Source organism: Oncorhynchus clarkii, chromosome 12 (assembly GCF_045791955.1).
Source record: "Oncorhynchus clarkii lewisi isolate Uvic-CL-2024 chromosome 12, UVic_Ocla_1.0, whole genome shotgun sequence".
Lineage (NCBI taxonomy): Eukaryota > Metazoa > Chordata > Actinopteri > Salmoniformes > Salmonidae > Oncorhynchus > Oncorhynchus clarkii.
In genome coordinates, this window is record NC_092158.1 from 26864174 (window position 1) to 26993125 (window position 128952).

The 128952-nt window shown below is 40.9% G+C and overlaps 3 protein-coding genes across 5 annotated transcripts; all 3 read left to right on the forward strand.

Moving 5' to 3' along the window:
• The first annotated feature begins 16241 nt into the window (after window positions 1–16241).
• On the forward strand, window positions 16242–62043 carry LOC139422953 (neuronal PAS domain protein 2). 2 transcript variants are annotated; one of them, XM_071174467.1, is made up of 21 exons: window positions 16242–16509; window positions 21113–21317; window positions 24275–24331; window positions 25894–26048; window positions 30170–30261; window positions 30478–30567; window positions 32851–32971; window positions 39857–39970; window positions 41509–41627; window positions 49695–49777; window positions 50993–51099; window positions 51391–51538; window positions 51984–52068; window positions 52392–52521; window positions 52738–52844; window positions 53615–53806; window positions 54073–54282; window positions 57767–57960; window positions 58527–58619; window positions 60495–60705; window positions 60830–62043. In XM_071174467.1, the coding sequence occupies exons 2-21, from the start codon at window positions 21262–21264 to the stop codon at window positions 61022–61024; spliced, it is 2559 nt and encodes an 852-aa protein (XP_071030568.1). In that variant the 5' UTR covers window positions 16242–16509; window positions 21113–21261; the 3' UTR covers window positions 61025–62043. The 2 variants fall into 2 exon arrangements, with proteins under 2 accessions (XP_071030568.1, XP_071030567.1); XM_071174466.1 differs by having other exon boundaries at window positions 21113–21166.
• A 5113-nt stretch (window positions 62044–67156) lies between these two features.
• LOC139422425 (RPA1 related single stranded DNA binding protein) lies at window positions 67157–80571 on the forward strand. Its single transcript, XM_071173608.1, is given in 22 exon segments — window positions 67157–67160; window positions 69447–69501; window positions 69503–69553; window positions 69704–69795; window positions 69881–69916; window positions 69919–69995; window positions 70130–70226; window positions 70376–70418; window positions 70420–70440; window positions 70442–70539; window positions 70673–70815; window positions 72325–72482; window positions 72633–72680; window positions 72779–72915; window positions 73122–73146; window positions 73148–73218; window positions 73792–73799; window positions 78178–78362; window positions 78685–78866; window positions 79750–79783; window positions 79785–79901; window positions 80529–80571. Coding segments are annotated over 22 exon segments (1725 nt in total).
• A 5173-nt stretch (window positions 80572–85744) lies between these two features.
• On the forward strand, window positions 85745–109465 carry LOC139422938 (ring finger protein 128a). Of its 2 annotated transcripts, none has more exons than XM_071174430.1 (7): window positions 85745–86301; window positions 101339–101586; window positions 105019–105090; window positions 106777–106859; window positions 106992–107088; window positions 107282–107471; window positions 107999–109465. In XM_071174430.1, the coding sequence occupies exons 1-7, from the start codon at window positions 85875–85877 to the stop codon at window positions 108106–108108; spliced, it is 1227 nt and encodes a 408-aa protein (XP_071030531.1). In that variant the 5' UTR covers window positions 85745–85874; the 3' UTR covers window positions 108109–109465. The 2 variants fall into 2 exon arrangements, with proteins under 2 accessions (XP_071030531.1, XP_071030532.1); XM_071174431.1 differs by lacking the exon at window positions 85745–86301 and adding an exon at window positions 95494–96088.
• The last annotated feature ends 19487 nt before the right edge of the window (window positions 109466–128952 follow it).

Here is a 128952-nt window from a genome sequence, read left to right on the forward strand (position 1 = left end):
ACCAAGGCCATTCTACCCCGATGGCTCAGTTTGGCCAGGCGGCCAGCACTAGGAAGAGTCTTGGTGGTTCCAAACTTCTTCCATGTGTTCTTGGGGACCTTCAATGCTGCAGAACTTTTTTTGGTCCTCTTCCCCAGATCTGTGTCTCGACACAATCCTGTCTCGGAGCTCTACGGACAATTCCTTTGATCTAATGGCTTTTTCTCTGACATGCACTGTCAACTTTGGGACCTTTATATAGACAGGTGTGTGCTTTTCCAAATCATGTCCAATCAATTGAATTTACCATAGGTGGACTCCAAGTTGTAGAAGCATCTCAAGGATGATCAATGGAAACAGGATGCACCTGAGAGCAATTTCGCATCTCATAGCAAAGGGTCTGAATAGAATAATATCTAAATAAGGTATTTCTGTTTTTTATGGTTAATTTTGCAACATTTCTAAAACCTGTTTTCGCTTTGTCATTATGGTGTGTAGATTGAGGAAATGTTTTTATTTAAGCCATTTTAGAATAAGGCTGTAACGTAACAATGTGGAAAAGGGGAAGGGGTCTGAATACTTTCCGAAGGGACTGTATATCAGGTAGCTTGTGGTGCAGTATGTCATTAAGCAGAAAATCCTGGTGATCCTGTGTGCTGTAGTAGTACTGTAGCATTCCTTGGTATACTTGGCGGCGGCTTCATTCACCCAGTGGAACTATGTTGCACATGACCCTTGAGAGTATGTCTGGTATTCATGTCACCCTCTTTAACCTTCTTACTGTGACAGACAATGTTCAGCTCGGGTTATAACTGCCAGTACAGACGTCATTAGCCTCTCTGCTGATGTCGCTCATCTCTGGTCCACAGCACACTGTCTTTGTACTCACTAGCTACAGGCAGAGACCTACTAGGGCATGACAAGACACTTAATTGCTTTAACTTTTATGTTCCTTTCTTCCGGTTGTTCAAATATGATGAATGTTTTGTGTGTCAGCATCTCGCTTCAGAGAATCCATGGAAATTAGTTAGGGGAAATGGCATAACTTTTCTCACAGCATTGTTTTTCCCCATAGCACAGTAAGCTGTGGGGTGGTTACTGTAAGTAGACGACCTGGAATCCTCAAACATTCTGTGATCAGTGCAGCTTGTTCATGGAAGTGTACTCCCACATAATGAGTCTAGTTAACTTAGAGGTGAATTTACTTCAATCTGGGTGTATTTTAATCCTTGACCGTGTGCAAGACAGGGAGGCCTTCTGTATATCTGGGCTATTCCTTTTTTCTGGAGTGTCTATTCTCATGTCTGGTTGTGATAATCCTGGCTGCTCAGGCTTTACCGGAGTCTCCCAAGGCAAAAGGTCACAGTCAAGTGTTGGGTGTGGCTACACTGGTGCTCTCAGAGGAAGACAGTTTGGTTTCACAATCTGAGTAGGCCCAGCCCTTCAGATCTTGTTCTCAGGGTGTTGGTTGTGCGTCTCTATTACTGACGTAATAATTTGTTTGTGTTACGGAATACTACAATGTACAGACGATCCGTGGATTGTCTGAGGCGCCACTCCCTGAACATTTAATACATTTGCAAATGTCTAATTCACTGTACAGTAGAGCAGTGCTTCCCAAATGTTTTCACTCATGCCACACCTGAAAGCCCCTACCTCTCTGCCAACCCCTTGTACCCCACAGTTTAGGAACTTCTGCAGTAGAGTGTAGGTCTGACAACTCCCTGGTATGAACCAGAAAAAAGTATTTACACCTGTTCATACATTTGAATGGATCAGGATACTGTACATGTCATTTTTTACAGGTTATAAACTTTTACACACATGGGTTAAAATGTCAAAACTGTGCAAATTCTGTGTACACACGTCAAGAGTGAGACATATATATATATCTTAAGCAGTTTCTGGTGAAAGCATTGGCATTCCCAGACCAGACTAGAGGGAGGATAGGGAGATGTGCTAAACTCTTACACAATGAGGAAAATGAGGTAGCAATTGACAGGAATAGGATCATATTTTTCATGGGTAGTTTGCTTTCACTCTCAAAGCTGTTCCAGTGTGCTTTGCTTCCAACTGTATCAGCTGCACCTCTTAAATGTATGTGGTTTATTATAATGATGGTGACGATGATGATACTTTGTTCGCCTAAAGTATCTCTTCAGGGTATTGTAACATAATCAGGGCCTTTCTGCAGCCAATAATTGAATTAAAGATGTAACCTCCTCTCAGAGCTTGTGTGCACAAAGTGTGAGCTGCATGGTCCTTCCATCCGTGCCCTAGAATCATGACCTACATACTGTATCTGCTCACACACTGCTTTAGGTAATTGTCATCATGTAGGCTGCAAAGATCATGTATTTTGCTCCTGAGCAGGACGGTATAAGAGGCCTGTTAAATCATAGGACTGATGATTTATTTATTTTGTGGTGTATGCTTAGCAGTTTGTTAAACTGTAATAAATGTCTGAAATCTATGTAGTGTAATAGTGAATAAGTATTTAATAAAAAAACAAAAACATCTTTACCAAGCTACATAAATAATAATATTTAGTTTTTAGGTTGAGTATTATTCAAACGTTCACCTTTTAAATAAATGCAATACAGCAGAGTCTATTGAATGTTGGTATAAATGATTTAACTTATGTTTATACCCCTGGTAGTTTTAACGTAATTCATAAGTTGCAAAGACATTTGCTTTAGGCCCAGTTCATAATGAAACTCTTTGATTAATTGATTTACCTGATGTTCATTTATAAATTATAACATTTGTACAAGGACTCTATTTGCTCGCTCTCCGAATGATTGATGAATCTGAACTTGTCTTAATTGATTGATCCAGATTAGTACAATCAAACATCTTCGAATAAGGCATTCCCTAGAGTTATCTGAATTATATAGGGCGGCAGGTAGCTTAGCTGTTAAGAGGTTTGGGCCAGTAACTGAAAGGCCACTGATTCCCCCGAGCCGGCTAGGTGAAATATCTGTCGATGTGCCCTTGAGCAAGGCACTTAATCTTAATTGCACCTGTAAGTCACTCTGGATAAGAGTGTCTACTAAAATGTATGGTTTTGCTGTTACCAATGGATTATTTAGGAATATTCACCTTTGGATGTTTATTTATTTGTCACCTAATGATTGTTAATTTCTTGGTCAATCACTATATTCATGTCACTCATCATTTTGAAGATAACAAATACATTGATTGCATGCTTTGTAGGCTGCTTGTTTACTTAATATAAGGTCCATTAGTGTCAAATGCAGTTTATGCTTAAGCAAACCATCCAGTTACTTTCTGTTAAGCTGCTTGATAAGATCAGATATCCTCATTTTATCTCGATGTGGAATATGTGAACATACTGAGCATACTCAGTTCCTGCATGCATGGCATGAAATGAATTCTGAGGTACAGTCTAGATTTGATTTGTGATTTTTAGACCTGTCAGCTGCTCTCCACTCACACTTCCGGCGCCGACAGAGATGGCCGCCTCGCTTCGCGTTCCTAGGAAACTATGCAGTTTTTTGTTTTTTTACGTGTTATTTCTTACATTAGTACCCCAGGTCATCTTAGGTTTCATTACATACAGTCGAGAAGAACTACTGAATATAAGATCAGCATCAACTCACCATCAGTACGACCAAGAATATGTTTTTCGCGACGCGGATCCTGTGTTCTGCCTTACAAACAGGACAACGGAGTGGATCCTATGCAGCGACCCAAAAAAACGACTCCGAAAGAGAGGGAAACGAGGCGGTCTTCTGGTCAGACTCCGGAGACGGGCACAGCGCACACCACTCCCTAGCATTCTTCTTGCCAATGTCCAGTCTCTTGACAACAAGGTTGATGAAATCCGAGCAAGGGTAGCATTCCAGAGGGACATCAGAGACTGTAACGTTCTTTGCTTCACGGAAACGTGGCTTACTGGAGAGACGCAATCCGAAGCGGTGCAGCCAACAGGTTTCTCCACGCATCGCGCAGACAGGAAAAAACATCTTTCTGGTAAAAAGAGGGGCGGGGGCGTATGCCTTATGACTAACGTGACATGGTGCGATGAAAGAAACATACAGGAACTCAAATCCTTCTGTTCACCTGATTTAGAATTCCTCACAATCAAATGTAGACCGCATTATCTACCAAGAGAATTCTCCTCGATTATAATCACAGCCGTATATATCCCCCCCCAAGCAGACACATCGATGGCTCTGAACGAACTTTATTTAACTCTCTGCAAACTGGAAACAATTTATCCGGAGGCTGCATTCATTGTAGCTGGGGATTTTAACAAGGCTAATCTGAAAACAAGACTCCCCAAATTTTATCAGCATATCGATTGCGCAACCAGGGGAGGAAAGACCTTGGACCATTGTTACTCTAACTTCCGCGACGCATATAAGGCCCTGCCCCGCCCCCCTTTCGGAAAAGCTGACCACGACTCCATTTTGTTGATCCCTGCCTACAGACAGAAACTAAAACAAGAGGCTCCCACGCTGAGGTCTGTCCAACGCTGGTCCGACCAAGCTGACTCCACACTCCAAGACTGCTTCCATCACGTGGACTGGGAGATGTTTCGTATTGCGTCAGATAACAACATTGACAAATACGCTGATTCGGTGTGCGAGTTCATTAGAACGTGCGTTGAAGATGTCGTTCCCATAGCAACGATTAAAACATTCCCTAACCAGAAACCGTGGATTGATGGCAGCATTCGTGTGAAACTGAAAGCGCGAACCACTGCTTTTAATCAGGGCAAGGTGTCTGGTAACATGACCGAATACAAACAGTGCAGCTATTCCCTCCGCAAGGCTATCAAACAAGCTAAGCGCCAGTACAGAGACAAAGTAGAATCTCAATTCAACGGCTCAGACACAAGAGGCATGTGGCAGGGTCTACAGTCAATCACGGACTACAGGAAGAAACCCAGCCCAGTCACGGACCAGGATGTCTTGCTCCCAGGCAGACTAAATAACTTTTTTGCCCGCTTTGAGGACAATACAGTGCCACTGACACGGCCTGCAACGAAAACATGCGGTCTCTCCTTCACTGCAGCCGAGGTGAGTAAGACATTTAAACGTGTTAACCCTCGCAAGGCTGCAGGCCCAGATGGCATCCCCAGCCGCGCCCTCAGAGCATGCGCAGACCAGCTGGCCGGTGTGTTTACGGACATATTCAATCAATCCCTATACCAGTCTGCTGTTCCCACATGCTTCAAGAGGGCCACCATTGTTCCTGTTCCCAAGAAAGCTAAGGTAACTGAGCTAAATGACTACCGCCCCGTAGCACTCACATCCGTCATCATGAAGTGCTTTGAGAGACTAGTCAAGGACCATATCACCTCCACCCTACCTGACACCCTAGACCCACTCCAATTTGCTTACCGCCCAAATAGGTCCACAGACGATGCAATCTCAACCACACTGCACACTGCCCTAACCCATCTGGACAAGAGGAATACCTATGTGAGAATGCTGTTCATCGACTACAGCTCGGCATTCAACACCATAGTACCCTCCAAGCTCGTCATCAAGCTCGAGACCCTGGGTCTCGACCCCGCCCTGTGCAACTGGGTACTGGACTTCCTGACGGGCCGCCCCCAGGTGGTGAGGGTAGGCAACAACATCTCCTCCCCGCTGATCCTTAACACTGGGGCCCCACAAGGTTGCGTTCTGAGCCCTCTCCTGTACTCCCTGTTCACCCACGACTGCGTGGCCACGCACGCCTCCAACTCAATCATCAAGTTTGCGGACGACACAACAGTGGTAGGCTTGATTACCAACAACGATGAGACGGCCTACAGGGAGGAGGTGAGGGCCCTCGGAGTGTGGTGTCAGGAAAACAACCTCACACTCAACGTCAACAAAACTAAGGAGATGATTGTGGACTTCAGGAAACAGCAGAGGGAACACCCCCCTATCCACATCGATGGAACAGTAGTGGAGAGGGTAGCAAGTTTTAAGTTCCTCGGCATACACATCACAGACAAACTGAATTGGTCCACTCACACAGACAGCATCGTGAAGAAGGCGCAGCAGCGCCTCTTCAACCTCAGGAGGCTGAAGAAATTCGGCTTGTCACCAAAAGCACTCACAAACTTCTACAGATGCACAATCGAGAGCATCCTGGCGGGCTGTATCACCGCCTGGTATGGCAACTGCACCGCCCTCAACCGTAAGGCTCTCCAGAGGGTAGTGAGGTCTGCACAACGCATCACCGGGGGCAAACTACCTGCCCTCCAGGACACCTACACCACCCGATGTCACAGGAAGGCCATAAAGATCATCAAGGACATCAACCACCCGAGCCACTGCCTGTTCACCCCGCTATCATCCAGAAGGCGAGGTCAGTACAGGTGCATCAAAGCTGGGACCGAGAGACTGAAAAACAGCTTCTATCTCAAGGCCATCAGACTGTTAAACAGCCACCACTAACACTGAGTGGCTGCTGCCAACACACTGACACTGACTCAACTCCAGCCACTTTAATAATGGGAATTGATGGGAAATGATGTAAATATATCACTAGCCACTTTAAACAATGCTACCTTATATAAATGTTACTTACCCTACATTATTCATCTCATACGCATACGTATATACTGTACTCTATATCATCGACGGTATCCTTATGTAATACATGTATCACTAGCCACTTTATACTATACTATGCCACTTTGTTTACATACTCATCTCATTTGTACATACTGTACCCGATACCATCTACTGTATCTTGCCTATGCTGCTCTGTACCATCACTCATTCATATATCCTTATGTACATATTCTTTATCCCCTTACACTGTGTACAAGACAGTAGTTTTGGAATTGTTAGTTAGATTACTTGTTATTACTGCATTGTCGGAACTAGAAGCACAAGCATTTCGCTACACTCGCATTAACATCTGCTAACCATGTGTATGTGACAAATAAAATTTGATTTGATTTGATGATACCTGCTGCCTCAAGGCCTCCAAAGGTGTCTCATTTGGAAACATTGTCCACACAATACATCTCAAACGGTCATAAGGACAGGATGACTTTTTGCCAGATGAGATGGGACATGGGGCGTTTCATTTTGCAAAGAAAGAAAAGCTATGTTAAACAATGTTAAGCCTTGTGAACATCAATTGCATGAAAAATGTATCAACAATTTACTCTTAGTTTTGCCAACAAGGATGATGAGGCTACATTTAAAAGGTTTAGGTTAGGATTGCATCAGACTTTAGAAAGCTAGTCCTCGGTATAAAGCCAGTCCTCAGTAGAAAGCTAGTCCTCAGTAGAAAGCCAGTTCTCAGTAGAAATCCAGTCCTCAGTAGAAAGCTAGTCCTCAGTAGAAAGCTAGTCCCCAGTAGAAAGCTAGTCCCCAGTAGAAAGCTAGTCCCCAGGAGAAAGCCAGTCCCCAGGAGAAAGCCAGTCCTCAGGAGAAAGCCAGTCCTCAGGAGAAAGCCAGTCCTCAGGAGAAAGCCAGTCCTCAGGAGAAAGCCAGTCCTTAGTCTTGTGGAAACGAGGCCATTCTGAGACTAACTTCCAATAATTGTGTACCTATGGTAGGACTCTGCTTTGAGTCAGTGAGTTGAGGGGAAGAACTGCGTTGGCTGATGGAAAAGAGAGGACCGCATGCGTTTCCACCACACAATGTTTCCATGGGAACACAGAGAGAACCGAAGTACCACAGCCTGATACATTTTATTTGATTTAACTTTTATTTTGGCAGGGATCATGCAGATGAGCCCAGTAATTAATGACAGTCAGTGCATCAAATGAGGACTGTGATGACATCACGACACCAGCATCACAGATGCCTGCTAGAGGTAGTTTGGCTCAACATCTCATTGATTGCAATGTTAAAAGACACTTTCTTTTTTCTAAGATCTGAGGGTAACAGCTAGGCTTTAGGTACAGGGGAGTGACACATGCTGCAGTCCCTCAATTTATTACGTAGAAGGGGACCATTTATGAACACTGAGTGTCATCCCATTATCCAATCGCCTGACCTACATAACAGAGGAACTAATCTCTACGTAGGCGGATGGTGAATAATGCAGTAAAATGTGGGTGATCTTTATGAATCATAAATGCCTCAGACTTGTGGCTGGCCGCTGGCATAGGATGGTTATTTCAGTGTGATACAGCATCATCATCCTGGAATCAGTTCACTCTGGAATCATCATGCAATAAGGGTACATTTTTGACAAGCATGAGTGAATGTTTTTTTAGGTTTTACTCAGATAACCTTATTTGAATCAAAACTATGGTCAATATACACTACATGGCCAAAAGGATGTGGACACCCCTTCAAATGAGTGAATTTGGCTATTTCTGCTACACCCGTTACTGACAGGTGTATAAAATCGAGCACAAAGCCATGCAATCTCCATAAACACATATTAGCAGTAGAATGTCCTGTACTGAAGAGCTCAGTGACTTTAAACATGGCATCATCATAGGATGCCACCTTTCAAACACGTCAGGTCACTCTGGATGGGAGTCTGTTGGATGACTGAATGTAATGTAAATGCTGGATGGTTTCACTGCAAGTAGATTCTATGTTTTAATACTCACTAAAATTAAAATAAATAAAAAAATTGTTCACCATGTGCTATGCCACATGTCAGCTGGAGTGGTGTTAAGTTCGCCGCCGTTGGACTCTGGAGCAGTAGAAACGTGTTCTCTGGAGCGATGAATCACGCTTCACCATCTGGCAGTCCGACGGACCAATCTGGGTTTGGTGGATGCAAGGAGAATGCTACTTGCCCGAATGCATTGTGCCAACTGTAAAGTTTGGTGGAGGAGGAATAATGGTCTGGAGCTGTTTTTCACGGTTCGGGCTAGGCCCCTTAGTTCCAGTGAAGGGAAATCTTAACACTACAGCATACATTCTAAACGATTATGTGCTTCCAACTTTGTGGAAACAGTTTGTGGAAGGACCTTTCCTGTTTCAGCATGACAATGCCCCGTGCACAAAGCGAGGTCCATACAGAAATGGTTTGTCGAGGTTGGTGTGGAAGAACTTGACTGACCTGCACATAGCCCTGACCTAAACCCCATCGAGTACCTTTGGGATCAATTGGAATGCGTACTGTGAGGCCTAATTGCCCAACATCAGTTCCCCTACTTCACTAATTCTCTTGTGGCTGAATGGATGGAAGTCCCCACAGCAATGTTCCAACATCTAGTGTTAAGCATTCCCAGAAGAGTGGAGACTGTTATAGTAGCAAAATGGGGGACCAAGTCAATATTCATGATTTTGGAATGAGATGTTCGACGAGCAGGTGTCCACATACTTTTGGTTATATAGTGTTTTTGAATAATTCTGATTTAAAAACTGGCCCCGTCAACACCAATACGGGCACATTTTTATATCTAATAAAATATATATAATTACAATGATGGCATCATGGTTCATTGAAAGATCAATCATTTTCCTAATTGAATGGATAACTATAATTCTAAGAGCCACGACCAAGAATATGGCATAGTTACCATAGCTTAACATTATCACAAATGCTTGCAAAATAGCAAGGGTAAAGTCAGCAATATTATTTGCCATATGAGTAAATTAGTCTGTTATACTGTATGTAGATGAATGAAACCACATGCACAACAACTTTTTAAAGGGTACTGTAATTAATGAAACATACTTGCAATTAACCATATTCCCTTGATATTAATTAAGCATGGGACTCTGAAAATAGTTATATTTCTTTAATTATGCCTTTGAGCAGCGTTGTTTTCGCAGACCTGTAAGAACAGTGGTTAATGAGTCAACTGTCAGTCATTTTTTTCACTACTCAGAGATTATATGGAAAGCAATTGCTGTAGCCGGTAACACAAATGCTCTTCACTGCCTGCAAGCCTCTGATTTAATTGAGCTGTCATTTGTGTTTTCTGTGTGATAAAAAAGTGGCTCGTAGTTAAATTCAAAACAGGTCACCTTAATTATAGGCTCCTACATTGTTTAATTAGTTTGAGACTTTCCTCATCTCCTCTTATACAATAGACCCACATGTAAATGTTCATTTACCATTCATCATGAGCTAGGCCTAGTGTAGCTTACGGCTTTAATGAAAGAACATTAGTCTGATAATAAAGCAAATTAATAGACAGAGAGAGGGAGAGAATTGTAGGTTGTTCATAACTGTAACCTTGCTTATTATGGTCTATGACGCAAGTGTGTAGATGCAAGTGCCATACTCATACAGTATTTAAGGTGTACTAGGTTCTAAAAGTAAGGGCAAAATTCCTCATTTCAGGTTAGGATTGTGTCTTGAACTAGACAAATAGGGGGTGGTGTGTCTCTGTGTCTCTGACTGAATGATTGTTGAAGGGAAATCAGGCATCTAAAACCTGCCAGAATTTCTGCATCAACTTGCATTTTGTCATTACGAGATTAAGAGGTATTATTGTGTTATTAATATATTACTACTGCAATAGGCAAAAGTATATACAATATAATTAAATAGAGTAAAACAGGAAATTATCTCATGATTATTTAGATACACAGGACATGGCAATGGAGACAAAACGAAAGAGCTGATTGTGGACTTCAGGAAACAGCAGAGAGACCATGCTCATCGACGGGATCACAGTGGAGAAGGTGGAAAGCTTCAAGTTCCTCGGCGTACACATCACTGACAATCTGAAATGGTCCACCCACACAGATAGTGTGGTGAAGTAGGAGGCTGAAGAAATTTGGCTTGGCCCTTAAGACCCTCACTAACATTTACAGATGCACAGTTGAGAACATCCTGTAGGCCTGGTACTGCAACTGCACCTCCCACAACCGCAGGGCTCTCCAGAGGCCCAACGCATCACCGGGGGCACACAGGAAGGCCAAAAAGATCATCAAGGACATCAACCACCCATACCACGGCCTGTTCACCCCGCTATCATCCAGAAGGCGAGGTCAGTACAGGTGCATCAAAGCTGGGACCGAGACTGAAAAACAGCTTCTATCTCAAGGCCATCAGACTGTTAAATAGCCATCACTAGCCGGCTACCACCCGCTTACTCAACCCTGCACCTTAGAGGCTGCTGCCCTATATACATAGACATGGAATCACTGGCCACTTTAATAATGGAACACTAGTCACTTTTATAATCTTTACATACTGCTTTACTCATCTAATATGTACATTGATGGAAAAAAGTATTTGATCCCCTGCTGATTTTGTACATTTGCCCACTGACAAAGAAATTATCAGTCTATAATTTTAATGGTAGGTTTATTTGAACAGTGAAAGACAGAATAACAACAAAAAAAATCCAGAAAAACGCATGTCAAAAATGTTATAAATTGATTTGCATTTTATTGAGGGAAATAAGTATTTGACCCCTCTGCAAAACATGACTTAGTACTTGGTGGCAAAACCCTTGTTGGCAATCACAGAGGTCAGACGTTTCTTGTAGTTGGCCACCAGGTTTGTCCCACTCCTCTTTGCAGATCTCCAAGTCTTTAAGGTTTCGAGGCTAGGCCACTCCAGGACCTTAATGTGCTTCTTCTTGAGCCACTCCTTTTTTGCATTGATTGTGTGTTTTGGGTCATTGTCATGCTGGAATACCCATCCACGAACCATTTTCATTGCCCGAACCATTTTCATCGTCCCCTTAGCAGAAAAACACCCCCAAAGCATAATGTTTCCACCTCCATGTTTGACGGTGGGGATGGTGTTCTTGGGGTCATAGGCAGTATTCCTCCTCCTCCAAACACAGCGAGTTGAGTTGATGCCAAAGAGCTCCATTTTGGTTTCATCTGACCACAACACTTTCACCCAGTTGTCCTCTGAATCATTCAGATGGTCATTGGCAAACTTTAGACGGGCATGTATATGTGCTTTCTTGAGCAGAGGGACCTTGCGGGCGCTGCAGGATTTCAGTCCTTCATGGCATAGTGTGTGACCTATTGTTTTCTTGGTGACTATGGTCCCAGCTGCCTTGAGATCATTGACAAGATCCTCCCGTGCAGTTCTGGGCTGATACCTCACCGTTCTCATGATCATTGCATCTCCACGAGGTGAGATCTTGCATGGAGCCCCAGGCCGAGGGAGATTGACAGGTCTTTTGTGTTTCTTCAATTTGCGAATAATCGCACCAACTATTGTCACCTTCTCACCAAGCTGCTTGGTGAAGGTGTTATATCCCATTCCAGCCTTGTGTAGGTCTACAATCTTGTCCCTGACATCCTTGGAGAGCTGTTTGGTCTTGGCCATAATGGAGAGTTTGGGATCTGATTGATTGATTGCTTCTGTGGACAGGTGTCTTTATACAGGTAACAAACTGAGACTAGGAGCACTCCCTTTAAGAGTGTGCTCCTAATCTCAGCTCGTTACTTGTATAAAAGACACCTGGGAGGCAGAAATCTTTCTGATTGAGAGGGGGTCAAATACTTATTTCCCTCATTCAAATGCAAATCAATTTATAACATTTTTGACATTCGTTTTTCTGGATTTTTTTGTTGTTATTCTGTCTCTCACTGTTCAAATAAACCTACCATTAAAATTATAAACAGATACTTTCTTTGTCAGTGGGCAAACGTACAAAATCAGCAGGGGATCAAATACTTTTTTCCCTCACTGTATATACTGTATTCTATTCTACTGTATTTTAGTCAATGCCACTTCGACATTGCTCGTCCTGATATTTATATAATTCTGAATTCCATTCCTTTACTTTTAGATTTGTGTGACTTGTTAAATACTACTGCATTGTTGGAGCTGGGAACACAAGCATTTCGCTACACCCGCACTAACATCTGCTAAATATGTGTATGTGACCAATAAAATTGGATTTGATTACAGAAGAGAGAGCATGTCTTGCCATCAGTGAGTGTAGAAGTGACTCCCCTGGTGTGAATGTGCATACTAAGTACTAAGGGACTTTTGAATCTGATTTTGCTCTATTGGTTTGACTATTGCTGGCATTGAAAACCAAGCCTTGTATTATCCAGCTTGTGCTTCACAGTATTTCCAAAGGTCTCAAAAGGAAAGAAACTGTCCTGTTTTTTATCCAGTGTGAGTTCGTAGACAGGTCTTGGAGCTGAAGCCTGTATAGAAAGAACATATTTCCACCCCTGAGACTTTAGCTGCAGACATTTTACATTTTTTACAGGAAGCTTATGGCTGTAATTAGTTATTCATTTACTGACAAGTTTAAAGTTGAAACGTGCACAATATATGTGTCCTGATGTTCAATTTCATAGACAAACAACGTAATAAGGTTTTATTGCAGCCAGTTAGGTAGTTACGGCTGTTATGGCTTGGGAAGCCTTCTCATTCATATGATTCTCTTTTCATGAGGAGGTTGTCGAAGCTGTGTGTTGTGGACTAAATGTCACTTGAACCCCGGCAACAAATGCAAATTGTAAGTTGTCTATTTTAAAAGATAAATATAAAATACAGATGAGTGATTCAAATTATTTTGATGCTACAGAAAAAACTGTGGAACAGTTCTATGGGAACAGACTTAACCTAGGACAGAAAGGTGTTTTAATAAATTTGAATATCATTGTTAAATTGAGAGTGTATGTGATACAGTGCTTAGACTGTGTGTGTGACTCAGTTGTGATTGGCATGAGTAGTCCTTCCATCTGTCATGTCCCTCACAGGTGGCTGCATGTGTGTGATATATCACTACATATATGTGTACAGTAGCCTTCATTTTGTATGTGTACAGTAGCCTGCGTTTTGATACTCATAAAGCATTGAGTAACATGTGTTTGTTAATAGATAAGAGCAGCTTCCAAACACATTTATTGATATATCAATATTTCCAGTGTAGCAGAAGTGAACAAGCGAGGCTAGTGGTGAAGGGACATTTCATGCACGGGGTATTCATGGAACTGGACACTGACCTTACTGAATAATGTTTTTGTAAAAGAAATACAGGAGAGTATGTAGAATCTGAATTTGTGTGTCGCCATGTGTGCACTGTAAATGTGGGTTTGTGTGTGGTTGTGACAGTTTATCAGATCTTGGGCTATTTCCCATAACTGGGTTGTGTATATACAGTATCTCAATGGAGAAAGCATCCGAGCGAACAAAACAGCGCCCCTCTGTCTCTGTATGTGTAGGCCATCTATCTGATGCGGTCTGGTCATAAAGAGTATGACGTTGTTGCTGCCAGTAGCATGGAATGCAAGAGAAGCATATGGTTTCACTTGATTAAAAAAATATAAAATAATAGCCAATCATCATTGGGCTAAACTGAGTGAGCTCAACTCCACACCCCAAACAAGTGTCAACGGAAGCCAGTTTGGATTTGGCTTCACTCCTATTAAAGAGAAATACATCATCGATAGAAACAACTTGAATTGTTGCATCTTGTTATGTTGTTGTCCTCCGGTGGCTAGCCAGCTAGCTAAAATGGTCCCTTTACTAAATTAGCCATGGATGGAGATAGGGATTTGGACTTGTGGTTTTACTAAATTCTCCGTACTGGCCAATGATTATACCGGCGATTCTGATCCAAGCATAAAATACATTGTGCCCCTGGACTGAGAGGATGGAAGTTCAATATGTGTAATGGGTGCTTGCTGATGGCAGGGAAGTCAGACGCAGGAGAACGAACTTGTTATAAACGGAGTTGTTTAATAAGTGCTCACAACTCAGAAAACCAAAATATACAAAATAATAAAAGTGGGTACAAAACCCGTCGCACACCAGAACATAACTTGAACATAACATACAATCACCGACAAGGACATGAGGGGAAACAGAGGGTTAAATACACAACATGTAATTGATGGGATTGGAACCAGGTGTGAAGAAAGACAAGACAAAACAAAGGAAAATGAAAAATGGATCAGCGGTGGCTAGAAGATTGGTGACGTCGACCGCCGAACACCGCCCGAACAAGGAGAGGGACCGACTTCGGAGGAAGTCGTGACAATATGTAGCTAGATGTAGAAGCCTTATGTTAGCTATCTAACGGTGCCCATGAAAGAAAGTTCGGCTAGCGAGCAAACATTTTAGCCAGGTAGCCTAGGACAACAAAAAAATAAAAGTGTGTACTGTATGACAGTCATAGACCATTTCATCAACATGAAAGAGAGGAGGATGGCATTGGCGTCTCTCTACAAGTAGGGTGAGTCAACATGTTTTTTCTATTTGTACGAACACACACACACACACACACAAATCAGAACCATGGACAGCAACACCATACTGTATTTAGCTTACGTTGATTGGACTGAATTGTTTTTGCTGTAATTTAGTTGTCATTGTATTAGACTAAGCATATGGCATTTGATGTTGAAATGTTGAAGTTGAAATGGTGCTGGAATAGTGGCAGCAGCTCCTGTTTTCTTTGCAACTTGCAGTAACTCTCTGTGGTTCTAAATCAATAGTTGTTTAGAAGTCAGAACATTTCGGGAACATTAACTTTCTTAACCATGCTGTAGGTCATGTAACTCTTTGTTACATGCAATATGTTTTGTTGACTTCACCGGACAGTGGTTGCTCTCCGGTTTTGTGATGAAACAAAGATGTGGATTTATTCTGCCACTGGGTCTTCTTATTGTCTCGGCCTTAGGCCTTTTTATCTCGGCCTTAGGCCTTTATATCACGGTGGCAAGGCATATGAACTAACACGCTATAGAGCAAACAATGCAATTTTGACATGTTGTAATATGGCTTTTTTCTGTATTGTAGCTCTACTGCAGTTAGGGCAAGATATTTTATTAGAATTGTGAAAATAATTCCCCCTTGTACAGTATGTTGGCCTACTGCAAAGACTGGTAAAAATGTCATTCATCTTCATCTCAGAACTTTTCAGGATCAAATTGTAATTACAATATTTGATAGACAACCTAACCTGATTTGTCACCATGTCATGAATTGCCAGCCTACAGGCTACATGAAACAGGTAACACGAAGGTGAGGCCTCAATTGTATACGTCATTAGCAACGTTACTATGAACGTTATTACAGTGATCGGGAGCCAAAACCATTGACAGCAAACCTCGAACCTATCAGAGATACTACATGTCCCGCTCTCTACCCCATGATGTTGGCTACAACGTTTAATGGAATAAACTGAAATGAATACAGACGTTCGAATTCAGAATAATGTGACCTAAATGCCGTTCAAGTGTTAGTATTATCCGAACTATTATTTTTCTCACTATGTATACTCCTAGTCGTGTGTTGTACAGCCGGTTGCTAATGATGTCCTTAGCTAAGTATTGAGCTACCGACTGACCTACTTTCCCTGTTCGCAGCGGCTCAGTCCTGTTTACAAGGGACTGCCAACGGAGGTTGAGTGGTAGAGGAAAACAGACAGAGCATAGACCTGAAAACGATTACTCCCGAAATCTTGTACAGTGTATGTACCGAATAGGGATTGTTGCATGAATCGGATTTCGAATGATACTTAGGCAGCGTATGTATGCAATAATTTATGGTCTTTTCGCGATGCGTTTGTGGTGAGTCAAGCTTAGGATAGTCTACTTGGCTCAGTGAATTGCACAGTAGGCTATGTGGGAAAATGAGTACCGACAAAAGTAAAGTATGGATCTTTATGTCAACTAAAGTCTTGTTTTCAAGGTATGTAAAATGTTTATGTCCTTTGCATTTTTTGTCACTCTAGTCTTGTGATAATGAAAACGTTTACCGGTTGGGTTTGCTTCCATTTTGGATGAATAGATCTGTAGGCTACTGCTTCTAACTAACGGTGTCAAAATACAAAATAAAGTAGGCTAACTATTATCAATGTTAATTTATATGCATTATATGTCGTTTTCATAGAGAATTGTTATATGTCCTTTGTGTATTCCCCAACGTAGTTATTAATTTTCTTAACAGGCTCCATGACAGTTCAGCTCACTGGTAGCCTATAGATTAATGAGTAGAGCGTGTCCTTGCAATGTGTATGAGTTGTCTGTTTTGAGAAACATCGTTTTAAAACCATGTTTACGTTGATTAGAACATAGTGCTTTTGGCACTTGCATGGTAACTGATTGGTTGAGGAGGCTTAGTGCCTTGTCAAATCATGTCTGGTCAATTAATCAAGTGAGGAATCTTGAAGTTATTTAAATGATGTATTTTGGGAACTTCCAGTAGGGCTTTTAGCAAGCTCTGGATATAGCTGTGACTTGTCATCTGAGGAGTGTAATATAAATGTACCTACAATTGCTGTACAATACTTCATGTAAATGTTGCATTTGCAAATATTTCAATTTTGATGAATTTTCACATCATGATTTGAAAGGTTTGACATCTGTCATTTGACATTTCCATATAATAATTTGTCTTCTGTCAGCAGCCTAAGTAGATGGTTAGCTAAGTAGGCCTAGTGTATGAAACCATATGAATTAATTATCTGCCAATGTAATTTCCCCCCAGTTTAGTCAGGGGACATTATTATTTCTTCACCTCAGTGGATGTTGGTTGGAGGAGAAGGTCAGTGAGTGCGTGAGATGTCCCTCCCATTGTTTGGCTTAGGGAGCCAATGGAGGTGAATCTCTCTGATGTTGTTTCCTTTTCACTCAAGACAGGGTTTAGTTAGTTGACTAGTTTAATCATGGAGACGCACATTGATCCAGGAAGTAAAGTCAACGATTAATTCTCTTTCCAGATTGATGGTTGTCACTACAAAAAATGAGCTTTTTTGGTATTATTTTAACATTAAGCTTAGGCATAAGGCTAGCAGTGTGGTTAAGGTTAGGGTTTGGGTTAGGGTTAGGTTTAAAGTCAGAATTTAAGAAAATAAATTGTAGAAATACTATGCAGGGTTTAGCCATAATGATAACTTTGTAGCTGTGGTAACTAATGACGACCCAGATTGATTGGCGGTATTGGTTTGTAAAGGCTAAGTGAATCTATGATAAGAAATGATCGTGAGCCAGAAAAAACCCTGGGCAAATTATGTTGTGTTTCTAAAGAACATTTGGCACCCTATAGGCTAGTTCTACATTTATCACAAATCATGACCAAGTTGAGTTTTTTTTACATTTCAAATTACACTAATTCAAGATTTAAATATTACAGTAAAAGTGTTACAAGAATCCTCCTTAGTTGAGGAGTAAATTATGGCTTTGAATCTATTATTCATGAGGCCACGTAGGCTTGTCCAAAAACAAAGCTGAAGACAAGTAGAAAATATGAGCCTAATATAATTTAGACCGGGGTAATGTAGATTGGGGAAAACACTGGCATTACATATCACAGAAACATCACATTATGATTGGTTTGTGTTGAGAGTCAGTACAATGAAATCACCCCCTCGACCCTTAAAGTATATATCATCAGCCCGAAACACTTCATGTCATATGTGTTTAGTCTCACATTCTCTTTTCCTGTTTTCACCGTATGTGTCACTGACACTTCAGCCTAGATTTACTAACCTTATGCCATCTTGGGCCACCTCTCACCTCTCATGGAATTACATCCTTGATGAAGACTTAAATACGTCACCTTTTTTTATGAAAGGGTTCAGATCTATGACCAGCAGCTCCCGCCCAAACCATTCTCAGCAGTGATATCTTGACAGGTGTAAGAGTTAAAACATTGTAAGATTAAAGATGGCTGCTTCAATAGAAATGATAACTCTCTGAATGTGTGTCTGTGTGAAGGTGAACCATTGACAGTGTGAATATACTATTGCATGGCTTTTCAATAAAGGGAAACATCACAATTGGAAACACTTATCTTTCTCCATCTTTTTACTACAAAACATAGAAACGCACCATTTTCACATATGTTGATGTTGGGGTGGTGCTGGAGATGATGAATATGAAGTTCAAAATTGTGATGTTTCCCTTTAAGGAAACAACCTGAAATACGGAATTGATTCATTCTTTGACACAGGCATGAGGTAAAGTCGAGACTTGATTGAAAAACCCCTCAACAACAAAAGGGAAGATTAAAGCTGAAGTAGGTATCAATTGTGCCTAAAATATAATCTTTGAGTTAAGCGAACCCTCTGAGTAATGAAGGGAGCCATAGTAAAGATTTATTGTGCATAATCTTATTGGGCATGGTGACAAGCAGCAGGCACCATCAAGAAACCATTTTCATGTCAGTGTCATAAATACCATAAAGTGTTTTGGTTAATTTGTTGAGCTTTGAAATGTATTATGAGAAAAAAATGTGTTTTTTATGGCTCATCATTTTATCACAGTTTACAACTCTTATTGGATTTTCCTTTCAGTTTTCCTCGCCTGAGCGCATGGATTTCATTTAGATGAAGAGAGCTATGTGAAATGTAATATCCATGTTGGCCCCTTCTCAGGCTGCTTCTGTATGTCAGTCAGTGAACGTATGGAATAAGAACGGGGTCTCGGCCCAATGGAAATGGGCACAGAGTCACCATTCTCAGACATCCTGAACCGCAAATAACGGAAAATGGCCACCAACTGTCATAATTACACAGACATATATATATATATATATATATATATATATATATATTTTAAACATTTCCAGCCCACAGACCACAGATTCTTTTAATTGGAGTAAAGGAAAGAATGATGTGTTGTTCCCCCACTCAAGATTATTGGAAAGATTTTTGCATGGAATACTATCTTGGTGTAAGAGTGGATGCATTTGATCTTGGTTCATTGGTTTCATTGAATTTGATCGAAAAGGTTGGTGCCTGCTGTAGTTTACTACATCTGAAAGTGGAAGATGGAAAAGGAGGGTATCTCAGATTTTAAAGAAGGGAAAGGGGGATACCTAGTCAGTTGCATAACTGAATGCATTCAACAGAAATGTGCCTTCTGCATTTAACCCAACCCCCATGAATCAGAGAGGTGCAGAGGGCTGCCTTAATCTACATCATCAGCACCTGGGAGCAAGTGTTGTTGGGGGGTTAACTGCCTTTCTCAAGGGCAGAACAGCAGATTTTTCCACCTTGCCAGCTAAACGATTTGAACCAGTAACCTCTTAATTACTAGCCCAATGCTCTTAACCTCTAGGCTATGATTCAGACACTGCAGACCTGAAGCTAAGATGAACGGGGTTCAATCATGGGGCTTAATAGTACATGGCTAATTAACTCTTTCATCTGACCTCAACATGTCAATCACATTCCTCTCGTTTAAACACATGGTTAATGGTTCCTCCTCGGTTGTATTTGATTTGATGGCTTCTGATTTACTTTTCTATTAGGGTTACATTTGCAAATGGACAAAGGCTGTTTGAATTCCCAGAGGTGTTACTCAAGTTTTTCTTTATATTTCGTGATGGGTTGAATGAGGTAACTCTTCCATTCTCTTTGTTAACAAAAGAGGTGTCTCTGCCTCTGGGATTTTTCTAGGTCAGTAGAGCTCCTCCCGCACGTAATGCTGCGTCCTCCGTGTTGAATTGCTGTGTCCAGGTGGTAATTTATGTTTACCACACTTCCTTTAATACATGCTGTTCACTGTTGGAAATCATGGCTAACAATGAATAATTGTTTTTTTTCTGGTAATGTGTTCAATCACTGATATTATATTCACTGAGATATGCACAGGATCTGGGTTGATAAATAATAGTTCTCCTTGTATTTTACAATAAACATAATACTTTTGTATGCATTTATTGTTGTTGTTTTTCACAAGCATAGCTGCTGACCTGTTGAACCCTCTACAACCACTGTGATTATTATTATTATTTGACCCTGCTGGTCATCTATGAACGTTTGAACATCTTGGCCATGTACTGTTAAAACCTCCACCCGGCACAACCAGAAGAGCCTGGTTCCTCTCTAGGTTTCATCCTAGGTTCCTGCCTTTCTAGGGAGTTTTTCCTAGCCACTGTGCTTCTACATCTGCATTGCTTGCTGTTTGGGGTTTTAGGCTGGGTTTCTGTATAGCACTTTGTGACATCGGCTGATGTAAAAAGGGCTTTATAAATACATTTGATTGATTTAGCTCCAATGAAAGCTCAAAAGGAAGCATTAAAAAGTACACCTGTTCAGAAAATAATTGGAAATAGGATGACTTTCAAGTAGGTTTGGGGACTTGCTTGAGTGTGAATAAGAAAATACTGAGGGCAGTACTGTTGCTGGGCATAATACAGCTATGATACTTGAATTAAAGTACTGCAGATGAATTAAGACACAGTAATTATCAGATGTATGTGTAATTTACATAGATATGCCATAACTACAGTAGACTTCCCCCCCCCCTTAATTCAAGCCCACTTTCTGTCTTATTATCCTCCCCAGGTTTTTGTATTTCTGTGGCGGACTCCAGGAGGAGGAGGTGGGCAGCAGCAGCAGGTGATCACTAGATTTTTCCTGGGAGTTTCAGTGCAGCTAGCGCGAATGGGATACATCAGACTTCAGATAGGGCCTGGCTGGGAGAGGGAGTAAGTATGGACAACCTTTCCGACTTTGGGTCCCTATGTCCGTCTAGCCGGAGGGAATGGGAGTGAGTATCTAGGCTACTTTTATTGTCTTTGTTGTGTTTTCTGTCACTGCTAAATACATGTGTTTGTATGGAGAAATACATTATATATATATATATATATACACAAGAGTATGTGGACACCACTTCAAATGACTGGATTTGGCTATTTCAGCCATACCCGTAAACAAATATTGGAGCCATGCAAACTCCATAGACAAACATTGACAGTAGAATGGCCTTTCTGAAGAGCTCAGTGACTTTCAATGTGGCACCGTCATAGGATGCCACCTTTCCAACAAGTCAGGTTGTCAAGTTTCTGCCTTGCTAGAGCTGCCCCGGTCAACTGTTAGTGCTGTTATTGTGAAGTGGAAACGTCTAGAAACAACAACAGCCGCGAAGTGCTAGGCCACACGAGCTCACAGAATCGGACCGCCGAATTTTGAAGCGCGTAGCACGTAGAAATCATCTGTCCTTGGTTGCAACACTCACTACCGAGTTTTAAACTGCCTCTGGAAGCAACGTCAGCACAATAACTGTTCATCAGGAGATTCGTGAAATGGGTTTCCATGACCGAGCAGCCGCACATAAGCCTAAGATCACCATGTGCAATGCCAAGTGTCGGCTGGAGTGGTGTAAAGCTCACCGCCATTGGACTCTGGAGCAATGGAAACGCATTCTCTGTGGTGATGAATCATGCTTCACCATCTGGCAGTCCGACGGACAAATTTGTGTTTGGCAGATGCCAGGAAAATGCTACTTGCCCCAATACATTGTGCCAACTGTAAAGTTTGGTGGAGGAGGAATAGTGGTCTGGGGCTGTTTTTCATGATTCGGGCTAGGCCCCTTAGTTCCAGTGAAGGGAAATCGTAACACTACAGCATACAATGACATTCTTAACGATTCTGTGCTTCCAACTTTGTAGCACAGTTAGGGGAAGGCCCTTTCCTGTTTCAGCAATCCCCCCGTGCACAATGTGAGGTCCATACAGAAATGGTTTGTTGAGACCAGTGTGGAAGAACTTGACTAGCCTGCACAGAGCCCTGACTACAACCCCATTGAACACCTTTTGAAGGAATTGGAACGCCAACTGCGAGCCAGGCCTAATCGCCCCCACATCAGTGCCCAACCTCACTAATGCTCTTGTGGATGAATGGAAGTTAGTCCCCACAGCAATGTTCCAACATCTAGTGGAAAGCCTTCCCAGAAGATTGGAGGGTGTTATAGCAGCAAAGGGGGTACCAACTCTATATTAATGGCCATGATTTTGGAATGAGATATTTGGCGAGCAGGTGTCCACATACATTTGGTCATGTAGTGTATGACTTACCGGAATACCCTACATTCTAACAATATACAGTGCCTTTAGAAAGTATTCACACCCATAGACTTTTTCTACATTCTATTGTGTTACAGCCTGAATTTAAAATATTAAATTGAGATTGTCACCGACCTACACACAATACCACATAAAGTAAAATTGGAATTGTCTTTGTAGAAATGTTTACAAACAAAAAATGTGAAAAGTCTTGAGTCAATAATTATTCAACCCTTTTCTTATGGCAAGCCTAATTAAGTTCAGGAGTAAACATGTTATAAGTTGCATTGACTCAATCTGTGTGTAATAATATTGTTTAACAATTTTTAAATGACTACCTCACCTGTACCCCACACATACAATTAATTACATGTAAGGTCCCTCAATCGAGCAGTGAATTTCAAATACAGATTCAACCACAAAGACCAGTTTTCCAATGCCTAGCAAATAAGAAATAAAAAAAAACAGACATTGAATATCCCTTTGAACATGGTGCAGTTATTAATTAGACTTTGGATGGTGTATCAATACACTTATTCACTGCAAAAATATAGGCGTCTTCCCTAACTCAGTTGCCGGAGAGGAAGGAAACCGCTCAGGGATTTCACCATGAGGCTAACGGTGACCTTAAAATAGTTAGAGTTAAATGGCTGTGATAGGGGAAAACTGAGGATGGTAGTTACTCCACAACACTAACCTAAATGAAAGAGTGAGAAGAAGGAAGCATGTACAGAATAAAAATATTCCAAAACATGAATCGTGTTTGCAATAAGGCACTAAAGTAAAACTGAAAAAAATATGTGTCAAATAAAGTTAATTTATCACTGAGTACCACTCTTCATACAGTATGTTCATCATGTTATGGGTATGCTAGTCATCGGCAAGGATTTGGGAGTTTTTTTTTTGGATAAACTGGGAGACAAATTCACCTTTCAGCAGGAAAATAACCTAAAACACATGCCCAAATATACACTGGAATTGCGTACCAAGACAACATTGAATGTTCCAGAGTGTTACAGTTACAGTTTTGACTTAAATCGTCGTGAAAATCTATGGCAAGACATGAAAATGTCTAACAATGATCAACAACCAACTTGACAGAACTTGAAGAATTTTCAAAATAATAATATTGGACAATCCAGTTGTGCGAAGTTCTTAGACTTACCCAGAAAGACTAATCACTGCTAAAGGTGATTCTAACATGTATTGACTCTGGTGTGTGAATAGTTATGTAAATTAGATATTTATGTTTACATTTTCAATAAGTTAGCAAAAATGTCTAAAACATGTTTTCACTTTGTCATTACAAGGTATTGTGTGTAGATGGGTGATTATTTTTTAATTATATTTTATCCATTCTGAATTCAGGCTGTAACACAACAAAATGTGTAAGTCAAGGGGTATGAATACTTTCTGAATGCACTGTATGCAGGGATATACTTGGTCGACTACTGTACTATGTGAACACCCTAGAATAAAGCATCTGGGCACTTTTGGACCATAGTTGGAGACTGCTGTTGTATAAGATGACATTTTGAAGAATGGTTCATAATGTTGTATGGGAGAGGGGGATTTGTGTCTGTATCTGTTGATGACTTTGGTGTTAATTCAGAGAAACAGCATTCCAACTGATTTCCCCCTCCCCTCTCCCTTTTCCCTCTAGCACCAGCAGCTGTGTGGACGATTTGATGGATGAAGATGAGAAAGACAGGGCAAAAAGGTATTCCACCACTGTGTGTGTGTGTGTGTGTTTAATGGTGGTGTGTCTGTGTGTAATAGTTGTGTGTGGGTTGTGTGTCTGTTTGTAATGGTTGTATGTGAGTGTGTGTGTCCTATGAGAGACAGACGGTTGAGTGTAAGGACGAGAGACGAGGCAGACGGAGAAGTTCCCTACTTCAGCTTGTATGTGTTAATGAAAGGTCCTCTTGGCATGGCCCTACTTTGACATTCCATCTGTGAAGGTGGTTGCTTTCCTGATGTGAAGACTCTTCACACTTTCAGCTCTATAAACCTCAACACTTTCAGCACAAAGACAAGTGTTTCTGTGCCTAGACAGTTTACAAAATATCATAGGAAACTGTTAAATATAGTCAACAAGGTCAAGCCATTTTTTTTCTTTTCAGTTATGATGCATACAAGCCTGACTGAAAGTAGACTTTTAAATCATTAGTCAGTGTATCAGTTTTCTGGTGGGTTCAGCTGGGGTCAGATTCATCGAAGGTTTGTGTGGGGAGAATGGCAGCAAAAACTACAAGCACAAAAAAAGATATGTTTGTTTGTTTTAATGGTAGATTTTGTACATGCTATGCTGTTGATATCAGAGTGTTTTCCATAAAAAATAAGTCCATATGGGATGAATCTTCAGAAACGTTTGCTTGTGATATCAGAAGGGATACGGTTGGGTTTCACTAGACTGTCATCCTTCTCTTAGCATCCTGCAAGCTGTTTTATGGTGGCTGAGGAATGAGTGAATTGTGATGGTGGTTATTTATTTGCAGCTGTCACTTCTTAGCTTGAGTGTGTTTAATAAATAAGAAGCTGTATGTCGAATCGTTGAGCTCGCAACTTCCACTGCATCTTTTGCGCATTAGCTACTGTCCTCAAATGCACTTCTTTATAAATCATTTATAAAGTGTATATGTTCAAAGTTTTAAATTACAATGAGTGTACAAAACATTAGGAATACTTGCTCTTTCCATGATGGACTGGCCAGGTGAATCCAGGTGAAAGCTATGATCCCTTATTGATGTCACCTGTTAAATCCACTTCAGTCAGTGTAGATTTTTATTTTATTTTACCTTTATTTAACCTTTATTTAACTAGGTAAATCATAGATGAAGATGATACGATAGGTTAAACAAGGATTTTTATGCTTTGAGACATGGATTGTGTATGTGCCATTCAGAGGGTGAATGGGCAAGACAAAATATTTAAGTGCCTTTGAACGGGGTATGGTAGTAGGTGCCAGGCGCACCGGTTTGAGTGTGTCAAGAACTGCAACGCTGCTGGGTTTTTCACGCTCAACAGTTTCCCTTGTGTATCAAGAATTATCCACCACCAAAGGACATCCAGCCAACTTGACACAACTGTGGGAAGCATTGGAGTCAACATGGGCCAGCATCCCTGTGGAATGCTTTCGACATCTTGCCTGATGAATTTAGGCTGTTCTGAGGGCAAAAGGGTCTGCAACTCAATAGTAGGAAGGTGTTCCTAATGTTTTGTACACTCAGTGTAAAGGGTGAGAAATGTAATCCTGTACATTTATCATGTTTTCTATTAAAGGGCATCTCGTAACAAATCGGAAAAGAAAAGAAGAGACCAATTCAATGTGCTCATCAAGGAGCTGTGCACCATGCTGCAGGGCCAAGGTCATCCGCGCAAGATGGACAAGTCCACCATACTGCAGAGAACGATCAACTTCCTGCAGACACAGAAAGGTAGGAACGTGTAATGTAGTCGGCTGCGTCATTCATCACATTGACGTTGGCCACCTGCTGACCTGTGTGTGTGGCGTCTAAAAAAACAACCAGAAAACATCAACACTTGAACTTTTCCTAAAAGCTCTGACTTTGCTGATAGCTACTTTATTGAGGAAAAATGTACTTACTGTGATATGTGGTTGTCCCACCTATCTTAAGATGAATGCACTAGCTGTAAGTCTGTCTGCTAAGTGACTCAAATGTAAAATGCGTGTGCATGAGGCACTTGTGTCCTGCCCTACATAAAGAACATCACTGCGCCCAGAACGGGTGGGAAAAGAAGGAAGGAACTAGGAGGGTGGAAGGCATTAGCTGTCTAGTATAGTATTTGTTTGGACAGGAACATAGAGAAAAGAGAGGAGTTCTCCACTTCCCTACCAAGCTTGGCCCAGACAGACAGAACTTCAACTCACATGGAACCCAAACCGGCTGTGTGCGTGCGCCATCGTGCATACATTTATTTTGTCCCCCCACACCAAACGCGATCACGACACGCAGGTTAAAATATCAAAACAAACTCTGAACCAATTATATTAATTTGGGGACAGGTCGAAAAGCGTTAAACATGTATGGCAAATTAGCTAGCTAGCTTGCGCTTACTAGCTAATTTGTCCTATTTAGCTAGCTTGCGCTTACTAGCTAATTTGTCTTATTTAGCTAGCTTGCTGTTGCTAGCTAATTTGTCCTGGGATATAAACATTGAGTTGTTATTTTACCTGAAATGCACAAAATCCTCTACTCCTCCAATTAATCCACACATAAAACGGTCAACCGAATCGTTTCTAGTCATCTCTCCTCCTTCCAGGCCTTTTCTTCTCTTGACTTTATATTGTGATTGGCAACTTTCATAAATTAGGTGCATTACCGCCACCGACCTTGTTTATCTTTCAGTCACCCACGTGGGTATAACCAATGAGGAGATGGCACATGGGTACCTGCTTCTATAAACTAATGAGGAGATGGGAGAGGCAGGACTTGCAGCGTGATCTGCATCACAAATAGAACTGACTTCTATTTTAGCCCTTGGCAACGCAGACGCTCATTGGCGCGCGCGTGGGTACAATAATTTAATAATATACATTTCTAAATTTATTTTGCAACGCTCGCTCACGTGACGCGAGCAGTGTAGTCAGCCTGTCAGTCTCCTGTCAGAATCAAGGTCACAGCTGTCAGTGTTTACGAGATGGCTTTTAGACAGTCCCGATCTGGGATATTTCTTAACCGCTCTTCCACTTCTGTTATGCTTCTCCTATTTTATCTGAGAGATTGATCAGTTGGGTCTATTCAGAGGTATTCATCAGGATCCTTCTACTACTAGCCGATTTAGATGGTCCCCTGGATGTTGGTGTGTTTAGTCGACTGGCCGATTGTTTGGTCGATAGGCTGTTGGTCGACCATGATTTCTTTAGTTGAGCAGTATAATTTTTTTGGGGGGGGGATCATGGTGTACAAGACACCGGAGTTAGGAGAAGAGAAAACAGCCCTTGCCGTAATTGTCTAAGAAAAATGATGAGAGAGGAAACCCCAACTTAATTTGGTCTGTAATCAATAGCCTACAGTAACTGTTAAATGTGCCTGGCTTTATATATCATCCATACACAGTGCATTCGGAAAGTATTCAGACCGCTTTACTTTTTACACATTTTGTTACTCTACAGCCTTATTCTAAAATTCATGAAATAAAAAATGTTCCTCATCACTCTACACACAATTCACTATAAGAACAAAGCGAAAACATATATTTTTTTGTTTGTTACAGAAATACCTGATTTGCATAAGTATTCAAACACTTTGCTATGAGACTCGAAATTGAGCTCAATGAAAACAGGATTCACCTGATCATCCTTGATGTTTTCTACAACTTGATTGGATTCCACCTGTGGTAAATTCAATAATTGGACATGATTTTCAGTGGCAGGGACTGGGAGACAAGTCAGGATTGAGGGAAAGATTAACGGCCAAGTACAACGATCCTAAGCACACAGCCAAGACAACGCAGGAGTGGCTTCAGGACAAGTCTCTGAATGTCCTTGAGTGGCCCAGCCAGTCTGGACATGAACCCGATCGAACATCTCTGGCGAGCCCTGAAAATAGCTGTGCAGCGACGCTCCCCATCCAACCTGACAGAGCTTGAGAGGATCTGCAGAGAAGAATGGGAGAAACTCCCTAAATACATGTGTGCCGCCAAGCTTGTAGCATCATACCCAAGAAGACTCAAGGCTGTAATCACTGCCAAAGGTGCTTCAAAAAAGTACTGAGTAAAAGATCTGAATACTTATGTAAATGTGATATTTCCCTTTATTATATTTTATTACATTTGCAATAAATTAAAACAACTTTTGCTTTGTCATCATGGGGTATTGTGTGTAGATTGTTGATGGGGGGAAAAAAACAATTTAATCTATTTTAGAATAAGGCTGTAACGTAACAAAATGTGGAAAAAGTCAAAGGGTCTGAATACTTTCCAAATGAACTGTATAACTACAGAAATAAGACAGATGCTGCTTCTGTTGCCTGTGAGTGTTTGTTTAATAACCTACTGATCACCAATCCGCAAGCAACCACAACATGTCAGATAAACAATTTCACAAATGTGGCTGTTTTTAATTTCTGCTATGCTGTAATAAAGGCTTTACACTTTTTTTGTTAGACCAGCCTCTCTGGTATTATTTATCATTTATTTGCTGTTGTTTACACTCTTCCGAATTGTCAAAAGTTATATTTATAATAATAATCCTCCTTTTTCCTTGATGTCCTTCTTGTTATTATTACTATTATTATTATGATCATCATTATTCTAATAATAAGTCATGTTATTATCATTAGTAGGCTTCGTATAGCAGCCTTGTATACCATCATCGAGCTATAAGCCTAAGAGCTCATCCTGTTTAGTCTTAGTAGCTTAACTAACTTAGGCCTATATTTCAATACTTATATAGGCTACTGTATCAATCAATAATTTATTTGTTAATGTCATCACACAGCATAGGAGTCATTCATGATATGAAATGCAATCAAGCATTTTAGTTTTAAAATAAAATAACAAAGTGACATTACATAATTAGCGTAAACAATAAATAGGCCTAAACCTTTCCAATTCGAAAATTGCATTCACAAATGAATGCGACTGTTTTTAGTCTTTGCTGTAATAAAGGCTTTACAAAACAAAATTACAACAGACCCTCTGGTACGCTTATTTATTCAGTGTTGTTTACATTGTTCCAAACAGTCAGAAAAATGATGTTGTCATCTAATAGATACTGTTTGGCAAACATAATATGCATGTGGAACTTGCTCCTTAGCTTCTTTTTCTTGATCTCCAGTATTTTCCACAACTAGTAAAATGTATTCCACTCTTCAGACTTCCTCCTGAGCAACCAGTAAACATTCCCTCAATTCGAGTTTATTTGTCACGTCCTCTGCATCTGATTTGCTGTCACTTGTTACTGTGTTCAGAGTTGTGTATTAACCCATTTATTGATGTGATTATGATATGTTATAGGCCAGGTCCTATTGGTTACGTGCATGTGATGCGTACATGTGTCACGTAAAGAGAGCAACGGTTGAGGGAATAGGGAATGTTTTTCCTAAACCAATGAGAGATTTTGGTAACATAACTTTTCAGTCAGAAATGGATGTAATTATGTTGCAGCTTCAGCAACACGAACAGCGTGATACACACTGTTGATGTTCTGTGGTGGTTGCTGCAGCAGGCTGGAGAAAGAGACAATAGGTGCTAGTCACACAGTCACTCACAGTTTTTTTTAACACGGCTCAGCAAGTCTGAGCCAGGCCCGGCACATTCAAATCAACTGCGGTCAAACGAGTCACGAGTGTGTCTTAATTATTGAATCAAACAGTTTGCTTAAAGCATCAGACAAGCTCAGTGCATGTAGTTGATTTGATTAAAACACATAGGATGTGTCTAAAAATACACATTTTAAAATTTTAACAAATCGATTGGTTGAAAAAAACAGATGATTCTTGGTCGACCAAGATTTATTTTTGTCGGGGACAGCAGTAGTGTAGTGCTAACAGATCTTTCTAACCCCTATACTTGGCCTTATCCTCTATTTCAGAAATCACAGCACAGACCGAGTCGTGTGAGATCCGGCAGGACTGGAAGCCTTCGTTCCTCAGTAATGAGGAGTTCACCCAGTTGATGCTGGAGGTAAAATCAGCTTAGCACCACGTTAATCTCCTCAGATATTAAATAAAGCCAAAGGACATCCTTCACTTGTACTGGAAGGAATACTGTATTTTGACATCCTGATGAACCGCTGTACGCCAGCACCAGCATTACCCATGATGCACCTCTGAAACAAATGTAGCACACAACAATTATAGTTGCTGGTATTAGAATAATCACTTTGTTTTCCTTCCACAGGCTTTAGACGGTTTCCTCATAGCACTAACTACAGATGGAAACATTATATATGTGTCCGACAGCGTGTCTTCACTCATTGCCCATTTACCGGTGAGTGAGAGTTAGGCTGATCTAGCTCGTAACAGCATTGTTCTTTGTAACTTAATATTCATGTACAGGTTGGAGAATAAGTATTTGATACACTGCCAATTTTGCAGGTTTTACTACTTACAAAGCATGTCTGTAATTTTTATAATGGGTACAATTCAACTGTGAGAGACGGAATCTAAAACACAAATCCAGAAAATCACATTGTATGATTTTTAGTAATTAATTAGCATTTTATTGCATGACATACGTATTTGATCACCTACCAACCAGTAAGAATTCCGGCTCTCACAGACCTTTTAGTTTTTTTTAAGAAGCCCTCCTGTTCTCCACTCATTACCTGTATTAACTGCACCTGTTTGAACTCGTTACCTGTATAAAAGACACCTGTCCACACACACAATCAAACAGACTCCAACCTCTCCACAATGGCCAAGACTAGAGAGCTGTGTAAGGACATCAGGGATAAAATTGTAGACCTGCACAAGGCTGGGATGGGCTACAGGACAATAGGCAAGCAGCTTGGTGAGAAGGCAACAACTGTTGGCGCAATTATTAGAAAATGGAAGAAGTTCAAGATGACGGTCAATCACCCTCGGTCTGGGGCTCCATGCAAGATCTCACCTCGTGGTGCATCAATGATCATGAGGAAGGTGAGGGATCAGCCCAGAACTACACAGCAGGACCTGGTCAATGACCTGAAGAGAGCCGGGACCACAGTCTCAAAGAAAACCATTAGTAACACACTACGCCGTCATGGATTAAAATCCTGCAGCGCACGCAAGGTCCCCCTGCTCAAGCATGTCCAGGCCCGTCTGAAGTTTGCCAATGACCATCTGGATGATCCAGAGGATGAATGGGAGAAGGTCATGTGATGTGGTCTGATGAGACAAAAATAGAGCTTTTTGGTCTAAAGTCCACTCGCCGTGTTTGGAGGAAGAAGAAGGATGAGTACAACCCCAAGAACACCATCCCAACCGTGAAGCATGGAGGTGGAAACATCATTCTTTGGGGATGCTTTTCTGCAAAGGGGACAGGACGACTGCACCGTATTGAGGGGAGGATGGATGGGGCCATGTATCGCGAGATCTTGGCCAACAACCTCCTTCCCTCAGTAAGAGCATTGAAGATGGGTCGTGGCTGGGTCTTCCAGCATGAAAACTACCCGAAACACACAGCCAGGGCAACTAAGGAGTGGCTCCGTAAGAAGCATCTCAAGGTCCTGGAGTGGCCTAGCCAGTCTCCAGACCTGAACCCAATAGAAAATCTTTGGAGGGAGCTGAAAGTCCGTATTGCCCAGCGACAGCCCGAAACCTGAAGGATCTGGAGAAGGTCTGTATGGAGGAGTGGGACAAAATCTCTGCTGCAGTGTGTGCAAACCTGGTCAAGAACTACAGGAAACGTATGATCTCTGTAATTGCAAACAAAGGTTTCTGTACCAAATATTAAGTTCTGCTTTTCTGATTTATCAAATACTTATGTCATGCAATAAAATGCAAATTAATTACTTAAAAATCATACAATGTGATTTTCTGGAATTTCGTTTTGGATTCCGTCTCTCACAGTTGAAGTGTACCTATCATAAAAATTACAGACCTCTACGTGCTTTGTAAGTTGGAAAACCTGAAAAATCGGCAGTGTATCAAATACTTGTTCTCCCCACTGTATATTAAAAGAGCTGCACAGTAAACAAGGATATAGATTATATAGATTTCTGATTGTATCATGCGTTAAACGTTAATCTTCCAAGGCCTCCCGAGTAGCGCAATGGTCTAAGGCACAGCATCGCAGTACTAGAAGCGTTACTACAGATCCGGGTTCGATCCCGAGCTGTGTCGCAGCCGGCCGTGACCGTGAGACCCATGAGGCGGCGCACAATTGGCCCAGCGTCATCCGGGTTAGGGGAGGGTTTGGCCGGCTGGGATGTTCTTGTCCCATTGCTCTCTAGCGACTCCTTGTGGCGGCCGGGTGTATGAACGCTGACTTCGGTCGCCAGCTGTACGGTTTCCTCCGACACATTGGTGCGGCTGGCATCCGGGTTAAGCGAACAGTGTGTCTACCAACTACCAATTAGGGAGAAAAAAGGGGTAAAAAAAGTACCCACAAAAAATTACTTTATGATCTAAATATACTAATTCAAATCAGTGTATACATTATTGCAATTGGGACACTAACTATGTATGGTATGTAATACCGTATCTTATAATATGACTGTGATATGACATGTGCATGGACAATGATGGGCCATAGACACTGACGTTCCCACCTTTTATCCTTTTGTATCAGTCAGATATGGTGGACCAAAATATCTTGAACTTTCTCCCTGAGCGTGAGCATGGGGAGGTCTATAAGCTGCTATCATCCCACATGCTGATGACTGACCCCATCTCTGCTGACTTCCTAGACAGTGAGTATTTAGTCCTCTTCACTCCCTCAGTACTGAACCCATATTTTCTCTTCACTCCCTCAGTACTGAAGCCACATTTCCTCTTCACCCCCTCAGTACTGAACCCATCTTTCCTTCTTAGTACTGAACCCATCTTTCCTCTTCAATCCCTCAGTACTGAACCCATCTTTCTTTCTCAGTACTGAACCCAAATTTCCTCTTCACTCCCTCAGTACTGAACCCATATTTCCTCTTCACTCCCTCAGTACTGAACCCATCTTTCCTTCTTAGTACTGAACCCATATTTCCTCTTCACTCCCTCAGTACTGAACCAATATTTCCTCTTCACTCCCTCGGTACTGAACCCATCTTTCCTTCTTAGTACTGAACCCATCTTTCGTCTTTTCTACCTCAGTACTAATTCCATCTTTCTTTCTCAGTACTGAACCCATATTTCCTCTTCACTCCCTCAGTACTGAACCCATATTTCCTCTTCACTCCCTCCATACTGAACCCATATTTCCTCTTCACTCCCTCAGTACTGAACCCATCTTTCCTCTTCACTCCCTCAGTACTGAACCCATATTTCCTCTTCACTCCCTCCATACTGAACCCATATTTCCTCTTCACTCCCTCAGTACTGAACCCATCTTTCCTCTTCACTCCCTCAGTACTGAACCCATCTTTCCTCTTCACTCCCTCAGTACTGAACCCATCTTTCCTCTTCACTCCCTCAGTACTGAACCCATCTTTCCTTTTCACTCCCTCAATACTGAACCCATCTTTCCTCTTCACTCCCTCATTGAACCCATCTTTCCTTCTTAGTACTGAACCCATCTTTCCTCTTCACTCCCTCAGTACTGAACCCATCTTTCCTCTTCACTCCCTCAGGTCTGAACCCATCTTAACTCTTTTCTACATCAGTACTAAATCCATCTTTCTTTCTCAGTACTGAACCCATATTTCCTCTTCACTCCCTCCATACTGAACCCATCTTTCCTCTTCACTCCCAGAGTACTGAACCCATCTTTCCTCTTCACCCCCTCAGTACTGAACCCATCTTTCCTCTTCACTCCCTCAGGTCTGAACCCATTTTTCCTTGTCAGTCAATCAGTACTGGGTCGATCTCCAGCTCTGGCATCACCAGGGATGCTTAGCTTAGGAGATGTCTGGATAGAGATGTCTGTGTATTTCACAATAGTGTTGTTTGATGAGACGTTTGAAATGTTCTTACCTATCTCCGAGTGTCTTGGACTCTTGTATTTAAACAAAATGTTTTCACCTTTATTTAACCAGGTAGGCAAGTTGAGAACAAGTTCTCATTTACAATTGCGACCTGGCCAAGATAAAGCAAAGCAGTTCGACACATACAACGACACAGAGTTACACATGGAGTAAAACAAACATACAGTCAATAATACAGTAGAAACAAGTCTATATACGATGTGAGCAAATGAGGTGAGATAAGGGAGGTAAAGGCAAAAAAAAGGCCATGGTGGCAAAGTAAATACAATATAGCAAGTAAAACACTGGAATGGTAGATTTGCAGTGGAAGAATGTGCAAAGTAGAAATAAAAATAATGGGGTGCAAAGGAGCTAAATAAATAAATAAATAAATAAAATACAATAAATACAGTAGGGAAAGAGGTAGTTGTTTGGGCTAAATTATAGGTGGGCATCACTCTTGGTGATGACACCAAGAATCCAAGTAATCTGTGCTGTATAATCAGAGAGTCCATCACCATATTAATGAGATTTTACATAAATATTATGGGTGGCATTTAACCAACATTTACACTTTAATTATATTGTTGTTCATCCACAGGTCCAAACTAGGGTCACTGAATGGAAGTTAGTAATGCTTTGTTTTTCTTATTGGCATTATGTTGCAGAACAATTATTCATAAGCATTTGTACCAGCCTCCTATTTTGTCCTGTAGCTGTGCTTTGTTTTGCTTAATTGAATGCACTGCAGCAATGAACAGGGCTGTGGTGACCTTTTATTTCTTTTGATGTTGGCTATTTCACTTTTATGAGTGATATCCCCATGAATTATACATCAAACCATGCAGTGGCCCAACAGTCACACGCCACAGCCTTCAACACAAACAGCAATTTTATGCCAGCATTGGGAAAGATTCTGTTTGACAAAGTGTTAAATCTCTCCTGTAGGCATTCATCCAGTTCTATTGTATTTACATGACTAATTCCTCTGTGTGTTAGGAATTCACACTCTACTGTACTGAACCTCACACCTCTGCCCTGCAGTCCTGATACTGAATTGACCGTGAATATAGGGCAGGTTGCCATGTTTGGTGCTGCCAGTTTATTGGATTGCTGGACACTGTGGTCCTATGATTAGTCCTTTAGCTAATAATAGTAGTTAGCCTAGCAGTTAGGAGTTTTAATCACTGTAGCTTCAGTAATACTGTATCTAGGGCTCGAGACACTGAGCTTAATCCCATGCTACAATTGTTCTCTTCTGAGAAAGAGACTGATGTGGAATCATCTAGGTCTATGTTTAGAACTATAGGAATACAAAGCATAGAAAACTATTGTAGACACTACTGTGTCTGGAATAATCATAATTTTATCCTAGCCTCATTAACAGGCAATTCCTGCATTTATCTTTCATCTCCTTTCTTTCCTTCTCCTGCTCAACACACAAATAGTTTTGGAAGTCAGCCATCTTCTTGGTTGATGTGCTACTATCATTCTGTTGAAGAATAGCTATGGGAATGTTTGTTGCGCTGAGTTGAGTGTTCATCACTAATACATACATTATGTGCACTGCACTCCCACCTGAGGACAAAGGAGCTCTCAGGTACTTATGAACGCCTAGCTACTCTTGGATAAGTGAACTCAGATACTTGACTCGGAGCTTATGGTACCACAGAGGAAGCATTTTACTTAATTTAATCCCGTTAGATATGTGTAATAATGGAGCGATGATATCATTCTTGGTTTAATAAGGAACCTTTTTTCCTTTGCACTTTAAATCCCAAATGTGTGTGTCATTCTATACAGATGTTTGCAAATGTATTAAAAATACAAATCTGAATTATATCATTTACATAAGTATTCAGACCCTTAACTCAGTACTTTGTTGAACCACCTTTTGCAGCAATTACAGCCTCAAGTCTTCTTGGCTATGACTCTGCAAGCTTGGCACACCTGTATTTGGGGAGTTTCTCCCATTCTTCTCTGCAGATCCTCTCGAGTTCTGTCAGGTTGGATGGGGAGCGTCGCTGCCCAGCTATTTTCAGGTCTCTCCAGAGATGTTCGATCGGGTTCAAGTCCGGGCTCTGGCTGGAACACTCAAGGACATTCAGAGAATTGTCCCAAAGCCACTCCTTCGTTGTCTTGGCTGTGTGCTTAGGGTTGTTGTCCTGTTGGAGGGTGAACCTTCACCCCAGTGTGAGGTCCTGAGCGCTTTGGAGCAGGTTTTCATCAAGGATCTCTCTGTACTTCGCTCCGTTAAACTTTCCCTTGATGCTGACTAGTCTCTCAGTCCATGCCTCTGTAAAACCTCCCCACAGCATGATGCTGCCACCATGCTTCACCATAGGGATGGTGCCAGGTTTACACCAGATGTGACGCTTGGCATTCAGGCCAAAGAGTTAAATCTTGGCACCATCCCTACAGGGAAACATGGTGGTGGCAGCATCATGCTGTGGGGATGTTTTTCAGCGCCTTTTTCAGTGCCTTTTGGCAAACTCCAAGCAGGCTGTCATGTGCCTTTTACTGAGGACTGGCTCCCGTCTGGACACTCTACCATAAAGGCCTGATTGGTGGAGTGCCTCAGAGATGGTTGTCCTTCTGGAAGTTTCTCCCATCTCCACAGAGGAACTCTGGAGCTCTGTCAGGGTAACCATCGGTTTCTTGGTCACCTCCCTGACCAAGGCCCTTCTCCCCTGATTGCTTAGTTTTCCCAGGCGGCCAGCTCTAGGAAGAGTCTTGATAGTTCCAAACTTCTTCCATTTAAGAATGATGGAGGCCACCGTGTTCCCGGGGACCCTTCCCCAGATCTGTGCCTCGACACAATCCTGTCTCAGAGCTCTACGGACAATTCCTTCGACCTCATGTCTTGGTTTTTGCTCTGACGAGCGCTGTCAACTGTGGGACCTTTATATAGACAGGTGTGTGCCTTTCCAAATCATGTCCAGTCAACTGAATTTACCACAGGTGGACTCCAGTCAAGTTGTAGAAATACCTCAAGGATGATCAATGGAAACAGGATGCACCAGAGCTCAAGTTCGAGTCACATAGCAAAGGGTCTGAATACTTACAGTACCAGTCAAAAGTTTGGACACACCTACTCTTTCAAGGGTTTTTCTTTATTTTTAGTGTTTTCTAAATTGTAGAATAATAGTGAAGACATCAAAACTATTAATTAGCACATATGGAATCATGTAGTAACCAAAAGTGTTAATAACATATTTTATATTCTATATTATTTTTATATTATTCATATTCTTCAAAGTAGCCACCCTTTGCCTTGATGACAGCTTTGCACACTCTTGGCATTCTCTCAACCAGGTTCATGAGGAATGCTTTTCCAACAGTCTTGAAGGAGTTCCCACATATGCTGAGCACTTGTTGGCTGCTTTTCCTTCACTCTGCTGTCCAACACATCCCAAACTATCTCAATTGGGTTGAGGTCGGGTGATTTTGGAGGCCAGGTCATCTGATGCAGCACTCCATCACTCTCCTTCTTGGTAAAATAGCCCTTACACAGGCTGGAGGTGTTCTGGTTTGTTGTCCTGTGGAGAAACACGTGAAAGTCCCATTAAGTGCAAACCAGATGGGATGGTGTATCACTGCAGAATGCTGTGGTAGCCATGCTGGTTAAGTGTGACTTGAATTGTAAATAAATCACTGACAGTGTCACCAGCAAGGCACCCCAAACTATCACACCTTCTCCTCCATGCTTCACAGTGGCAACCACACATGCGGAGATCATCCGTTCATCTACTCTGCGTCTGTTTCACAAAGACACGGCGTTTGGAATCTAAAATCTCAAATTTGGACTCATCAGAGGACAGATTTACATCAGTCTAATGTCCATTGCTCGTGTTTCTTGGTGCGAGCAAATCTCTTCTTATTATTGGTGTCCTTTAGTAGTGGTTTCGCTGCAGCAATTCGATCATGAAGGCCTGATTCACACAGTCTCCTCTGAACAGTTGATGTTGAGATGTGTCTGTTACTTGAACTCTGTGAAACATTTATTTGGGCTGCAATCTAAGGCTGGTAACTCTAATGAACTTATCCTCTGCAGCAGAGGTAACTCTCCGTCTTCCTTTCCTGTGGCGGTCCTCATGAGAGCCAGTTTCATCATAGCACTTGATGATTCTTGTGACTGCACTTGAAGAAACGTTCAAGTTATTGAAATGTTCCGTATTGACTGATCTTCATGTCTTAAGGTATTGATGGACTGTCGTTTTTCTTTGCTTATTTGAGCTGTTCTTGCCATAATATGGACTTAGCTCTATTTGGTGAAGTACCATCTCTTATACCACCCCTACCTTGTCTCAACACAACTAATTGGCTCAAACGCATTAAGAAGGAAAGAAATTCCACAAATTAACTTTTAACAAGGCACACCTGTTCGTTTTCATCCATTCCAGGTGACTACCTCATGAAGCTGGTTGAGAGAATGCTAAGTTTCCACACGAAAGCTGTCATCAAGGCAAAGGGTGGCTACTTTGAAGAATCTCAAATATAAAATGTTTTGATTTGTTTAACACTTTTTTGGTTACTACATGATTCCATGTGTTATTTCATAGTTTTGATGTCTTCACCATTATTCCACAATGTAGAAAATAGTAAAATATTAAGAAAAAACATTAAATGAGTAGGTATGTACAAACTTTTGACTGGTACTGTATGTAAATAATATATTTCAGTTTTTTTAATTTGTAATACATTTGCTAAAATTTCTATTAAAAAAACAGCTTTCACTTTGATATTATGGGTTATATTAACGTAACAAAATGTGGAAAAAGGGAAGGGGTCTGAATACTTTCCGAATGCACTGTATATCTCAGTTTGAATGGCACAGGGCCACTGGTATTCCCAGCCTCCTGACAATGCCACAATGCTCTATTTTTAGTGTAATGAAGAGCCACACATTGGCTTTGGAGGATTAGTAGAACATTAACACAGTGAGTCCCCTCAGTGTGTACAGTATGTCTGAGCTAGTGCTCTGACAGAAGTCCGCGGAGGCATTCTCTTCCGCAAAGGTAACCCGTTTAAACGGAGCCATGGATTCTGTAGAAAATGGGATGACTGTATTCAGACATTCTGTGTGACTGTGACATTGTGTCTGATTGACGAGTATTTAGAACATCATCAGTGCACAGTTTTAGTGTGTCGATGGCTCAGTGACATACTCCCCCTCTTCCTCTCCCACCACTGGTCTCATTCCCCTGCCAAGTGAAGCCTCGTCTGTAGGAACAACACTGCTGAGCCATCCCATGACAACTGAGACAAACTATGCTGGGTTCAATGCCATTTACTGGGAGCTGTGTGCTGATTTCCAGCCATGAGAGAAAAGCCAAAACGTCTGAGCTGTCAGTGGTTGTTAGGAGCAGAAGTTGTAATGGCAAAATAATTATTGTCATCATTCTTTTCTCTGAGATTTACTCTGTCAGAGTTTTATCCAAGGCTCTTACATAAAATTTCAACCTATTTGAAACGAATTTATCATGTTGCACCATGAAGACTTCAAGATGATTTATATGAAAAAGAAGTGCCAATAGAGTGTGTAAATACACACTGAAAATAGGTTATTCGCTTTGTCAGTAAATAATTTTTCTTACTTTATTTTTCTTCATGATGATGGAAAAAGCATTGTGTTTTGTTGAGGACACTGCAGCTAACTTCCATTTGGTATTTTCTTTACAGGTAAGACACACATTGAGTTCTGCTGTCATTTAGCCAGAGGAAACATCGACCCAAAGGAACCCCCTACATATGAGTACGTGAAATTTGTAGGAGATTTCAAGTTTCATAACAATGGTGAGTGTTCTGTTATTCTATCCTGAGCTCGCTTGACATTTTAAAGTTGTGCAATGTTTTAGTTCCCAAATCTTTGTTTCCTTGACATACTCGCATAACAACAGAAATGACTTTCCCTTTCAACTGCCAGAACTATTGTTCTATGATCATGTGTATTTTATGTGCCATTACATCTACAACTACTGACCAAGCTTCAACCTGATGAATGGACAGTAAACCATCTAGTTATATTAATAAGGCCAAACTCTGCATTCTATTGAATATTAGAATGGGGATGTTATGTCATAAAAACTTACTTGAAACATAAAACAGACAGAAAATCAAACAGGTTATAAAACCGTTTCAGAACTGCATATCTCATTGTTGATCACTTTTCAAATACCTGGCTAAATGACTGGAAAATTAGACGTATGAGGAAATGTTTCCCTCGTCTGAAATTATGCTTCGGACTTTTGGATATTTCCATACTTTTTTAAATTTTGGACTTCCAGTCGTTTGAATGGCATAATGACGTAGTAAGGTCATCAGAGTGTGGTGAGATGGAAAGGCAGAGTGTGGTGAGATGGAAAGGCAGAGTGTGGTGAGATGGAAAGGCAGAGTGTGGTGAGATGGAAAGGCAGAGGCAGAGTGTGGTGAGATGAAAGGCAGAGTGTGGTGAGATGGAAAGGCAAGGCAGAGTGTGGTGAGATGGAAAGGCAGAGTGTGGTGAGATGGAAAGGCAGAGTGTGGTGAGATGCAGAAAGGCAGAGTGTGGTGAGATGGAAAGGCAGAGTGTGGTGAGATGGAAAGGCAGAGTGTGGTGAGATGGAAAGGCAGAGTGTGGTGAGATGGAAAGGCAGAGTGTGGTGAGTGGAAAGGCAGAGTGTGGTGAGATGGAAAGGCAGAGTGTGGTGAGATGGAAAGGCAGAGTGTGGTGAGATGGAAAGGCAGAGTGTGGTGAGATGGAAAGGCAGAGTGTGGTGAGATGGAAAGGCAGAGTGTGGTGAGATGGAAAGGCAGAGTGTGGTGAGATGGAAAGGCAGAGTGTGGTGAGATGGAAAGGCAGAGTGTGGTGAGATGGAAAGGCAGAGTGTGGTGAGATGGAAAGGCAGAGTGTGGTGAGATGGAAAGGCAGAGTGTGGTGAGATGGAAAGGCAGAGTGTGGTGAGATGGAAAGGCAGAGTGTGGTGAGATGGAAAGGCAGAGTGTGGTGAGATGGAACGGTTATGTAAAGTTATTTGGCTCGTAGAATAACTCCAGTCACTGCTAATCAAATATTTATTGCCTGATTTGCCATTGCCCGACCCTCAGCTGGGGATCACTACCACAGTCTTCAGGGGCCACAGTCCTGCTGATTTTCCTTTCTCAAATGAGTGTGTGATTAAAGGGCAAAATCCCCAGCACACACTTCTCTTGTAACAGATATACCTGTTTGGGGTTGATGATAATCACTCCTCGTGTCTATACTATACTGTTGTAATGCACCAAATGAATTGTTGCTATGCCTACATTCATCCTCTGGGGAGGTATTGAGTGACTGTTTCTGTTGTTTGACTCAGTGCCTACTTCCTCTTGTAACGGGTTTGAGTTGACATTACCAAGAACCCTGCAGTCATCACTGGAAGAGCAGGTCTGCCTTGTTGCCACTGTACGATTAGTCACTCCGCAGTTTTTAAAGGTAAGATCGTGTTTCTTTTGCTAAATCTTTGCTGATTCCATTTGAGAACATACAGATGTTTTATATTACCTTGTAAAGAGGAAGAAGAAAATAATACATTTTGAAAAGCCATGTATTTCATTTTTTTATTTTTTTTTATTTCACCTTTATTTAACCAGGTAAGCTAGTTGAGAACAAGTTCTCATTTACAACTGTGACCTGGCCAAGATAAAGCAAAGCAGTGCGACACAAACAACAACAGAGTTACACATGGAATAAACAAGCGTACAGTCAATAACACAATAGAGAAAAAAAGAAAGTCTATATACAGTGTGTGCAAATGGCGTGAGGAGGTAAGGCAATAAATAGGCCATGGTAGCGAAGTAATTACAATTTAGCAAATTAACACTGGAGTGATAGATGAGCAGATGGTGATGTGCAAGTAGAAATACTGGTGTGCAAAAGAGCAGAAAAGTAAATAAAAACAATATGGGGATGGTAGATTGGGTGGGCTATTTACAGATGGGCTATGTACAGCTGCAGCGATCGGTTAGCTGCTCAGATAGCTGATGTTTAAAGTTAGTGAGGGAAATATAAGTCTCCAGCTTCCGCGATTTTTGCAATTCATTCCAGTCATTGGCAGCAGAGAACTGGAAGGAAAGGCGGCCAAAGTAGGTGTTGGCTTTGGGGATGACCAGTGAGATATACCTGCTGGAGTGCGTGCTACGGGCGGGTGTTGTTATCGTGACCAATGAGCTGAGATAAGGCGGAGCTTTACCTAGCATAGACTTATAGATGATGTGGAACCAGTGGGTCTGGCGACGAATATGTAGCGAGGGCCAGCCGACTAGAGAATACATGTCGCAGTGGTGGGGGGTATAAGGGGCTATTGTGACAAAATGGATGGCACTGTGATAGACTGCATTTAGTTTGCTGACTAGAGTATTGGAAGCTATTTTGTAAATGACATCGCCGAAGTCAAGGATCGGTAGGATAGTCAGTTTTACGAGGGTATGTTTGGCGGCGTGAGTGAGTGAAGGAGGCTTTGTTACGAAATAGGAAGCCGATTCTAGATTTAATTTTGGATTTGATATGTTTAATATGAGTTTGGAAGGAGAGTTTACAGTCTAGCCAGACACCTAGGTATTTGTAGTTGTCCACATATTCTAATTCAGAACCGTCCAGAGTAGTGATGCTAGTTGGGCGGGCGGGTGTGGGCAGAAAACAGTTGAAAAGCATGCATTTGGTTTTTACTAGCGTTTAAGAGCAATTGGAGGCCACGGAAGGAGTGTTGTATGGCATTGAAGCTCGCTTGGAGGTTAGTTAACAGTGTCCAAAGAATGGCCAGATGTATACAGAATGGTTTTGTCTGCGTAGAGGTGGATCAGGGAATCACCCGCAGCAAGAGCGACATCGTTGATATATACAGAGAAAAGAGTCGGCCCGAGAATTGAACCCTGTGGTATCCCTATAGAGACTGCCAGAGGTCCGGACAACAGGCCCTCTGATTTGACACACTGAACTCTGTCTGAGAAGTAGTTGGTGAACCAGGTGAGGAAGTTATTTGAGAAACCAAGGCTGAGTCTGCCGATAAGAATGAGGTGATTGACAGAGTCGAAAACCTTGGCCAGGTCGATGAAGATGGCTGCACAGTACTGTCTTTTATCGATGGCGGTTATGATTACGTTTAGTACCTTGAGCATGGCTGAGGTGCAGCCATGACCAGCTCGAAAACCGGATTGCACAGCGAAGAAGATACGGTGGGATTTGAAATGAATCCGGCGTTGTAGTGGAGAAAACAGTCCGATACTGGCAGGCTGGCAAGTATTATCCAGGCTAAAAAAAACAGCTGGTGTCTGTGCAGAAGGTAAAGGCAACTAGCAGTGGCTAACAATGACTAAATAGCTAGTAGCTAATTAGCTGGTTTGCTTCTGATGGAGGTTCTGGCTATAAGGTCTAAAAAATAGCGGATCCGTGTCACATTGGGTGAGGCGGGTTACCGGAAGGTATATTTAATTTAAAAATGGAAAAGATATTTAAAATATATTGAAATATATATATACAAAAAAGACGAAAAATACAAAAAGTAAACGAGAGGACGACAAACCACGTCTGCACTGCTACTGCTTTGAATGACAAGACAAAACAAGAGTTTTTTTGCATTGTGAATCATTATATTATTCTTTTGTCACTTCTGGTTGGGTTGCATGTTTCACTTGCAAACGGAAAATAATATATATATTTTTTTTTACCAGACCTTGGAATAATTGTACTTTTTGGGGATTTTTTTTTGTTATTCACATAGTTACTCTTTTGATGATCCATCACGTGACATACATTGCACCCCTCCCCCCTTTTGCCCTCAGAACAGCCTCAATTCTTTGGGGCATGGACTCTACAAGGTGTCGAAAGCATTCCACAGGCATGCTGGCCCATGTTGACCCCAATGCTTCCCATAGTTGTGCTTTGGGTGGTAGACCAGTCTTGATACACACGGGAAACTGTTAAGCGTGAAAAACCCAGCAGCGTTGCACTTCTTGACACAAACCGGTGCTCCTGGCACCTACTACCATACACCATTCAAAGGCACTTAATTATTTTGTCTTGCCCATTCACCCTCTGAAAGGCACACACACAATCCATGTCTCAATTGTCTCAATGCTTATTCCCTTCATCTACACTGATTTGAAGTGGATTTAACAAGTTAAATCATTAAGGGATCATAGCTTTCACCTCAATTTACCTGGTCAGTCTATGTCATGAAAAGAGAAGGTGTTCTTAATAAAATAAAATACATCTATTTACGATGACATTTTTATTTTTTTAATGTGAAAGTTCTATCTGCGCAGCAACTTTGAACTTGATTTTATAAGGTTCTATCTCAATCCAATCACACATTACTGAGTTTCCAATCAAACATATTTGCGTGTAAGGGGATGCATTGAGTCATGAAAGGAAGACATCACAAAACACTTCTGAGATCTGGGACTTGAATAATACTCCATATCTCAGAACTATACATTTAGTAGATTAGTGCTGAGCGATTTAATGCTTTTTGAGGTCAGTTCGATTATTAAAAAAGGTTTTCGGTTTCGATAATTGTTTTAGACATTAAATGAACTATGCTTTACGTGGGTTGAATGCTGCAACAACACTGAGTAAAACAATTCATATAAGTCCCATGATGGTAATGACTGCCCATTACGGCTTATCAGAGGTGTGACCAAGTCACTATTATTCGAGTCACAAGCAAGTCTCAAGTCACAAGGTCTGAGTCTCAAGTCGAGTCCCAAGTAGAACGGGTCAAGACTCGAGTCAAGTCCAAGTCGTGCATTCTAAGAGCAAGTCAAGTCGAGTCACAAGTTTTCAAGCAAAGTCTCAAGTCAAGTAACAAAAAAATCTATACATGCAACGACTTGTTCAACTACAAATCTCTGTCTATTTATTGAGGCCACCAGACAGCACTTTTCATTATTTTGATTAGCATTTGTAAGTGTAAAATAGGGACATGTAGCAGTCGTAAGGGCATGACATCAGCAGAAAACAAGGCAGGTTGTGCTCAGAGTGTACATTTTATTTACAGGTCTTGGTAATCCAATGGTGAAAGCGCCAGATCGTACAAAATATACATGTAGATTTACCAAATATACACAGGCATTAGCCCAAACGAAATAGCCTCTGTATCAGGGTTAACCTGTCCTATCTGAACTGACACAGATAGAGGGCAAGACTATACAGCCTCCTTTTGAGAAAGTAAATCTGTCTAACAGGAGCTCAAACAGGTAGGCCTACATAATAAGCACTTGGCCCCCAAGACCATACAATTATCCAATTGGCAATTAAAACCAATAAAACTGGTTCTACAATTTAAAAGGAAAATTCCACATCCATTGTTACATTCGTATTAATCCGACTTAATGATTATTAATGATATTTCAACACTGTGCATACATGGAACAGTCATTTTATCTTGTTCTGACTTCAGAGCGTGGAGCGCAGGCCACGTAGCCTATTTCTATGCACACTGAGGCGCTTGTGCAGATATTACGCACAACCAGAATGACCAGAATGACAGACACACAGAACCCCGACATAACTCAAGCAATATGAACAAAGGAAACCACACATTTAATTAAATAAACAGTACTTCTACCTCATGAGTCTTGCAAATGTTCATGGGCACAATAGAAATCATGCCAACTCATGCCACTCGTAGCACACGCTCCAGCAGGTATAGCTCACTGGTCACCCCCAAAGCCAATTCCTCCTTTGGTCGCCTTTCCTTCCAGTTCTCTGCTGCCACTGACTGGAATGAACTGCAAAAATCACGGAAGCTGGAGATTCCCATCTCCCTCACTAGCTTTAAGAACCAGCTGTCAGAGCAGCTCACAGATCACTGCATCTGCTCATAGCCCATCTGTATACAGCCCATCTATCTACCTCATTCCCATACTGTATTTATTTATTTTGCTCCTTTTGCACCACAATATCTCTACTTGCACATCCATCTTTTGCACTTCTACCATTCCAGTGTTTAATTGCCATATTGTAATTACTTCGCCACCATGGCCTATTTATTGCCTTAACTCCCTTATTTGACCTTATTTCCACTCACTGTAAGTAGACTTTGTTTTCTTTTTTTTCTACTGTATTATTGACTGTGTTTTGTTTATTCCATGTGTAACTCTGTGTTGTTGAATGTGTCGAACTGCTATGCTTTATCTTGGCCAGGTCGCAGTTGCAAATGAGAACTTGTTCTCAACTAGCTTACCTGGTTAAATAAAGGTGAAATAAAAATAAAATAAAATAATTAATGTTTGGCTAAATGCAAATGTATCGTATGCCTGTCAAACATGTAACAGAAATATCTACGTGTTGCAAAAAACAGTATGGGGATGGAATGATGAAACGCTAGCAATTATTTTAATATAGATATACCACATGTATTTAAACATATGAAAGCAAGAGAAAACATTTCAACAAGAGAAAATAATCACTTTCCACTGGCTGGAGTTTGGAGAGTGCAAGTGAAGAGCAGTGCCTATGGTAATAATTCATTTTAAACAAATTCCAAATGCAAGTTTCATAAGCAAATGATCCATTTCAAGCAATTGTTAGATACAAAAATAGCAGTAGGCCTTTGCTAAAAATGGTTGCCCCTCTGCTGATGAGCTTGTAAAGTAAACAGTTCATATTTTTGATCACCAACATTGTTTTGAGCTGCATATTTAACTATTATGGCAATACTCTCTTCTTATAATTTGACGTTTGTGCTGCACACAATCCTATAGCTGTAAAGCAAATCACCAATAGGTTTGCTTATTCACCACCTGAGCTGTGTTGATTGACAGTTTGACCCTCCTCAGGGGGTGGCTGAATGGAAGACATACAAGAACAGAGTTTAATGGCTGTGATACTGTAGGAGATAACTGAGGATGGATCAGCAACATTGTAGTTACTCCACAATACTAACATAAATGACAGAGTGAAAAGAAGGAATCCTGTACAGAAAAAATATATTCCAAAACATGCACCCTGTTTGCAATAACTCACTAAAGTAATACTGCAAAAAAATGTGGCAAAAGAAATAACTTTTTGTCCTGAATACAAAACATTATCTTTGGGGCAAATCCACTGGAGTTGCTTACTAAGACAACATTGAATGTTCCTGAGTGGTCTAGTTACATTAAAAAAAAACTTAAATTGACTTGAAAATCTATGGCAAGACTTGAAAATGGCTGTCTAGCATTGATCGACATTATTTGACAGAACAAATTTTGTGCAATCCAGGTGTGCAAAGCTCAGAGACTCACTCAGAAAGACTCACAGCTGTAATCACTGCCTAAGGTGTTAACATGTATAGACTCAGGAGGTTGAATACTTTTCTAATCCAGATATATTAGTGTTTTTCATTATTATTATTATATATTTTTTTCTAACTTTGACATTACAGAGTATTTTGTGTAAATGGTTGACAGAAAATGTAAATTAAATCCATTTTAATCCCACTTTGTAACAAAATAAAATGTGGGAAAAGTCAAGGGGTGTGAATACTTTTTGAAATCACTGTAGGGTAGTTGTCATTTCATTGAACTATTGTTTTAAGTCAAAATCAAATCACATGTTATTGGTCACATACACATATTTAGAAGATGTTATTGGTCACATACACATATTTAGAAGATGTTATTGGTCACATACACATATTTAGAAGATGTTATTGGTCACATACACATATTTAGATGTTATTGGTCACATACACATATTTAGATGTTATTGGTCACATACACATATTTAGATGTTATTGGTCACATACACACATTTAGCAGATGTTATTGGTCACATACACACATTTAGCAGATGTTATTGGTCACATACACATATTTAGAAGATGTTATTGGTCACATACACATTTAGATGTTATTGGTCACATACACATATTTAGATGGTATTGGTCACATACACACATTTAGCAGATGTTATTGGTCACATACACATATTTAGCAGATGTTATTGGTCACATACACATATTTAGAAGATGTTATTGGTCACATACACATATTTAGAAGATGTTATTGGTCACATACACATATTTAGAAGATGTTATTGGTCCCATACACATATTTAGAAGATGTTATTGGTCACATACACATATTTAGAAGATGTTATTGGTCACATACACATATTTAGCAGATGTTATTGGTCACATACACACATTTAGCAGATGTTATTGGTCACATACACACATTTAGCAGATGTTATTGGTCACATACACATATTTAGAAGATGTTATTGGTCACATACACATATTTAGAAGATGTTATTGGTCACATACACATATTTAGAAGATGTTATTGGTCACATACACATATTTAGCAGATGTTATTGGTCACATACACATATTTAGCAGATGTTATTGGTCACATACACACATTTAGCAGATGTTATTGGTCACATACACACATTTAGCAGATGTTATTGGTCACATACACACATTTAGCAGATGTTATTGGTCACATACACATATTTAGAAGATGTTATTGGTCACATACACATATTTAGAAGATGTTATTGGTCCCATACACATATTTAGATGTTATTGGTCACATACACATATTTAGCAGATGTTATTGGTCACATACACATATTTAGCAGATGTTATTGGTCACATACACACATTTAGCAGATGTTATTGGTCACATACACACATTTAGCAGATGTTATTGGTCACATACACATATTTAGCAGATTTTATAGCAGGTGTAGCGAAATGCTTGTGTTCCTAGCTCCAACAGTACAGTAATATCTAAAAATTCACAACAATACACACAAATCCAAAAGTAAAATAGAAAGAATGGAATTAAGAAATATATAAATATTAGGATGAGCAATGTCGGAGTGGCATTACAGTATATACATATGAAATGAGTAAAGCAGTATGTAGTGTTCCATTATTAAATTGACTAGTGATTCCATGTCTATGTACATAGGTCAGCAGCCTCTAAGGTGCAGGGTTGAGTAACTGGGTGGTAGCCGGCTAGTGATGGCTATTTAACAATCTGATGGCCTTGAGATAGAAGCTGTTCTTAGCTTTGATGCAAGGACAAGTGTTTGGTGATTTTGAATTAATGTTGAATTGATGTTGAATATGAAATTATGTATTACATCATGTGGTTTGAAGGAAGGAAGGTTATTCTCTTCATTTAATCATTAAATGGCTTTACTTTTCTATTAACGTTGAAATAATCGTATCATTAAGTGCCAGAAAGAACATTTTTACACAACACGGATCCACTTTTGAGACTTACAAGGTTACAATTACAACACCCCCCTAAAAAAAACTAATTTACACAAGTCTCAGGATTTTGATACTCTGCACTTTAAGTACCTCTGGTGAGGGACTTGATTAGTTATGAACGAGGAATTCACTACAAAGCAGTTCTGAGATATGACGTGAAAACGTATAACTCAGATCTAGACTTTTCGTAGATAGAACCTTATAATTACATGGTCACCAATAGTTTTTTGGGGGGGATTTAAGGATTGGTTCTCTAGTGCCTTAAATTGTATTTTTATTACTTTGACCAGGATTTGTGTAATGTGGAAGATCCCTGTGATGAATTCACATCCAGACACAGCCTTGAATGGAAGTTCCTGTTCTTAGATCACAGGTAAGAGGAGCAAAGAAAACTGTACATTTTGTACATCTGTTATCAGTCTTTAATTGAGTAGCTTCATATCCTGATGGAAAGCCACACTGTCATCGGTGCCCATCAACTGACATCCTCTGGGCTGCACATCTTTGGCGCTACAGTAACATATATATTTAAGAGGACAACTGCTGTTCTCTCCTGTCGCTATCTTGGCATTAACATGACATTGTTGTTTGTAAACTCTGTCTACTGGCGTGTCATACTGCCCCGCTGTGTCCCTTGGTTATGTTCCATCTGATTGGCTTTGGGTGAACAGGCTCAGTGTTCAGCAGACTGCTGGTGCTAGTGGCGTGACTGACTGATTGTGCTAGTTTCCACTGTGTGGCCTGGCGTCCTCACTAAGTAAGGCATTTAGACCTGCTGCCCTGCCCTGGATAGTGAGAGTGAGACACAAGATTAGTCTGCAATGTCACAGCTAATAAAGGACCAATGAGAAACAGCCCAGACTGCAACATTCTATCATTCATGACACCATCAGTGCAGTATCAAATCAAATCCCTAAGTACCTGCTAATCAAAGACCCTTGTGAATTCAGACCAGGGAGGATGGCAACCTCTCCAGGATTATTAGATAACTGTAAAGAAGGTAAAACCAAGGGAGGAAATTGTACATCCAGTGCTCTGCTGAGCTATAATTGGATATTCACAGCTCCTTGCCAAACTGCTGTGCTCTGCGCTGGGTCTCAAGAATGGCTCCCTCTATAATGTGACCTGCATGCCATTCTGAATTTGGCTTATGGGGGCCTAGGCTAAGTGGATTTAACTGAGCATTGATGAATGAAATGCACCAAGTGAGACACAATCACGTCATAATCATAGCTGTGATTATACGACATTGCCATGTTTACGCATTTTTTAGGCATTCGCAACATCGCACTCGCTCAGCCCTAGCCTATTTAGAGTGGTGATATTCTGTCAATGTGTCATAACTGTATGGATCATATGAAGTTATATTGCCCTGTGGGCAGTACAAACTTAGGTTTAATAATCATAATGTTTATGCATTTTTCAATGTACTTGTCAAGGTAATTATGGCATTATCAATCAAGTTATTCTCTCAAGGCTGTAAACGAGTACATTCTGACAAAATAAATACTTAAATGTCACAGTTTAACCAGTCTGTTGTTGTTATAAAACATAGCTGCCTAATATCTAGGTTATTCTCTCTTTCCAGAGCTTCACCAATCATTGGCTACTTGCCCTTTGAAGTTCTTGGGACTTCTGGCTATGATTACTATCATGTGGATGACTTGGAGCTTATAGCGCGGTGTCATAAGCAATGTAAGCAACTCTCTCCACTACCTCTTTCATCCCTCTCTCCCTCTCTCCCTCTCTCCCGCTCTCCCTCACTACCACAGGATCCAGGCAGCCATTTCAAAGAAAGAGGTCATCCCACTGTAGTTACATTTCTATTTCCACTTCACCAATGTGCATAAAAAGCCCAGACTTCTGAGACGGCTTAGAGCTTGCTACTCCTGATGTTTTAGGATTTTGGAAACAAGGGCAGTGTAGTGATTTGTGTATGCCTGACTGCTCTGTTGAAAATGTCCCTGTGTTGTGTTGTCTTCACAGTAATGCAGTTTGGGAAGGGTAAATCCTGCTACTATCGGTTTCTGACCAAGGGTCAGCAGTGGATCTGGCTCCAGACACACTACTACATTACATACCACCAGTGGAACTCCAAGCCAGAGTTCATAGTGTGCACTCACGCAGTCGTCAGGTAAACCTAATTCCTCTGTCTCTCTCTGTCATGTTTGGTCAAATATACTCTGATGCTGCCTGAGGGTCAGAACCCTCAGGCAGCTGTCTGTCATTAGATATTGTAAATTGAGGATGAATATCTGAACGTCTTGAAGAAAGATCTGGCGTTAATGGCCATGTACTCTTATAATCTCCACCCAGCACAGCCAGAAGAGGACTAGCCACCCCTCAGAGCCTGGTTCCTCTCTAGGTTACTTCCTAGGTTCCAACCTTTCTGGAGAGTTTTTCCTAGCCACTGTGCTTCTGCATCTGCATTGCTTGCTGTTTGGAGCTTTAGACTGGGTAGATGTAAAAAGTGCTTTATAAAACAAATTTGATTGATTGTTGATGGAAAAGCTAGGCTTATGGGCAAATCATTTGACATTTGATCTGTCTTTCTATAACACTCTGTCACGGACTTGAAGTTACGCGGAGGTGAGAGCGGAGAGGAGGAGAGAGTTTGGCTTGGAGGAAACGTCACCTGAGGTGGCCACTTCGTCCTCCATAAAGGTATGAAGAAGAGTCACTAGGATCAAATATAAATAATGAATCATAAAGAATGTTACAATAACTTCCAGTATTCAAGTTTCCCAATAAACAGCCATTTTACCACGTTCAATCATGTACATTACAATCATGTACAGTAGTGCTCTACTTCCCTATCCTGTGTCAGTGTTCAGAGCTAAGTGGGATGGTGAAATGCCATGCAAATACAGAGCTTTCAAGTGTCAGGCATTGTTGTGTGTATTCTGAGTGGGTAAAAGCCAATATGTCCCAGATCTTATTGGCGCTGTCAGTACTTGATACTCCTCTGTCTATCCTGTGTGTTCCAGGCTCAGGAGGTGTACCTGGACATCTGTCCCAATCTGGACCCTCCCGGACAGGACAGGATGAGCGGGGCATGCTCAGTGTCCTCCCACAGCTCCCGGAAATCCTCCCACACAGCCCTGTCCGACTCGGCATGTGAGTCCCTCTGTTGCTGTCTTTGTCCAGCTAACCCAAATACCCCCATACTGAATTAGTCCGTTTAGACTTGAACCCTGTACTATACAACACCACTTTCACCCTAATCCAAACTCTGCACCACCATACACTCACTTACTGTATACAATTTTGGATTTAAATGGTTAATTATAAGTATGCGTAACCTTCTACATATTGAATCATTTTCCCCACCAGCCAACACGTCCTTGCGGTTCACAGACGCTTGCACACCATCACGACAGTCTGCATCAGTCGCGGGGACAGAGAAGAATTTGGCCAGACTCGTACCCAGTAGTGCAAAGGTCAGTTCACCTCATTAAGAACTAGCCAGTGGAAAAACCAATACTTGTAGAAAAACATCAGCCTGGAATCCTGCTCAACTCCCCTTCTGTGTTTGTTGTCCTTCACCTTATAGACTTTGGTACAGAGGCAAAACTCGTTTGACCTCCTTCCCCAACTGAGCCTACCCCCTTCTCCTACCTGCAGCCAGCACTCCGTAATGGTTGGTGTTTAGTCTAATCTCTCCTGTCTGTCTGTCGCCTGCCTGCTTACTGTTTGTCTAGTAGTCTCCCAGTATTATGACAGCTTGCTCTTGTCTGTTGGTTGACATCCTCGTTTGTTTGTGTGAAATGTCTCCACTCTTACTTGATTTTAGACCACAGCAACGTAATTGGGGATGATCATATTATAGCTGTAAATGTAGATGACAATTAAATTCCAGATGTAAAACTACTATTCTCAAGTATGTATAAATGGTCTCAAGATGATCACTTCAACTCATGTTAAATGAGGCCCAGTAAAAGCATCTCCTACATCTGCATGAAAACAAGAAGAAGAGCTGGAAACAAGAAGAGCTGGAAGTGCTAATCAAGCGATAATGATTGTGAGGATGATTTCTGTGGACCTCAAGTGCTTGAGTGCTGTATTTCTGAACTACAGCAGAGTCCTCCTTGGCTCTGAAAATGTGTGTAGGCAGCTGTGAAGGCTTGTGCCAGAGCATCGCCCATGCATGGTACTTTGTTGTGAACCGCCGTTATCATGATGGCTGTGCATCCTATTATTTCCATCGCAGCAACAACAACAACAACAACAACAGCAGCAGCAGTCCATGTACCAACAGCAGCCCCAAGAGCCTCAGCTAGGTGTGATGAACCAGCTCAAGGAGCAGCTGGAGGAGAGGACGCGCATCCTGCAGATGGACATTAAGACTCAGCAGCAGGAGCTGCATGACATCAAGGAGAAGCTTCAGCTAGCTAACCTCCAGGTAACCCTGCTTACCGCTAGTCAGACTCCCGGCCTAAAGCAGTCCCTTAACCTAAGCCAGGGTTTCCCCAAACTTGGTCCTCTGTTTTGTTTTTTGCCATAACACTACACAGCTGATTCAAATAATACATTAATCATCTAGCTTTGCATCAGCTGTGTCGTGCTACCCTTGGGGTCCTGAGGACCGAGATTGGGAAATGCTAACCTAAGCCAATTGTCATAGAGTGGATACAGTAGCTAAGCCCTCCTGTGTTTGTGTGTGTGTAGATGTTGTTACAGCAACCCATCCATGGTGACTTTGGCCAGGTCCAACAGCAGCAGCCTCAGCAGCAGGGTCCAGGGAGGCCGGTCCAGCAGCATCAGCCCCAGTCTAGGGTGATCAGGCAGGCCTCGGCCCACTCCAAACAGCCTCTCCATGGAGCCCACGACTCGTCCCCTCACTCTCTCCTCAGAGAGCACAGCACACCCTCCCCTCAGGTACCCCAGCTCTCCATCTATACTCTTATCCCAATAGCTTTAGACTTTTACTTTGTATAGAGTTAGCAGGGAAATATTCACCATAGTCCCTGCGCCCAAGGAAGCGAAGGTAACCTGCACAAATGATTACTGCCCCGTAGCACTCACGTCGGGAGCCATGAAGTGCTTTGAAAGGCTGGTCATGGCTCACATCAACAGCATCCTCCCTAGACCCACTCCAAATTGCATACCACCCCAACAGATCCACAGATGACACAATCTCAATCGCACTCCACACTGCGCTTTCCCATCTGGACAAAAGGAACACCTATGTGAGAATGCTGTTCATTGACTACAGCTCAGCGTTCAACACCATAGTGCCCATGAAGCTCATCACTAAGCTAAGGACCCTGGGACTAAACACTTCCCTCTGCAACTGGATCCTGGATTTCCTGACGGGCCACCCCCAGGTGATAAGGGTAGGCATCAACACGTCTGCCATGCTGATCCTCAACACTGGGGCCCCTCAGGGGTGTGTACTTAGTCCCCTCCTGTACTCCCCGTTCACCCATGACTGTGTGGCCAAACACGACTCCAACACCATCAAGTTTGCTGATGACACAACAGTGGTAGGCCTGATCACCGACAACGATGAGACCGCCTATAGGGAGGAGGTCAGTGAACTGGCAGTGTGGTGCCCGGACAACAACCTCTCCCTCAATGTGAGCAAGACAAAGGAGCTGATCGTGGACTATAGGAAAAGGCGGGCCAAACAGGCCCCCATTAACATCGATGGGGCTGTAGTGGAGCGGGTCGAGAGTTTCAAGTTCCTTGGTGTCCACATCACCAACGAACTATCATGTTCCAAACACACCAATTCAGTCGTGAAGAGGGCACAACAACACCTTTTCCCCCTCAGGAGACTGAAAAGATTTGGCATGGGTCCTCAGATCCCCTCAAAAAAGATTTGGCATGGGTCCCCAGATCCTCAAAGTTCTACAGCTTCACCATCGAGAGCATCCTGACCGGTTGCATCACCGCCTGGTATGGCAACTGCTCAGCATCTGACTGTAAGGCGCTACAGAGGGTAGTGCGTGCAGCCCAGTATATCACCGGGGCCAAGCTTCCTGTCATCCAGGACCTACAGTTGAAGTCGAAAGTTTACATACACTTAGGTTAGAGTCATTAAAACTCGTTTTTCAACCACTCCACAAACTTCTTGTTAACAAACTATAGTTTTGGCAAGTCGGTTAGTACATCTACTTTGTTCATGACACAAGTAATTTTTCCAACAATTGTTCACAGACAGATTATTTCCCAAATAATTCACTGTATCACAATTCCAGTGGGTCAGAAGTTAACATACACTAAGTTGACTGTGCCTTTAAACAGCTTGGAAAATTCCAGAAAATTATGTCATGGCTTTAGAAGCTTCTGATTGGGGCGGCAGGTAGCTTAGTGTTTAGAGTGTTGGACTAGTAACCGAACAGTTGCAAGATCGAATCCTTGACAAGGTAAAAATCTGTTGTTCTGTCCCTGAACAAGGCAGTTAACCCACTGTTCCTAGGCCGTCATTGAAAGTAAGAATTTGTTCTTATCTGACTTTCCTAGTTAAATAAGGGTAAAGTAAAAAAAAAATAGGCTAATTGACATCATTTGAGTCAATTGGAGGTGTATCTGTGGATGTATTTCAAGGCCTACCTTCAAACTCAGTGCCTCTTTGCTTGACATCAAAAGAATCAAAAGAAATCAGCCAAGACCTCAAAAAAATAATTGTAGACCTCCACAAGTCTGGTTCATCCTTGTGAGCAATTTCTAAACGCCTGAAGGTGCCACATTAATCTATACAAACAGTAGTAAACAAGTGTAAACACCATGGGATCACGCAGCCGTCATACCGCTCAGGAAGGAGATGCGTTCTGTCTCCTAGAGATGAACGTACTTTGGTGCTAAAAGTGCAAATCAATCCCAGAACAACAGCAAGGGACCTTGTGAAGATGCTGGAGGAAACAGGTACAAAAGTATCTATATCCACAATAAAACGAGTCCTATATCGACATAAACTGAAAGGCCGCTCAGCAAGGAAGAAGCCACTGCTCCAAAACCGCCATATAAAAGCCAGACTACAGTTTGCAACTGCGCATGGGGACAAAGATTGTACTTTTTGGAGAAATGTCTTCTGGTCTGATGAAACAAATATAGAACTGTTTGGCCATAATGACCATCGTTATTTTTGGAGGAAAAAGGGGGAGGCTTGCAAGCCGAAGAACACCATCCCAACCGTGAAGCACGGGGGTGGCAGCATCATGTTGTGGGGGTGCTTTGCTGCCTTAGGGACTGGTGGACTTCACAAAATAGGTGGCATCATAGGAAGTAAAATTATGTGGATAAATTGAAGCAACATCTCAAGACATCAGTCAGGAAGTTAAATCTCGGTTGCAAATGGGTCTTCCAAATGGACAATGACCCCAAGCATACTTCCAAAGTTGTGGCAAAATGGCTTAAGGACAACAAAGTCAAGGTATTGGAGTAGCCACAAAGCCCTGACCTCAATCCTGTAGAAAAATTGTGGGCAGAACTGAAAAAGCGTGTGCGAGCAAGGAGGCCTACAAACCTGACTCAGTTACACCAGCTATGTCAGGAGGAATGGACCAATATTCACCCAACTTATTGTGGGAAGCTTGTGGAAGGCTACCTGAAACCTTTGACCCAATCCAAACAATTTAATGGCAATGCTACCAAATACTAGTTGAGTGTATGTAAACTTCTGACCCACTGGGAATGTGATAAAATAAATAAAACCTGAAATAAATCATTCTCTCTACTATTATTCTGACATTTCACATTCTTAAAATAAAGTGGTGATCCTAACTGACCTAAGACATGGAATTTTTACTATGAGTAAATGTCAGGAATTGTGAAAAAATGATTTTAAATGTATTTGACTAAGGTGTATGTAAACTTCTGACTTCAACTGTATGTAATAGGCAGTGTCAGAGGAAAGTCCAAAAAATTGTCAGAGACTTCAGTCACCCAAGTGATAGACTGTTTTCTCTGCTACCGCACGGCAAGCGGTACCGGAGCGCCAAGTCTAGGACCAAAAGGCTCCTCAACAGCTTCTATCCCCAAGTCATAAGACTGCTGAACAATTAATCAAATGGCCACCAGACTATTTGCATTGACAACCCCCCTCCCCATTTGTTTTGTACACTGCTGCTACTCATTGACTCGGCACCGGTACCCCCTGTATATAGCCTATTGTTATTTTATTGTGTTACTTTTAATATTCCTTACTCTAGTTTATTTGGTATATATTTTTTAAACTCTTCTTGAACTGCACTGTTGGTTAAGGGCTTGTTAGTAAGCATTTCATGGTAAGGTCTACACTGGTTGTATTTGCCGCATGTGACAAATAAAGTTTGATTTAGATTTCAAATATACAAGGACGTGTTTTGTTCATGACTGTAGTCAACCTGGTGTTAATGTCCCTGTTGTTGTTGTTTAGGTGCAGCAGAGATTGATAAGGAATGCAGGCGGGCAGATGCAGGCAGTCAGTCTCCCGGTGCACACCCACACCAGCCTGACCATGCCCTTTTACAGCAACCCCATGATGTTCTCTCAGCAGATGAACACACAGCCACTGCAGGACGCAAACCAAAGACACTCAGACACCGAGTTCAGTCAAGAGGGACAGTTACGGTGAGCCCTACAGACAGTAAAACACTCTGATTTCTTGTTGCACAATTTCCTTTCAAGAACGTGTTGAGTCTGTTCTTCATGGTCAGTGTAACTCAGCTTTTAGTTTGGTCTGAATTGAAGCAACTTGTAACGGAATACATTTTGGGAAACATTGACATGGCAAGCTGTATATTATCAAAACAAAGCTTTATGATTTGAAGTTAATCATGACTACATTGTATGAATTCTGAATGAAAGAGCACCTGCTTAACACCAGCTTACCTTGATATGAAAGTCTTGTCCTTCTGTTAACTTAATCAAAAATAAAAGTAGATTTGAGTTCTTCAGGTTGAAATCAAATGGTTAGAAGAAAAAGGTTAGGGTGACATTGGAGAGGGAATAGTCTCCTTGAGTCACAAAACCTTTTGTCTTGTCTATTGGACTCACACTGTATTTTTGAGATGGATAAGTATGTCAAGGGTGGAAAATACCAGCTTGTGCAATCTCAGCCCTCATGGCCCAGGGGTCATTTTTAGAAAGGTTGGAGTTCCAGATTTGACACTGACATAGACCGTTCTTTCTGGCAGCATGCTGCTCAACCAGCCAATGCATACCCTCTTACCTGATAGCAGTATGAGCTCCCAGACTTCCCAGTGCAACACAGCCATCCAGCAAACCAAGTAAGTGTGTGATTGAGTGTGTATATAATCATTATGTTGACTTTCTTTACATGGTCTGTTATTTGACCCATATGTAGTACATGCAGTGAAATATGAGAACATTTATCCTTGATATGACCTGATTGTACTTAAAACACATGATATAAACTTACAGTTGAAGTCGGAAGATTACATACACCTTAGCCAAATACATTTAAACTCAGTTTTTCACAATTCCTGACATTTAATCCAAGTAAAAATTCCTTGTTTTATGTCAGTTAGGATCACAACTTTATTTTAAGAATGTGAAATGTCAGAATAATAGTAGAGAGAATGATTTATTTCAGCTTTTATTTCTTTCATCACATTCCCAGTGGGTCAGAAGTACATACACTCAATTAGTATTTGGTAGCATTGCCTTAAATTGTTTAACTTGGGTCAAACGTTTCAGGTAGCCTTCCACAAGCTTCCCACAATAAGTTGGGTAAATTTTGGCCCATTACTCCTGACAGAGCTGGTGTAACTGAGTCAGGTTTGTAGTCCTCCTTGCTCGCACATGGTTTTTGAGTTCTGCCCACACATTTTTTATAGGATTGCGGTCAGGGCTTTGTGATGGTCACTCCAATACCTTGACTTTGTTGTCCTTAAGCCATTTTGCCACAACTTTGGAAGTATGCTTGGGGTCATTGTCCAATTGGAAGACCCATTTGCGACCAAGCTTTTACTTTCTGACTGATGTCTTGAGATGTTGCTTCAATATATCCACATAATTTTACTTCCTCATGATGCCATCTATTTTGTGAAGTGCACCAGTCCCTCCTGCAGCAAAGCACCCCCACAACATGATGCTGCCACCCCCGTGCTTCATGGTTGGGATGGTGTTCTTCGGCTTGCAAGCATCCACATTTTTCCTCCAAACATAATGATGGTCATTATGGCCAAACAGTTCTATATTTGTTTCATCAGACCAGAAGACATTTCTCCAAAAAGTATGATCTTTGTCCCCATGTGCAGTTGCAAACCATAGTCTGGCTTTTTTGGAGCAGTGGCTTCTTCCTTACTGAGTGGCCTTTCAGGTTATGTTGATATAGGACTCGTTTTACTGTGGATATAGATACTTTTGTACCTGTTTCCTCCAGCATCTTCACAAGGTCCTTTGCTGTTGTTCTGGGATTAATTTGTACTTTTCGTACGTTCATCTCTTAAGAAGCAGAATTAGTCTCCTTCCTGAGCGGTATGATGGTTGCGTGGTACCATTGTGTTTACACTTGCGTACTATTGTTTGTACAGATGAACGTGGTACCTTCAGGTGTTTGGAAATTGCTCCCAAGGATGAACCAGACTTGTGGAGGTCTACAAATTTTTTTCTGAGGTCTTGGCTGATTTCTTTTGATTTTCCCATGATGTCAAGCAAAGAGGCATTGAGTTTGAAGGTAGGCCTTGAAATACATCCACAGGTACACCTCCAATTGACTCAAATGATGTCAATTAGCTTATCAGAAACTTCTAATGTCATGACATAATTTTCTGGGATTTTCCAAGCTGTTTAAAGGCACAGTCAACTTAGTGTATGTAAACTTCTGACCCACTGGAATTGTAATAAGTGAAATAATCTGACTGTAAACAATTGTTGGACAAATTACTTGTGTCATGCACAAAGTAGATGTCCTAACCGACTTGCCAAAACTATAGTTTGTTAACAAGACATTTGTGGAGTGGTTGCAAGACAAGTTTTAATGACTCCAACCTAAGTGTATGTCAACTTCCGACTTCAACTGTATTTGCAAATAATCAGACCATACAGAAATCGAAGTGTTAAAGACAAAATAAACATATTCTGTTACTATGAACACAGTAAATGTAGTTGACCGGTTGATTGCGCTCATCCCTCCCCAGATACACCCTGGAGCAGCAGATGATGACCCCGTCGTTCCCCATGCAGCAGGTGAACTGCAACGCTGTCCTGGTCCCCTCCCCTGTATTCACGTCCCCCATCATGATCCCTCACAACAGCTTTATCACGCACCAGGCCCAGCCCACCTACCACCCTCAGCAGCAGGCCAACCATCACTCTCTACAGCTGCAGCAGCCACAGCAGTTCTTTCAGGTAAAGTAGTAGTCCTACTACTTGCAGTCGTGTGATCGCAGGCCTTGGGCTGGCGGGGGTTTGGCTCACTCTGTAGAATAACTAGTATCACCTCACTTATGCCTTGATCCCTTTCTGTTGATAGATGCAGCCCCAAGGACTCTTACACAGTGGACCCACTCAGGCGTTCTTCCACGCCACTAATATCCCACAGCAAGGTACTGTGGGTTATATTCAACAACAACCGCAGCAGCAGCAACCACAACAGCAGCAACAACACCACCATTCCCAAAACCAGACTGGCAACCTTTCAGACTTCCGAAATATGCTCACTCGGTAGCACCGAAGACTCAAACAGAGTTGTTAGTTATCCCCTGAAATGTATTGTCACAGGTTCAGTGGCAGAATTATCTGGGATGCATAGAAGAGACAGAGGCTATTTGGCGCCATGCTGTGCAGTGTTATTCGCTGTCTAAGAAGCCAAAGTGGCTTTGTTTCCACAGCAACAAAAAAAACGAAAATATGCCTGTGGTGACCTTACTTCTGATAAGGAGCCACCCTTTTCAGACAAAGCAGTTTTTGTACCCCATGCTGGGGTGAACCACAGTCAGAGACTGCTTGGACCGGTGGCGGCCCCCAATGTGACAGCTCTCCCAGAAATGAAAAAGGAGTCCGTGTGCTGAAGGCTTGTGCTTCACTGCACCATCAGCCTCTCTGTCCCACTCCACAAAGCTACTGGGACCATGCTTACACGTCATATTTCATCATGACACTGCTGGATGGAGAAAACTATGAAAGTAATCATAAGGAAAACAGTTCTGCTATGTGTTTTTATGCAGATATGTTTTCAACAAAAAAAAATAGGTTATTGTTAGGTGAGTCTAGTTGTGCACTGACTGCACTTGTTCATAGCATCTGTCCTGATGTTCAGAGAGTAAACACAAGCAGTGAACATTTACTTCTTCAAAGTTGCATCTTCATTTCACATGAAAAACACTTTGTGTCTGTGAGTTATGGTTTTGTTGTGCAGTTGTTGCATACTTTTTTGTTATGAAACAGCAGTTTTACAAACCTATAAAACAACAATATTTTCCCCAGAAGGAAATGTAAAGGAAGGGTTCATTTTGATGTTGGACATCAGTTGTTATTTCATCACACATTCAAATCAGTCATCCTAGATACAGTGCATTCGGAAAGTATTCAGACCACTTCCCTTTTTCTACATTTTGTTACGTTACAGCTTTATTCTAAAATGAATTAAATCTATTTTTTCCTCATCAATCTACACAAAATACCCCATAATGACATAGCAAAAACTGTTTTTTAGACATTTTGCAAATGTATATAAAAAAAATAAAAGGAAATGTCACATTTACATAAGTATTCAGACCCTTTAATCAGTACTTTGTTGAAGCACCTTTGGCAGCGATTACAGCCTCGAGTCTTCTTGGGTATGACGCTACAAGCTTGGCAAACATGTATTTGAGGAGTTTATCCCATTCTTCTCTGCAGATCCTCTTAAGCTCTGTCAGGTTGGATGAGGAGCGTCGCTGCACAGCTATTTTCAGGTCTCTCCAGAGATGTTCGATCGGGTTCAAGTTTGGGCTCTGGCTGGGCCACTCAAGGACATTCAGAGACTTGTCCCAAAGCCACTCCTGCGTTGTCTTGGCTGTGTGCTTAGGATCGTCCTGTTGGAAGGTGAATCCTTGGCCCCAGTCTGAGGTCCTGAGCGTTCTGGAGCAGGTTTTCATCAATGATCTCTCTGTACTTTGCTCAGTTCATCTTTCCCTCGTTCTTGAATATTGTCCCAGTCCCTGCCGGATGCTGCCACCACCATGCTTCACCGTAGGGATGGTGCCAGGCTTCCTCCAGACGTAATGCTTGGCTTTAAGGCCAAAGAGTTCAATCTTTGTTTCATCAGTCTAGAGAATCTTGTTTCTCATCGTCTGAGATTCTTTAGGTGCCTTTTGACAAACTCCAAGAGGGCTGTCATATGCCTTTTACTGAGGAGTGGATTCCGTCTGGCCACTCTACCATAAAGGCCTGATTGGTGGAGGGCTGCAGAGATGGTTGTTCTTCTGGAAGGTTCTCCCATCTAGACAGAGGAACTCTGGAGCTCTCTCAGAGTTACCATTGGGTTCTTGGTCACCTCACTGACCAAGGCCCTTCTACCCCGATTGCTCAGTTTGGCCAGGCGGCCAGCACTAGGAAGAGTCTTGGTGGTTCCAAACTTCTTCCATTTAAGAATGATGGAGGTCACTGTGTTCTTGGGGACTTTCAATGCTGCAGACATTTTTTGGTACCCTTCCCCAGATCTTTGCCTCGACACAATCCTGTCTCGGAGCTCTACGGACAATTCCTTCGACCTCATGGCTTTGTTTTTGCTCTGACATGCACTGTCAACTGTGAGACCTTATATAGACAGGTGTATGCCTTTCCAAATCATGTCCAATCAATTGAATTTACCATAGGTGGACTCCAATCTAGGTTGTAGAAACAGCTCAAGGATGATCAATGGAAACGGGATGCACCTCAGCTAAAATTTTTTAGTCTCATAGCAAAGGGTCTGAATATTTATGTAAATAAGGTATTTCAGTTTTTTTTATATAAATTTGCAAACATTTCTAAAAACCTGTTTTCGCTATGTTATTATGAGGTATTGTGTGTAGATTGATGAGGAATGAATTGTTATTTAATGCATTTTAGAATAAGGCTATAACGTAATAAATGTGGAGAAGGTCAAGGGGTGTGAATACTTTCCGAATGCACTGTATACTGTAATTGATATCATTATTAAACATTATAGTATGTTCACCACCCAACACTATTAGTCCATGTTTGAAAAAATATATTGTTTAAATGACTGACAAAGCACCTGGAAACCTATCCTCATACAAGTATAACCCTATTATGTTCACTATAGAATCAAATATGTTGACATTTAATTTTCTAAAACTAAAGAAAAGTACCAATTACTAATGGCAACATTTTCATTAAATAATTCGTAAAAATCAGGCTTCATATTTTTTTTTTCACACTTTAATGGACGGAGCAAACCTTATTAGTAGACTACCATAGCATGTTTGTTAATTTACCATATATTTCAAAACAAGTGTAAGCAGGCAGCCATTATTGTTATGTCTTGTTGTTCTACTGTGTGCATTTTTATTGGGGAATTTAAATATATAAAACAATACCCACTGGGCACATCACGTCATTTTAATATGGAAATGTGGGTCATATTTGGTTGAGACGTTAATCAATGAGATTTCAACATTTATTCACCCACTCAAAAAGACAACCAGAAGTTTGTTGAATTCCCAATGTGTTGTCACTATGCTTTCAACCATCTAAAAGCACAACCAAATTCCAATGGAAAAACAATGTCTGGTTTTTGGTTCAGTTGTCGTCTAAATGTGTTATCACTGCAATTTCAACCATTTAAAAGCACAACAAAGTTCAAATGGGAATAGAATGTCAGATATGTTGTATTTATACAACAACTTAATGTGTTATCACTGTGCTTCATCTCATAGCACAACCCAATGACCTGGATTGCAGTTGAAGTTACATTTAAAGGTACATAGTGAAAGTGATCAATTCTGTTCAAGATTCTGCACAGATTATTATAGCAATTATTATAGCAATCTCTACAGACCTGCGACCTTTGCATGCTATTTTGAACATGCAAGCTTTCTATGATTACATAAGACATTTAGAGTTACAGTAGACTCATTTCAAAATGTGGCCATGGATGCATTACTCATTTAGGCTGAATAAATACTGTTACATTAGTTTGTAAAATAGCCTTAACTTTAGGCTATTTACTGTATCACAAAAGTAATATTGAATTGTGTTTGGTGGACAACAACCAAATATCAACATTTAAAGGATATCTAACGCTTGGATGGTTTCATCTGAGCCACTGGCTTAATCCTATTCTTTAACTTTTATTTTTGGTTAAATTGGAGACGTCAATCCAATGTATAATTTGTTAAATTGTCGACAAGTTAATAGGTCATTTACTCTATTGCAAAAGTGGTGCCACTGACTAAGTCTGGCTTCAAATCCAGTATGTCTACAAATGAATAATGAATATGTTGAATTCACATCTCCATCTCAACCAAGACGCAAAGTTAAAGAATATACTAAATCAAATCAAACTGTATTTTAGGTGCATTTAAAGTTTTTGATTCGATTTAGTCCCATTCTTTAACTTACATTTTTGGTTGAGATGGAGACGTGAATCCAACATATTAATGATTAACATGAAGATGACATTTGAAATCAACCAAGCTTTAAACCCTAGGCCTATATGTATTGTCTATATTTAGTTGAACTCTGGGTTGAATTGAAACAATAGCTGTTGATGACTTTTTAAATGCTATATATGCCTGACTAGTATCATTGATATACAGTGGGGCAAAAAAGTATTTAGTCAGCCACCAATTGTGCAAGTTCTCCCACTTAAAAATATGAGAGAGGCCTGTAATTTTCATCATAGGTACACTTCAACTATGACAGACAAAATTAGGGAAAAAAATGGAGAAAATCACATTGTAGGATTTTATTTGCAAATTATGGTGAAAAATAAGTATTTGGTCAATAACAAAAGTTTATCTCAATACTTTGTTATATACCCTTTGTTGGCAATGACAGAGGTCAAAAATACCACTGTTGCTGGTATTTTGGCCCATTCCTCCATGCAGATCTCCTCTAGAGCAGTGATGTTTTGGGGATGTTGCTGGGCAACACGGACTTTCAACTCCCTCCAAAGATTTTCTATGGGGTTGAGATCTGGAGACTGGCTAGGCCACTCCAGGACCTTGAAATGCATCTTACGAATTCACTCCTTCGTTGCCCGGGCGGTGTGTTTGGGATCATTGTCATGCTGAAAGACCCAGCCACGTTTCATCTTCAATGCCCTTGCTGATGGAAGGAGGTTTTCACTCAAATTCTCACGTTACATGGCCCCATTCATTCTTTCCTTTACACGGATCAGTCGTCCTGGTCCCTTTGCAGAAAAACAGCCCACAAGTTCAAACAGGTGCCATTAATACAGGTAATGTGTGGAGGACAGAGGAGCCTCTTAAAGAAGAAGTTACAGGTCTGTGAGAGCCAGAAATCTTGCTTGTTTGTAGGTGACCAAATACTTATTTTCCACCATCATTTGCAAATAAATTCATTAAAAATCCTACAATGTGATTTTCTGGATTTTTTTCTCTCATTTTGTCTGTCATAGTTGAAGTGTACCTATGATTAAAATTACAGGCCTCTCTCATCTTTTTAAGTGGGAGAACTCGCACAATTGGTGGCTGACTAAATACTTTTTTGCCCCACTGTACTGTATGACTTATAAAGTATGGTTACATTTAATTTGATCTGTTAAACCTACCCATTGGAATGACTTCAATAGCAACAGTGAATATATTGAGTTATTAAGAGGTCTCAATAATCATTCTCACGATATCACATTGGTAGTAGTCAGTGACAAATATTAAAGCTGGGCTTGGTTAAAACCCTGCATGGGAGACCAAATTAATAGCTGTACTGTAGATGGAGCAACTCTCCAGTAGGAGTTGCTGCCCAGTCTATGTTTTAAAACAAACTTTTATAGTGGATATAACGTTGAAGATCTGATGTTGTGTCAAGGGTACATGTTTGACATTTTATACAAGGTTTCTATGTTGAAAATTGCTTAAATTGCTGACATAATCCTGTGGTTGGAATTTCAGCCTCTGAACAACAGTTTGATGACTTTTTTCCACATCACAATACGTCGACAAATTACATTGAAACAACTTTGATTCAACCAGTTTGTGCCCAGTGGGTAGGTTCCTAATGCCTTAAATGGCTCACAACCATAAACTACTAACCAAGGACTATTTTTCTTATTGTTTTGTATCAAATGTAACAGATGCTGCAATGATTAAGAAGATGTCACTAATATATTGTAATTGTCATACATTGATTATGTATGCTTTCTTAACGCAACTTTCTTCTCAGGTTATTTGTGGAAATAACCACAAATTATTAATAATCACACATTTATTCTCAGTATTACATTAACAACTTGTCATCATTTTCTGGTAACATGGTTTATATTTGCTAGTCGGTTAATATATATATTTTTTTTGGGGGGGGGGGTAGGAGGGAGTCTATTAGTGGATTTATCCATGTATGAGTTATTATGTCCATACACTCTGGTGATTTCAGGAAAACTGTGTAATAACAAAATACTAACCAGAGATAAATTACCTGCTAATGTAAATGACAATCAAATAATACTACATATTTCTTATTATTTTTCTTTAAAGTTACATTAGCTCAGTAACTACATCATTAGGTATCTGATTTGAGTTCCCCCACGTTCATTAGATATTGTAATATTTGAATGGGAAAGTCCTTCCGAGAAACATCCGTCAAACAAACAGACCTACTGTACGTATGCCTCAAAATTCCTTTACTCTCCATGAGTAAGTCAATAGCCATAACAAAATGTAACACCATATTGGAATGTATTCTAATCAAACTAAATGTGCCCTTTGACATGAAGTGAAGGTTGAAATGCATTGTGGAGTAATAAGAATCTTTAATTGTACAATGTTTATGACAATCCTAGCAATCTGCTGTGTACATTGGGTCACTGTCACTTCATCTGTCACAGTCACTCCCATGAAGACTGGTGCTGTTCATTTAGGTTGAAGAGATGCTTAAAGAAAGTTGTAGAATGCTTCGAGTATGTGCTGGTTTACCCTTTTACTATGTGCGATGTCAATTTTGAAAATAAAAGTTTCTAGGCAGGTATGTACTCATGTAAAATAGAGATATAGTTGTATACTATAAACCAATGTACTATGTGAATGAAATGGAAATATTTTTGTATTAAAATATCTTTAACATTCCTTCAACCATAAATATAAGCAGTAGCTTTACTGAGGTACAGCTTGTATCTGCTGAAGACTTTGTTAGAATGACTAATCCACACTAAAGACGCAGGTCAACAACTGGTCTGAGAATGATGCTGGCATGAGGGAAAAGGGAGCCATTCTATTTTTCAGTAGAACTTGTGTTGGCCTCTTGCTGGGGTCAGCCCAACGTAAACATTGTTTTAAGTGATATGAGCAACACATTGTTTCAACATCATTACTGTGTCAGTTTGTTATTACTCTAAAGACACAACATTGACTCTTTTCAAGACCTACATGCAGATTTGTTTAGACAACTGTCTTGTTAATGCTGCATCATTTTAAAATACTGTTTGTTGATTGTCAGCTAAATGACTCCCTAGGTTGGCCTCCACTCAACCTTATCATTAAAAAAAACTGTTGTTGGTTCAGTGTGCTCAATGTCCAATCATAAGGTAAACTGCCTTTTGATGCTGGTTGAAGGAACATGTAGTGCATGTTTAATTATCAAGCTCATAGAATAACAGTAAACCATGTTCTCACAAGTGTCCAGTGTACTCTCTAGCTAACCATCGTATGTAAAGAATTTGCATTAGTTGCCCCCATTTCAAACCAGAGGCAGTTATTAATTTCCATTAACCCAGTGCCACAGATGATTTCCTACATTTAAGGTCATGCTGAGAGCCATTGTGTGTTTGCTGTGTATTGCTTCAGTTTATACAAATGTTCATGTTTATTGGTATGTGTGTTTCTTCATTGTGATTGCTGCGCTAGATCAAATGGTACTGGCTCTTTCTATGATTCTGTTTAATCTGTCTCCCCCAGCAGTAGATTATGCACTTTTTTTGTTTCACCGTTTCAGACTATATTTTTATGTTCATGAATTCTTCATCAAGTGTCATTCTTTTTTTAAAGGCATCATGTTACTTTGACTTTTGCATTTGTGACCTTTAGAGTGGACTGTGCATCCTTGCAGTATATGGGGTGGAGGGTCAATCAATGCATACTGTAAAACATTTGCCAGGAAAAAGTAAGACAAACAAAAACAGAACCTGGTACATATTAGCCATTGCATTGCAGAAAACTAAGTGAGAATATTGTATTATAGAATGTACAAAACATGTTGAGATTATATAGTTCTTTATTTTATGAGATGTCAAATAGATTGAATATATGTTACATGATTTTAAAGTAAAACAAACAGAAGTATTTTGTAACAGATTATTGAAGTGTCTTATTTGGGGAGGTGAGGTTATTATTTTCTTCAGTTCAGCAAGTTGGTGTTATGGTGTTTCACAGTCTATTGTATGGCTTGTTTTTTTTCTGTCTGTATATACCATCAAAAATAAGCTTTAACATATTGTTAATATTGTTTTAAAATAAATTAATAAAAAGTTTACATTCTGAAACAGCTTGGATATTAATTATGTGATATTGAATTATTTATAAATCAATTAATCTTGATAATGTGGTATCTTGAAAAATAAATATAAAAAAAACATGCATTTGGTGCACTTTATTCTGCATGTTTTCATTAATGTGTAACTGAAGTTTATTCTCTCTGATGTAACTCTGAAAGGAGTCCAGTCCTGTTAAAATACACTATATATACAAAAGTATGTGGACACACCTTCAAATGAAAGGATTTGGTTATTTCAGCCACAACCGTTACTGACAGGTGTATAAGATTGAGCACACAGCCATGCAATCTACATAGACAAACATTGTCAGTAGAATGGCCTTATTGAAGAACTCAGTGACTTATGCCACCTTTACAACGAGTCAGTTTGTCAAATTTCCAGCCTGCTAGAGCTGCCTCGTTAACTGTAATACTGTTATTGCATGGCCTTGTAGAAATCTGTCTGAATCCTTGGAATCACACTGCACTCCTTACTGTGGTTCCAGCCAAGTGTGCAGTCTCAATGGGGCTTGCCTAAGGCTTCCTATCAGTTCACCACCAGGTAAGTTCACAACCACATTATGCAGTTTAAATGAGATTGTATGTAAAAACAAAGGCCTTTCCCTGGGTAACATTTACAACATTACTAAGCAGTCTTTATCATATGCATGAACTACTCATTCCTTGCTTCTTATAAATGTTTTTCTTCTAGATAAGAATTGAAGAACAATTCTGCATGTGATGTCATTGGCTTGGTAACTTTTGTGGGTCGGGTGGAGAGAGTCAAGAGTAAGGGGTCCGCAGGTCAGAGGTGTTCGTTAGATTTGGACTAGTCATTTATTCTGAAAATGTAACACAAATACTCATGATTTTTTTCCATCTTTTGCAGGCCCAGAAAAATACTGGACTTACTGCTGGGTCCATGCAGTGGAACATCCAATAGTCCTTTTATTTTGGAGCTTTCTGCTTCTTCACAACCAGAAATATACCATGGGATATACCAAGCAAATATTTTTACTATAGTAATAGCTATAACAGTTAGTAGCTATAATACAAACAATTCCATAGGTAAACGGCAACAGAACTCTCCTAATTGTACTAATTTTCTCCCTGCTCTGTACCCTCCCCATATCCCATTGTAACATACCTGGTGTGCACTCAGATGAGAAAGTGTTAAGAGCAAGACTCACTGCCTTACCTCACCAGCAGCTGCAAGACACATATATTTAATACCGGTAAGTGCAGCTGTCATTTGCAAAGAAACAAAGAAAAGATAAACAGTACAACTGTTTTATTTAAAAAATAATATAAGGACACAATGCAACATTATGTTAATATAATCTAGTATGTATTGATTCACTTGATTGATGTAGTTTTCCCTCAGGGTATCACAAGGGCCAGCCATACCTGTCAGACCCCAGGGTGAAGCTTCGACCAGTGGACCAAGACTGAAGGACAGCATTATGCTGAAGAAGACTGTTGTTGGTGGCCATTATTGCTTCCCTCACACCCCTCAGATATTCACACAGTCAGTGGCAGATGGCTCAGGTGAGTGAGATGAACCTTTTCATGAAGGAAAGATGTCTGTAATATGCAAAACTGTTTTTTGTATGTTTGTTGTTTTTTAACCACAGCAGACATCACCATTTAATCATTTTCATATTTATTTCCCATCCACCAGCTCAAGTTCTTCTGGTTGCTGCAAATGACCTAAAGAGGGAGATGGAGGGTCTGCATTATCTTTAGCACAAGCAGCTGGCAATCCAAGGTCAGATCATTGCTGTGCAGTATGTGGCATGGCCAGAGGAGGCACTGTCAGACCAGGTAGGCTTTATTGATTGCTTTACTGTGGGTTATACAATGAACTTAAGGAGGATCTTTTGGTCAGCTATCTGAACAAAATCTAAATTTTAACAGTCTTGATGAAATAACCAATTATGTGACATTTTATCAGGTAACAATAAGGTAAATACCTGTGCCAAAGCCTGCCACCTTATCCTCCAACGGATACTTTATTTTTATAAGAGCCTAATTGTCCTTTTAGCCGCTGTACTTTATGCATAAATGTGTATAGATTATGTAAGGCATTAGATATTACGCCTGTACCATGTTTGCCTATGATTGTTTTTAGTGTTTCAAAACTCAGTTTGAGTGGTCCACAATGTGGTTTTTAAAAAAAACAACTGTATTATAGTATCATGGTGGAGTGACACGTCAATACATTTTTCTAACTCTAGATACACTGAGTACACAAAAAACCAAGAACACATGCTCTGTCCATGACAGACTGACCAGGTGAATGCAATGATCCCTTATTGATGTCACTTGTTAAATCCACTTCAATCAATGTATATGAAGCGGAGGTAAAAAAAAAAATATTTTTAAGCTTAGACATTTTAATTTAACCCTTATTTTACCAGGTAAGTTGACTGAGAACACATTCTCATTTACAGCAACGACCTGGAGAATAGTTACAGGGGAGATAAATTAGCCAATTGGAAGCTGGGGATGATTTGGTGGCCATGATGGTATGAAGGCCAGATTGGGAATTTAGCCAGGACAGCAGGGTTAACGCCCTACTCTTACAATAAGTGCCATGGGATCTTTAGTGACCACAGAGAGTCAGGACACCCATTTAACGTCCCACCCGAAAGACGGCATCCTACTCAGGGCAATGTCCCTAATCACTGCTCTGGGGAATTGGGATATTTTTTGTGTTTTTTTTTACCAAAGGAAAGGGTGCCTCCTACTGGCCCTCTAACACCACTTCCAACAGCATCTGGCAAGCCAGCAGTGTGCTGCAGGGTGGTGTGCTGCAGGGTGGTGTGCTGCAAGGTGGTGTGCTGTGGATATGTGCCATTCAGGGGGGTGAATGGGCAAGACAAAATATTTAAGTGCCTTTGAACAGGGTATGGTAGTAGGTGCCATGCACACTGGTTTGTGTCAAGAACTGCAACACTGCTGGGTTTTTCACGCTCAACAATTTCCCATGTTTATCAAGAATGATCCACTACCCAATGGACTTCAAGCCAACTTAACACAACCGTGGGAATCATTGGAGTCAACATGGGCCAGCATCCCTGTGGAATGATTTTGACGCCTTGTAGAGGTGCGCAACTCAATATTAGGAAGGTGTTCCTAATGTTTGCTATACTCAGTGTATATAACACATTTCATGTTATTTTAACACACTAATTCTCTTTATCTAAAGTCAATGCATTGTTTTTTTTACAAGAACAGTACAGGATACATTGAAAGACAAAAAAAAAAAAAAACAGTTACCTGTACAGGAATGATTTGGTGTTGGTAAGTCAAGTTTAGAATACGATTCAGTCTGTGGGTGAGACTGTTGTGGCTGTACCTAACCCACACGGTGATCAGAAAACTGTAGACGTAACTGAAACACAGAAAAACAGGGAAACAGCGCCCTCTGGTGTGCAGAGCTCACTCAGCAGACGGGGGGGAAAAACAACCCAAGTTTCAAAACACAGGTGGGCTATATGACTGTCAACATTACTAAACATTTAAAATTGTACTTGTAACTCCCCTTTACTACGGCATTTGAAATTGTATTTGTATATTTTACATTGTCATGATGACGTCACTTGCGTGTTTTAGAATAATTGTATTTAGTCTTTTAGATTGATAAAGCAATGCTACATCACTCGGGCCAGGATGCAAGAGAAAATGTACTGAATCAACTTCTATCCTCTGCCATAATCAGTTCTCTATGCCCATCAGGGACCCACCCAATAGCTCAGGTTATGAGAGCTTGGTCTGTTCACAGAGAAGCTGGCCGTGGCTTTACAGAATATGAGCTAGTGGGGCAGGAAGAGAAGAGTGATTCTGAATCAGAGGAAGAAGTTGGTCCACTAGATAGAAACCCAGACCAAACCAGAGCCAGTGGACAACAAAGTCCATCAGGTATAAGAGTGCTGTGCCACATGAACATACTATCTCAACATTTATCTGTGGCCTAGCTTCTATTCCTCTCTTTATGAACTAAGCATGGCTAGCCTGAGAAATTAACTATGCTGTCTGTCTGGAACCATGGAAACTGCTTGCCATTAATGAGGGGTGTTACAACAAGGCTAGTGACACTGATATGCCTACTATATTTTGTTTCTAAGATATTCCACAGAGTGACGGCGCTCCAAGAGAAAGTGGTTACGGACTGTGATGGATCATCGTGGGAAAGCTGCTCGTGGCTGAAGCAGAGACGAGAAGGTAAAAATATTAATTTCGAAATACTTTTTATGCTCCCTTGAGTGTTACCTACAATGTGTATGCACATTCAGGATTTGTCGCTTTTTATGCAGCTTAAATGTACCTCCTAAAAAAAGATCCCACATTTTGAATGACTGTCAACTGAAACTTCTGTTAGAGATATTAAAACCATATACAATTTGACAAAAAAATTAATTTTTCTCTTAGACTGAGCTTCTCTGCATTTTATTAGACAATATAATAATGTTATTGTTTTTAACCATTAAGTACCTAATGATCATTGCTGGTTGCACCGAATGACTATTATTTTACAGTGTCATTTTTTAGGCAGATCTCTTTCCCTCTTACAGAAACACACACATACATAAACAGTATGGTTTCTTATTCAACAACAATGATGCCTTTAATGCGTAATAAATTACAAAAAATGTGACTCAAATATTTATCACGCAGAAACATTTCATCATGAACATGGCAATGAACTTCTAAAAATGATAAAAATTCTGCATTATGATACATTGTTCAAACAATGTTAAAACAGTTAAGAATCAATGTAATACATACATAGTCAAGTTCTTGAAGTACAGTAATGACATTCAAACATTAAAATACAAAACGTATAAGAAAGTGTTCTTCTACATTACATCAATTGCTCATTTGATTCAAAACGAATGAAATTGCTCTGTGCAATGTCGTGTAAAAACATTAATGTAACATTAAAACATCCACCGATGTGTTTAAGTTTGTGCAGAACACTGCAATATTAAAATTGACAATTAAAAAAATGATAAATGTGAAAACAATTCATGAGGTTCAACCATTTAAATACAACTTATTTCTTTGCAGAAACTCAAGTTGACAATTATCAAACTTGCATTCCTCAGTAGGTTTGATGATGTCACTAATGTGACAAGAAAGCAGCCCAGTCTGTGTCGGACAGCCGAGATGCCTTCACATCTCCTTCATAGTACAAGGTAATGTCTGGCACAGATGACCAGACAAAAACATTCCTCACTCCATACTGCTGCATAGAAGTGATCAGCACCTCCTCCCCAATCACCTTCAGTACCCGGCCTACAAAGGGGCGGTAGCGGTGCGTGAGTAAAATCACTGAGAAAGCCAAGCCAGTAATAACGTCATATTATAACCTATGTTGTGATAATTAGGTTGTTTGCTCAAACCCATTAGTTAATTCACCACCATACAATAAGGCCGTGACAACAGTCACGGAATAAATTCAACTACACATACGTTTGTTTCATTACAAAACTGGAGAGCAACATCTGTGTGGTGAAGTCCACAAAGCAAATATAGCATACAAACAGTTATTTTTATTATTTTATTTAATCAGGTAAGTCAGTTAAGAAGAAATTCTTATTTGCAATGACAGCCTACCCAGGAGCAGTGGGTTAAATGCCTTGTTCAGGGGCAGGACGACAGATGTTTACCTTGTCGGCTCAGGGATTCGAGCCAGCAACCTTTGCGTTTACTGGCCCAACGCTCTAACCACTAGGCTACCTGCCGCCCCGGCAGTAGCAATTATCATCTGTAGCATGGTCAAGAAAGTTTAAGTTTGACAGTTTACTAAACAACTACTGATTTATCACCATAGAGTTACTGTAAGTCAGCACAAAACAAGAGCACTGCAATTCCAGCACCATTTCAACGTAAACATTTAAACATCATCAAATCAACAAGCTTAGTTTAATACACTGAAATCAAACTTAAAGATGACAAATATCATGTTGCTGTCCATGGAACTAATTTGTGTGTGTGTGTGCGCAAGTAAAACATATACAGCATCAGTCAAAAGTTTGGACACACTTACTCATTCCAGGGTTTTCTTTATTTTGACTATTTTCTCTCAACCAGCTTCATGAGGTAGTCACCTGGATGAACAGTTAACAGGTGTGCCTTGTTACAAGTTAATTTGTGGAATTTCTTTCCTTAATGCGTTTGAGCCAATCAGTTGTGTTGTGACAAGTTAGGGTGGTATACAGAAGATAGCTCTATTTGGGAAAATACCAAGTCAATATTATGGCAAGAACAGCTCAAGTAAGTAAAGAGAAATGACAGTCCACCATTACTTTAAGACGGTCAGTCAATGCGGAAAATGTCAAGAACTTTGAAATTTATTTCAAATGCAGTCGCAAAAACCATCAAGCGCTATGATGAAACTGGCTCTCATGAGGACCACCACAGAAAAAGAAGCAGACCCAGAGTTACCTCTGCTGCAGAGGATAAGTTCATTAGTGTTACCAGCCTCAGAAATTGCAGCCCAAATAAATGTTTCACAGAGTTCAAGTAACAGACACATCTCAGCATCAACTGTTCAGAGGAGACTGAATCGGGCCTTCATGGTTGAATTCCTGCAAAGAAAACACAACTAAAGGACAACAATAATAAGAAGAAACTTGATTCGGTCAAGAAACGTGAGCAATAGACATTAGACCGGTGGAAATCTGTCCTTCGGTCTGATGAGTACAAATTTAATATTTTTGGTTCCCACCGCTGTGTCTTTGAGACACAGAGTATTTGTAACACTTTTTTGGTTACTACATGATTCCATATGTGTTATTTCATAGTTTTAATGTCTTCATTCTACAATGTAGAACATAATAAAAATAAAGAAAACCCATGAATGAGTAGGTGTGTCCAAACCTTTGACTGGTACTGTGTATATAAAAAAAAAACTGCCCTACTTGTAGACAAGTTGACCGCAAATGCCATCCAAATGCCAACACTGATGATTTCTCCAGTGAGATTCAGCCACTTGCAAATTGATGGAAAATTATGAAAACACAGAGATGAAATATAAATTGTATATATATATTGTAATTTTTTATTTTTTTTGTCAAATATTTGAGGAAGCCTGGCTTCCCTTTGCGTCCATGAATACGTGCCACTGCAAAGGGGCGGTGTTCGTAGCTGACAATGACAAATCTGCTTAGACTTGTAGTTAGTGTTGACTTGGCCACAGCTTCATCTTGCTGTACCTCAGTGATGGTGTCCTCCTGATCGTGATCTTCATTGAAGTTCACTTCCACAGGACTGAAACAGATGTTGCTGATGCTTGGTATGCTACAGAAGAAAGATACTTCAGTGTTTTACTTTCCGTGCCTTTGTGGAGGTGACCTGGTGCAATTTCATGGTTCCTTTGACTCCAGCGAGGTTGTTGGGCATGGCTTTGTCATATTTAGTTACATCTGCAATCCAAAATAATTGTTATGCTCGATCCACTCTTCTCAAGTAGTTTGAATAGCTCCTTGGGAGTCTGCACATCCTCCCCCCGTTGAACGTGTTTGTCCGCACAACGTTTCACAGCCCTGCCCATGCCATCTGGTGACCCCTTCCCATGGGTCTTTTTAGAAAAGTTCCAGGTGATTTGTTTGAATCCGTAGATATATGAGTGCTGAGTAGGTACATATTCTTCTCGTTTCTGTATTCGGTAACCGGACCATCACTCATCATGTGTCACGATTTGTGGATTCTTGTTTTTTTTACATCTCTTAGGATAGGCTCCAGGTGAGCCCATACTGCTCTCTCATAATGTCTAAGGGAGTCAGATATGGTGGCATAGGACTGGCTTCCCTCTGATGTGTACACATCACTTGTATGGATCGTAGCCTGCTGTTTACTTCCCCCAAAGTGGAACACCTGGATTTCTGTGGCCAATTTACATGCAAAGTTCTCAGAGAAATCTATGTGAACGACCACCTCTTCCTCTGTGAGACTTTCCTTCAGAAATCTACAGTTCTCTACTTGGTGGATCCAGTTGAACTGGTGCTTTGCTGGAACATCTAGATTTTGGTTGAAGACCTCTTTCAGGTCCTTAAGGGATCCAGGTTGAGACACTTTCTCAAAATGTGTGTATACATTCTCCTCAACAGTTGTCGCCCTCTTCTACTGTTGCCAGGAGATAGATAGGCCTATTTGATGTCTCTGATGTCTCCTCCGTCTCAGCAAATGAAACTTAATTGTAGCAACACTTTGCAAACACATAAGATGTATATCTAGATTAATAGGATAGTAGTTTTTTACTTACACATATTTTCAGTATTAGCTTCTTGATGTGCACTACTATAAAACTGTACAACACAGACATAAAACACCCTTATCCTTCAAAAAATTGTTTTTACTTAAAAGTAAATAATATTATGTATTTCTGTGTACAATTATTTTTTTTTAAATAGATGAATAGATAACTTAAGACAAAGAGTTTGATATCATTCAGTATAACTGTTTAGTCATATGGTGCAACTGGAAATTCTGGTGACTGAATGATAATTTTGGCTGTACCATATGATTTTTCTCACGTAAACATGTTTTACAGGCAACTGCTTGTGTCCCCATGTGAGAACTTGACTTTTACCTTAAGAATGTATCTTGAGTATCAAAATAATATACAAGCTTTTCAGATAATTGAACATTTTTATTGTTTTTTAGCGTTTTCTGGGAGGGGTAAAACCTGACAGGGAGTGGAAATGTGAATTTATTACATTGTGCCTCACAGGCATCTTAATGATGTCACATATTGTCACTAGTATATCATCATGTGATTTGATCCAAAATGGTGACTTTATGTCAGTTGCAACGAATGATAATCATGAAGGCTAATTTTCCAGACAAAAGTATTTAAAGTATTTAAAACCTTTCTGCCTAAACTGTCTTACCCATATTAAAATGTAGTGCAGTAGACCATTATAAAATCATGCCAGAATAATCTTTTGACAGTTTTGTTATGATTTAGGATGTTTTATTAACACTTATAGATTGTATAATTTTTTGGGGACAGGTGCACAGAATGAAAAAATGACAATCTTTTCACATCTAACCATTAACTCTTTTAGGACAAAGTAAAAGAGAAAGAACGTAGTTTCATAACATCAAATGTGTATATATATTGGTTGTTGATTTTTGTAAAATATTTCATTCAGACACCAAAATATGCACGTCAAGCCATTGACCCATTTACATTCTAGTTGTGTTTACCCAGATTGCCTTTCTCAGAAATTCAGATTTGTTGACAAGACCCTTCTGGTGCAGCAGAGTAACCTCCATGCTGCCAGGTGAATACTAGAGCAAACCACAGACACCTTCTCACCAGTAGCCTGCAAAGGATACTATAAAACCACAATATTTGGTAATGTAGAGCTCATGTTCATCATTTATTTGCATTTCTTTCATTTACTTGAGTTAATCAGGGATTTTGTTTCATACATCCTTCGTGTTTTTGTTTTATTAATATTTTATTGCTTGTTTGCTTTTACTTCTTTCATTGTTTTACTCTAAAATGTGTTTTACTCTATTTTAAATGCACTTAAACTAGTTTGATTTGATTCATTATACATCTCCCTTTGTTAAAGTAGGACATGCATGAATGTATAATTGTGTATGTTATACTCACTGTATTGTTGTGAGTACAGGAGTTGGACACACTACCATGTCTCTCTCTCTCTCTCTCTCTATAAACCAGTGGATGGCCATCAATGCTGCTTTTGTTCCTGTGATGCCATCTGGGGACCGCAGGTCCTTAGGTCTGCCTCAAGACCCCCATGACAACACACTTCTGTCTTGTCTGTCTGCAGGCTTACTCTGCCCTCTCGCAGACCCCCTGAGCCTGAGTGAAGCTGCTCTCCCCGAACCCGGTAACACACCTGGTAGAGGGGGACAGGAGGGGAGGATAAAGACACACCCCTTGGAGCCAGATATGGGGCACTGCTTTTAGCTGAGGCGGATTTTCAAGCCGACAACTATTCGTGGTTCATGACCTGCTCACAAGCATATTTACAATATCAAATTTCCTAATGTTGACCTTCAAGTGGGGCTTTCAACTTTAAAACTCAAGAGTCCACTTAAGAGAGCAGTTATGGCAAACATGCTGTCCATTCCTGAGGTTAGACTGAGTATTGATTACATGGTACAGTGCAGGTTCAAATCAAACATGATTTTCATGGTACATTCTGTCTACACATAATATTAAGCATTGGTTCATTAATTATGTAAAATGTAGACACTGTAATCAGGAGGGCTATATGCATAATGTTTCTACAACTTAAAGTAACTGTCCAGTGTTTCCAGATTTCTATGAAATATGACCTATAATTAATTACAATAAGAGTAGAATAGTTTTCTTCCAAAAAAAGTGTAATAAAGGATGTTAAAAAGCAGATTTTCTGTATTAGAGTGGTGTTGGCGTACCCCAACAACAGAATGGTGTGGGTGTATAGTGGTCATTAAAAATATTAATGCGAGTATTCCTCTGATTGGTCAGCTCATCCTCCATAGGAGGATGACATCATCCTCTGAGGAAATGGCAAGCATTTTTGAAGCGGTCTGTTTGAGATACAAGGTTGAGGTGGGGTTTTTCAGATGTTTTTTTCTCCAATTTATGCTTTGGCCACATATGAGTATAGAATGCGTCAACAACATTATTTGGGTATGGAGTTAACAGTTTATCAACTTTTAAAAGTGAGATTTTAACTGGACAGTTACTTTGTGTATGCTGGTTTTTCTTTTTTGTTCATTCAGAATCAATTTTGTCAACTGCTGTGGAGCTGAAAGACACATTTTGTGTATATCCCTGACCTCTGTCATCTGGGAGGAGAGAAAGAAGAGGTTCTCATCACCAAGGTGAATAGAATGACAGACATGGCTTTGGATAATATATTGGACCACAATATGTCTGAAATTAATTTGTTCTTTGTTAACATGATTAGGCAGTCACATTTTATTGTTAAATTCTGGAAATATTTTTGTAGATATTGTTTGTGGCAATTTTCATCTGTATCTGGAGAAAAAGGACAACTTTTGGTTTTTGTTTCATTAGTCCATTGTTGATATAGTCCCAAAATGTTTTGTATTTATTTGTATTAAGGATCCCTATTAGCTGCTGCCAATGAAGCAGCTACTCTTCCTGGAGTCCAGCAACATTAAGACATTTACTTACAGTTAAAAATATTACATGACATTTCATTTATCCAATACATTTAGTGTGTTCCCAAATACAATGCTCTTAGTTTAAAAATATATATATTTGGGACTAATTTATTCATTGCCACCCGTTCTGAAACTAACTGCAGCTCTTTGATAAGTGTTGCAGTGATTTCACTCACTGTAGTACCTGATGTGTATAGTGTTGAGTCATCCACATTCATAGCCACACTGGCTTTACTCAAGGCCAGTGGCATGTCATTAGTAAAGATTGAAAAAGCAAGGGGCTTAGACAGCTGCTCAGGGGAATTCCTGATTGTACCTGGATTATGTTGGAGGCTTCCATTAAAGAACACCCTCTGTGTTCTGTTTGACAGGTATCTTTTTATCTACAATATAGCAGGGGGTGTAAAGCCATAACACATACGTTTTTCCATCAGCAGATAATGTCAAAACAGCTCCCACAATCTTTTTATCTATTTCTCTCACTTTGTGTAAGTGCCGTGCTTGTTGAATGTCCTTCCTTATAAGCGTGCTGAAAGTCTCTTCAATTTGTTTACAGTGAAATAGCATTGTGTCTGGTCAAACACCATTTTTTCCAAAGGCTATTTGACCCAGTAAAGGGGGCTTTACTATTATTGGGTAGCGGTATTACTTTTGCTTCCCTCCAGGCCAGAGGGCACACATTTTCTAATAGGCTTAGATTGAAGATATGGCAAAGAGGAGTGGCAATATTTTCCCCTATTATCCTCAGTAATTTTCCATCCAAGTTGTCAGACCCCGGTAGGTAATTCAAAATGTACAATGCTTGTCTTTCATAATTTGATCAGTTATACTGGTGTAGTGTCAGCATTTGTTGCTGACATGTCATGCCTAAGTTTGCTAATATTGCCAATGAAAAAATCATTAAAGTAATTGGCAATATCACTGGGTTTTGTAATGAATGATGGAGCAGAGTTTGCCTTTCTGCCCAAAATTTCAGTTAAGGTGATCCAAAGCTTTTTACTATCATTCTGTAATTTGTCTTTTTTTCATAGTATAGTTTCTTCTTTTTATTCAGTTTATTCACATGATTTCTCAATTTGCAGTACGTTTACCAATCTGTTCTGCAGCCAGACTTATTTGCCATTCCTTTAGCCTCATCCCTCTCAACCATAAACATTTTCAATTCCTCATCAACCCACAGGGATTTGACAGTTTTTACAGTTATTTTCTTAATGGGTGCATGCTTATTAGCAGTGGGGGAAAAAGTACCCAATTGCCAAACTTGAGTAAAAGTAAAGATAAGAGAATAACTCAAGTAAAAATGAAAGTCACCCAGTAAAATACGACTTGAGTAAAAGTCTCAAGTGTCAAAAGTAAAAGTATAAATTATTTCAATATCCTTATATTAGGCAAACCAGATGGCACCATTTTCTTTTTTAAATGTTCTTTTATGGATAGTCAGGGGCACACTCCAACACACTGAGTCCGCCAGATCAGAGGCAGTAGGGATGACCAAGGATGTTCTCTTGATAAGTGCGTGAATTGGATCATTTTCCTGTCCTGTTAAGCATTCAAAATGTAATGAGTACTTTTGGGTGTTAGGGAAAATGTATGGAGTAAAAAGTACATTATGTTCTTTAGGAATGTAGTGGATTATAAGTAGTCAAAAATATAAATAGTAAAGTACAGACTTAAGTAGTATTTTAAAGTATTTTTACTGAAGTACTTAATACCACTGCTTATTAGTAACTGGAATAAGCAATTTGATAAATGTGTTAAGTGCAGCGTTTGGTTGCTCTTCATTACACACCACAGACCAACAAATATTCTTTACAGCAACAACATAGGAATCGCTACAAAACGTATTCTATGACCTCTTATACACTATATTAGGCCCAGGCTTTGGAACTTTGGTTTTCCTAGATATGGCTACTATATTGTGATCACTACATGCGCTGGATTTGGATACTGCTTTAAAGCTAATTTCTGCAGCATTAGTAAAGATGTGATCAATACATGTTGATAATTTCATTCCTGTGCTGTTTGTAACCACCCTGGTTGGTTGACTGATAACCTGAACCAGGTTGCAGGCACAGGTTACAGTTTGAAGTTTTCTCTAAAATGGGCAGCCTGATGAAAGCCAGTCAATATTTAAATCACCCAGAAAATGTACCTCTCTGTTGATATCACATACATTATCAAGCATTTCACACATGTTATCCAGATACTGACTGATAGCACTTGGAATAGCAGCTTCCCACTAGAATAGGCTTTAGGTGAGGCAGATGAACCTATAACCATATCACTTCAACAGTATTTAACATGAGATCCTTTCTAAGCTTCACAGGAATGTGGTTCTGAATATAAACACCTCCACCTTTGGCATTTCTATCTTTTCTGTAGATGTTATAAACATATTGCTACCACTATCATCAAAGGTATTATCTAAGTGAGTTTCAGAGATTGTCAGAATATTAATGTCATCTGTTACTAGTACATTTTTGATTTCATGAACCTTGTTTCTTGAAGTCAGAAGTCTAAATACACCTTAGCCAAATACATTTAAACTCCGTTTTTTCACAATTCCTGACATTTAATCCTAGTAAAAGTTCCCTGTCTTAGGTCAGTTAGGATCGCCATGTGAAATGTGAAATGTCAGAATAATAGTAGAGAGAATTATTTATTTCAGCTTTTATTTTTTCCATCACAGTCCCAGTGGGTCAGAAGTTTACATACACTCAATTAGTATTTGGTAGCATTGCCTTTAAATTGTTTAACTTGGGGCAAATGTTTCGGGTAGCCTTCCACAAGCTTCCCACAATAAGTTGGGTGAATGTTGGCCCATTCCTCCTGACAGAGCTTGTGTAACTGAGTCAGGTTTGTAGGCCTCCTTGCTCGCACACACTTTTTCAGTTCTGCCCACATATTTTCTATAGGATTGAGGTCAGGGCTTTGTGATGGCCACTCCAATACCTTGATTTTGTTGTCCTTAAGCCATTTTGCCACAACTTTGGAAGTATGCTTGGGGTCATTGTCCATTTGGAAGACCCATTTGCAACCGAGATTTAACTTTAACTGATGTCTTGAGATGTTGCTTCAATATATCCACATAATTGTACTTCCTCATGATGCCAGCTATTTTTGAAGTGCACCAGTCCCTCCTGCAGCAAAGCACCCCCACAACATGATGCTGCCACCCCGTGCTTCCTGGTTGGAATAGTGTTCTACAGCTTGCAAGCCTCCCCTTTATCCTCCAAACATAATGGTGGTCATTATGGCCAAACAGTTATTTTTTTGTTTCATCAGACCAGAGGACATTTCTCCAAAAAGTACGATCTTTGTCCCCATGTGCAGTTGAAAACCGTAGTCTGGCTTTTTTATGGCAGTTTTGGAGCAGTGGCTTCTTTCTTACTGAGCGGCCTTTCAGGTTATGTCGATATAGGACTCGATTTACTATGGATATAGATACTTTGTACCTGTTTCCTCCAGCATCTTCACAAGGTCCTTTGCTGTTGTTCTGGGATTGATTTGCACTTTTCGCACCAAAGTACGTTCATCTCTAGGAGAGAATGTCTCATATTTCCTGAGTGGTATGACGGCTCCGTGGTCCCATGGTGTTTATACTTGCGTACTATTGTTTGTACAGATGAATGTGGTACCTTCAGGTGTTTGGAAATTGCTCCCAAGGATGAACCAGACTTGTGGAGGTCCACAATTATTTTTCTGAGGTCTTGGCTGATTTCTTTTGATTTTACCATGATGTCAAGCAAAGGGGCACTGAATTTGAAGGTAGGCCTTGAAATACATCCGCACTCCAATTGACTTAAATTATGTCAATTAGCCTATCAGAAGCTTCTAAAGCCATAACATAATGTTCTGTTAAAAGGCACAGTCAACTTAGTGTATGTAAACTTCAAACCCACTGGAATTGTGATACAGTGAATTATAAGTGAAATAATCTGTAAACAATTTTTGGAAAAAGTATTGTGTCATGCACAAAGTAGATGTCCTAACCAACTTGCCAAAAATTAGTTTGTTAACAAGAAATTTGTGGAGTGGTTGAAAAACGAGTTTTAATGACTCCAACCTAAGTGTATGTAAACTTCCGACATCAACTGTATGTTAACATGGTCTATTTTCAGAACTTTTCTGGGATGCTTGATTGTTTTCATTGCTTTACTTGGAAGCAAAGCAGAAGTAGACATGCTCATGTGATTTATGTTATTGCAGGGTGAGCTGCACACAGTGGACTTCCTGCTAGGGCACACCGCCTTAGTGCTAACAGTATAACTCTGGTTCATAGGCAAATGATTACTGCATACAATAGTTGCAGGACCAGCAGGGGCATTCAGGGCAGTTAGAGGGACATAAATTAGGTTACTTACATTGTGTTTTCCAATGCCCCTGGAAAAATGTACATTTTCTGATGCATTATGATAACTCAGTGACACAATGGTAGGGATTAACTGAGCTGGGCTTGGGTCATTGATAAGTCATTGTCTCAACGCAGCCTTATAAGGCTGTGAAAGGATCCAGGAGCCAAAATTATTTGGGTGGATCCCATCCTTATGAAACAAGCTTTGTTTCCAGAAGGTATCAAAACGGTCAATAAATGTTACACCCAGAGCTGGAATAGTCTCATAGCCAATTATGGAGGGATAAAAGTCTCCTGAAAAGTATAATGTCAAGATTTAGGGGGGGCACAGAGCCAGATAATATGGGGCGTTTGTTGGTGTCAAGCAGAGACCCAATCAGTTCTTTAAAATCCATATTCAGCTGTTCTGAGCTGCATGTCAGCAATCAAGTGTAAGATATATAACTTCCAAAATACAGAAATACAGCAGGCATGAATCATACCAGCAGTATTTCTGTATTTTTAAAGTTAAATATCTTGAATATTTTATTGCTGACATGAAAACCATTTTGGGACTATATCAACAATGGACTAATGAAATGAATACCAAAATATAGTTTCAGGGTGGAATTTTACTTTAAGTATAATTAAACCATTAAATAAAATAATCACATTTTAAAGAGGATTTTGTTTTAAATTGCAAGGGTTTTGACTTGTCAACTCGTCTTCCATATGCACATGCTTAATGTTTCCTTATGGCACAGGATAAAAACAAGCTACATGGGCTCTGGAAAAACTATACAGAAGGTAGAATATTTGAGTAAACATCCTGAAAATGAGGATATAGTTTATGGCTCAAATGTTTAGAGTAAACCACCTTAACTGGTTTCACATTGGGATTCATTTTTCAATTATTGATGCTGCTGCAAATATGTACAAAATAATTGCCAAAGTTTTTTTGCTAGATCTGTGTTTTAAGCCTACGGTATCACATTATCTTGTGGACTTTTATGGCAGCATTATTGTATTGACATTTAATGCGTTTGTTGACACTGCTCATTTTAAATCCTGCTAGAACATGTCCTCCTATACACATTTAATAGCGCACTGGCCCGAAACTAATGAAGACAGATCGTGTGTTGGAATACAACACTGCAATATTGCAAACAAAAGCATGTGTCAAATCAACAGGCTAACACTCACAGGTAAACCTGGACTTAAAGCTTGTGAGCAAGGTCCACTGAGATAAGAGAGACCACAACTGACGTAGACTTGGTTTATGTTACAGAGAAGGGAGGTATCAGTTTACTGCACTATAGTACAGCGCTCCAGGCAGCCGTTGACCAGGAAGACGGGGCTCGACTGAACTACAGGAGTTGCGAGTATGTTTGAGAGGAAAATGGAGAAGAAAGGCACACATAGATTTGGCTTGAGATTTCTCACATTGCTCTGCCTGATAACTGCTCAACATGCTGGGGCGGACATGATATTTACGAAAGCGATCGTTCAAACGCGTTACTTTAACACAAGTGACAACCAAACGGTGTTACAGAGCTGTGAGTGTGGATTATATGGGCTCCACTCTTCTGTCACCTCGGTTTCCGGAGAGGTGATTCTTCCTAATTCAAATCCCTTAGCCTGTGGTCTCCAGATAGGCTTTAACAGCTCAGAGCTGTGGATCGCCCTTATTCAGAGGGGGAACTGCACCTTCGCTGAGAAGATCAAGACTGCTGCTGAAAGTGGAGCCACTGGTGTGGTTATTTACAACCTTCCTGGTACAGGCGACGAGGTAACCCCCATGGTGCACCATGGTGAGTGATTCGGTTACCTTCCAATTGGTAGTGCTTCAGCCTTTTTGTTTTTCTATTCCTTACAGAATTGCAAGCTTAATAACTAACTAGAAAATGCCATTTACTTAAGTAAACGGAATTAAATGTGGTGACACTGATGCACATTTGCAACAATGTACATATGTGAGAGTGGATTCTCGGCCCTCACTAGCATGAAAACTAAATGCAGGCACAGACTGTGTGGAAAAATGATTTAAGACTGAGACTCTCCAATACAACCCAACATGGCAGAGTTATGTGCATCCTTTCAAGCACACCATAAATGAAGCCCACTATTGTTGTGTCGTCTGCAAACTTGATTATTGAGTTGGAGGTGTGCATGGCCACACAGTCATGGTTGAACAAGGAATACAGGAGGGAGCTGAGCACGCAACCTTGTGGGGCCCCTATGTTGAGGATCAGCGAAATGGAGGTGTTGTTTCCTACCTTCACCACCTGGGGACGGCCTGTCAGGAAGTCCAGAACCCAATTGCACAGGGCGGGGTTGAGACCCAGGGCCCCAAGCTTAATGATGAGCTTGGAGGGTACAATGGTGTTGAATGCTGAGCTATAGTCAATGAACATTATTCTTACATAGGTATTCCTCTTGTCCAGATGGTATAGGGCAGTGTGCAGTGTGATGGCGATTACATCGTAGGTGGACCTATTGGGGGCGGTAAGCAAATTGAAGTGGGTCTAGAGTGACAGGTAAGGTGGAGGTGAAATGATCCTTGACTAGTCTCTCAAAGCACTTCATAATGACAGAAGTGAGTGCTACGTGGTGATAATCATTTTGTTCAGTTACCTTTGCCTTCTTGGGTACAGGAACAATGGTGGCCATCTTGAAGTATGTGGGGAGAGCAGACTGGGATAGGGAGAGATTGAATATGTCCGTAAACACATTGGGATTGGTATTTATGCAAATGTTACCAACCTGCTCGATTCGGTCTTATGTAGCAAAATTTGGAATTGTGTTTTTTACATTGGATAAAAGTAGAGACTCAGAGATAGAAAATGGTATATAATACATTACAGTTGAGGAACAATGGTAAGGTAATTCTGCTTTGATAGTTGATAAACTTGTTACCCCACTTTTGAGAAAATGTCCCTTGAATATGTTGGTACAGCACACCTACTGGAGAGCTCTTTTTTGTCAACACCAGGTATTCCCAAACTGGGGTACGTGTACCCCCTGGGGTATGTGCAATGCCGTCGGGGGTACGCCAGATAAAAATGGGATTCACATTTTCAAACAGTACATTTATATTTTCCAACGGGGGTATACATTCAGGTGAGTTTTTTTTCTCGCCTGAGTAGCCTCGTTTCACTGCCAAAAATAAAATGAAACCATTTAGTGTTCAGCGAAATAACAACACAATGTCAAATACAGGTAGTCTAGTCAAATAATGAAATGAAAGGCACAAAAAAACTATACAGACAATGCCTTCATCAAACAACACTGTTTCATGACGCATCAGGGACATGGCAGGAGATGTTTTGAAACAATTACTTCTTTGCATACAAGCCAATGAATTATATGCGTTACAGCAGGATGAGTCAACAGATGTGGTGGGCCTGGCACAGCTCCTGGTATATGACTGTTACATTTATGGGGGGTCAATTAAGGAAGACATCCTCTTCTGCAAACCACTGAAACGAGTCCCAAATATGGTTGTAGTGTAAAAAGTATTAGTAGTATAAAAAAAAAAATTCAAGCACGCTGACCAGTGGCGGTCTGGACGTTTAAAAGTAGTTTGGGTGTTGGTAGCTTATACGGTTTTGGCGCTACAGGTGGCAGCCAATAATAATAAAATATGAAGAAAAAAAACATTTAGGTTGTGCTTTGCTTTTCATGAGTGCATTGTGAAGTTTAATTTAATACAAAAATAAAGCGAACTGGATGGAAAATGTCTTAAATCTTCAACATAGAAATGCTATGAAAAATAATTTACAGATACTCATTGCAAATTATGGAGTAATTGATTCACCAAATTATAGTATGAATGAGGAAGCTAAATATTTTAAGCAAATGTCTCCTCCATTTCCACTGAATGATAACAGTAAGGATTTTTTCCCTAGTAATAATGTAAAATTAACAAATTGTACAGAAATACCTGTGTGAAGGCCAACTTACAGAGTAGGAACTTCAAGGCAATTAAATCCTTTCAGTCTGGAAAAGGGCTTGATTGCATACCAGTAGAGGGTTTGATTGCATACCAGTAGAGGGTTTGATTGCATACCAGTAGAGGGTTTGATTGCATACCAGTAGAGGGTTTGATTGCATACCAGTAGAGGTACAGTACCAGTCAAAGGTTTGGACACACCTATTCAGGGGGTTTTCTTTATTTTTTATTATTTTCTACATTGTAGAATAATAGTGAAGACATAATTATGAAATAGCACACATGAAATCACATAGTAACCCCCAAAAAAGTGTTAAACAAATCAAATTATATTTTATATTTGAGATTCTTCAAATAGCCACCATGAATGCATTTCAATTAACAGGTGTGCCTTGTTAAAAGTTAATTTGTGGAATTTCTTTCCTTCTTAAAGCGTTTGAGCCAATCAGTTGTGTTGTCACAAGGTATGGGTGGTATACAGAAGATAGCCCTATTTGGTAAAAGACCACAGCTCAAATAGGCAAAAAGAAATGACAGGCCATCATTACTTTAAGACATGAAGGTCAGTCAATACGGGAAATTTCAATAACTTTTTCAATAAACTAAAGTTTCTTCAAGTGCAGTCGCAAAAACTATCAAGCTCTATGATGAAACCGGCTTTCATGAGGACCGCCACAGGAAAAGAAGTCCCAGAGTTACCTCTACTGCAGAGGATAAGGTCATTAGATTTACCAGCCTCAGAAATTGCAGCCCAAATAAATGCTTCAGAGTTCAAGTAACAGACTCACCTCAACATCAACTGTTCAGAGGAGACATTGTGAATCAGGCCAAATAGTCACATTTCTGCAAAGAAACCACTAAAGGATACCAATAAGAAGAAGAGACTTGCTTGCGCCAAGATACACAAGCAATGGACATTAGACATGGACATTAGATCAGTGTCTTTGTGAGATGTGGTGTGGTTGAACGGATGATCTCAGCATTTGTATTCCGAACCGTAAAGCATGGAGGAGAAGGTGTTATGGTGTGGAGGTGCTTTGCTCGTGATACGGTCTGTGATTTATTTAGAATTCAATGCACACTTAACCAGCATGGCTACCACAGCATTCTGCAGCGATACTCCATCCCATCAGGTTTGGGTTTAGTGGGACTATCGTTTGTTTTTCAACAGGACAATGACCCAACACACCTCCAGGCTGCGTACGGGCTATTTTACCAAGGAGAGTGATGGAGTGCTGCATCAGATGACCTGGCCTTCACAATCCCCGACCTCAACCAAATTGAGATGGTTTGGGATGAGTCGGACCGCAGAGTGAAGGAAAAGCAGCCAACAAGTGCTCAACATATGTGGGAACTCCTTCAAAACTGTTGGAAAAGCATTCCAGGTGAAACTGGTTGAGAGAATGCCAAGGTGTTATCAAGGCAACGGGTGGCTATTTGAAGAATCTCAAATATAAAAGATATTTAGATTTTTTTTTAAACACTTTTGGTAACTACATGATTCCAAATGTGTTATTTCATAGTTTTGATGTCTTCACTATTATTGTACAATGGAGAAAATATTAAAAATAAAGAAAAACTCTTGAATGAGTAAATGTGTGCAAACTTTTGACTGGTACTGTATGTATGTATATATATATATATATATATATATATTTGTTTTTTAAATACATTTTTTTAAACAAAAGTAGTGCACTGAAATAGAAAAATAGTAAAAATAAAGACAAACTCTTGAATGAGTAGGTGTTCTAAAACTTTTGACCGGTGGTGTACCTAACTCTTTCTCTACGCTACGGCATTAGATAGTCGGATAGGGTGTAAATGAGCCCCTGTGGTTTCATCAAACACTATCACAACTTTTCACTCCGACACATCATTACTCTTGCTTCCTACCTTGGCCCTTTTTATGCTTACTTTATTAGTTGGTCCACTGCTTTCTGTATCATGGTCTGTCTTCTTCCTATGTCTTTCCACTACTGACCAGTGGCAACCCGTTTTGAGCCCCACCTGTTTAGCTAAAAATGTTATTGTATGTTATTTTGCCATTAATTCATGTCACATATCAGTTTGCAAACAATGTAAAGATGAATGTATTGAATGAATAAAGACACATACAAACATGGTCTCTTTCTTGCTTTCTTGAGTAAGGCAGCTTCAAAATGCAGGTGTTTCAGCCTAGCTCAGTGCTTTCTGTGGTGAAGGGGCAGCCAGTGGAAAATACAGAGTGTAGGCGTTGGTAATCTTCTCTAGTTGTGCAGTGATTGGCTCTGGTGTTCTGTAACTGATTGGGGACACTACGTCACCTCAGAATCTACAGGGAGAGCTAGGCAATTCAAGCCCCATTGGGTGCTGTCATAAATTTACATGAGAAGTGCCCATCCAAGAAGGCCACAACTAAAATGAGATCAAATAAAATAAAACAATAAAATCATATTTTATTTGTCACATGCGCCGAATACAACAGGTGTAGGTAGACCTTACAGTGAAATGCTTACTTACAAGCCCTTAACCAACAATGCAGTTAATAAAAATAAGTGTTCAAGTATTTACTCAAATAAACATAAGTAAAATGTGCTTCAATGTGGTGCTCTTATTCTTCTCACTTTGCTTGGTGAGGTAGATTGCTGCTATAACTTGATGACCCTTCACATACCTAACCATTTCCTTAGCTCTCTTGTAGAGTGTATCCATGGTTTTCAGTGCCATGATGTCCTTGAGGAGCAGAGTCAATGCATGAGCAGCACAGCCAGTGGGTGTGATGTGAGGGTAGGACTCCTCCACTTTAGACCAAGCAGCCTTCATGTTCGCAGCATTGTCTGTCACCAGTGCAAATACCTTCTGTGGTCCACGGTCATTGATGACGGCCTTCAGCTCATCTGCAATGTAGAGACCGGTGTGTCTGTTGTCTCTTGTGTCTGTGCTCTTGTAGAATACTGGTTGAGGGGCGGAGATGATGTAGTTAATTATTCCTTGCCCATGAACATTTGACCACCCATCAGAGATGATTGCAATTACAGTCTGCTTTCTCTAGGATTTGCTTATCCTTCACTTGAATTCTGTTGAACTCTGCATCCAGCAAATGAGTAGATAAAGCATGTCTGGCTGGAGGGATGTATGCTGGGCTAAGAACATTCAGAAATCTCTTCCAATACATATTGCCTGTGAGCATCAGAGGTGAACCAGTTGCATACAGAGCTTGTGCAAGACATTCATCAGCATTTCTCTGACTACGTTCCTCAATTGAGTCAAGGAGAACCATGAGCTGTTGCTATTGATAAGGTGTCTGATTCAACATTTTCACCTCGAATAGAAGTAGAGGGACTTTTGTCAGAGGTTGCTTGTGCTTGAGCACTGAGGCAACTTTATGCACTTGGCCAGATGATTCTGCATCGTTGTTGCATTCTTCAAATATGTTTTGGCACAGTATTTGCAAATGTACACAGCATTTCCTTTTACATTAGCTGCAGTGAAATGTCTCCACACATCAGATAGTGCCGTGGCATTTTCCTCTAAAGATTAGAAAACAATTGTCAAAAAAAACCTAAATACAATTCCATGTACAGATAAATAGTTAAGTAGTTAGATTAAACAACTCCCTTGTAAGATACATGTTTTAAAATGAAACATGTATGGAAACAGATAAATTAACACTCCTCAGTTAGCAGGATCAAGCAAGCTAAAACCCACATGGTAGCAAAACTAACTAGCAGAAATTGTTAACAAGTTAGAAATTATTTAAACACACTTTGCTGTAGGCTACTATGTATTAGTTAACATGTCATAAAATATATTCACCCCACCCAGTATTGTAATCAAAACTTACCAGAAAGCATGTAGTCCTTGTCTCAGACAGTGTAGTAGTTTGGGCTCAATAGCATCTCATTAGTGTGCAAGATCTTGAGAATCAGCTCTACATGTGATGGAAGAATGCATTGTGTATGCAGAGGGTTGCAATTCCAATGAATTGGGAATAGTTTCACCAAAATATGCCACAAGACCTAGAATTGCCTTATGTGTATCCCACAAAAAAAGTTAACTGTTATAAGCTAACTTTTTTGATGAATTTAAGCAAAATTCCCAAAATTCCAAGCTTAACTTCCCATGGAAAATGTCAATCCCCTTTGCAACCCTAGTTGTTACCCACCTTTACCACCTGGGGGCAGCCCGTCAGGAAGTCCAGGATCCAGTTGCAGAGGGAGGTGTTTAGTCCCAGGGTCGTTAGCTTAGGGATGAGCTTTGAGGGCACTATGGAGTTGAATGCTGAGCTGTAGTCAATTAATAGCATTCTCACGAAGGTATTCTTTCTGTCCAGGTGGGAAAGGGCAGTGTGGAGTGCAATAGATATTGCATCTTCTGTGGATTTTTTGGGGCGATATGCAAATTGGAGTGGGTCTAGGGTTTCTGGGATAATGGTGTTGATGTGAGCCATGACCAGCCTTTCAAAGCAGCACTTTTTTATTTAACCTTTATTTAACTAGGCGAGTCAGTTAATAACAAATTCTTATTTACAATGACGGCCTACCCCGGTCCAAACCCAGACGACGCTGGGCCAATTGTGCGCCGCCACATGGGACTCCCAATCACGGCCGGATGTGATACAACCTGGATCGAACTAGGTACTGCAGTGATGCCTCTTGTACAGAGATGCAGTATGTTAGACCACTGCGCCACTCGGGAGCCCAACTAATGGTTTGGTAGGAATCAGTGGCTAACGGCAAACGTCGCAAAGCAATCACTATTTTGCTTCCCCTGCCTGCTATTCAGTGGATAGGGTGTGTGGTCCAAGTCTGGGTTTAAGGATTTAAAACATTTGTCTGAAAGGGTCTCTTTTCCAAGCTTAAAAGGATAAACATTCACACGGGGCAGTGGGACATGGGACAGTAAAGGTTGAATACATTGGCCATGCTCTCAATCCAGCATGACTTCTGCCGCTTTCAAAACAACTGGAAACTAAAAACTCAGAATTCAGTGAGTTCAGAAAAACTCTGAAAAAAAACGAGGCTGACTGGGAAAATAATTTTGAACGGTCATCCAACTCGGAAACTCGGGCCTCTTTCTAGAGCTCCGACCGGAAGATCACTGACGTCATGATTCAACCTTATTTTTTTCCGAGTTTCCTGTTGTCTTGAAAGCACCATAAATCCAGAGAATGCCAGACTTTGATGACAGAATTTGCCCTCAAGAAAGCTCGCCGCACCACCTTCCTGTTCAAGTGAGCACAGCACAAGGTGAGTCCAAAAATGTCTTGTATGCTGCTGCATAAATTATGTAATATGCCAGGGAGATATGTATACTGTAGCTAATAAAGTAATATTAAGTGTATGTTGTGTAGTAAGCTGTTAGTAGCTCACCCTAATAATTTGGTCTATTTTCCCATCTTAATTTTGCTTACTGCTCTGACTTGGTGGTGCACATGTAGCCTATAGCCTGTTTTAGAGAAATGTCATCATTGAATATTGTAAGAGCTTTCATTGTCTGCTTATATGCCCCCTTTATTTATCCTAGGTTTCTGACTTGGTGTACAGGGAGAATACTGTAAGAACAGCCCATGTTCTGAATTCTGTCGCTGTACATTTCAAAAGTGCTGAACAAATACTATGACTATGTCGGTCCTAGCTCGCTGTCTTAATCAAAATTATGGATTGCCTCTTATGCGCTCTTCGTCCCCTTATGCCATAGTTTGTACATCTCAATTGTCAATAGAAACCAAATTTGTTTAAACAAGTCATCCATATCAGCAATGTTTTTTTTAAAGGCAGTAAATGAGTCTGAATGAACTGTTTTGCTGCCAAACAAGGCTCTGCTGATAACCAGGTGTAGCAGTGATAAGGATTCATCCCATGGTGCTGAAAATAAATCTCTGCTGTTGGGACAGCTTTATGCAGTTCCTAACAGTTTGTGGTCCCCGTTGTAGTGCAATTAATGTATTGTTTAGTTTTGTATACTGGCTTTGCTGGTATGCATTAAAAAACCTTTTTCGGGAGTTTACCCAACCAAGATGTACATGCTAAAATTGATACTGGATCGACTACTCACACGAATCCTCTTAGGATCCCTCCCCCTTGAGCCATCTTCTACTTTCTTCACTGCCTCAGCGTATGACACCCTCTGCACTATAGCGTTAGACCCATGCCTCGGAGCGCCTCTGGTGTCAAACATAACATCCCTAATATGGCACTACTTTAAATAAAACAAAAAACAAAAAGGCAATTAAAACTTGTTGTATAATTAATGAATATGATTTGTTTGTTTAGGATTCCTGGCAATGTACATTTTTGTATGTATGCTTGTTTGCATGTGACTATTCCTCTTGTTTGTTGATATTTGTTAATAAAAATAATAAAAAATAAAACATAACATGTTTGCCCCTCCCACCTATCTGTTTCACGTCTCAGGTAGGCCTAACCCGCGAAAGTCAGCTTGGACAGAATACAATAATGGACTAATATTTGCCATATTCTAATAATTATCATGTGCCAACGGCCAGTGCCATGTTGAATCTTGTACTCCTGTAGATCTGAAAGAGTTGGATAGTTAAACTTGCCAGCCAACCACAAAAGCAAGACAAAGCAATTCAGGCACAAACATGTATTTTTCAAGCAGTAGGTATTTATAATTAAATGTTGAGTGAAGCCTTATAGTTATGTGATGACATCAATTATTTGGCAATCATCATTTATTCGAAAACACAGTTTCCATCATAATTTGTCGCAATTAAGAAAGTTCGACCAAATAAACATGCACTCCTGTCGAACGAATAAAAATGTTGTCGATCTTAAGAACATATCTCCTTTCTGTCGTTTCATTACACATCTCACAATGTTTATTTTTTATTTTTTGTCGAATAAACGTGGGTCAATGGAAACCTGCCTATTATTGCACTGTTCAATCAATTACTGTCCTTTCAGCAACATAGGCTACGGCCTAGCCTAACATCAGCAAATTTGCAAGCATTTTATCGTTAACATTGTTATTTCGCCGTAAATAACCACCGAGGTTTGGTTTAAATGTGTGCTTCTCCTTTAAGCGTGAAGATGGGAGTGTACTACTCAATTTGACCTCGACGAAGAGGACTCGACTTCAAACTAGTTCACCTGTCAGCGGCGTCTGACATTATATTCCTAGTTACACTGCAACTTTTTAATTTTTTTAACATTTCATACCTTTTATCGACTGTTGAACGCGGAAAGGCACTATAGAAACCCACGTCGTAAACAGGATTATGGAACCTTTAGCGAAACGATATCTATTGTCATGGCTGTTTGTGGCTTCAAGTCTTCAGGTGACGAGTTTGCATTTTGCGGATGCGACTTACATATGTACAGCCTACCTGAATGTGTCGTTTATTGATTCTGTAAACAACGAAACCGTATGGCGACAAGAGGAAAGCGGACTATATGGACAACAATCTCCTAAAGTCACAGTGATGGGCGACGTGTATTTACCTGATCCGATTTACAGTTGCGAAAGTAATACTTTTTATGATGTACCCAGTGGGTCAAAGGGCTGGATCGCCTTAATTCAACGCGGCCAACTATGTTCTTTTTCAGAGAAGATCAATGTTGCGGCCAGTAAAGGAGCTATTGCTGCTGTAATTTTTAATGATCTTGGTACAGACAATCGAGTCATCCAAATGTCGCACCCAGGTATGTAGCCTACATCAACATTGGCAACTCGGCTATATATTAGCCCATAGACGTTATTAACTACCTTGAACGTCTTCACGAAGGTTCCTTTATCCGGTGGAGTTTTGTTATTAAGAGCCCCGACACTCGTTCTGGAAGTTAAAATGCATCGCTTGCGGTACGGTTTTGGAAACATATGGACTATCTTTCATATAAGCGATACATAATAATACAAACAAAAGGTTAAATGACTAATCACATTTTTAATGGGTTAATGTTCCACCCTGTCATATCTCAGTTTACAGCGCCTGTTTACGTAAAACAGGCGGAAAACAGAGCTCACCTGTGCTAATTACCTAGCATGATCTAACACCTGTGTGTAAGGGTAACTGGGGAGGAAGTGTAGTTCGTCAGCTTTGTGTATGGATCTGTGCAAACATGTTAGTGTACCTTTTTTAACTTGTTATTTCTCGCTGATATCTTGTGACATCACAAGCGATTGTTATTAACGTTTCTAAACGACAGAGCGTCGGAATTGTAGTTAGCATGGTCCCACTGAATCGGTGTTTAACTGACAACTCTTAAATATGCACTATGCAAAAATCGCTCCGCATTATCCTGGTTGCTAAAATTATAATTGTCACAAACGGATTTACAAAAAATGCAAGTGTAGTGTAGAGAATCATTGTACCATCTAAACCGCTGTGAAATATTTTTTTATAGACAAAAATATTGTAATTTCAGCTGTTTAAAGCTGGTGTACAAAACCGAAAGTACAAGACGAAAAAACGAAACTTAAGAACGGGAAGCATATAAATATCGCATATAGAACATATCTACAGCTTCTTTTAACTTGCTTGCAATTAGAATGAAACGTTATATAACTCACTCTTCTATGTGAATGTGATCCAGTCACCCAAAAAGTTAAATATTGCAGAATGCTTTGTTAATGCCTTGGGTTCTGGAGAACAACTCTACATGTGTTCCACTTCATTCACTCAATACTTTTTTTTTTATTTTTTATGAAACGATCTCATAGCCTAATGGTCAAGACAAGTTGGTTGATTTTAGATTTGAACTGAAACCGCAATTAACCTTGTAATATTTAGTCCCTATGAACTGTACAGTGACTCTGCTGATTTAGGGAATACGGACAACATTTATGAAATGTTTCTGTTTGGATGAGTCACATGGTTGGTTGTCAGAAACGAGGGGCCTCTGTTCTAGTGTGATAAGTAAGGTTTGAAGTCAACTGTGTGTAAACATCTAAATAGTACTGTACTCAGAATTATAATTAAATTCTAGTGAAGTACTTGTTAACCTAAAAAAAGTAAGAAATATTCCAAGTTGACATTGTTGGCTAAAACAATTGAGTCTTGTTCAACGTCGCTCATCTGTGCTTGACTGGTGTAAGCTTTATGCACCAGTTGTCATTTCCAATTTAGATAATTTCTAGTTGGATTCAACACAATGAAAATTAACATTAAGTCCTAACACTTGCTGAGATGGACTGGATGACAACCTGTGTAATGGATCATTCTATTGTTTAAAACTCTGAAGATGTGTGCTTTCACAGAGAACAATACACATTGACACTAATATTCCATAACAAGTGGAGTTTGTCTACACATGAGGATCCGGACAAGAAAATCATCACAATCGTCTGGGAAAACCCTAACCGTGTGACCTACTAACTCATAAGTACCACCATCTAAAGATAGGAGACTCACGAACACTGCTCTACGACATCCGCAAGCTTTAGGAAGTCGTCTGAACTCTGTCACGGATGTCCTCATTTCTCACAAAACTGACCCTCTAGACCAAACCGTTGGAGCTACAAACTCATGTCACCAATATCAAAAGGGAAGACTCACAAACACGAAGGTGTCTGTTCTGCTCTATGATGCAGACGAAAGTAACCCAGTACTGGGCTGTAAAAATTGCAGGAGGTTCATATGGGGTAAAATGTGCCACAAATTACACGACCAAACATGGTTCTAAAATGTGTATTTCTTCCCCTTGAGTTTTCTTATCTCATGGATATAGAACAAACACTTCAAAACCTTATCCTAATTTTACATATTTTTTATTTAACCTTTATTTAACTTGTGATTCATTTAAAAAAAAATGAAGTGTTTCATCGAATACATTTTATATACACTGCTCAAAAAAATAAAGGGAACACTTAAACAACACAATGTAACTCCAAGTCAATCACACTTCTGTGAAATCAAACTGTCCACTTAGGAAGCAACACTGATTGACAAATTTCACATGCTGTTGTGCAAATGGAATAGACAACAGGTGAAAATTAAAGGCAATTAGCAAGACACCCCCAATAAAGGAGTGGTTCTGCAGGTGGTAACCACAGACCACTTCACTTCTCAGTTCCTATGCTTCCTGGCTTATGTTTTGGTCACTTTTGAATGCTGGCGGTGCTTTCACTCTAGTGGTAGCATGAGACGGAGTCTACAACCCACACAAATGGCTCAGGTAGTGCAGCTCATCCAGGATGGCACATCAATGCGAGATGTGGCAAGAAGGTTTGCTGTGTCTGTCAGCGTAGTGTCCAGAGCATGGAGGCGCTACCAGGAGACAGGCCAGTACATCAGGAGACGTGGAGGAGGCCGTAGGAGGGCAACAACCCAGCAGCAGGACCGCTACCTCCGCCTTTGTGCAAGGAGGAGCAGGAGGAGCACTGCCAGAGCCCTGCAAAATGACCTCCAGCAGGCCACAAATGTGCATGTGTCTGCTCAAACGGTCAGAAACAGACTCCATGAGGGTGGTATGAGGGCCCGACGTCCACAGGTGGGGGTTGTGCTTACAGCCCAACACCGTGCAGGACGTTTGGCATTTGCCAGAGAACACCAAGATTGGCAAATTCGCCACTGGCGCCCTGTGCTCTTCACAGATGAAAGCAGGTTCACACTGAGCACGTGACAGAGTCTGGAGCTGTGGAGAACGTTCTGCTGCCTGCAACATCCTCCAGCATGACCGGTTTGGCGGTGGGTCAGTCATGGTGTGGGGTGGCATTTCTTTGGGGGTCCGCACAGCCCTCCATGTGCTCGCCAGAGGTAGCCTGACTGCCATTAGGTACCGAGATGAGATCCTCAGACCCCTTGTGAGACCATTTGTTGGTGCGGTTGGCCCTGGGTTCCTCCTAATACAAGACAATGCTAGACCTCATGTGGCTGGAGTGTGTCAGCAGTTCCTGCAAGAGGAAGGCATTGATGCTATGGACTGGCCCGCCCATTCACCAGACCTGAATCCAATTGAGCACATCTGGGACATCATGTCTCGCTCCATCCACCAACGCCACGTTTCACCACAGACTGTCCAGGAGTCCAGGTCTGGGAGGAGATCCCTCAGGAGACCATCCGCCACCTCATCATGAGCATGCCCAGGCGTTGTAGAGAGGTCATACAGGCACGTGGAGGCCACACACTACTGAGCCTAATTTTGACTTGTTTTAAGGACATTACATCAAAGTTGGATCAGCCTGTAGTGTAGTTTTCCACTTTAATTTTGAGTGTCACTCCAAATCCAGACCTCCATGGGTTGATAAATTTGATTTCCATTGATAATTTGTGTGATTGTGTTGTCAGCACATTCAACTATGTAAAGAAAAGTATTTAATAAGAATATTTCATTCACATCTAGGATGTGTTATTTTAGTGTTCCCTTTTATTTTTTTGAGCAGTGTATATACACACACACACACACACACAGTTGAAGTCGGAAGTTTATATACACTTAGGTAGGAGTCATTAACTCGTTTTTCAACCACTCCACAAACTTATTGTTAAACTATAGTTTGGCAAGTCTGTTAGGACATCTACTTTGTCCATGACAAGTAATTTTTCCAACAATTGTTTACAGACAGATTATTTCACTTATAATTCACTATCACAATTCCAGTGGGTCAGAAGTTTACATACACTAAGTTGACTGTGCCTTTAAACAGCAGAAAATTATGTCAGGGCTTTAGAAGTTTCTAAAGCACCTTCAGTGCCTCTTTGCTTGAATCATGGGAAAATCAAAAGAAATCAGCCAAGACCACAGAAAATAAATTGTAGACCTCCACAAGTCTGGTTCATCCTTGGGAGCAATTTCCAAACGCCTGAAGGTACAACGTTCATCTATACAAACAATAGTACGCAAATATAAACACCATGGCACCACGCAGCCGTCATATCGCTCAGGAAGGAGACGTGTTCTGTCTCCTAGAGATGAATGTACTTTGGTGCGAAAACTGTGTTATCAATCCCAGAACAACAGCAAAGGACCCTGTGAAGATGCTGGAGGAAACGGGTACAAAAGTACCTATATCCACAGTAAAATTAGTCCTATATCGACATAACCTGAAAGGCCACTCAGCAAGGTAGAAGCCACGGCTCCAAAACCACCATTAAAAAAGCCAGACTACGGTTTGCAACTGCACATGGGGACAAAGCTTGTACTTTTTTGGAGAATTGTCCTCTGGTCTGACAATTCAAAAATAGAACTGTTTGGCCATAATGACCATTGTTATGTTTGGAGGAAAAAGGGAGAGGCTTTCAAGTCGAAGAACACCATCCCAACCGTGAAGCACAGGGGTGGCAGCATCATGTTGTGGGGGTACTTTGCTGCAGGAGGGACTGGTGTACTTCACAAAATAGATGGCATCATGAGCATACTTCCAAAGTTGTGGCCAAATGGCTTAAGGACAACAAAATCAAGGTATTGGAGTGGCCATCACAAAGCCCTGACCTCAATCCTATAGAACATTTGTGGGCAGAACTGAAAAAGCGTGTGTGAGCAAGGAGGCCTACAAACCTGACTCAGTTACACCAGCTCTGTCAGGAGGAATGGGTCAAAATTCACCCAACTTATTGTGGGAAGCTTGTGGAAGGCTACTCAAAACGTTTCACCCAAGTTAAACAATTTAAAGGCAATGCTACCAAATACTTAGTGTATGTTGTCATTGGCTCAATGACTGGAAGTCAATGGGAACAGCTAGCATGTCATTGCGCTAGAAGCAATGCACCCCCCACCATTGCCACCACTGCTGGAGGAAAAAAATACTATGGGAAACACGGATACTTTGCAATAGATATGTTTTGACATTAAATTACACCATATTCATACATTGCTCGTTAAATATTTTTGATAGACACATTAGGCCTATAGTGAAATTCAGTTGAGGGCACTTGGGGGCATATTTAAGGCCCAGCCTGTATATGTGAGGATAGTGTGATGTTTCCTCATACTTTGTTTTCCCCCTGGTTACAGGAACCGAAGGTATGGTTGCTATCATGATTGGTCACCGACGGGGCATGGAGATTGTTGAGCTAATCAGGCAAGGGATTCCGGTCTCGATGACTATTGAAGTGGGTAAGCAGCATGGTCCCTGGATGAGCCACTACTCGGTCTTCTTTGTCTCCATCTCCTTCTTCGTGGTAACAGCAGCCACTGTGGGCTACTTCATCTTCTACTCAGCTCGCCGCCTCAACAGCGTTCGTCTACAAAACCGCAAACAGGTCAGTCTCCAGTCTCTCGAACAATGACAATTATTTACCCTGAATTATATATGCAGGGCTCCCTTATGAAAGAGACCCTGGTCTCAATGGTTACTCTCTTTTTTTAAAATAAAGGTCAAATCAAACAATTCAGTGGTTTGTGATGAAACAGAATACTACAGCACTATCACCTTTTGATCTGTAGAACAATATGACTGGGGAAATTCCACTGGAAACAGTTGTTTTCCTTTCCTGCGTCAAACATGCCTTCTCTTGTGTGTGTGTTTCAACGAACTGGAAACATTATGGAACACTTAGTTGGGCTACACAGTTTGGGGTGTGTCAGCATTCCTCAGCAATACAGAGGGAGTCAGGCGAAACTAAAATAAAGAGAACATTTCCTGTTGAGTCAGTGTATGTAGAGGTGATTCATATATATATATGGACAGCAATGTATCTTATTATAATATTTTATGTTGTTTTCCTGTTTTCTGCCTTTGGGATCTTGTGCTTTAGCTTCTTTCTGAAATCTGTGTTGGGATAGAGCGGCAGTGAGTTTCCCTTCTAAAAGGCATGGTAGGAGTCCTGACCTGTACTGGTTTTCTTTCACATGGTGACAAGATCCCACCTTGTGTTTTGTCTTTTACAGTTCTTTGCCCTTACAGCTTTGCACACGTTCTTTGTCTGCAGGTGTCTGTCCCAAGCAGCTTGTTTATTTGTCTCTTTATATTCTTTTAACACAAGAACCCTGCAGGAAAAAGGAAAAGTTTCTTTGTCCAAAGGTTTTGTCAGATTGTATTCACTGAGTGTAACTGAACTGTCAGGCTTATATGGTGGAGAAAAGTTTACTATGGGAAGAATGCTCAGTTCTACTCAATGGTAGCGTTTCCAAAAAACCTTTGAACCTGCTGCTGCGCAACAAGTATTTCCACTTCATCTGATTGGATCTGGGCTGTTATGCAAGGTAAAACCACTCACGTGAACAGGCCCATGATTTTCAAAGTTACAGTACTTTTCTCAGCACTGTTTCCTCCTGCATATAGGGGGTAACCTTGACTTTGAAGACTGACAGGCTCTGTTTACTTATTAGCAGTGTACCACGTATTGTCCTTGCTTCATGATCACTCCCAGAAGCAGTGAAGCTGTGTGTTGTCTGAAGCACCCGGTGGTCTAAGGGGTGTCTGTTCACGTGGCTGATTATCCAATGCTTTCTGCAGGGAGGCTGGGTAGACAGACTGATACAGAGAAGTGTATTTTTGAGTGGGTAGCTGAGCAGTTAGAGCAGAGCTGACTTCGCCCACTGAGCTAGGACCTTATGCTCAGAGGGCACAGGGCACCATTGTTCAGGCCGTAATCATATGCAAAACTCCAGCTTCGTGCTTGCCCTGTGAACTAGAATGACCGCAACTTGCCTCCCTCAAATCTACATATCGGTCAAGTGAACATGCAACAGTATTCACTTTAATATCTGCCCCTTTAAGGATTATGAAGAATGTTGTCAAGCATCAAAACCATCTGTGCCATGTTAGTCTTTGATATCCAAAACCAAACTCTTTCTATGCTGAACAAAAACACTTCCTGTTGTGAATATGTTGGCCCAGTGTTTCATCAGCTGAAATAAAAGATCTCAGAAATGTTCCATACTCACAAAAAGCGTATTACTCTCATTTTGTGCACTAATTTGTTTACATCCCTGTTAGTGAGCATTTCTTATTTGCCAAGATAATCCATCCACCTGACAGGTGTGGCATATCAATAAGCTGATTAAACAGCATGATCATTACACAGGTACACCTTGTGCTAGGGACAATAAAAGTATTGTCACACAACACAATGCCAAAGATGTCTCAAGTTTTGAGGGAGTGTGCAATTGGCATGCTGACTGCAGGAATGTTCACCGGAGCTGTTGCCAGAGAATTGAATGTTAATTTCTCTACCATAAACTGCCACCAACATCGTTTTAGAGAATTTAGCAGTATGTCCAACTGGCCTCACAACTGCAGACAACGTGTAACCACACCAGCCCAGGACCTCCACATCCGGCTTCTACACCTGTGGGATAGTCTGAGACCAGCCACCCGGACAGCTGATAAAACTGGGTTTGCACAACTGAAGAATTTTTGCCGAAACTGTCTCAGGGAAGCTCATCTGCGTGCTTGTCATCCTCACCAGGGTCTTGACCTGACTGCAGTTTGGCGTCATAACTAACTTAAGTGTGCAAATGCTCACCTCCAGCATGCCAGTGGCCATTGAAGAAGTGTGCTCTTCATGGATGGTTTTAACTGGGCAGGGGCAGATGGCAGACAGCGTTTTATGGTGTTGTGTGGGTGAGCGGTTTGCTGAGGTCAACGTTGTAAACAGAGTGCCCTGTGGTGGTGGGTTATGGTATGGGCAGGCATAAGCTGTATCACCCATTGAGCAGGTTTGGGATGCTCTGGATCGACATGTACTACATCGTGTTCCAGTTCCCGCAAATATCCAGCAACTTATTACAGCCATTGAAGAGGAGTGGGACAACATTCCACAGGCCACAATAAACAGCCTAATCAACTCTCTGCGAAGGAGATGTCGTACTGCATGAGGCAAATGTTGCTCACACCAGAAACTGACTGATTTTCGGGTCCATGTCCCTATTTTTTGTTTGTTTTGTATCTGTAACCAACAGATGCATATCTATAGATTATGGGCCTAATGAATTGACTGATTTACTTATGAACTGTAACTCAGTATATTTTTGTTCAGTGTATATCACAGAAAACATCTACATAATGACATTTTCCAGAGAATCCTCAAAGCCAATATTGACCCTGACTCATCCTGTCTCCTAAATCCCCTTACATAACGTTGATTCTTCCTGTGTACAATTGTGCACATTTTGTCTTGTTGCCATGGGGAGGCTGCATGAGCACAGAGAGAGTAGTCTTTAATTGTGTATGTACAATATGTCCAAAGCATGATTTTATTGTATTTCCTAAATTTATAGTTTTAGAATTGAATCTGTCAGACTGTCCCTCCAGGATTATTTATGCCTAATACGAAAAGTCCTGGATCTACGTAAATCTGCTGTTTTGCCATCCTATATGCAAGCTGATGTAACGTTTCCAATACATGATCTCAGAGGAACGGCTTAATGACACAGGCAGGGGCTCCTCTAATGAACGCTCTGCTTCTCCCAGATCACCCATGTTCTCTAACACGACCTCGTCGCATACAGTTCTCCTGCTCCTTGTTATTTCAGTTGTTTCTGGTCACAGTATAGGAAATATTTTTATTTGTTTGCTTTGTTGTTGCATTCTAGTTATTACATAGTGATGTTTTTCAGTTGTCCACCCACGTAGTGGGTTGCTGAATGTGTTTGATTTAAATGAGTTGTCAGAGGAAGCAGATGAATAATGTCATTTAAACAGTAGCCTGCTCGCGTTCTAATACTGAACACGTTCTTCTCTCCAACAGAAACGTCTCAAGGCAGAGGCCAAGAAAGCCATTGGTCAGCTGCAAGTCCGGACTGTGAAACGGGGAGATGAGGTTAACATGTTTAAGTATAATACAGATGTGTTGATGGTTATTGTGCATCACTGAGGATAATTAAAAAATATGGTTGTTTCAAACTGGTAACATATGGCATACGCAATTCTTACTGATGTGTGTTGTATGGTTCTTGTTCTGAGGACATGCAGAGTATTGTAAGCTTCTGTTTTAACCCATTACTCAGACTACTGCACATTTTAAACAATTTTACTTTGTTGGTCTACATATGGGAAAGTGACTGCCTGTTTGTTCCCCTAATGACCATCAGGTCCTAATGGCCTGGTACTCAGGGCTCTATTGTCCCTCTAACCACTCTGACATCAATGCAAAACATTTAACGAAAATCACATCAAACACTTATCAAAACAGTATCATCAACTCACCTCACTGCGATGATCAGTTTGAAACGGAGTGTAAAACATGGTCATTGTGGATGTTTTAAAGCCTAACACAACAAAATGGACAACGCTTTCTAAAGGTGGTGATTCATTCAGAACACCCATATGCATATTGGAGCTTATGCATAGGCTTATGAGCCCAAGTTGTGCTGTTATCCAATACATAGCCCATTACAAATGGCAGGAAAAACACAATAAAACTGATTTAAGATGTCTTTGGCACATTGTTTAATTTTGGGAGTATAGGCTAGACCAAATGTTAGTAATTGCCTATGAGTGTGGACTGTATTATTATCGATACTGGATGGACTGGTTACCTTATGTTAGGCTCCAAACTTTCTATCCATGAATCTGGGAGAGAAGGTAAAGCCCTAGGCGAGGCTGTTGGTTCATTGATTGTGCAAGGCGGCTTACAATTATAGTGAATTTGTATATGATTTTGAATAGCCCAGTAATAGCTCCTCGAATAGTGTTTAACGTGTGGAGGGAAATAAGTGTTCTTGTATTTAGTTCTCTGCTGCGCCTATTACATCTATGCTATAAAACCAAGAATAGTTTGATGGCTGAAAATATTATCACTTGATGAGAACAGCTGTGCATCCTGAGGTAAGGAACGGAGCTAAAGCTTTTTTTTCTGACTTTCTCAAATCATCAATAGCCTATAGTCGCATCATTCAGCCCAAATGTTTTGATTTAAGGTTTGTATGATTCACAACTAAAGTTGCCAAGTAACTCTAAATATAGTATATAGGACCTGTTTCAAATGAATACTTTTATGCTCAATAGCCACTTCATATGCGCACTTGTGCCGGAATATCCTTTATTTAATTCAGCTAAATTCAATTATATACTTCTTACTATAAAATTATAAAATAATGGCAAGGGACTTACAAGCATATCTTGTCAGCTAAATGAACAAGCCTACAGCCTATGGCATGGAGCATAGACAGATACCAACATGCAACATGCATCAACTTATATTCTGTTCTTCTAAAATGTTCATATCTTAATGTTTCTTTAGACCCGGCTAAAATAAATAATGGATTTATTGTGAAGGTGTATATTAAATTGATTTATTAGACGTTTTAAATGTAGATGTTCCAAAGGCGCACATCAGTGGCTTGAATGCAGCTTGTATGTGTGAAAGGCCTGGAGATGCAAAACTTGTTTATGTTTAATTAATGGTCATTTACCGTGAGACCTGCAGTCTTTTGCATGACAACCAGCTGACAAAATGTCATGACAGCCCTAGTCACTACAATACATTTTTGAACATGTTTTTCAGGAGACTGGGCCTGATGCTGACACCTGTGCAGTGTGTATTGATGCTTACAAGTCTGGCGACGTGCTGACCATCCTCACCTGCAAGTAAGTGCCTAACTGCAGTGGCTCGTTGCTAGTTTAATATTGTCACATGGAGTACAGTAGTCCTACCCCTGTCTGCTATTACAATTCCCTTAATTTTGTGATGTCATCATGATTCTTGTTTTTTGTTTCCAGTCATTTCTTCCACAAGACTTGCATTGAGCCCTGGCTATTGGAGCACAGGACATGCCCCATGTGTAAATGTGACATCCTCAAGGCCTTGGGAGTAGAGGTAGGCAACTGTATCTTGCATCATGTCCTCTGGATTACCCTGTACTTTGAAATAACCTTTGCCTGTCATTCACTGAAGTTCTTGATTTAAATACTGTTGTAGATTAAACAATATTTACACTGCTAGTGCCATTGTCTAAGAATATGAAACTTGTCAGTGATGCTAGTCAGTCCACCTGTATCCCCCTGAGTAGCAGCCGGAGGAGGAGCATCCCAGTCATCAAGTAACCATGCCTCCAGCCATGAGGTCCTACCCTAGCATCCCCGTCCCAGATGACATCCGCAGTGAGACAGCCTCCTCAAGCTATGCCTCCTCAGGCTATGCCTCCGTACAGGGCACAGAGAAGCACAGCAGCCCAGCAGACGAGACCCACACATTTGAGAGTAAGACACAGCATTCACATACGGAGGCAAATTATTTTGATGAAGTCTTATAACATCACATAAATAGCTTTGAGAGCTTTTTCTATAGACATAAGGGGGACTACTGTAGTTCAGTTGGCAGTGGTACTACTTTGTGCATGTTCTTTAGAAGATGCAGGCTTTTACATTACTGTGATAAAGCCGCAACCCTGCTCAAGACAGTGTGAATTTTGCTCCCATGGTTTTTAAATGCTAGTGGTTAGATATTCCCGTTAATGAATTTCAGATACTTTTTTTGTCTAGTTCGTTTGATTGCTGCAAGTAGATATCAATGAGTCCACTACAAAGTCTATTCCTGATCAAACAACCACTATTGTTACTGTCTGGTGCTGAAGTGCCTCAGTTTCCCTCCTCTTTAGCTTGCTTATCCATTGACCTCTGTATCAGCCATTGTGCCAAAATAAATATTGACCAGCAGGTTGGTTCTTGTACGGTTTGCTAGCAGCACTTATGAGGCTTGACTGACTGTAATCATGTTTGTGTTGCAGCGTTGGGGCACTATCCTGACCCTGGGTCAGTCCAGGTGGCCATCCAGCCCCATTATGACAACCTGGCCTTCGAGGGCGACTCACAAAACCAACTGGAACCCCGGACATGAACAGCATGCTCACTACAAGCACTGGAGCATGGCTAATGGGACTTGCACCACAATCAATTACATTCAAAGATGTTTCCTGTGGTCATGAAGCAAGTGAAACCAGGAATGTGGGCCTGAGATTATTCATAGGAAAAGAGGCCTCAACCTACCTATGCATATCAGTTTAACATTAAATTGATGAGGCAATTCTTCGATGCACTTATCACTAAGTTAGGAAATTGTAATGTTCACTCTTGTTCAAGTCCAGTTTAATTCCGATTGAATTTAATTGTACGTTTTAATGATTTATTTGATTACGTTTGAGGTTTAATTCCTTCAGTCAATGGATCAGTTAGTTACATATAAAAAAAAAAAATATATAGCTAATTTCACACCCACATTTTACTGGGATTAGACTACTCTCCATGTGTCTGTTTTTAATGGGGTATTATAGATGACAGTTCTCATGACAATGAAAGTTTGAGGTGATATGCAAATTCAGTTTCAAAGACCCTTACATTTAGAAACATACACTAACTACTGCATTATTGTAAGGCATTTTCTGATAAGATTTACAGCTTTGAAAATTACTTTGACAGCAAGCACACTGCTATACAAAGCTCAGTTTTACCTATTGTATGTGTCTAAGCATAGGATGTTAGTGTCTCTACATACCTTGGTTTGCCTTGTCTAGCAGAGGAGCGCATAAGATTATGTGAGGAACATTCCAGTTTCGAAATATAGATTTGTCTCATTGTTGCTAATTGAATGTACATGTGAATTTGGTTTGCCACTTGTTTGAGGTAAATTCCAAAATGAGGGACTGCTTCCTCCTTCTGTATGCTTGTGACATTACAATTACTTAGGTGCCCTGGCACACACCCCTGCCCAGCACTTCCTGATCTGTACATGTCTTTTTTTTTTGTCTTATGAGTTTGATGCATGTTAAGAGTAGTATTTTATTTTTAACTTGGAAATACGGAGTCTTGGTATGGGAGTAAGAGCATCTATTTAAACCCCCTGGCTTCATGCAAATATTTGTACATGTTTCAGTAACTACCTGTGCTTTTTGGGTGTGTACCTTAAAATGATTCACCAGTGAAAGATATATTCCATGCCATCCTACTTTAATAGAAAAATGCAATGAGTTCACTGTGTATTTTCAACTAGATTGTGCATACACTTCACATTAATTAGTTAATTTAATGTCAATACATGTCTCAGGTTTTAAACACAAAATTGGTCTTAACCTTGTTCAGCCTTTCCAGAGTAAATGTCTTAAGTATTTTTGCTTAAATAAGGGACAAAGGTTCATTTGATTTTACTCTTGTGGGAAATGTACTAAACTGGTATATATTAATAAAATACTTATTGTAAATACATTTGTTTGATCAAAATATTGCTTAGTGATAATTTGTTCATTTTGTTTGTAAAGGGGATTAAAAATGTTCTGATCTTCATTCACTAGTTAATTGTTAGAAAAGGCCATGCTAGGGCCTCCCGGGTGGCGCAGTGGTTAAGGGCGCTGTGCCATCAGAGTCCCTGGGTTCGCGCCCAGGCTCTGTCGTAACCGGCCGCGACCGGGAGGTCCGTGGGGCGACGCACAATTGGCCTAGCGTCGCCCGGGTTAGGGAGGGCTTGTCTCATCGCGACTCTTGTGGCGGGATGGGCGCAGTGTACGCTAACCAAGGTGGCCAGGTGCACGGTGTTTCCTCCGGCGCATTGGTGCGGCTGGCTTCCGGGTTGGATGTGCGCTGTGTTAAAGAAGCAGTGCGGCTTGGTTGGTTGTGTATCGGAGGACTTTCAACCTCTGAATTGGGAAAATGGGCAGGGAAGGGTAATGGCATTTTAGTGGTATTTGCCCTATAGGCTGTTAATACATTTTTCTAATTTTAATGCAAAAATGAGGGACATTATTAGTATTCATAGTGTCAGTCAATTATATCAGCTGCACTTCACCTTAGACATATTTGTCGGTGTTGTTTGAGACCACCTAAAGCGAGATGAATTCAAAACAAAGACAGGAGGAAATCGAGTTAAGACGAGTCCATTTCAAGACCATGATTGGAATTTTGTGTCAAATCGCCACAATAATAAGAATTCAAAATGTCCAGTATTTGTGTTCATATTTCAGAACAACATGGATTCTTTGGACATTCAGAATAGGAAAACATTGCTTGCTGAGGGACAACAGAGACACAAAAAATTATTCCTAACCCAAACAGGAACAATGGGCCTTCTGCTACTTCAGAGAAGGGCTAAGGGTTTATAAAAAAAATATAATTAAATTATTTTCAATGACGTTCTGATTTAATCTCTTCCGTTTTTGTTAAAAAGGTTTAACACTGAAGAGAAAATATCCAATCAAGATTTTTCTTTGCTGGTCTCTGGGGAGATACATCTAGCTAGCTAGGCCATCAGAAACTAGATAAAGGCATCTGCCATTCAACTTTATTAGTACAAAATTTTAGAGTGACATTGGAATCAACCAATCATATTTTGACTTAATGGGTGGGACTGTTTTTACAAAAATGTATGGAAACTTCTGCCTTGAAGGCCAACAGGTCTTCAAGGCAATAGCGAGCAGTAGTTTTCCCACGGTTTAGCTAGCTAGCTTTTGTTGTCGGCTAGTTTGCTGCAGTTGCAGTAGGTGTTATCAAATAGGATGTTGCTAATTTGTTAGCTTCTCCCTTTTCAAGAATACATTTCAACAAGAAGTTAAGTTTCAAATTATGATCATCTGGTGAGTGGAACTGTGTTTTTTATTGCAGCACGCTTGCTGTTAGCCATCTTTGAAAATAACTTGTGAAACGCTGCATTTAACGTGGAACTGACAGAGGCGACTCGTCATTCAGGCCTGTTTTGAATGTTATTTTGGCATTAATATGTCACATATCAGTTTGAAAACAATGTAAAAAAAAAAAGTATAATCATTGAGTTAATAACGCCGCGTACAAAAATGGTCTCCTTTTTGCTTTCTTGAGTAAGGCAGCTCCAAAATGTAGGTGTTTCAGCCTAGCTCAGCGCTTTCTGTGGTGGTGGGGCAGACAGCGGAAAATACAGAGCATAGAGGTTGGTAATGTTCTCTAGTTGCGCCATGATTGGCTAAGTGTTCTGTCACTCATGGGGACACTACGTCACCACAAAATCTACGGGGAGAGCTAGAAAATTCAAGCCACTTGGGTGCTGCCATAGGGTTACATTGGAAGTGCCCATCCAAGAAGGCTCAATGTCATTGGCAACAGATAAAATGAAGTCAAATCACATTATATCTACAGTAGTTTGGATTGGACTGATCATGTCAACATCAAACTTTCAAAATCTTAGCTAGCAAGCTAGCAGTCATAATCATTAATCAAATCGACAATCTACTGGCAAATCCTTTTCAGTCCTTGTCATATGAAGAGAAATTATAGATAAAATGTATTGCAAAGCAATCACTAGCCTGCTATTCAGTGGAGTGGATCTGTGGTCCAAGTCTGGGTTTCAGGGTCTCTTTTCCAAGCTTTAAAGGATAAACATTCAACATTGGCCATGCTGTCAATCCAGCATGACTTCTGCCGCTTTCAAAACAACTGGAAACTCAGAGATCTCGGACTTCAGTGAGTTCAAGTTGACTGAGAACTAGGTAACTACGTTATGAATGGTCATCCAACTCGGAATTCCAAGAACAAGATTCCACCTTGTTTTTTTCCAAGTTCCCAGTTGTCGTGAAAGCACCATAAATCCGGAGAATGCAAGACTTTGACAAAGTTTGATGACAAAATTTGCTCACGAAAGACCTCCACGCCACCTTCCTATTCAAGTGAGCCCAGCACAACAAGGTGAGTCCAAAAATGTATTGTATGCTGCTGCAAAAATTATGTAATATGCCAGGGAGATAAGAAAGTAATACTAAGTGTATGTTGTGTAATAAGCTGTTAGTAGCCCATGTGCCTCACCCTAAAAATGTGGTCCCTTTCCCCATCACATCCATTGGTGGTACACATGTAGCCTATAGCCTGTTTTCGAGAAATGTCATCATTGAATATTGTAAGAGCTTTCATTGTCTGCTTATATGCCCGCTTTATTTATCCTACAGTTCTGACTTGGTTTACACAGAGAATACTGTAAGAACGGCCCATGTTCTGAATTCTGTCGCTGTATATTTCAAAAGTGCTGAACAAATAGTTAGTTGAAGTCGGAAGTTTACATACACCCTAGCCAAATGCATTTAATCCTAGTAAAAATTCCCTGTCTTAGGTCAGTTAGGATCCCCACTTTATTTTAAGAATGTGAAATGTCAGAATAATCGTAGAGAGAATGATTTATTTCAGCTTTTATTTATTTCATCACAGTCCCAGTGGGTCAGAAGTTTACATACACTCAATTAGTATTTGGTAGCATTGCCTTTAACCTGTTGCGACGACCAAACCCGGATCCGGGATTCTATTTATAGACCTAAGCTCATTACCATAACACAACGTTAACTATTCATGAAAATCGCAAATGAAATGAAATAAATATGCTATCTCTCATGCTTAGCCTTTTGTTAACAACACTGTCATCTCAGATTTTCAAAATATGCTTTTCAACCATAGGAAAACAATAATTTGTGTAACAGTAGCTAGCTAGCGTAGCATTTAGCGTTAGCATTAGCGTTAGCATTTAGCAGGCAACTAAAGCCTTCAAATAAAATAACTTACCTTTGAAGAACTTCTGATGTTTTCAATGAGGAGACTCAGTTAGATAGCAGATGCTCAGTTTTTCCAAAAAGATTCTTTGTGTATTAGAAATAGCTCCGTTTTGTACATCACATTTGGCTACCAAAAAAAGAAAAAAAAAAAAGAAAAAAAAAGAAAATTCAGCCCTCAAAACGCGAACTTTTTTCTAAATTAACTCCATAATATCGACTGAAACATGGCAAACGTGGTTTAGAATCAATCCTCAAGATGTTTTTCCACATATCTCTTCAATGATATATCCTTCGTGGAAGCCTGGTTTCTCCTTGCTCTCAAATGGAAAAATAATTGCACCTGGCTTTACGCTCCAATTTCGACGCAGGGACACCAGGCGGACACTTGGAAAATGTAGTCTCTTATGGTCAATCTTCCAATGATATGCCTACAAATATGTCACAATGCTGCTAACGCCTTGGGGGAACGACATAAAGTGTAGGCTCATTCCTTGCGCAATCACAGCCATATAAGGAGACAATGGAAAACAGAGCTTCAGAAATTCTGCTCATTTCCTGGTTGACGCATCATCTTGGTTTCGCCTGTAGAATGAGTTCTGGGGCACTTACAGACAATATCTTTGCAGATTCTGAAACTTCAGAGTGTTTTCTTTCAAAAACTGTCAAGAATATGCAGTCGAGCATCTTTTCGTGACAAAATATCGCGCTTAAAACGGGAACGTTTTTTTATCCAAAAATGAAATAGCGCCCCTAGAGATCAAAGAGGTTAAACATTGTTTAACTTGGGTGAAACCCTCTGGGTAGTGTTAATAATGGGATATGTAGGAGGGTGAGCCGGTCAAGGATCGATTCAGACAAGGTGGTCTATTGTATGACAAGTGACAGTTTAATTATGAGTAAAGATATCTGGTACAACGTATACGGGCCATTTCATTCGGTTCTTAAGGAACCAGCAGAAAAAGAAGCGCAGATAACAGAGTGCACATGTCTCATATACAGAACAGAAAGTAGGTTGATTCTAGAAGATCGGGTCTTCGGGTTGGTTCAGGCTGAGGTGTAGTCTTCTTGGATTGGCCCTGTTGGGCCGTCCGTCATCCCTCTGAGTCTTGTTCTTTGCCACACAATGTTCAGCTAAAAAGGAGATTAGGTGTGTGCGCTGTCCTCAGTCACACAATGTTCGGCTAGAAAGGAGATTAGGTGTGTGCGCTGGTTTCTGCAAGTCAAGGCTGTCTCTTCCTCCCAATGTGTGGGTGTATGTCTTATCTGTGTGTCCTCGGCAGTTAGTGTGTGTAATGTGTGTGTGCTGTGTGTGTGGGTGTGGGAGCTATCCTGTATGGGACCTAACATGTTTTACTGTGAAAATACGTTGTCTCAGTTATAGCAATGTAATAGCAGTAGGCTGGTCACCTGCATAAGAAATAGCACTTCCTTACAAATCCCTCTCTTCACGTCTCCCCAGAGACGTGACACAACCTAACTATATCCAGACACAAAAAGAAAACTTTTCCCAGAAGGAAAAGTTTTGTGATTCCCTCTCTTCACATCTCCTAAGAGATGTGACATAAACTAGGCTAACAATTACAAAGTTGAAAATACCTTCATGTTCTCCATTCGATCCCACTATGTACTAGATTGGCTACCAGCCACCTAGGAACTTGCAACCCTCATGTCAAAAGAGAACAACAGCTCATTCAAAAACAGAACAAAAGAAAATGATGTGAAATTTAAGCCCCCCTTTTTGACACCCACTAGGGTGTCACTCATTATCCCTTATTTCAGCAGTCATAGCATTTCATGAAAAGAAAAAACAAAACCTAGTAGGCACTCTCAACCTCATCCTCAAATTCGGGCAGGTCATTAGCAAGCAGAGGAAACATCTGGGAAAGGGTGAAGGGTCAATAGCTCTAGAGATAACCCTAGTGGTAAGGGAACGGATACATGGAATGCAACAGCATCCACAGAGAACCAAAATGGCCGCGAACACCGAAATGGAGACCAAAATGGAGGAGACCAGGGTTTTATATTTACCAAAGGCACTCATCCAGGAGTCCCACATTGAGGTATCAATCCCAGAATGAGATTTCATTTTACCATTAAGAGTCCTCAAACCTTCTAGGGCTACGGTCAAGCTACCATCACTAGCAGTGTTATTAGGGATGAAAGTACAACACTGTTCACCAAACACAATGCAAGCTCCACCTTTCTCTGCCGGTAGCATATCCACTGCAATGCGATTCTGGAATGTATTCTATCCACATTTTTATTAACAGTGCACCACCAACAAATGGAGGACTCAAACCCAGCTGCCACCTGATCCACCAACTTGTACTCGTCAGGAACTCCCCTTGGGACTCCAATGGCGTCTATGTACGTCGGATCACCACTAGATGGGGTGGTGGCACGCCTGGAACGTCCCCTCCAATATTCAGGGTTCACCCTCTGGACCCTAAGGATGAGGTCTCCAGCCTCTGTAGGGTAGATAGAAACAGGCAAAAGGAGAGTAACAAGTGCACAGCTTCCAGTAGTATTGGAGGGTAATTTATCAAACAGGACAGTGTTGCCACACCACCACCTCACATCTGCTCTGGATATTGGACTGAAACTCCCAACAATGTTGATTGTATCCAGACACCAATTCCCAGGAACCTGTCCCACATTAGTACCGCCTCCCGTCATTTTGACACAGGTGAAATGTGCCCTGGCAACCTTGTTGGAAAACAATGGTTTCCTAGCAGTAGATTTAGTCATGGGATAGACAGCATCCCAGGCAGAGCAATTACAACTGGGGTTATCCGTAGTCATTAATGGGATTAAACATGTTAGAGTCACATCTGTAACAGACTTCTTAAAACACGGTATGATGCAAGCAGCACAACACATCAATAATAAAAATACAAGAATTAGGGTCAGAAATCCAGTAACCACCATACCAGTGTACTTACCAAACCAGGCTCCCAACCAAAAGAACAGTCCAGACTCCTCCACCCCCGCCATGGTCCTCATCTCAGCAGATAGTGCACCAAGCCCATTAAAGGCCTTAGCTATACCACCATCTGGAGTGGTGTTATTAGGAATATACGTGCAACATTGTTCACCGAACATCTTGCAGACTGTCTGGCAACCCTAGATGTGGCCTCAAGCTGTTCAGACAGACCAGTGAGTGCATCACGGGGGTAATTCACAAAACGCTGTTGATTATAGTAGATATAACTGATCCATGCAGTCTGTCTAGCATCCACTATGGCTGGACCTATAATAGGTAGTAAGTGCCAGAGTCCATCATTCCTACCCAAGGCCTGAAACTCATGAGGAACCCCCATTGGCACTCTCAACAGGTTAGTGTGTATGTCAACTACATCCTCTGTCCATGGAGCACTACATATATGTCTCCCATGGGATGGAATGTTTTCAGGTCCCCTGGATACAGAACCCAACAGCTGTTCAGAAGTAACATCAACAATGGTCAGTGGAATTATCAAACTGGTCAGAGCACACGTACCTTGCCAGTCTCCTCTAAGAATGGGTCTCAGTACTCTTTTGGGTCCACATATCCACCACACATCAGCCAGACCACTAGTTTGGTTTAGGCCTGTAACTGGCCAAGTGGCATAAATGGTTATGTTACTGCTGCAATCAGCTTCAGGCAATCTCCCATAGTCCATGCCACTACCTGTACCCGTGATGCAACTGTAATTGCCCCCATATGCCTTAACACCCCAAGGGGCCCGATGAGGAGGTACTGTAGGAAACACAAGGCTCAAAGAGGAACAGAGGGTTGAATTGGGCTGAACCTGGTAAAAACCTCTCAGAATACACAACCACCCCTCTCCTATAGCAAATGGGTGTGTAGCCAGAACAAGTCTAGCATGACTACAAATAGTGCAGTCCTTTCTTCTCAGGGTTTTAGCTGTGTACCTCATATAAGACAGCCACAAATTGTCCCTACCATCAAAACCAGTCTCAGTGCCTAATTGATCAATAGCTGTGTAGTCTCTAACATTAATTACCTGAATGGGATTTTTTAACACAGTGGTGGTAGGTGGCAGGTTCGGTCCAGGGGTGGTAGAGGAGTGTGTCTGGCCCTGGTTCGTCTGGGACCTCTGGTTTTGGCAGCTCCCTAATAGAAAACACATCCATCGTGTCTGTCCCGGTCCTTTGTAGTCCGAGGGTGTAAGTGCCTGCATCAGAGAGCTTAATAGTTTTGATGGTTAGTAGGATTTCATCACCTTTACAAAGTTCAACAGTGCTCCCAGGTTTTCCCCATATGATGGAAAACCTATCCACCTTTGTGGGATCCCCTATGCTATAAGAATACCCTCTTCTCCAATCCTAGAATTGTCCCAAGTTGGTTATCATGTAATCCCCATATGGACACCCTCCCCCATTACACAGGTACACTGACACTCCTGTAAAGCCCCACCCTCTCCCAGAGAACACATCACTAGCAAGAGCCAGACACATCTTCACTTCTATGAACAAAAACAGGGGTGACAGGACAGGGAGGGTTACTTCATTCGAGAGATGGCCCCCGGAATCCTGTTAATTCCAGTTCTCCTCTCGAACACTGTTTATTGTTCGACAGTGTCATGTGTCCTACCCTCCCCCGTGCGATATGAATCCGGGTAGCTCTTTCAGCTAGCTGTCACCAGGAGTCCTTGTATGGTCCCCCCAACAAGCCTCTGGGACTGGATTGAGTGACTTCACCTGTAGTTCACCTGTAATGCATAAAATCCTGGACATACAGGCTTGGTTAACAAACAGTTTCTCATATGTTTTATCTGATTATATCTTTAGTTTCTTATCCAGTTCGCCCCATCCTATCCTAGACCACAATTTACCCATCCCCCTTTTGATACCTGGCTCTGCCCAGGTAACAACCTTACCTACTCTAAATAATGACTTAGGTAAGATTAGTATATTATCCTTCTGTTCTGACATTATCATGTAGGAGCGCCCCTTTCATTTTCCACATGTCCAATTATCCCTTTTGTCTCCACTCAGTAACTGTTATCTACACATTCTGTTATCTTTGCTCGTCCTGGCTCCCTTTTCAAACTTCTCCTCTCTGCTCTCCAACCTTCAAGGTCTCTGCAGTGCAGGGGAGGGCTCTTCTGTCTGCCTTTTCCCCTTATCTGTCTGTAGCTCGTTTTCTCATGTTTCCAAATTTGAACTAAATGTCTCACTGTTTGGCTTTATCTAAACTCATGGATTTTTTTTTTTAGAAAAACATGTCTATGGTGGCACTTTCTAAAGTCCTTATATAGGTTAATTAAACCCCACTATAATTAATTTACCTTAAAAATAAAAAATAAAAACAAACCGTATTACCCATGACCACAAATTAAATATTCAAATGGCACCCCCTATATACAGGTGTTAAAACCAAACACAAATATCTAAATTTCTTCCCTGCCCTGTTGGCTCAAAATATGTCCCAAATACTTAACATGAGTCTACCATAAATAAAACTTATCCTAGCTAAATTTTCACACCACGTTCATCAGAGAAAATATATTGACACTATAATGTAAATTTCACTGCATTTTTGTATTAAATTACCTTAATATCAGTATTACAAATTACCCTAGATTCTCCATCCAAATGGCTTTCCAATGAGGCTGATCAGACCACAAAGGAAAGTTACAATGGAGGTCATAAGTCATACCACCTTCCCTGTGTTTGATTACCAATTTCAAACCAGTTGTAACTTTAGTTAACGTCAACCTGCTCCGCCACAGGAGTGCCATCTGATGCACTGTCCAGCTAGACCAGTCAGGACCAGTCTCTGCCACTAAATTCTTCCACGTCCATTTATTATACCCCCCTTCTGTCATGTACCACACTGATCTAGACCAACTGATTGCATGAGTACCATAACCGCCACCTGGGCTTCCAATAACACCCCAGGTAAGTATAACAGTGGTAGTAGCGTTAGGCGGGATACACAGAGTAGCTGACCTAATCAATTCTGCAGTACACTCAAAGTCATTATTCTGAACTTGACGTTTAGACAGAACATGCGTATCCGAGAATATTGAAGCATTGGTGATGTTTAGCTGGGTAGTCTGTTCCTGGTCAGTGATTATACGCTGGGCTGCCCATATCATTACTCCCAATGTCAAAACAACATTGACTATAATTAGGACAAACAATGGGCCAGAACAACCCAGTCTTTCCCATGGTCTCCTAGCCCTTCTAGCCCATGGTGCTACTCTAGTGTCCCTATCATCTGAGGATGGGAGTCTCCTCCACATGATCAGACGGGAGGGATGTCAGAATTTGAATTCGAATTGGATGTGAGTAAATCACTTCTTACTTCAGCCAGAGTTCTGGCAGGGGTTGGGGCTGGTGTACAATGTGTCAGGTGGTGCCAAGGTGCGCCTAATTTACCTTTGACCTGGACTGAGTGTGAAGTAACCTCCTTCACTTCGTACGGTCCAGTCCACCTGGGATCAGCCCACTTTCTCTTGTGGACCTTGATCCTTACCCAGTCCCCAACTTTTACCCTTGGTTGTTCCGGGACGTCAGTCAGCTCCCCCTCTGCGACACGGTGTATCTGTTTGGAGAGAGCTGCAGACAATTCCGTCAATTTCTTCACATAGTCAGACATCCCTATCTGGTGCACATCAAGAGGGGGCATATGACCTCCCTCTCTTGGTGGCCCTGGCATTACTCTACCTGTCATTATTTCATGGGGTGAAAGATGTGTCCCTGCACCTGGTGAGGACCTCATGGCCATCAGTGCCAGGGGCAGGGCTTCCACCCAGGTCAATTTGGTCCCTGCACACACTTTAGCTATCTTAGCTTTCAGATTTTGATTACAGCGTTCCACAAGGCCCTGCGATTGCGGCCTATACACAGAGCCAAACTTGTGTGTAATGCCAAACCTCTCCTCCACCTGTCTTAGGTGCTGATTTGACGTGTTTTTTTTTAGAAATATTTTGTACACTCTTTGGATATACTTAGCCCGTCACTGGCTCGTGCCAGTGATGTATTCTTAGGAGACACTATTACTCGTACTCTGTCTTAACTCAGAGCCTCTCCGTCATATATCCAGAATTTTAAACAATAATGTTTTAATGATTAAACACGAGCCACCAATTCAGGAAATGATTATCAACATAAACTATGTTTTAACAATTTGGATGATAGATTTTTTTTTTTTTTTTGAATTTAGGAAATACTTTGCTCACAATAATTTTAAATAATGGTAATAATATCAGGGACTTGTGAAACGCCGTTTACATTTAGTCTATAGTCAACACACAAATATTATTACATGGACATAGTTTTAAACACAATTGTTCAATTAGAACATCTTATTCTATGACATCACACATTAGTACATTTATCACATTCATTCTGGCCACAACACAAAGCGGACTTTTCAGTCCAACATATCTTAATCATACATTAATCTATTGTAGACACCTCACCGGACACTACCAGCTATTGGATTTTAACCTCACCGGACACTACCGGCTATTGGTTCTATCTAAAACACTAATTGGATTTATCTTTTGCAGATGAATGATCGAATCATACTCAGATGTTAATGATAAAACTGATCACGCCCTTTTTCAGACGCCCGAACGAATATCACTTATACATAGAATATAATCCTGGTCACATCAATACTCAATAATAGACCACCTTACCAGACACAGCTGGACCGGTCACTAGCCGGACTATCGGTGAAAATCTATCCTAGACTATATTATTTATTCCTTACTGGTGTCTGCCACCAGACCGTTCACAGCCGGACTATCAGAATATTCTATTAATATTAGGTCTACTACTAAATATCCCTTACCGGTGTCTGCCACCGGACCGTTCTCATGCCGGACTATCAGAATATTCTAACTACTACTCATCCCTTACCGGTGTCTGCCACCGGACCGTTCTCATGCCGGACTATCGGGATATTCTAATTACCACATATGTTTACTTCACTGTCAATTTCAAGTCCATTATTTATATAAAATTTACACAAAAATTCTTACCCACACTCGGTACTACTGATCGTAATTTGGTATGACTATTCGACAATATGCAAAGTTTGATAAAACAGGTTTTGCTTACCTTATTTTGTGGTCGACCAGAGATCAGTTTCCCGAGTTGAGCAGAATTGTTGTCCACCCCCGAATGGTTTTCACCTGTCCTCCGGGAACCGTCCTTTCACCAACTCGCCCCCTCACACCCACATCAACCACTCTGGACTGGGTCGTTAGTAAACCATCCCTCTGCTACCAAGTTTCTGTTAATAATGGGATATGTAGGAGGGTGAGCCGGTCAAGGATCGATTCAGACAAGGTGGTCTATTGTATGACAAGTGACAGTTTAATTATGAGTAAAGATATCTGGTACAACGTATACGGGCCATTTCATTCGGTTCTTAAGGAACCAGCAGAAAAAGAAGCGCAGATAACAGAGTGCACATGTCTCATATACAGAACAGAAAGTAGGTTGATTCTAGAAGATCGGGTCTTCGGGTTGGTTCAGGCTGAGGTGTAGTCTTCTTGGATTGGCCCTGTTGGGCCGTCCGTCATCCCTCTGAGTCTTGTTCTTTGCCACACAATGTTCAGCTAAAAAGGAGATTAGGTGTGTGCGCTGTCCTCAGTCACACAATGTTCGGCTAGAAAGGAGATTAGGTGTGTGCGCTGGTTTCTGCAAGTCAAGGCTGTCTCTTCCTCCCAATGTGTGGGTGTATGTCTTATCTGTGTGTCCTCGGCAGTTAGTGTGTGTAATGTGTGTGTGCTGTGTGTGTGGGTGTGGGAGCTATCCTGTATGGGACCTAACATGTTTTACTGTGAAAATACGTTGTCTCAGTTATAGCAATGTAATAGCAGTAGGCTGGTCACCTGCATAAGAAATAGCACTTCCTTACAGTAGCCTTCCACAAGCATCCCACAATAAGTTGGGTGAATTTTGGCCCATTCCTCCTGACAGAGCTGGTGTAATGGAGTCATGTATGTAGGCCTCCTTGCTCGCACACGCTTCAGTTCTGCCCAAAGATTTTTGATAAGATTGAGGTCAGGGCTTTGTGATGGCCACTCCAATACCTTGACTTTGTTGTCCTTAAACCATTTTGCCACAACTTTGGAAGTATGCTTGGGGTCATTGTCCATTTGGAGGAGCCATTTGCAACCAAGCTTTAACTTCCTGACTGATGTCTTGAGATGTGGATATATTGAAGCAACATAATTTCCCCTCCTCTTGATGCCATCTATTTTGTGAATACTTTTGTACCGGTTTCCTCCAGCATCTTCACAAGGTCCTTTGCTGTTGTTCTGGGACTAATTTGCACTTTTCGCACCAAAGTACGTTCATCTCTGAGACAAAACGAGTCTCCTTCCTGAAATACAACCACAGGTATACCCCAAATTGACTCAAATGATGTCAATTAGCCTATCAGAAGCTTCTAAAGCCATGACATCATTTTCTGGAATTTTCCAAGTTGTTTAAAAGGCACAGTCAACTTAGTGTATGTAAACGTCTGACCCACTGGAATTGTGAAACAGTGAATTATAAGTGAAATAATATGTCTGTAAACATTGTTGGAAAAATTACTTGTGTCATGCACATAGTAGATGTCCTAACCGACGTGCCAAAACTATAGTTTGTTAACAAGACATTTGTGGAGTGGTTGAAAACAAGTTTTAATGACTCCAACCTAAGTGTATGTAAACTTCCGACTTCAACTGTATATTGACTATGTCGGTCCTAGCTCGCTGTCTTAATTGAAATTACGGATTGCCTCTTATCCGCTCGTCGTCCCCTTATGCCATAGTTTGTACATCTCAATTGTCAGTAGAAGCCACATTTGTTTAAGCAAGTTAGCCTTTTTTTTAACCTGGCAAGTAATGTAAATGTAAATAAGAACAAATTCTTAGTTACATTGACTACCCCGGCCAAACCCTCCCCTGAACCAGACAGCTCTGGGCCAATTGTGCGCCACCCTATGGATCTCCCGATCACGGCTGGTTGTGATACAGCCCAGAATCGAACCAGCGTCTGTAGTGACACCTCTAGCACTGAGATGCAGTGCCTTAGACCTCTGCGCCACTCGGGAGGTAGCCATGTCAGCAATGTTTTTTTTAAAGGTAGTAAATTAGGTTGAATTAACTGTTCCTCTGCCAGACAAGGCTCCGCTGATAGCCAGGTGTAACAGGGGAAAGGTGTTGGGTCTGATGTTGGGACAGGTTTATGTAGGCCCTAACCGTTTGTTGTCACCGCCAAAAATCTTTCATTGGACACTGTTTCAAAGCAATGTGTATGCTTTCTTCGTAAATGTGTTTTGAAGTTTTTCTTATTTAACTTCAGTTTGCAGTGTGGACAAATTACAATAACTTTTCTTGACTTGCCATGTATGTTGGGACCAGGTGATTTCATTATTGTATATACTGTGTGTAGGCTGTGTAGACTCGCTATGTGTAACTTAGGGAATAGCCGTCGGCATCAACGTTACACATTTAGAGCCAGCCAAACACAACAAGGCATATATTGAAGAAACACAGAAAATAAACGATCAAATCGATTACATAACTGTACATGTAAACTTAGGCTTACTGCTCAAATAGGCAAATTGGTCCAAATAAGATTCCCTCATTGCAAGCAATTAGCTAGCTCACGTGCAAAAGGGTGCTATTACTAATTAGCTAGCTCAAGTGCAAATGGGTGCTAATTAACGCTATGCTAACATCGGTGCGATAGTTGGTTATATAAAAATATAACCCTGCACTGGTATAACATGAATATTCCAAAGTACGTTATGCATAATGACAGTCTCACTTCCTTCCAAGGTTTAGATTTTTATCCATGTAGGTTAGGTTCAATTAAGATTCTCTTTCAAATTCAGTGTGGACAAACCTCAGATGGACAAAAAGTGGCAGGGTCAAACGTGGGTGGAGTCAAACGTTTGACTCGGCCCACATTGAACACAGCCCCAAACTGCACACTGCGCTGACTGAATCAGTGTTGCCAACTTAGCGACTCAGTCACTATATTTAGCGAGTATTCAGACCACTCTAGCGACACATTTAAAAAAAAATAATAAAATCGACTAGTGACTAATATAGCGACTTTATCCGGTGTTATTGGCGACTCTGATGTGAAAGCACGTATTGTTCTTACTCTTCTCAACGAGCAGCAGGTGCTGCCGTGGGCCCCACTCCCGTCCCAAAGCACTCACAGGCGGCCCAGTCCTCACGCAGCAGTCCCTCCCAACTGCAGTCAGCGCACGAGATGTTCACCCCTCCACATCCATGGATGGTAAGTTGGTGGTTGAAGATATCCCTCTAGTGGTGTGGGGGCTGTGCTTTGGCAAAGTGGGTGGGGTTATATCCTTCCTGTTTGGCCCTGTCCGGGGGTGTCCTCGGATGGGGCCACAGTGTCTCCTGACCCCTCCTGTCTCAGCCTCCAGTATTTATGCTGCAGTAGTTTATGTGTCGGGGGCTGGGGTCAGTTTGTTATATCTGGAGTACTTCTCCTGTCCTATTCGGTGTCCTGTGTGAATCTAAGTGTGCGTTCTCTAATTCTCTCCTTCTCTCTCTCGGAGGAACTGAGCCCTAGGACCATGCCCCAGGACTACCTGACATTATGACTCCTTGCGGTCCCCAGTCCACCTGGCCATGCTGCTGCTCCAGTTTCAACTGTTCTGCCTTATTATTATTATTCGACCATGCTGGTCATTTATGAACATTTGAACATCTTGGCCATGTTCTGTTATAATCTCCACCCGGCACAGCCAGAAGAGGACTGGCCATCCCACATATGCTCTCTCTAATTCTCTTTCTTTCTCTCTCTCTCTCGGAGGACCTGAGCCCTAGGACCATGCCCCAGGAATACCTGACATGATGACTCCTTGCTGTCCCCAGTCCACCTGACTGTGCTGCTGCTCCAGTTTCAACTGTTCTGCCTTATTATTATTCGACCATGCTGGTCATTTATGAACATTTGAACATCTTGACCATGTTCTGTTATAATCTCCACCCGGCACAGCCAGAAGAGGACTGGCCACCCCACATAGCCTGGTTCCTCTCTAGGTTTCTTCCTAGGTTTTGGTCTTTCTAGGGAGTTTTTCCTAGCCACCGTGCTTCTACACCGGCATTGCTTGCTGTTTGGGGTTTTAGGCTGGGTTTCTGTACAGCACTTTGAGATATCAGCTGATGTAAGAAGGGCTATATAAATAAATTTGATTTGACATACAGACTGCAAATGAATCACGCACGCGGGAAGCCGCCGCTGGCTGATCCCACCCTGGCTTACATTCAGGGCGGAATGTAAATGTAAAATGTTCTTTGTCTAAAATAAATCACTGCACAAAATAAATCACTGCATTTGACTCACACAGCCTCAGTCACTTACTCACCTTGTCCACTGTGTGTGCCTCTCTGTGACATAAGCTAAACATCTAGCTGGCTTGCTCATCATGTCTCAGTCTAAACTGTACACTCAAAAATACAGAAAGGAGTGGGAATCAAACCCTGAATTCAAAGGCTGGTTGAAGCCGTTTATTGGAGATGATACACGGGCATACTGCCTGTATTGTAAGGTTGATTTCTACGCCAAACTTAGTGATGTAAAAAAAACACATGACAACTCAAAAACATACTCAAAAGGCAAAGCCTTAACAGGTCCACCCAAAACAAGCTGTAATTTATGGTTAAAAAAAATAACTGCAAAAAAGGCAAAGGCACCATGACATTAGCTATCGCTGAACATTGTTCCATGCTGGCATGTGATCACATTGGAGAAGAATGTAGAGCTGCTTTCTCAGACTCCACTGCTGCTACCCACTTCAAAATGCACAGAAATGGTTAATGGTGTTCTAGCAACATACTCTGAAAAAGTTGGTCGCAGATGTGGGTGACCAGTGTTTCAGCCTCCTCCTCGATGAGTGCACGGATGTAAGTGTTTCTAAGTACCTGGGGGTTGTGATAAGGTACTTTAGTGACACCAAGCAGACAATTGTATCAACATTTCTGGGGCTTGTTGAGTTGGAGGGAGGAGATGCCAAATCTATAGCCCGTGCTGTTGTGGCGTTCCACGAGAAGTGTTGTCTTAAAAAAGAGAAACTCCTGGGGATAGGGACTGACAATGCCTCTTATGACGGGGATTAACAATGGGGTCCATAAAGTGCAGAAGGAGGAGTATGTGCTCAAATATCTGGTTCTTATTCGCTGTGTGTGCCACTCTCTGCAGCTTGCTGTAAGTCATGCTTCCAATGACACCATCCCCTGTAGTGTGGAGTACTTGGTACGAGAGACTTATAACTGGTTTTCAGTGTCTCCAAAGCGCAGGGAGGCCTACAAGACCATATATGAGACCATCAACTGTGAGGAGAAACCTTTACAGATAACCAAGGTGTGTGCCACACGTTGGCTCTCCATTGGACCCGCGGTTTCACGCATTTTGGACCAGTGGGAGGAGCTTAGGCATTTCGCAGTCACCAAGTCCAGTGAACACTGCTAAATGGCTGAGGTTTTATACTCCATGTAAAGTGATCCTCAAAACATATTGTATCTGACTTTTTTTTAAGTCAGTGCTGGGTGAGGTACAGTTGGCCATCAAGGCTTTTGAGGGAGAGCAAGTAGATCCTCTTAAGTTACTTGACAGTTTGGTTAGCCTGATCAAGTCTGTGAGCAGCAGGTTGCTGAATTCACTGGCAAATGTTGATGTACTCAAAGGGCCAATCGATGGATACATAAGTCCCAAACCGTACCTTGGTTACATTTTTGAGTCAAGGCAGCTGAGTTCCACCTTGCGCCTGAGGATGAAAACAATGTCCGAAAACGGTGTGTAGCCTTCACCATCTCCCTCACTAATGAGTTGAGGGTGAGACTGCCGGACACCATCTAAGCATTGCAGTACATGTCAGTTTTCAATGTGGAGGAAACTCTAAAGCACAATAAGAGCCCTGGAGAAATAGAAAAATATTTTAATAAATTGCTGGACAATTTAGTCTATTTTACCTTTATTTAACTAGGCAAGTCAGTTAAGAACAAATTCGTATTTTCAATGACGGCCTAGGAACAGTGGGTTCCTAACTGCCTGTTCAGGGGCAGATTTGTACCTTATCAGCTTGGGGGTTTGAACTTGCAACCTTCCGGTTACTCGTCCAAAGCTCTAACCCCGCCGCACCCATGGTGTGCCATCCATCTTAGTAAATGGAATGATACAAAAAAACACACTGGGCTTCTGGATTGATATTTGGAAGTTCAGGGATGCAGCTGATATCAACCCGTTTCAAGAACTTACAATGGCTGCTGTGTCTGTGTTGTCCTTGCCACACTTGAATGCTGAAGTTTAAAATGTTTTTCTTTACTTATTTCACCTTTATTTAACCAGGTAAACTAGTTGAGAACAAGTTCTCATTTACAACTGCGACCTACCTGGCCAAGATAAAGCAAAGCAGTGCGACAGGAACAACACAGAGTTACACATGGAATAAACAAGCGTATAGTCAATAACACAATAGAAAAAAAATAGTCTATATCGAGTGTGTGCAAATGGCATGAGGAGGTAAGGCCATAAATAGGCCATAGTAGCAAAGTAATGTCAATTTAGCATATTAACACTGGAGTGATAGATGAGCAGATGAAGGTGTGTAAGTAGTGATACTGGTGTGCAAAAGAGCAGAAAAGTAAATAAAAACATTATGGGGATGAGGTAGGTAGATTGGGTGGGCTATTTACAGATGGACTATGTACAGCTGCAGCGATCGGTTAGCTGCTCAGATAGCTGATGTTTAAAGTTAGTGAGGGTAATGTAAGTCTCCAGCTTCAGCGATTTTTGCAATTCATTCCAGTCACTGGCAGCAGAGAACTGGAAGGAAAGGCGGCCAAAGAGGTGTTGGCTTTGGGGATGACCAGTGAGATAGATATACCTGCTGGAGTGTGTGCTACGGGTGGGTGTTGTTATCGTGAGCAGTGAGCTGAGATAAGGCGGAGCTTTACCTAGCATAGACTTATAGATGACCTGGAGCCAGTGGGTCTGGCGACAAATATGCAGCGAGGGCCAGCCGACTAGAGCATACAGGTTGCAGTGGTGGGTGGTATAAGGTGCTTTGGTAGCAAAACGGATGGCACTGTAATACTCTACTCAGCAAATTGGATGTAGTCTATTGGAAGCTATTTTGTAGATGACGTCGCCAAAGTCGAGGATCGGTAGGATAGTCAGCTTTACTAGGGTAAGGTTGGCGGCGTGAGTGAAGGAGGCTTTGTTGCAGAATAGAAAGCCGAAGTCGAGAGAGTATTCAGACAGATGAGTGTGGTAAAAAGCAAACTTAGAAATCGGATGTCCTTGCAGACCCTTAACTCCATCCTGTACATTCGATATGGACTGAAGCTGTCTGCTGAGGCTTGCTATGAGCACCAGCTGCCTGATAATGTTTTGCAGCTTTTTGGCACATCAGCTGCTTACTCATTTAAGTCAGCTCCCTCAGTTGCTGAACCTGGTATAGAGAGCCTTAACCATTATGACGCTGACCCACTCTTTCTGTGAGCCAGCACAGCCAGTGTGTGTGTGTGTGTGTGTGGAGGGGGTCTGGAAGAATATTTTTTTTTTTACCTGAATTAGGGCCAGACTAGTTAGAATCATTTTCTCACATTGCCATTGACAGTTTTTTCTATCGTCTCTTTTTGGTCCATTTAGATTGTTAATGTAGATTGCATACAAAAAAAAATTTCAAAAAATGTTATGGTTAAAAATGTTCATGTTTTACTGTGACTTGTTGTAGGCTCCTAAGTGGACCATAAGGTTAAAAACCAAACCAAATTAAGAAAACATTTATTTTGTATTTTTATTAAATGAAAAATAAAATAAAATAAAAAACTAAGTAACTCCGCCAGAGTGTCTCTTTTGGGTCACTTTTGCCGGTCCCAAGCCCCGATAAAGGAGGAGGGTTGGAATTGTGACATAAAAAAAAACAAGATTTGACAGAAGAAAGTTCATTCGTAGTTCTAAACATATTTAGGGTGTTTTTGTACTCACTTTTTTGTCTCTCCCACGATGTTATTCCTCTCTTCTTCAGCGTCCATCACAATTACATACACATGGCCAATTATGCTAATTAGGCGATGGCGTCATTTAGCGCCTTTTTGCACAGCCAATAGCTACTTTCCTTACTGAGAAGTTGGCAACACTGGACTGAATGGAGGCGGATAATTATTCGTTTTTTTACTCCGCTG

Excerpts from the sequence above, each read along its gene's own strand:
- LOC139422953 (XM_071174466.1), top strand. The coding sequence starts at position 16,451 with ATGAGTACCGACAAAAGTAAAGTATGGATCTTTATGTCAACTAAAGTC. Across the intron at positions 30,262-30,477 it reads TCACCCAGTTGATGCTGGAG|GCTTTAGACGGTTTCCTCAT; the intron begins GTAAAATCAGCT and ends TTCCTTCCACAG. Across the intron at positions 30,568-32,850 it reads CACTCATTGCCCATTTACCG|TCAGATATGGTGGACCAAAA; the intron begins GTGAGTGAGAGT and ends CTTTTGTATCAG.
- LOC139422938 (XM_071174430.1), top strand. The coding sequence starts at position 85,875 with ATGTTTGAGAGGAAAATGGAGAAGAAAGGCACACATAGATTTGGCTTG. Across the intron at positions 86,302-101,338 it reads AACCCCCATGGTGCACCATG|GAACCGAAGGTATGGTTGCT; the intron begins GTGAGTGATTCG and ends CCCTGGTTACAG. Across the intron at positions 107,089-107,281 it reads TCAAGGCCTTGGGAGTAGAG|CAGCCGGAGGAGGAGCATCC; the intron begins GTAGGCAACTGT and ends CCCCCTGAGTAG.